This window comes from Pseudorasbora parva, chromosome 6, assembly GCF_024679245.1.
Source record: "Pseudorasbora parva isolate DD20220531a chromosome 6, ASM2467924v1, whole genome shotgun sequence".
Taxonomy (NCBI): Eukaryota; Metazoa; Chordata; class Actinopteri; order Cypriniformes; family Gobionidae; genus Pseudorasbora; species Pseudorasbora parva.
Window position 1 is genome coordinate 45,444,009 of NC_090177.1, and position 144,179 is coordinate 45,588,187.

General features: G+C 41.1%; 2 protein-coding genes across 3 annotated transcripts; one reads left to right on the top strand and one right to left on the bottom strand.

Moving 5' to 3' along the window:
- Nucleotides 1-20,836: 20,836 nt before the first annotated feature.
- Nucleotides 20,837-59,155, bottom strand: syn2a (synapsin IIa). The gene is made up of 11 exons (XM_067447021.1): nt 58,658-59,155; nt 38,431-38,488; nt 38,264-38,355; nt 25,255-25,411; nt 25,086-25,175; nt 24,930-24,992; nt 24,707-24,849; nt 24,537-24,611; nt 24,341-24,443; nt 21,694-21,831; nt 20,837-21,392 (listed from the first exon to the last, which is right to left on the bottom strand). The coding sequence occupies exons 1-11, from the start codon at nt 58,969-58,971 to the stop codon at nt 21,258-21,260; spliced, it is 1,368 nt and encodes a 455-aa protein (XP_067303122.1). The 5' UTR covers nt 58,972-59,155; the 3' UTR covers nt 20,837-21,257.
- A 7,639-nt stretch (nt 59,156-66,794) lies between these two features.
- On the top strand, nt 66,795-79,030 carry vgll4a (vestigial-like family member 4a). 2 transcript variants are annotated; one of them, XM_067447023.1, is made up of 5 exons: nt 66,795-67,423; nt 69,370-69,493; nt 69,614-69,821; nt 72,123-72,234; nt 75,657-79,030. In XM_067447023.1, the coding sequence occupies exons 1-5, from the start codon at nt 67,348-67,350 to the stop codon at nt 75,860-75,862; spliced, it is 726 nt and encodes a 241-aa protein (XP_067303124.1). In that variant the 5' UTR covers nt 66,795-67,347; the 3' UTR covers nt 75,863-79,030. The 2 variants fall into 2 exon arrangements, with proteins under 2 accessions (XP_067303124.1, XP_067303123.1); XM_067447022.1 differs by having other exon boundaries at nt 66,796-67,423; nt 69,614-69,845.
- Nucleotides 79,031-144,179: the final 65,149 nt, after the last annotated feature.

The following is a 144,179-nucleotide window of genomic DNA, read 5'->3' on the forward strand; positions in this document are numbered from 1 at the left end:
AAACATTTCAGCATTTCAGAAAGACTAAAACATTTCAGCATTACAGAAAGACTAAAACATTTCAGCATTACAGAAAGACTAAAACATTTCAGCATTTCAGAGACTAAAACATTTCAGCATTACAGAAAGACTAAAACATTTCAGCATTTCAGAAAGACTAAAACATTTCAGCATTACAGAAAGACTAAAACATTTCAGCATTACAGAAAGACTAAAACATTTCAGCATTTCAGAGACTAAAACATTTCAGCATTACAGAAAGACTAAAACATTTCAGCATTTCAGAAAGACTAAAACATTTCAGCATTACAGAAAGACTAAAACATTTCAGCGTTACAGAAAGACTAAAACATTTCAGCATTACAGAAAGACTAAAACATTTCAGCATTACAGAAAGACTAAAACGTTTCAGCATTACAGAAACACTAAAACATTTCAGCATTTCAGAGACTAAAACATTTCAGCATTTCAGAAAGACTAAAACATTTCAGCATTTCAGAGACTAAAACACTTCAGCATTTCAGAAAGACTAAAACCTTTCAGCATTTCAGAGACTAAAACACTTCAGCATTTCAGAAAGACTAAAACACTTCAGCATTTCAGAAAGACTAAAACATTTCAGCATTTCAGAAAGACTAAAACACTTCAGCGTTTCAGAAAGACTAAAACACTTCAGCGTTTCAGAAAGACTAAAACATTTCAGCATTACAGAAAGACTAAAACACTTCAGCGTTTCAGAAAGACTAAAACACTTCAGCATTTCAGAAAGACTAAAACATTTCAGCATTACAGAGACTAAAACATTTCAGCATTTCAGAAAGACTAAAACATTTCAGCATTTCAGAGACTAAAACATTTCAGCATTTCAGAGAGACTAAAACATTTCAGCATTACAGAGAGACTAAAACATTTCAGCATTACAGAAAGACTAAAACATTTCAGCGTTTCAGAAAGACTAAAACATTTCAGCATTACAGAGACTAAAACATTTCAGCATTTCAGAAAGACTAAAACATTTCAGCATTTCAGAGACTAAAACATTTCAGCATTTCAGAGAGACTAAAACATTTCAGCATTTCAGAGACTAAAACATTTCAGCATTACAGAAAGACTAAAACATTTCAGCATTTCAGAAAGACTAAAACATTTCAGCATTTCAGAGAGACTAAAACATTTCAGCATTACAGAGAGACTAAAACATTTCAGCATTTCAGAGACTAAAACATTTCAGCATTACAGAAAGACTAAAACATTTCAGCATTTCAGAGACTAAAACACTTCAGCATTTCAGAAAGACTAAAACATTTCAGCATTTCAGAAACACTAAAACATTTCAGCATTTCAGAGACTAAAACACTTCAGCATTTCAGAAAGACTAAAACACTTCAGCATTTCAGAAAGACTAAAACATTTCAGCATTTCAGAGACTAAAACACTTCAGCATTTCAGAAAGACTAAAACATTTCAGCATTTCAGAGACTAAAACATTTCAGCATTTCAGAAAGACTAAAACATTTCAGCATTTCAGAAACACTAAAACACTTCAGCATTTCAGAAAGACTAAAACATTTCAGCATTTCAGAGACTAAAACACTTCAGCATTTCAGAAAGACTAAAACATTTCAGCATTTCAGAAAGACTAAAACATTTCAGCATTACAGAGACTAAAACATTTCAGCATTTCAGAGAGACTAAAACATTTCAGCATTACAGAGACTAAAACATTTCAGCATTACAGAAAGACTAAAACATTTCAGCGTTTCAGAAACACTAAAACATTTCAGCATTTCAGAAAGACTAAAACATTTCAGCGTTTCAGAGACTAAAACATTTCAGCATTACAGAGACTAAAACATTTCAGCATTACAGAAAGACTAAAACATTTCAGCGTTTCAGAAACACTAAAACACTTCAGCATTTCAGAAAGACTAAAACATTTCAGCGTTTCAGAGACTAAAACATTTCAGCATTTCAGAGACTAAAACATTTCAGCATTTCAGAAACACTAAAACATTTCAGCATTTCAGAGACTAAAACATTTCAGCATTGAAAGACACCAGTGACACCGAGACAGCGTTGATTCTGGGAACCAATTGGCCAGCACTCCATAAATTATTAGGGCAGTTATGTGCGGATGCCTCTTGGGGGAAGGATATCCAGCGGAGGGAGGCGGTCGCTCAGTTGGGAGAGGTGGATTCGGGACCTCGGGAAGCTGTTTCAGGGGAACCGAGTGGTCTGGAGATGGCTCCTCTCACAGATCGCGATGACTTTCCCCTGGAACAGTCCCAAGATGAATCGCTTAAAAATGCATTTGAGCAGGTCCGTTCCATCGACGGCCACCTCCTCCAACCGGGACAACCGCTCACCTATCCGTATTTTGCAGTGTTGAAAGATAGGTTGTATCGGGTGACCCAAGATACCCAGACAAAAATGGATACAACCCAGTTGTTAATACCTAAAAGCCGTCGGGAAATGCTATTCCAGGCGGCTCATTGTAATCCGATGGCAGGGCATTTAGGACAAAAAGCAACACTTAACCGTCTAATGGCCCGCTTCTTTTGGCCGGGCATTCACGAGAATGTGCGCAGGTGGTGCGCGTCTTGTCGTGAATGTCAGTTGGTGAATCCTCCGGCCACCCCAAAAGCACCATTGTGCCCCCTTCCACTAGTGCAGGTCCCCTTCGAAAGAATTGGTATGGACCTCATCGGGCCATTAGAGCGATCTGCACGAGGGCATCGCTTTGCATTGGTCCTAGTGGACTATGCAACGCGATACCCGGAAGCAGTGCCCCTCCGCACTATTTCGGCGAAGAGTGTGGCGGGCGCACTGTTTTCTTTAATCTCCCGGGTGGGAATCCCGAAAGAGATTCTCACCGACCAAGGCACGGCGTTCATGTCACGGACGGTCCGTGAACTATACGAATTATTGGGCATTAAATCGATTCGCACCAGCGTCTACCACCCACAAACAGATGGTCTGGTGGAACGTTTTAATCGCACGTTGAAGACCATGATTCGTAAGTTCGTTCACGAGGACGCAAAAAATTGGGATAAGTGGCTAGAACCTCTGTTGTTTGCTGTACGCGAGGTCCCGCAAGCCTCCACGGGGTTTTCCCCCTTCGAGCTTCTCTATGGGTGCCAGCCTCGGGGGGTGCTGGATGTCCTTAGAGAGGCTTGGGAGGACGGACCTTCCGCGGCGAAAAATGAAATTCAGTATGTCCTGGACCTGAGAACAAAACTCCACACGTTGGGGCGGCTATCAATGGAGAATTTGTTACAGGCCCAGGACAGACAAAGGCAGCTGTACAACAGGGGAGCTAGGTTACGTCAATTCGCACAGGGAGATAAAGTGTTGGTATTACTCCCCACTTCCAGTTCAAAATTACTCGCGAAGTGGCAAGGGCCTTTTGAGGTTACACGGCGAGTGGGAAACCTCAACTATGAGGTGGTACGATCCGATAGGGACGGGGCACGTCAAATTTACCACCTCAACTTGTTAAAAAAGTGGTCAGAGGCGGAGTCGGTGATGCTAGCGACGGTAGTGAGCGGAGAGGAGGATCTCGGGCCAGAAGCGGTCCAAAAACCTCAATCTTTCGTTCTGGCCCCGGGGGGGGATCACCTCTCACCCTCGCAGCTCACCGACATACGAACATTACAGGCAGCTTTTGCGGACGTGTTCTCGCCCCTACCGGGTCGCACCGACCTCATTCAGCACCGAGTTGAGACGGAGCCGGGCGTGGTCATTCGCAGCCGGCCGTATCGTTTGCCAGAACACAAAAAAAAGTAGTTCAGGCAGAATTAGAGGCTATGTTGGATATGGGCGTAATAGAAGAGTCTAGCAGTGACTGGGCGAGCCCGATAGTTTTGGTTCCAAAGCCTGACGGCTCAGTCCGGTTCTGTGTAGACTACAGAAAGGTGAACGCGGTGTCAAAATTTGATGCGTACCCAATGCCGAGGATTGACGAACTGCTTGATCGGCTAGGAACCGCTCGCTTTTATTCGACACTGGACTTAACAAAGGGCTATTGGCAGATCCCCTTGTCTCCAATGTCTAAAGAAAAAAACGCTTTCACCACGCCGTTCGGATTACACCAATTCGTCACCCTTCCTTTCGGCTTGTTCGGGGCGCCCGCAACCTTCCAGCGTCTGATGGACAGAATTCTCCGGCCGCATGCTGCATATGCCGCTGCGTACTTGGATGATATCATCATCTACAGTACAGACTGGCAGCGACATATGCAGCATTTGCGGGCTGTCCTGAAGTCGCTGAGAAGGGCGGGGCTCACGGCAAACCCTAAGAAATGTGCGATTGGGCGGGTGGAAGTAAGATATCTGGGCTTCCACTTGGGTCATGGACAGGTGCGTCCCCAAATTGATAAGACGGCAGCGATTGCAACCTGTCCAAGGCCCAAGACAAAAAAGGAGGTTAGACAGTTCCTGGGGCTAGCGGGATATTACAGAAGGTTTGTGCCTAACTATTCGGACCTCGCTAGTCCGCTGACTGATTTAACTAAAAAGGAAGTACCAGATACGGTCCAGTGGACGGAGCGGTGCCAGCAGGCTTTCACCCAGATAAAGGCTGCTCTGTGTGGTGGGCCGCTCTTACAAGCTCCTAATTTTTCTCTCCCTTTTTCCCTACAGACCGACGCCTCGGACAGTGGCGTGGGCGCAGTCCTGTCCCAGGAGGTGGAGGGGGAGGAGCGGCCGGTGCTGTACATCAGTCGTAAGCTCTCTAAGAGAGAGACGATGTACAGCACCATAGAGAAGGAGTGTTTGGCCATCAGATGGGCCGTCCTCAACCTTCGCTATTACCTCCTGGGGCGGGAGTTCACCCTCTGCTCGGATCACGGCCCCTTGCAGTGGCTCCACCGCATGAAAGATACCAACGCGCGGATCACCCATTGGTATCTCGCTTTACAGCCGAGATACAGTTCAAGGTGGTCCACAGGCCGGGTGTTCAGATGGTTGTGGCTGACTTCCTCTCCAGGAGGAGGAGGGGGGAGGTTGCAGGCCGGATGGCTCCCCGGCCTGAGTCGGGCGGTGGGGGTATGTGGCAGGAGGGGCGTGGTTTCGCGAGGTCTGTAGCGGGAGAGAGGAGGCGGAGCCGAGCAGTGAGTAAGTAGGTCAAGTGCAGATCACTAACACCTGTGTCTGTTTGCAGTAATTGGCATGGAGAGACAGCATTTAAACCCCAGCAGTACAGAGAGAGAGAGAGAGAGAGACCTGGACTGGGACTTCGCGTGCACAGCAGAGAAACTGAGAGAAACTGAGAGAAACTGAGAAAGAAAGTTAAACAGAGAAGGAGCGATCCACATCGTGGAGAAACTGAGTTTTGCACACACACACACATATGTGTGACGGTTATTTGTTTTTGAACAAGACTGAATAAAGAGAGCGAGTCCCAGTCAAAGCCGACCCCGTCTTCTTCCTTCACACCCCCACGAACATTCGTTACATAAACATTTCAGCATTTCAGATGCTGTGCAGCGAGTTCATCCCGCCGGTTAATCCAGTTATGCCGTCCTATCGCAAAGACCCATGTCTTTTTTGATGTGCATCGAGGAATTTATTTGGTAAATGCAATTTACGTGCATGTTTTCTTATCAGATAAAAAAAATTATACAGCCAATGTACAGCCTTGGAAAATACTTTATACTTCAACATTTGTTGACTGTAAATAAATGTATTTGTGTTGTAAAAATGTAATTTGTATTTAAATCAAAAAGTAATCTGATTACATAATGCACATTATTTGTAATGCATAACTTTACTCGTAACATCAAAAAGTAATTAGATTATGTAATGCACATTACTTGCAATGTGTTACTTTACATAGTCAGATTACTTTTGATGTAAGGAGTAATGCATGTTACCCAACACTGCTCATTTCAGATTCAGATTTTGTATCATTCAACTGAAGTCTGTATATGTATTTTAAAAATGTTATGTTCTTTGTCCATGCAATAAATGTCCCTGAGTGAATACGTTTTATAGTGTTTTTAATTCAAAAGCTCAAGTAAAGTTAATCGTATGATCATAACATCTTTCCAGGGATGGCCAACAATACAATTCAAAATCAGTCAGAGCTAGAAAAGTATCTAAAACTTCATGTTACAGGAAGACATACTAAAACCCAAACAGAATACTATTATTCAGAGTTTTTTTTTACATTTTACATGAATGGATTTGTCAAAGTCAGCCAATTCAACCTAAGTTACTGTAATAAAAAACAAACAAAGACTTCCGGTTTGACGAACTAGGAGATGGCAGCTTAGGGAACGTGCTCCCGACAAGTACGGACATTTACCCACTACAACCCGAATATTTAATAAAAACTTAGGTTACAGTGTGTTTCAAGACAGTGGGTCTCGAGTATGCCCAAAGGGAAAAATAAAAAGTCAAAGCAGACGGAGTTACTCGATGTCGAAAGAGCTAGTCAAACTTCATCGCCTAGCAGCGTAATGGAGGACGATGAAGATACACATAACGTCACGCAACTCGGAGCGAAGCAAAGTGAGACCGGTGACTTCGGCCTCATACTTAAAGAGCTGAGAGAGTTCAGAAAAGACAGCAGTCAGCAGCTGAATGCTATTCGGGAAGAAATTAATAAATCCAATACTAGGATCGAAGAGGCGGAGAGGAGGATCGACGCGACTGAAACACGGTTACAAGTGGCGGAAGATACCGTGCAGGAGCTGCTACACCTTCAGATACATCTAGACGCTAAGCTGACAGATTTAGAGGGCCGCTCCAGACGAGAAAACATTAGAATTCATGGCGTTAAAGAGGGGGTGGAGGAAAATTCCCCATCGATGGTGATTTATGTGGAGCGATTGCTGCGGGAGGGCTTGGAGCTTCCGTCTACATTTGAACTTCGAGTGGAAAGAGCTCATCGCGCCTTAATGCCGAGGCCGCCTGGGGAAGCCTCGCCGAGGTCCATCGTTGTCAAGATGTCAAGCTACAGGATGAAAGAAGAGCTGTTGAGAATAGCCTGGCAAAAGCGAGGATTCCAATATCTCGGGAAAAGAGTCAATCTCGACCACGATTATGCACCGGATGTCTTGAAAAAGCGAAGGGAGTATGCCGAAGCAAAAGCGGTATTGAAGGAGAAGAAAATCCGATTTCAGACGCCGTTCCCTGCCAGGCTCAGAGTTTTCTATCAGGAGGGAGTTGTGATGTACGATTCGGCGGAGGATGCTACGGAGGATATTGCGAAGAGGGGGTTCCCGGTGTCGGTAATCAAACACCCGGACTCGCTTTTGGAGCGGATCCAGCGGTTCACGTGGCATACCGTCAAGAGATCAGGGAACCGGCACAGAGCTGGCCGGGCTTTGGACTATAAGGAAAAATTACAGGCTTTTAGACACCAGGATTCAGGATGACTGTTAGTGAATGGAAAACTGCTCTGTACGACTTTGCTGGAAATATAACGGGTGAGTCCGTTAAGTCGTTATTTTCTTTTTTCGTTCGGGACTCCCAGTAACGTCAGAGAGAGGAATTAAGTACTTTAAAAAGTCCTGCTTATTAAAGAAGCTTTGAACGGGCTGCATAACTAAGAGTATAATGTATACGTCGGTGAAATTTTCTTTTAGGCTGCCAAGACAAAGACGATATTATGCATGAAGGCCCTCTCCCACCTGTGAAGGGGGAGGCATTACCTCAGAGCCCTTTTTCCATCAGGGCTTCATCAGGGTCAATATTTAGACCCCACAGTTGGAAGTCTTTCTTTTTCTGTTATTATTGTTCCTGTTGGGTACCGTGTGTTGCAGCAGTTCTTGCTGCTGTTCTTTGTAGTTCGTGGGATATAACCTGTGATTCTCTTTGTTATTCATGGTCACTTATGTTTTTTTTTTTTTTTTTTTTTTTTTGTATTACATATATATACATATATATATATATATATTTATAGCCTATGGTTTATTTCATTTATCATTTTTCCCCCTTAGTTTACACTGAATGCAGCCAGTTAAAATAGCAACTTATAATGTGAATGGCCTTGTCAACCCCATCAAGAGAAGTAAAATATTAACTAAACTAAAAAGAGAAAGAGTTGAGGTGGCGTTTTTACAGGAAACCCATCTTTCGGAGACGGAACACGCTAAATTAAAACGATTGGGCTTTAAACACCAGTACTCATCATCGTATAAGGCGGGACACAGGAGGGGGGTGGCAGTATTGATATCCAACAAGACTAGTTTCGAACCTATTTTTGAAAAAAAGGACACAGAGGGAAGATTTATTCTCGTGAGGGGAAATTTAGGGGGCTCATTGGTTACTCTATTTAACATCTATGCTCCTCCTAATTCTGACTGGAAGTTCTTCAAACAGATATTTGATTTAATAGCAGCAGAGACCCAGGGGGTCCTAATATGCGGGGGGGATCTCAACATTAGACTAAACCCCAAATTGGACACCTCAAATTTACAAACAGTCCAGCCCAATTTGATAAGTAAAAAGATCAATCTGGCTATGAAAGAAATCGGGCTAATTGACATCTGGAGAGAATTAAACCCTTCAAAGAGAGACTACACTTTTTTTTCAAATCCGCATTTGGCGTATTCGAGAATTGATTATTTTTGGTTATAGTTTGATTATAGTTGGCTGCGATGTGGGGAGCATGGACCTTTCGGACCATAGCCCCATTTATTTAAAATTAAATCTTGAACAATACCGGAAAGACACCTTATGGAGGCTAAACACATTGGTACTGATTCACATGAAGGAACAAATTAAGAAGGATATTGCCGAATACTTAGAACAGAATGACAATGGGGAAGTTCTCCCCCCAATATTATGGGATGCATGTAAAGCTGTGCTTCGAGGCAAGATAATTGGATACAGTGCTCACCTAAAGAGAGTAAGACAAAAAGAGCTAATTCAGTTGGAAGTAGAATTGAAACAATTGGAACAACACCACAAAGACACAAATGATAAAAAAATTAGCGAGCTAATTAGGAAGAAAAAGAACGAAATAAATGAGATTTATACAAAAGATATACAAAAAAAGTTAATTTTTACAAAACAGAAATACTATGAAGGGGGTGGGAAAGCCAGTAAATTATTAGCTTATAGGCTGAAAAAACAACAAGCAGAGAATTCAATTCATAAAATAAAAAATCCTATTACTAATTCTATGCTTTACAAATTAAACGAAATACAAGATTGTTTTGAAAATTATTATAAAAAACTATATTCACAGCCTCAAATAGATGGAGAGAAAATGGAAGATTTCTTTCAGAAAATAAATCTGCCTAAATTGAATAGTGAACAAAGTAGGAATCTAGTAGCAGAAATAACAGAGAAAGAAATTCGCTCAGCCATTTCGGATCTTAAACCAAATAAGGCTCCAGGTCCGGACGGGTTCCCTTCCGAATAGTACAGAGTCATGGAGAGTTCTTTGACCCCTGTACTGCTGTCTACCTTTAATTGGGTCCTTAAAGAGAACAGTATACCCCCCTCCTGGAGGGAGGCGGTAATATCTTTAATTCCGAAGGAGGGGAAGGACAAGTCTGAATGCGGCAATTTTAGACCAGTAAGCGTATTGAACCAGGATTATAAAATATTTACCCATATACTAACCAAACGATTAGAGGGACTGCTACCATCAATTATTAGTCTTGACCAGACGGGTTTTATTTGTGGAAGACAAACTCAAGATAGTATCAGAAGGGCTTTACACGTAATTAACCATATAACAGAAAATGATTTAGTTGCAGCACTAGTGGGGCTGGACGCGGAAAAAGCCTTTGATTGTGTAAATTGGTCTTTTTTGTATAAAGTTTTGGACAAATTTGGATTTCATAGTACCTTTATTAATACATTACGAGCTCTCTACGATAGCCCAAGGGCAAGAATTAAAATAAACGGGGCGGTCTCTAGCCCCTTTACATTAGAAAGAGGAACAAGACAGGGCTGCCCAATTAGCCCCCTCCTGTTTGCAATCTTTATTGAGCCCCTGAGCCAATGGATCATTCAGGACAACAATATTAAAGGAATTGCTATGTATGGGAGAGAGCAAATTATTTCATTGTTCGCTGATGATGTACTGGTGTATTTGACTGTCCCTGAGCAATCTTTGGCACGTCTATTGGAATTATTGGAGGAATATGGATCCTTCTCAGGATATAAGCTGAATGTTCCAAAAACACAAATTCTCTGTTTCAATTACAGCCCTTCTGTAAATATGAAAAATAAGTATAATTTGAAATGGGATTCAGTTTTAATTAGATATTTGGGGGTAAACATTCCAATGGACTTGACAAATTTATTTTCACTTAACTACCTCCCCTTGAACAAAAAGATTAGGGAAGACATTGTCACGGTTCATGGATTCCCTGTCTCACTCTTGGGTGCGTGTTGAATGTAGGTGAGGGCGGAGCCTGGGATTGGCTCATCACGCACCTGTGGCTGATCACCTGCACCAGCTGCAACTCATCACCTTCACCCTATTTAGTCTCTCTGTTTCTCTCTTGTCTTTGTCAGAGCGTTGTTGGATGTTTCCCCTTGTGTCTCCGTGTTGGTTGTCGTTTCCCCCTTCCGTGAAACGCTGGATCCCTTCCCGGATTACCTCAACCGCGCTCCCGAGTCACTGCTGCTCACAGCCTGCCCGTGTCGCCAACAGAGTCTCTTTCACTGCTCCGTCTTATCCGGACTTCTTCTGTGTTCTGAGTTTTGGCTTCTGTGACACTTCTGTCAATAAACTAGTTACTTGCAATTGAATCCTGCCTCTGTGAATCCGTTACAGAACGCTCTGACCAACCATGGATTCAGCGAGTATCAACGCCCTACTGACCAGCAGCAACGAGAGACTGGACCAGCAGGAGGCGAACTTAACTGCCACAGGACAGGCAGTACACACCTTGGTGGCACGGGTGGCCGAGCTGACCCAACAGATGCAACAACTCGTCGGTCCCACTGTGCCCGACCCACCGCCGATTCCCCACACACCATCTGCATCAGGGCAACCGGAACCACGTCTGCCTACCCCCGAGAGTTATGCCGGTGAGAGCAATTATTGCAGAGCCTTCCTTACCAAGTGTTCCTTGTTTTTCGCTCTTCAACCGCAGACTTTCAACACGGGAAGATCCAAGGTGGCATTCGTCCTCACCCTGCTCTCCGGACGAGCCGCACTTTGGGGAACGGCGGTGTGGGAGAACCAACATCCTTGCTGCTCCTCGTTCCAGACGCTGGCGGCAGAGATGAGAAGGGTGTTTGACCGAGCGGTGACCGGAAGAGAAGCGGCACGTCAACTCGCAGAGCTCCGCCAAGGTAACCGCTCGGTCTCGGATTATTCCATCGAGTTCCGCACCCTGGCCGCCGAGTGCAAGTGGAACGAGGAGGCACAGTGGGACATGTTCCTGCATGGGCTGGCTGACCGCATCCAGAAGGAGATATTCGCCATCGACCTTCCGGAGAAGATTGACGGTCTCATTGACCTTGCTTTGAGGGTGGACGCTCGTCTGAGTCGGCTGAGGTCCAGGATGGAGCCTCAGCATGGGAGTGTCGAATGCCCTCAGGCCAGCGCTACGGATGCGGTCAGCTACACCTTCGACCCGGAGCCCATGCAGGTGGGTCGAGCTCGGCTCTCCCGGGAGGAGAAGGCGAGACGGAGATCCCGTGGTCTTTGCCTGTACTGCGGCGGGAACGGACACCTGCTAGACTCCTGCCCGGTAAAAGACCACGCCCGGCGGTAAAAGGAAGGCTACTGTCGGGCGGGATCTCCGTGGAAAAGACCTCATCCTCCACTCTCCTCCCGGTGAGATTGCTGTGGGCAGCTCAGGATTTTTCCAGCCTCGCCCTCCTCGACTCGGGAGCGGAAGGTAACTTCATTGACTCTGCCCTTGCTCACAAACTTAACATACCCACCATTGCACTCAAGAACACCATTTCTGTCAACGCACTCAACGGACAAGTTCTCCCTGACATTTCATTCACCACTGAACCACTTACACTGATCACTTCCGGCAACCACACAGAACGCATTTCATTTTTCATCCTGGACTCCCCTCTGGCTCCCGTTGTCCTCGGTCACCCTTGGCTGGAGTTACACAATCCAAGGGTTGACTGGGGACAAAACTCTGTGTCTGCGTGGAGTGATAGATGTTATGAGTCTTGTTTGGTGTCTGCTTGTTCGTCTGTTTCTCGTTCTGTTTTTCAGAGTGAGACGGTGAATCTGTCTAACGTGCCTCCGGAGTACCTCGACCTGAAGGAAGTGTTCAGTAAGTCCCGAGCTGCTTCTCTCCCTCCGCATCGTCCCTATGACTGTGCTATAGATTTACTCCCAGGTAAGTCTCCGCCTAAGGGCAAACTATACTCTCTTTCTATTCCAGAGAGGGAGGCCATGGAGAAATATATTTCTGATTCTCTAGCCTCCAAATTCATCCGCCCTTCCTCTTCTCCAGCGGGGGCGGGGTTCTTCTTCGTGGGGAAGAAGGATGGTTCTCTGCGACCTTGCATTGATTACCGAGGGCTGAATAACATCACGGTAAAGAATACCTATCCTTTGCCGTTGATGTCTTCAGCTTTCGAGAGGTTACAGGGAGCATCCGTCTTCACGAAGTTGGACTTACGTAACGCTTATCATTTGGTTCGCATCAGGGAGGGGGATGAATGGAAAACCGCATTTAATACCCCCAGGGGGCATTTTGAATACTTGGTCATGCCTTTCGGCCTTTCCAACTCCCCAGCGGTTTTCCAGGCACTCGTCAATGATGTGTTGAGAGACATGGTCGACCAATTCATATATGTCTACCTGGATGACATTTTGATTTTTTCTTCGTCTCTCCAGGAACATGTTCGACACGTCAGACGAGTGCTTCAGAGGTTGCTAGAGAATGGGCTTTTTGTCAAGGCGGAGAAATGCGCTTTTCATGCACAGTCTGTTCCTTTTTTAGGGTACATCGTGTCATCGGAGGGAATGCGCATGGATCCCGACAAGGTTAAGGCTGTGATGGATTGGCCAAGTCCAGATTCCCGTAAGGCCCTACAGAGGTTTCTGGGGTTCGCCAATTTCTATCGGCGTTTTATTCGCAATTTCAGCCAACTAGCCGCACCTCTGACTGCCTTGACCTCTCCCCGAATGACGTTCAGGTGGTCCGATACAGCCGAGGCTGTATTCGCCAAACTGAAAAGCCGCTTTGTTTCGGCTCCCATCTTAGTCGCCCCTGATCCCACACGTCAGTTCGTGGTAGAGGTCGACGCATCAGAGGTGGGGGTAGGAGCGGTTCTTTCACAGCGCTCTCCCTCAGATGACAAGATGCACCCGTGCGCGTTTTTCTCCCATCGTCTTTCTCCTGCCGAACGCAATTATGACATTGGTAACAGAGAGTTGTTGGCCGTCAAGTTAGCGTTGGAGGAGTGGCGTCATTGGCTTGAAGGGTCGGGGGTACCTTTTATTGTATGGACGGATCATAAGAACCTTGAATATATTAGATCTGCTAAAAGACTCAACTCCAGGCAGGCTCGGTGGGCACTTTTTTTCGGACGTTTTGACTTTGTTCTCTCGTACCGCCCCGGGTCTAAAAACATCAAACCCGACTCTTTATCTCGTATTTTTGATGCTTCCGAACGCCCGGTTACTCCCGAGTGTATTTTGCCAGAGAAGATGGTTATCTCTACACTCACATGGGAGATCGAATCGAAGGTCAAAGTGGCCTTAGAAGGGGTAACGCCCCCGCCCGGCGGCCCACCGAGTTGTTTGTTCGTTCCGGAGGGGTTAAGATCCGAGGTCCTCAAATGGGGTCACTGCTCCAACATTGCCTGTCATCCAGGGGTAAACCGCACTTGCAGTTTAATAAAGCAACGATTTTGGTGGCCACTTATGGCTCGCGACGTTCGCAGTTTTGTTTTGGCTTGCTCGGTCTGTGCGGTTGGTAAGACATCTAACCAACCTCCCCAGGGGTTACTTCAGCCGCTGTCTGTTCCTTCGAGACCCTGGTCCCACATCGCTCTAGATTTTGTTACCGCCCTCCCGCCCTCCCAGGGCAAGACGGTCGTTTTGACCGTCGTGGACCGATTCTCGAAGGCAGCACATTTCATTCCCTTGCCCAAATTACCCTCAGCCAAGGAGACAGCGGTATCTGTAGTAGATCACGTCTTTCGGTTACATGGCCTCCCGATGGACGTGGTCTCCGACAGAGGTTCCCAATTTGTGTCCAAATTTTGGCAGGAGTTTTGTAAATTACTAGGAGCCACGGTTAGTCTGTCTTCGGGTTATCACCCCCAAAGCAACGGTCAGACCGAGAGAGCCAATCAGGATCTGGAGAGAGTGTTGCGATGTTTGGTATCCAAGAATCCTTCATCCTGGAGCCAGCAACTCTCTATGGTTGAGTACGCTCATAACTCGTTACCAGTGTCATCTACGGGCCTTTCGCCATTTGAGTGTAGTGTAGGTTACCAGCCACCTATTTTTCCTAGTCTGGATTCCGAGGTCGCGGTCCCCTCTGTTCACGCCTTTATCCAGAGGTGTCATCGCACATGGACCAGAGCCCGTGAGACTCTGCTCCAGGTGGGAGCGCGCACCAAGGCTAAAGCCGATCGCCACCGGTCTAAGCCTCCCGTTTACGTCGTCGGTCAAAAAGTGTGGCTTTCTACCAAGAACATTCCTCTCCGCTCCGTATCTAATAAACTTGCTCCCAAATTTATCGGCCCGTTCACTGTCACCAAGATCATTAGTCCGGTGACAGTCCGCCTCAAACTCCCTCCGGCGTACAGGAGGATTCATCCCGCCTTCCATGTATCCAAAATCAAACCTGTTTTTCACTCCAACCTTAATCCGCCAGTCCCGGTTCCCCCACCGCCGCGACTCGTAGATGGGGAACCAACTTATTCGGTTAATCGCATTCTGGATTCTAGACGGAGGGGACGCGGTTTCCAGTACTTGGTGGACTGGGAAGGTTACGGTCCGGAGGAGAGAAGTTGGGTTCCTGCTAGGGACATTCTGGATCACTCCCTTATTGATGATTACAATCAACAGGTAAGGTCGGCTGGGAGCGTCAGGGGACGCTCCTAGGGGGAGGGGTACTGTCACGGTTCATGGATTCCCTGTCTCACTCTTGGGTGCGTGTTGAATGTAGGTGAGGGCGGAGCCTGGGATTGGCTCATCACGCACCTGTGGCTGATCACCTGCACCAGCTGCAACTCATCACCTTCACCCTATTTAGTCTCTCTGTTTCTCTCTTGTCTTTGTCAGAGCGTTGTTGGATGTTTCCCCTTGTGTCTCCGTGTTGGTTGTCGTTTCCCCCTTCCGTGAAACGCTGGATCCCTTCCCGGATTACCTCAACCGCGCTCCCGAGTCACTGCTGCTCACAGCCTGCCCGTGTCGCCAACAGAGTCTCTCTCACTGCTCCGTCTTATCCGGACTTCTTCTGTGTTCTGAGTTTTGGCTTCTGTGACACTTCTGTCAATAAACTAGTTACTTGCAATTGAATCCTGCCTCTGTGAATCCGTTACAGACATAAGGAGATGGGATCTTTTACCTTTTCTTAATTTTGGATCACGCGTGGAATCTGTCAAAATGGTTATTTTGCCGAAATTGCTGTATCTCTTTCAATCTCTTCCACTAGATATACCTGACCATCAATTTCAGGAGTGGGACAAGCATATTTCAAGGTTCATTTGGCAGGGACGTAGGCCAAGAATTAGATACCAGAGTTTACAATTGACAAAAATCAAAGGTGGGGTCGCTCTCCCATGCTTAAAAGACTACTATACCGCTGCTCAATTGAGGCCATTAGTATGCTGGTGCAACCCAGATTACAGTGCTAGATGGAAGGAGATTGAAGTTGCTATGTCAGATGAATTTCCAATTCAGGCTGCTATTGGGGATAAGGACTTGTCATACAATTTAAAAGAATTGGGAAATCCATGGATATGTTTGGCACTTAAGATATGGAGCAGGGTAATATCTCAAAGTAACCTGAAGGAGGGGGTAAGGGTCCTGAGATGGTGTGCATTTGATACCGATTTTTTGCCTAATAAATGGGACGCAAGATTTAAGAGATGGACTTCGCAAGGTTTAACAGCATACTGTACATTTTTGCATAAGGGGGCTATGAATAATTTTCAAAATCTGAAGAAGCAATTTGGTTTAGATAAGGACGATTTTTATAGATTCCTTCAGGTCCGGCATTATATTGACCAAATACAGAAGAGGTGTACAATAGTAGGCTGGGATGACATTCTGTTAAATGTGTTTATAGAGGCTTATCTTGCTGGCTCTAACCGGAAGCTCATCTCAAGAATATACAAGGGGCTTCAACAAAGAAAAGGTAGTTCTTTGTATATAAAGCAAAAATGGGAACAGGAAGGAAACTTTGTTCTAAAGGAAGAAGATTGGGAGAAATTATGTGAGATACAGTGGAAAACTTCCAATTCGACGTTATGGCGAGAGTTTTGCTGGAAAAACCTTATAAGGTTTTTCATTACTCCAACTCAAAATAAACACTACACCAATTCTTCGGCATGTTGGCGACAATGTGGGTGCCACGAGGCAAATCATTTCCACATTTTCTGGTCCTGTACATTATTGATTCCATTTTGGCAGGAGGTGTATAAAGTCTTGCAAAGTATTTTTCAGGTGGACATTCAATTTAAATTTGAGTCTTTATATTTAGGGGCCTTAACAACAGAAAATGTTTCTTCTCATGTCAAATACTTATTTCAGATCCTAAGTGCTGCCAGTAGAAAAGCTATTACTAGAAGGTGGTTAAAACCAGGAAAACCTACCGTTGAAGAATGGATTGACATTATCTATGACATTTTTAAGATGGAAAGGATTACTTTTGCTTTGAGACTGCAACAGGAAACTTTTTTGAAAAGATGGGAAAGATGGATAACGTATATCACCCCATTACGCCCATCATTTGTTTGAAGTGGATGCTTTTTTTTTTTTTTTGTTAGTTTTTTTTTTTTCTCTCTCTTTTTTTTCTCCTTTTTTTTCTTTTCTTTTTTTTCTTTTTTCTTTTCTTCTCTCTTTCTTCTTCTCCCTATTCCCCCCTCAGTAGAGGGCTTTATGAGGCATTGAGGTTTACCCCATTATGTTTGTTTTAGTTCTAGGTCGGATTTTACTATGTCTAAAAAATGGTTATGTGAATGTAATGTAGATTGAAGGCCTAATGGGTCCCTGCTTACTTTGAAACTGTTTATCGAACCTGTGATGCTTGTCCTATGTTATGGATTGTTAATATACATATGATGATGGCTTAACGAGAAACATGACAGGTATCATCACTGACTGTATTGAATGGACCTGGAAAAAATCAATAAAAAAAAGAATAAAAAAAAAAAAAAAAAAACCACTTTCTTACATTTTTCTTTCTTAGACTTTATTTTAAGATGTGTTTGTTACAGTTTTAATTACATTTTAGTACTAAGTATTAATAAATTAGAACAGAGTGAGCAGGGTGATGAAGACAGCGATGATACATTACAATACAATAAAATTTGATTCATATAGAACATTTAAAAACAACTGGTGTCGACCAACAGTTCTTTACAAAAGCCAAGGAAACTAACAATAGAATAGAGACACATAAAACATTAAAGTTAATAAAAGATAATAAAATGGAAAACCCTCACAAAACCTACATGAAAATCAAGGAATATTGAAAGCAATTGAGAAACAATACATTTTCAAAGTGGATTTGAATTGACAAAGTTTGGGCGGATCTGATATAAGCTAGTAGACTATTCCATAACTGAGGGCCGATGACCGCAAAAGCACGATCACCCCTGTTTTTAAGTCCAGTTTTAGGAACAAAGAGTAGATCAGAGTCCCCAGATCTGAGCGATCTCGCTTGTGTAATAACTGGGTGTCACAGTTCAGATAGGTACTGTGGAGCGTGGTTCTGCAAAGACTTAAAAACAAATAACACAACTTTAAAATCAGCTCTGTATTTAACCGGTAACCAATGAAGCGAGTTCAAAACCAGTGTAAAGTGTTCACTTTTACGCTTCCCTTTGAGGGGCCGTGCTGCCGTATTTTGAACTAATTGCAGATACTCTGAGGGCCTACAGTATATAAAGAGTTGGTCATCTAATCGGGATGTTACCAAAGCATGCGTAACAGTCTCAGAGTTCTTAGACAAAAGGGGCTTAACCTTGGCTAAAGGACTTAACCACAGCACTTGTCTGCATATCATACTTAAGGCTGTTATCAAGCAAACCCCCCAGATTCTGACCACGGGTGGATTAAAATCATGAGTACTGTGATCATTTCAACCAAACAACATCATTTACAGCCAGAGTTTCATCCAAACAGTCCAATATTGGCTTTACATCAGGCTTCTTATCACGCTTCAAAGGCATCTGTGTGTCATCAGATATACAGATGAAGAGAGACCCCATATCTTGATAAAACAGAACCTAAAGGGAACATATGTGACCCTGGAGCACAAATCCAGTCCTGTGTCTCTAACTAATAGCCAACAATACATTGACCGGGTCAAAATCATCCATTTCTCTCTTTCATGACCACATCGTTAGGATATTAAGATCATGTTCCATGAAGATTCTTGCCGTAAATATATCATAAATGTATTATTAGTAGTAATATGTGTTGCTAAGGACTTCATTTGGACAACTTTAAAGGGCGATTTTCTCAATACTTAAAATATCGTCCCATCATAAGAAACCACACATCATTGGGAAGCTTATTTATTCAGCATTCAGGTGATGTATAATCTCAATTTTTAAAAAAGTACCCTTATGACTGGTTTTGTGGTCCAGTGTCCCAAATAAAGATTAAACAGAACCAGGCCAAGACTAGAGCCCTGAGGAACACCACAACTGCATTTCAGACGAAGACTGTAGCCCGACGCAGACAGAATAACTATAATAACTACAGAATAATATTAACCTATCAGTTAAATATGAGCAAAACCATTGTAGCACCATACCCCGAAGCCCACACATGCTTCTAGACGTGACACATGAGGTCGACCAGGTCAATGCAGAGCTAAGGTCTAGCAAGACCAAAGCCATAGACTGCCAGGTATTAGGGCTGTGCAATATATCGGAATTATCATAATATCGCAAAAGTACATCACAATGTGCATATCGCAACGGCACGCAATATCTGAATGATTTCAATAGGCTACTTCAACATTGTGAATAGTGTACGTTTTAGGTCGACGTATAGAGCAGAGAATAGACTGGGCACACGACTGTTTCTTATGGGACTTGCTTGACGTTAAAAAGAGTAATTAAATGCAATAATTTGCGAAAAACAATAACTTGCAGTCTCGAGCTATCTGACACACACACCGAAACGTGAACGATTTGTGCCATAAATGTTTGCTAAAACACTGCTGGTCACTTTCAGAAGTTGTAGCGATGCTTTCTTTTCCCAGAAAGACTGTGAAACACAAATGGTTTCATTCTCAGTTTATTATTATTTTTTTTATATATATATAATTGAAATTGATTATACACATTAATAGCAATATCGTATCGCATATTGAATATCGCATTGTTTGACAAGATATCACAAATCGCATTTTTCTTCAATATCGCACAGCCCTAGCAGGTATGAGTGGTGAGCATTACATCCTTCATGACCTAAGATGGCCGATTCGGTTCTGTGACGGGCTTTAAAACCAGACGGACGTTTCTCATGAATATGGTTATCATGAGTATAGACAGGAGTTGGCTTGAAACTGCTTTTTCTAAACATTTTGAAAGAAAAGGTACATTTGATATTGGGGGGAAGTTTCTCAACAGCGTAGGATTAGTTTTTATTTTGAGACGAAGCAAAAACCAAAGCATGTGCACGATCCCAGTACATTTGTTGACGATAGACAAGACTGACAACTTGAAAAACTTGTTTCAGAAAATGTGTGGCAGTCACATCCGGAGAGCAACTAGTAGGTTTTAAAGTTGCAGCAATCTCTTCAAGGGAGTCCAAAGAAATATGCTCAAAGACAGACCATGTAGAGGACTCAAGCGACATACAGGCAGACGAACACATCTGAGATTTAATCAGCGGGATCTTATCAGTAAAATATATGATGAAGGACGACAGAGTGAGACCATGACAATATTATCGAGATTTATTTGCATGTAATTGTGTAGAATACACGGTTATTACTATAATACATGTAACTTGCAGCATGGGTATTGTAAAATAAAGTGGTGCCTTCTTTTTCTGTGAATTGTTTCATAAATGCATCAAAACGACTGAAAATCTGATCATTTTTTAACTTTAGTTGTGATGTTTATTTAGTGTTTTTGTAGACAAATCAGGGGTTTATATCCCAATATCGGTGACCAGTTTTGTGTATCTCATATTAAATGAACAGACAGTAAAAACTATAGTGTGTTCAGTGGATGTTCAGAGATTTATTTGTATTGCTTATTATTTATTTAATTTGCAATTCTGCAATAATACTGTTAACAAGAAATTGTTTTTGCAACCCAAAAATGACTGATGTCCAGTAATATATAATATAATATATAGCTTTCATTCAAAGTAGCAAATACACTTGACCATATTTTATAACACATTTACAATACGAGAGTGCAATTATGATATCTATTATTTCAACAGTGATCACAAAAGAAATAAAAAATACACACCTCGCCGTTCAACACACAACGACACACAACTCTGATCATGCAATTAAAGTATTCATTTACTTTTTATAGTCCCCATTCTTTCATGTACACACACACACATACACGCACACACACACACACACACAAAATAATTGCCAAAGCATCTTATCTGCACCTATTGCATTAATGATGGCAATTACAACGGGTGTGCTGTGCTCTGTTCGCACGCACGCACGCACGCACGCACGCACGCACGCACGCACGCACGCACGCACGCACGCACGCACGCACGCACGCACGCACGCACACACACACACACACACACACACACACACACACACACACACACACACACACACACACACACACACAGAGTAACCCTTTGCACAGAATATACTGAAACACAGACATAAGACAAGAAAATATATATATAAAGTCCAATTGAAAGAGTGGCACTGAACACTAGGCACAATCTGCTGTATCACCACACACAACGACCCTGAAGAGAAAACCGCTTCACATAGAAACAAAAGCAACCGTCACAAGCGCACAACAGGGAGAGTTACACAGTACAGACTGAATACAGATCAGGCCACATCTAAGACTTCCATACCGATTATTTGTTGGCTTGCACCTCAGGCCACTGTTTGAGTGTTCGAACACAACCTGTCAGACGTTTCCCTGCTTTGACTCTTCATGGTAATGTTAGTTAGCCTGCACTAATTTTGGTCCCACCGCAACACCGTTACAGTCAAGAATGTACTGCAAACAACTCTGTGGAGGAGCTTTCTGCGCTGGGGCGTTCTTTACTTCAACCAAAGCGTCCTTTTCAGCCGTAATCTGAAACAAACACACACATCTGCTCATATATGTGACTTTCAGAACTGACACGCTTAAACTCTTCTGCACTGTATAAAACATTCAACTTGTAAAATGTTCTCCTAACAAATGTAAAGAAGTAGCTTGAACATAAACATTTTTTTTTTTAGATGGAGTTCCTCCAAACAGAACAAGAATACTCAAACGTGTGTTAACTACAGTTCAGAGTTAAAATACAGACAGAACTAGTCAAGTTAACTAGATAAAGTACAAAAAGTCAGCTTTATTTTAAAACTTTGCAGTGTGTTGTTACATCATGTACCTGTTTTGACTGAATAGCAGTTGGTCTTTTGGGATTTTGAGCCATAACATGATTCATTTTGGCAATGACCATGTCTCCTATTAGCTGCTGGTCTTCAGCCTGATGGTCCCCCATTAAAGGCATAGACGAACCCATTACCTAATCCCCCCAAAACAGGGATTATTTATATTACATGAAGAGTAAAACACAATTTTTTAATTCATTCAAAGATACAAACTCACATAAATGCTTTTAAATGCTTATATCACATCACTATATTTGCCAAAAGTTTTGGGACGCCTGCCTTTACATGCACGTGAGCTTTAATGCCATCCCATTGTTAATCCGTAGGGTTTAATATGGAGTCGGCCCACCCTCTCTAACAGCTTCAGCTCTTCTGGGAAGGCTTTCCTCAAGGTTTAGGAGTGTGTTTATGGGGATTTTTGCCCATTCTTCTAGAAGCGCATTAGTGAGGTCAGGCACTGATGTTGGACGAGAAGGCCTGGCTCTCAGTCTCCGCTCTAATTCATCCCAAAGCTGATCTATCGGGTTGAGCTCAGGACTCTGTGCAGGCCAGTCAAGTTCCTCCACACCAAACTCCTCATCCATGTCTTTATGGACCGACGCTTTGTGCACTGGAGCACAGGGCTGAACGATATTCTGTTTTAACATCGACATCGCGATGTGTGTGTGTGCGATAGTCACATCGCCGGAACATGCGTTGTGAAGGGTCGTAGCCCATGGTGTGTTAAGAGAACGGTAGCACACAGTAAACACACAGAGTTTGCTGCTGGAGTGACACGCACGTTCCTCATGCCTGCACAGTGATTGGTTCGCTGTGCCGCTGCTCAAGGCCAAACATTCACTGCTAAAATGCACGACGAAGAGGAACCGACCGCCGTTTCGTACCAGAAATAATCTTTTTGGGACTATTTCGCCTAAATAAAGGAGCATGTTGAACAAAAAGAGGTACTTTGCATGGAGTGTCTTGTGGCCACAAAACAAGAAAAACCCACCAATTTGTCTGACCACTAAAAAAAACGGCACCACAAAGCTCTTTACGACCAATACAAAGCAGGGCTCGACATTAACGCTTGTCCGGGACATGTGGGTGTTTTGAAGGGACAAGTGAAAGAGAATTTTACTTGACTGACGGACAAGAGCCTGAATAAACAAAAAATAACTAGCGAATCACCAAAATGTGTAAGTAGCGATCGATAGTGGACAATATGTAATGAACTAATGATAATAAGGTCGCGCTGTTGACGCTCGTGCAGCCTCTCGAGGAGAAATCACAACACTAGAGCATTTCCTGAATACCATCACGACATGACACTGATTTCATATGACAGCTCCATAAACAACTAAGTAACATTCACTTAAAGTCACTTACATTTTAGATGCAATATTTAGTGTTGTTGTTCTATTTCAGCAGTGAAAATCGTTCACAGCAGACCCGTAACACGTCTCACTCACAGCAACAAGTGTGAACGATTCAGTGTTTGAATGAATCGTTTGAATGAACGACTCAGTGACTGCTGCCACCTACTGGAGGATTCGTTTCATGTTTGCACATACTTTCCAACATTTCTTTTTGTCACCTGTAATGAAGCTTGCTTATTAGTGAATTATTAATATCATGGAATGGTAACTAAGTATTGACTTTAGCCTGGATTGATGGCTCTCAATATCGCAATATATATCGTTGGGGAAAAAAAATATTGCAATGTAATATTTTTCCAATATTGTGCAGCCCTACTGGAGCGCAGTCATGTTGGGACAGGAAGGGGCCGTCCCCAAACTGTTCCCACAAAGTTGGGAGCATGAAATTGTCCAGAATATCTTGGTATGCTAAAGCATTAAGAGTTCCTTTCACTTGAACTAAGAGGCCGAACCCAGCCCCTGAAAAACATCCCCACACCATAATCCCCTCTCCACCAAACTTTACACTTGGCACAATGCAGCCAGGCGAGTCCCGTTCTCCTGTAACCGCCAAACCCAGACTCGTCCATGGGATTGTCAGACTGAAGCGTGATTGGTCGCTCTGAGAACACGTCTCACTGCTCTAGAGTCCAGTGGCGGCTGCTTTACTCCACTGCATCCCACGCTTTGCATTGCTCTTGGTGATGTAAGGCTTGATGAGCTGCTCGGCCATGGAAACCCATCCCATGAAGCTCTCTCCGCTGTTCTTGAGCTCATCTGAAGGCCACAGAAGTCTGGAGGTCTGGAGCTGTTGACTCTGCAGAAAGTTGGAGACTTCTGCGCACTGTGACCCTCAGCATGAGCTGACCCCGCTCTGGGATTTTACGTGGCTTATCACTTCATGGCTGAGTAGCTGTTGTTCCCAATCGCTTCCACTTTGTTATAATCCCACTAACAGCTGAGCGTGGAATATTTAGTAGAGAGGAAATGTCAGGAATGGCCTTATTGCACAGGTGGAAACCTATCACGGCCCCACGCTTGAGTTCACTGAGCTCCTGAGAGCGACCCATTCTTTCACTAATGTGTGTAGAAGCGTCTGCAGGCCTAGAGCTTGATTTATACACCTGTGGCCATGAAGGGATTGAACACCTGAACTCAGGGATTTGGAGGAGTGTCCCAATACTTTTGGCAATATAGTGTAGCTAGCTAGTATGCAACTCCTAACAATTTTAATTATAGCACATACCTCAGTAATGTAATCTTTTCCATCTTTTCCATGAATAGCTTTTACAGCACAAATTTCAAGGCCTCCAAATATTTCACAGCAGGTGTCTACCCAAAGCTTATATCTGCAAAACATTACAAAACAGGCTTAGTCATGTTTGAAGCATTTGCTTACCTGTAGCAGATGTTTTAAAGCTTGCCAGGGCAGTTTGGCTTACCTGTCGGTCATAGCCACCTGTTCCACCATGGCAGTGCCAGCGTTGGACTTCCAATTACCTGAGACTGACGTCCTCCTATGAAACGAGGAGCATTCTTCATCTGTCAAGAACAGCATTTAGCTAAACCTGAGATGTGTTCAGAAACGCTACAGAATAGCATCTTTACTCACATGTAAGCTTTGTAATCATTTCCAATTTTCTGAATCCTGATGTCATATTTGGGTTCGATGAAAGGTTCGCATGTGCTGTATGTCTGCGTGATGGCCACCACACTAGCTATGTCCTGAAACTTTGTGTGGTTTTCCACTTTGACCTTAACAACACACTTAGATTAGATGCTTAACTCCATGCTTAGCTCTTCTTTGACGGTCATTGTTTAAGAGTAAACGTTACCTTTCCCACACCAGAGTGAGCGTGCCCGATCTTCACCACAACGGGAAATGCCGGCATGGTCACCTGATTTGTTTTCACACAAACAGATTATTTATTGATTTAATTATGGAGATATAGTAATTGATCACATCACTGTTTATAAAATAATAAACTTACCATTTCTTTATAGTTGGGATAGAACGTCTGCTCAATTAATGGAAATTTCTCCTGTCCGAGTTTCTTGTGGGTGCTGATCAGACATGCGAACTGCAGACAAGTTTAGAGAGATGAGGATGGAGCAGATATCTATCAGACGCCATGTCAGATTGATCGTCCTCAAACTTACTGCCCAGGGTTTGTCACAGAGGTTGTAAATGGACTCCAGGGAGTTGATGCTGGGAATGCCAGCGTACTGCAGTCCGATGATTAAGTTACGGAAGTCCTCGTTCTCTGTCATGCTGAAAGCATGTTGTCGGACCAGGACAAAGTCAGGCTTAAATGACCTGTAGAGACATTATTCATATATTAAATCAGTTGTATTCATAAATATTCATATTTTTGTGTAATCGGCATGATGACTCCGATCCTTCAAAATGAATATTCTTGTGTAATCGACGTGTCATCCTCAATAAACCCGTCCCGTATTTCGGATATATTCTGATCTAATATGATTTCTGACCTGTAAGGTTGCCAGAATAATAATCCTCCACGGTGTGTTAATAGGCCAGAGGAGAACTGGCCCCCCGACTGAGTCTGGTTTCTCCAAGGTTTATTTTTCTCCATCATGCCCTGATGGAGTTTCGGTTCCTTTGGTCGCCTTTGGCTTGGCTTGCTCAGTTGGGGACACTAACATTATGATCCAAGTTATTCAACTAAATATACAAATAAAATTAATGACCTGTATCAACTATAATACTGATCTGCCCACATTGACACTATATGATAAATTAAAATAAGCTGATAACATCACTGTTTTCTCCAGAACGACTGTACAGCCAAATTTAATTCTGTTGCATTATTATCCTGTTTAACACTGTGAAGCTGCTTTGACACAATCGGCACTGTAAAAGCGCGATATAAATAAAGTTGACTTGACCTACGTTACACTCACACACACACACACAAGTAACTTCATTTATCTTTGCAATGTAGTTATACATGTTGCAACATTTGACATCTATAATATGTCACAATGGCTCTCCTTCTTCTAACATCTGTCAGACTGACAGACCAATCATGTCAGCGATCAGGGAGTCCCTGCTGCACTATTCACTATTCTTCTAAGATTATGGAAGCTGCACTCACACCGCTTTTAGCGTTCACAGACGGAGCTGGTCCTGTAACAGCTGAAGCTGTAAATCCTGTTTTGCTTTTAGCTGGGTGTGTCATCTTGCAAGAGCAGAACACAGCCGTGTCAAGCCGAGTGTTTTCCTCATTATGAATAAGCATCCTTATTTTCAGATACGACTCGATTAGTAGATCAATCAATCAATCAACTTTATTTATATAGCGCTTTTACATTCACGATTGTGTCAAAGCAGCTTCACAGTGTCAAACAGGATAATATTGCGACAGAATTAGATTTGTCTGTACAGTCGTACTGGAGAAAACAGTGATGTTATCAGCTTACTTTAATTTATCATAGAGCGACAATGTTGGCAGATCAGTATTATAGTTTATAGAATTAAATAAGACCTAATTCATACATTTTATTTGTATAACAAGTTGAATAACTTTAATCATATTTTTAGATGGTGGAAGATGAAGATGTGCAACTGTCCTCCTGACCTCTTGAGGATGAAGATGATGAGGATGGCACCATCCACCTAGCAACAAGTGTGGAGATCTTCCCCTGCTGTGGGAAACTTCCCATTGTCTAGCCCTCTCCACAGGTGGGCCAAGGGGTAGAGAGGGGTCTCTGTGATGGTACGTGTCTGCCATCACACCTCATACCGGTTAGATAACTCACTCCGGCAGTCCTAGTGTGTATCGTGGAGATTAAAGGCACTGGGACAAACCATATTCCCACCATGTGCCTGTTAAGGGTTTTTTGTATGGCTGGATATTCAAGCCGTGGGGGAATGGTAGCGAGACCTTATCATGTTGCTCATGTGAACTTTTTATAACAGTACGAGGGCTAACCAGATTACTGCAGTTATTGCCCCCACTACCTCATCATCCGGTTAATGTGATGTCACTGCATTCTTCCATCTTAAAAATATATCTAAATTACGACTCTGTTCATGAGATTATCAAATATTAAAAACAAACACACAATAAAACACGAGCACAACTGATCCAATCTTCTCAATCTTTATTATTAACAGTTCTTCAACCTGAACGTAAACTGATCCTCTGAATGTGAACATTTCTTTCAGAACATGAATGGTTCATATAGGCTTACTTGCCTACTCGTTTTTTTAATAGGCTGTAGCCTATAGAAATTAGACCATTATGTAATATTGAAATATTAAATGTTTTTCTTTTTCTTTAAAATAATAGACTAATTCAAAGTGAGGCAATAACCAGGTCAAACCGAACAGTGAACAAAATTCTAGGTCTAATTCTAGTTGGGAAATAATCTATTTGGGATTTGCAAACAATAATTGCTTTAATTTGCATCAAATATATTATTAGTCCCGAGATTATTCGCATGAGTGTATAAATACGTTCATCCGCTGCTTTAATTTGAGTTCTTCTGTGGTCTAACAGTAGACTTTTAGCAAATCGTCTCAAATCCCCTCTAATATCGTTCTCTTCATTCTGATCAGCCTCTGTTCCTGTCAATCATGCGGTGTCAACCAATTATACTGCATTAGGGAGGGCCGAGCTAACTCTCTCACACACACGACAATGTGAGGTAGAAAGCATGGCAAGCGTGGCACATGTAACGACTCCACAAAAAGATGCTTTTCAGAACAACACGCACTAACACTAAACTTTCATGTCAAGTGGGGGCCACAAACTTGCGAGCCGCGAGTTTGAGACCCCTGCTCTACTGGGTGGTTGCCCTGCTCGCTTAATAAACAAACTCCAGCTGTATATTAGCCCGGTTATATCTATTGTAATCTCAAAACTCTGGCCAGTTGATAGTACCTAGAATATCAAAATCAACTGCAAAACTATTTCAAAACCCATTTCAAGGTTTGCATTGTCTAGCCACCAAACACTGCTGCCATGCGGATGAGCGGCCGGAGCGCATTGAGAGATTTCTATTTCTATTAATGGTGTCGTGTAACTGCCCACAAAGTAAATAACGATAACGAATATTTTTTTCAACAGAAATTAATCAATCAAAAACGTACTTCATAGTTTATATACTGCACTTAATAAGATATACAGCCAAAACAATTTTCTCTTTCATGTAATTCCTGTTATCACTGTAAAGCGATATATTAATGCAGGTGACTTGACTTGACAGTCTAACAGTCCTACGCCACAGCTCCAGCAACTCCACACCCTGCTAACCTCCAGGGTGAGAAAAAGAGGGCTGAGACCTTTTCACCACAGCGGGACAGAGAGTCGCACCAAGGCTTTTCAGCTCCATCCCTCTAGAGTCTGAGCTTATTGGTGTTGATGACCAACAGGAGCGGTCATTTCCCTGGGGCTTTTGAGAATGGGAGAAGTTTTGTCAGGGCTTATGGGACACTGGACAGCGAATCAGAGATTGAGCTGTGAAAGCTCTACATCACTGACGAGTTCCCACTTTTCCTAGAGAAGGGACTTAATTAGGTCATATCACTCTAAAAAATGTAATAACGAATGCATCATTTATGGGCTGGGGAGTGGTGTTCAACAGCGGAGAGAGGTTCGCTCTCAAAGACTAGTGTTATAGTCTATATAAACAGGCAAGCGGGAGGACGATCCCAACAGATTCACAGTCTGGCGCAGAGACTAAATGTGTGGAGCAGCACTGGGAAAAGAGCAAACAGAACCAGCTCATCCGAATCAGTGATGATGTCTATACTGGAGGCAGCGCGACAAATCACATTCCAAGACAAGACAAGCTGACACATTAATCAAATGGGTTTGCAGCTGTCGATTTGTCGCATCCACTGTAGACAGCCTTAAAGGGTTACTTCAGCGATTAGCATATGGCTTTGTATCAGTAGAAACCCTGGAGAATATTCAAATGATTGTGCTTTCCCCTCTCATATCCCCCTGAGACGAGAGATTTATGCATTTTATTTCTGGAAAAATTCCTCCTATGATGCAAAATGACGATTTTTGCATCATAGGAGAAATGTTTGCCCAGAGGCTAAAGACTACAGCCAGCAGAGGGAGCCATTTCCGCATGTTTTGAATCCGCTCATGGGGAATGGGAGATTACACTCAGCTTGCAGGAAGAGCTCAGCTACAGGCACTCATTTAAACGGAGCTATGGTGAGCAATGGAAGTCTTTTAACTTCTCAAATTCATTTCTATGAAAGTTAAGCTTGCAAAGGCATGAACTGAAACGCGCCAGACTGAACTCGTGTTGTGAATGTATGCCGCGAGTGTAGTCGCGATTACCTCAGCTCTCATCACTCCTGCAGTTAGTGCTCAGGGCTGTGAGACTCGCGCGGTGACTCACTCATTATGTTGAACACGTTCAGTTTTTAATTGTAGTGTCTCTAACTCAGTCACAGTAATGAAGTTGTTGGTGTTGGGAATGGCCTCACAGGGCAGCGAAGCATTCTGGGAATTGTAGTCTTTCATCCCCATGGGACAAAAATACATTTTCTGTCTTTTCTCAGTCTAGAAGACACCAAATTCAAAAATAATTTCACATTTCTACTACATTAATGACCCAGTTTAAATACAGATTCATCTTCCCAGCGCTGAAGTACCCCTTTAAGAATGTTATTCTGTCAGCTCTTCAAAAAACGCTTTTCTTACTTAGTATTTTTGTCTTGTTTCTAGTCCAAACATCTAAACATTCTTACATTTACTAGACAAGTAAAAATTATTATCTTGTTTTGGAAAGAAATAACTCAGAATTAACGTTTTTGCTTAAAATAAGCAAATTAATCTGCCAGTGGGGTAAGTAAAATAATCTTATTTTCTGTTTGAATTAAGATTATTTTTCTCACCCCATTGGCAGATAATTTAGCTTTTTTTAAGAAAAACTCTCTTCATTTTGAAGTATTTTTTCCCAAAACAAGACAATATTTTTTACCTGTTAAGTAAATGCTTCTTGTTTTAAGAATTTTTAGATGTTTGGACTAGAAATAAGACAAAAATACTGAGTAAGAAAAGGTTTTTTTTTCAGTGAGGTATAGCAACACTGAAAACAAATATCACTCAGTCGATCAGTGATAGTCTCTCCATCAACAATGTCGTTACCTTTTCCATTACATTGATTTTATGCCTGATTTATCTCCCGTTGCTTGTGTTTCCCACTGATTAGTATTAATAATTATTCCTGATTAGTATTAGTATTGTTCTGGGGTGCAGAGTATGACTGGTTCGTTTAAAAATAAATGCTGGAACGCTAAAATTAAAAATCGGACATTTTCAGGAACAGGATCTGACAGGACAAATGAAGCACCGGATGTAGCAGAGGCCCTGTTTACACCTGGTATTGAGATGTGTTTTGGCTGATCGGATCAAGTAGACGAGGGAGACATACCCGTTTACACCTAATGTTTTAATCTGTCTCTTTTGTCCACTTTCAACCACTAATGTGACTGATCCGAGGACAGCCTCTGTATCATCATAGGTGGAGAGCATTTGAATGATGTACAGGGACAAACCTCTGGATTTGGGAATAAAAAGCCAGCACCCTTTTTAGCTTCATGAAGGGTACGTCTCCGCTACATCCTGTTGCTAGATAAATGGCCCCGTCTTGAGATGTATTGGTGTTTCTACAAGTGCTCTCACAGCCCCATATTGAACCATTAGAGAGCAATGACTAAAAGTTTCTTTCTCGGAAGACAGCGTTACTGCCTACTCGCATTACTGTAAAGCGACTGAGTTAGTTATGTGCTTATATGTAGTTTGCACTGGGTATATTCAAGTTATGCTTAAACCCAATCTGGCGCTTGTTCTTAAAGCCAGTGATACAGCCTGAGCTGTGGAACTAGTGCCATTTTTTCCACCCCCTCTTTCCTCAACGGATCGGCTGTCCAGTCCTTTGCATTTATGTGCAGAAGATTAAATTACTACGGAAAAGTAATCAGCTCTTCATCTGTTGGGTTGGCGTTTATAAAGGGAACCCTATATCTCGTAAGCGCCTCTCTCACAATTGGATGCAATTATAATGTGTTACAAGAACGCAATTCTACAACCTCCATCAGAACTTCGAGCTCACTCTACCAGAGGAATTAAATATGTCTGATAATCTATACTCATATAACGTCTCATATAGTAACTTTAGACAGGGTTTTAGATATGCCTTGAAGAATTCATGGGCTATTTGTGTAATTACACAGAAACATTGTCTTGGTGACAAGCCACTCGAATCATTATGAACAGGCTTTTATTACAATGGTCCTTTATTACATCCCCGGATAATGATACAGCTTTCATTTGTGACGTATCAAATCGTTTCTCTCTCAGGGGGTTAATTTAGCTTTCATACTGATTAAAGGTTAAGAAAGTGTGATGGCTGTTATTATTGTACATACAATACACTCAAAAAAAAAATATTTTATGATACTGTTGACTTTATTTAACCAATGTATTTAGATTCAACACTATTATATCAGGTTTCTTGTTAAACTGTGATTACTTCATGTTAAGTTGACTTAAAACAGTTACTCTTTACTTGATGTTTTCATTTTAAAATAACATGCTTCAGTCAAGTAACCCTCAAGAAATTATACTTTAAGCTAACTCAGTTCAATTATGGACAGTGGTTTCACACAACCACCTTTTATATATTTACTACCATTAATAGTTTATTTTTAATCTATGCAAAATCATAGTGTTGTGACAACACAGCTGACCGAGGAAGAATCTATGTAAAATAGTTACGTACAACCAACTCAATCCAATCACTTTGCTGTAACTTAAACTGGTTATGTTTTCTGAGCATTTTTTAATTTTAGTAAAAAAATCTCCAAATATTTTCCACTGAAGCAACATATGCAGGACTTAATCAAACAGGACTTTCGCTTCCATCATGCTTCGCAAATGGACTGAATTGGGGGTTACACTTAAACATAAATGAAACAGGTAACATTTATGTTATTGTACTGATAAACTGAATGTGATTCATATATGCCAGTCATAAATGAGCTAAGAATTATGTAATAGTACACAGCAAAACGTCCATTATAAATTATAAACACTGCCTCGTTCTCATGTCATGCCTTAGGGTGCGTTCACACTTGTCATGTTTGGTTGGATTGAAACGAACCCTGGTGCGATTGCTCGTTTAGTGCGGTTCATTTGGACATATGTGAACGCTGCCATCTGAACCCTGGAGCGCACCAAACAATCAGACCGAGAGCGCTAAAAAGATGAGTCTCGGTCCGCTTCCAAACCAACTCTGGTGCGGTTCGATTGATATATGAACGCAACACGGACCAAAGACATGTAAACGGACCAAAAACAGGACGTGATGTCACAAGATGCGACGCATAGTCAGCTGATTTAACAACGCGGAAAGATCGGTGTATCCAAAATGAATAATGTACGTTAGAGGGCAAACGTGGAGCAACGAGGAAGAGCCTCATCAATATTTGGTCAGACGAGCATGTTTCGAAAATGCTAGAAAAAAAACACAAAAAGCAAACCTGATTCTTCTCATCAGAGGACCTGAGCTGCCAATTAGTCGGTACAGACGACAGAACGGCCGTCTCTTTTCTGCACAACGGAGGAAATCCTGCTGCTGTTTTGAATGTTTTGAACATTTTATGAGCTCTTCATGAGTTCTCAGCGAGTAAAAATAATGCCATATGTACACGCATTAAAGGATCGTGTGTAATCGTGTGTAATCCATGTTCAGTAAGCAGCTCTTACGTCATGTAAGCCAACCAATCAGGTTGTGAGCGTCTCCCTGTGCCTTTGGTTTGGTAACTTTAGGTTCGCTGTTAAAAATGCAGTGTGAACGCTAAGCGGACAAGGACTATATATTTGTTTTTGTTTTTTGGTCCGGACCAAACGAACCAAACTAACCGAACTACAAGTGTGAACGCACCCTTAGACTAAAGCTGTCATGAACTGGCTTTTAAAAAAAAAATTCTACTGTTGTCTGAGGTCAACTAATGACGTTTGTGTGGTTTTTACATTTAAAACATCATAACTAATAAGTAGTAGGCTATTTTCTACACTGGTTTTGAGGCTCTCTCCTGAACGCTGGGTTCTGATGGGCGTGTCACTGGAGACTTGGAAGTAAACGCCCACGGCTAGGATTGGATAAGATTTGCATATTTAATGAGCTCCAGCTCCTGTCATATCTATGGCCCTGTCAGATCAGTTCACATGCGGGAGGGATTGATTTGAAAGCAGCAATCGGGATAATTCAAGTACGTCTTTATCAAACAAACACAATGGTTTATTTCTCATCTACCCGCGATTGATTGGAATATAATTTTTATATTATTTGGCCAGCCCGAACGGTGGATATAAGCGCAAACCGCACACGCACACACACACACACATATGCGCGCACATCCTTCAAATATCAAATCAAGAGAGTGAACAACGCACATCAAGACGGTAGCCCATCTGGAAAACATACAGCCCCGGGATATTGGGCTTTGTGAGCCCTGGCCTATAACATTACATGTCCGAGTCTGACCCCAAATCGCAATAAACCAACAAATAAAGGATTCTCCAGCCTGTGACAGCGTGCTAAGGTATGATGTTTCTGTTAGACACATATTAAAATATTAAAAAGCTCAAGAGAAAGTTGATTTCTGAGTTCATCACCCCTTTAAATCAACTGAAGATAAAGAAGACATTAAATCTCTGAAGATCTTAGCAGAGGATTAAACAACTCCACAAACAGCATTACCAGCTTCACACATTACTAACCAGACTGACTTTATTTCTGACTTTACTGACTTCTGTTTTATTGAAAATAATAGTGTTGTTTGTCACAATTATGGTGTTCAGGTTTTTCCTCTGCCTGCTGTAACTGTGTGTTTATAAGCCACTATTGTTATAGCAAAAAAAGCCTAAGAGAAAATGTGATCAGGTGATGTTGGTTATTTATTGAGGATTATATTAATCATCATGTAGTGGCTGAATCACTGATCTCACTCAGAGTCTAATGCTCTGGTTATAGAGATATTGCGTTATTTATTGTGTATTCTACAGCATGAGATCCGGTTATGGCTATTGTTATGGTAATTGAATAATATTCAAGCTTTTAAAATCATGTTGTGCTCAAAATGTTTTCATCTATGGCATTACTTAGGAACACACAGACATCAAGAATTGGTGTATGAATCTCAACAATGGTGACAATCAATGAAAAGCTTCATACTGCAATGCATGCTGGTACCACCAATCAAAACTTCCCCATGGGTCCCAGCATGCATTGCGGCATGAATAAATGATGCATCTGAATTGTGAATAATTCTCATTTATTCTCACCATTTGCTTTTAGTTTAGCTGGTTTTGTTGTATTTTTTTTGTAGCTTGTTTATGTTCAGATTTAATCTGTTTATCTGAATATTTCATTGATTGTCACCATTATTAAGATTCATACGCTGGTTCTTGATGTCTCTGTGTGTCTGTGTAATGCTGTGGATAAACACAATTAGAGCACTAGATAATTTTAAAATCTGCATATTATTTAATAACTTCAACAGTGTTGTATCTCATGGTGCAGATTCACATGGCTACTATTATGAAAACAAAATTAATAACCTGTATAACCAGAGCATTAGACTTTGAGTGAGATCAGTGATTTAAGCCACTTACTGTAATGATCATTTTATGTCATGAATAGCTCACATCACCTGAACACATTTTCTCTTTGGCTTTCCTTGTCATAACAAATGTGCTTTATAAACACACAGTTAAAGCAGCCAGAGAAAATGTAAGTTAAATCAACAAACAATGACCTCCATCATGGTGACTTCAAATTAAACTATTATTTTAATTTAAACAGAAATAAAGTCAGTCTGGTTAGTAATGTGTGAAGCTGGTAATGCTGTTTGTGGAGTTGTTTAATCCTCTGCTGAGATCTTCAGAGATTTAATGTCTTCTTTTATCTTCAGTTGATTTCATCTAAAGCTGTGGCTGAAGTCAGTTGTAGTTCTTGTTTCTCTTTCCTTCAGTGATTCTGCTTGTTATCATCAGGTGTTCATCACTAATGCTCAATCATCACTTAATTGTCTCTTTAACATCAACACTGCGTCAATGATACTTTAACTCTATAATGAGCACTAGGCATGAGCACTATAGGCAGTGTTAATTTATCATGGGCATTTGTTTTTATACCATGGTCTGTTTAAATACTGGATTCTGATTGGCTGGAAGGTGTGCAGTAAAACCGTTTAATGCACAGGTAGTTCCAGTCAGTTTGATTACAGTTCGAAATTAATCCGCCAATATAAACACTGGTAACCATAGTAACACAGTAATGCTTGCAAACACAGATATGTATAGATATCTATGGCAACATTAAGTGACATGAGACATGACGTGACACACAGAAGCCAATGGCACATATGTCACTATGCGCAGATATGTATACGTATAAATATCTATAACTATGCACGTATTGGCACATCCGTGGCACTGACATTATCGCGACAAACACTGACACGGACATGACACCTTCATGACACCGAGCTGCGGAACATGTCGCCGTGTGTTTTTTACATTCTATGATGGTCGTGACACCTACTGACAGACTCGAGCACCTATATTATTATTTAATTTAATGCATTTAATGTAATGTGTCTTTATAGGTTGACGCGGGGTTTATTTCACACTAGGCTACATAATAATGATTCATTCAAATAAAGATTGCCTTGTCACTGCAGTGTTGCCTGTCATTCATAAATAATTTTAATAAATCCATTAAATAATCATTTAGTTATGTTCGATATGCTTAAGCAACAAGGGGATCTTCAGACTGACATGAAGAAGAGATCGCGAACGCACTCTCTCTCTCTCTCTCTCTCTCTCTCTCTCTCTCTCTCTCTCTGATCTTTCTCTTTCAGTTCTCTGTCTCTCTCTTTTAATAATGAATTTAAATAAATGTGATAATTTTTTCAAATAAAAACATTTCGATGGCTCTACTTTATTTAAAGCGACGGTGTGCTGGAACTAACGAGACGTAAGAAAACAACCGTCATTTTAACCCGTCTCTTAAAAAACATCAGTTACAGCTTTAACTTGTTTTTAACTTGGCAAATAACCATGGTATAAGCGGGATAATCCACGGCTAGCCATGCATTAAATTATTTTAATGCACGACCTAGAGGCTCCGCTTCGTGTCGGGCGGTTGTTCGCCTCTACGCAGTGCATTAAAATCCTTTAATGCATGGCTAGCCGTGGATTATCCCTTACATGTTAAAACTATGTAATCTAAATAGATAGACAATGTATATATACAATTCAAATACATAAAACATATTAAAATTTTAGACATTTTTTGTTTTAAGCATTTTGTTTCAACAAGCAAAGTTTTAATGTTTACTGTTTATTATGTTGGTATTTAAGAGTTTCTGTTATGTTAGTGGTTTTGTTGGTACCATTGTGGTGAAGTGTTGAGCTTGTGCTTGGCCAGCAAACAGTATCGCTTCCAGACTGGCCAATTTGCACATCACATGTGTAAAGAAAAGTTATACTTAGTTTGCTGTTATATAAATCACAGGCTACGTTACTTCAGTGGAAATTATTTGGCAAATTTTTTTTTTTTTTACTTGACAAAATATCCTCAGTAAACGTAACTAGTCTAAAGCCCCGTTTCCACCAAAATTACCCGGAACAATTTGTACCAGGAACTTTTTTACAGGAACTTTTCTCCCCCCCAGACCTGCAGCTGTCTGCGTTTCGACCGCGATAAAGTTCCGAGAAGATTAGGCAAATTAGTCCGGTGATGTAGGACTGCGCGCGACTGCTCCTCCAAATCAGTGAAGGACATGTAATCATTTTTAAGTGTACCGATTGAAAGGACTGTTTACATGAGACGTTATCTAAACCGATCTGGTGTTTACATGTGATGGCTTTCAATCGCAATCATTTTGTCACATGCAGTTTGTCTGCCGCATCAAAAATGTCAACGCTGTTTTCTCCAGCAGCTGAAGTGTGTTAACTGTAGCCATAGCAACTCTTAACGGCCACCAGGACTAATACAGTATTATTTATAGCTATTTGTTGTAAAGTGTAATAATCATCCCAGAGAAAAAAATCTTCTGTCAGGCGCAGTTAAAGTAAAAACTGCCCGGGGCAATATACGTAGTGTCATTACTCCAACATTATCTTCATAACTCACGAAATAAAAAGTTTACCCCTCAGAAAAATTTACTTTCCTCTCTTGTCAACATGAGCGCGGCGCGCGCCGTCACGTCATGTAAGGACGGACACTTAAAAGTAATCGGTCAGGTCGTTTACATGGTGAAAAAAAATGAATAACGAGTATGGAAGAGATTCAAGCTGTGCTGCTTTTGCTGGTTATGTATCGGTTTACTAAGGTAATTAACAACGACAGAAAAGAGCACTAATATGCAGATTCAGCAGCATGCAGCATATTCAGAAAGCTTGTAAAGCTAGATTTAAAATGACAATGTATATTATTATCAGCTATTACGGACATTGAACGTGAGATGGCTGAGACGAACGCGCGCCACCAGACAGAGAGCAAGACTGATATTTATTGAACGTAGACCGAACCTCGCAAAAGACTTTTAAAAATGCCTGTTGAACTTAAAAATGCTGCGTGAGCTCAACCAATCAGCATGTTCAGCGCCCAAGTCCCGCCCTCGAAAGTTCCTGAACTTTGAAAAAGTACTTCCTCGCGAGCAGGGCCGTTTGGAGGGGGAAATATTTACCCGGAACTTCATTTATACCCTGGTTCCTGCGGTCTAAACACACGAAGTACCACCCAAAGTTCCTAGTTCCTGGGTAAAGTTCCTGTGGTGGAAACGGGGCTTAAGTGATTGAATTGGTTGGGCGTAACTATTTTACATAGATTCTTCCTCGGTCAGTTGTGTTGTCACAACCCAATGATTTTGCATAGATTAAAAATAAACCTTTAATGTTTCTAAAAACTAAGTTGGTTGTGTGGAACTACTGTCCATAATTGAACTGAGTTAGTTTAAAGTATCTTTTTTAGTGTGCACATTAGCACATTAGATTACAGAAAATGATGTTTTTAGATACGATCCAATAGTTATTGTATATTAACTATTAATTATTGTAGTACAATATGAATAGCTTGAGGTGATTTTTAAACGCAAGTTTACCTGACAACCTTGCTTTCATTCTGCAAAGCCTGCACAGCCACGTTACATGATCCATTAGCATGAGCCACAACACTGATGTCACCAAACTCGGCCTGAAAAACAAAAGAAATGAAGGTATAATTGAGAATACTTTGATTTGATTTGTCTTTTGACTTTTATAAACTCACCTGTTCAACTTTAATATCATAATCTCCATTCAGTTTTTTCCCTCTGAAGAGTTTGGCCCTGTAGAAAAGTAAAAAGGAAGATTAAAAAGTGCATTGTGTCTAATATGATTACTCTATTCAGAGGTTTAAAGTTTTAAAGTTTTTTTTAATTCAAAATAAATTTTGTCATACAGAAATTCATAGGGGTTAATGCATACAGCATTTTACAAGATTTTCCATCACTAATATTTACATATCGAATGATATCTCAGTGAACTGTGTCAGATATATACGCAGTTAAAGTGTTATGGCGGAGTGTGTGAAAGTGGTATTTTTTGCCCTGCATGTTGGCATAAGGAAGATGGCATATGGTGCTGCAGGCTAGTTACCATGGAGACCAACATTTTTGCTATATTTTTCACCTGAAATATTCCACCTGTGATATTCCAGGAATTCCTCAATTCAGTTCTGTGCCTGTTTTCACACACACACACACACACACACACACACACACACACACACACACACACACACACACACACACACACACACACACACACATACACGTCTATATTACCAAGAGGGGACTATCACTCTACACTATCCAAGAGGGGACCTGTGTTTCTAGTCATTTTGAAGAAACAAAAATCACATACAAAATTTTCTTTTAAGGTCCTTATTCATAATATAACTTCAAATAAGCATTTTTTTATTTTTTTAAAAATATGCCAAGAGGGGACCTGAACGATGTCTACCTATCCAACAGGGGACCTCCATAGACTCTAATGGAGCTGTGTGTGTTTGTGTGTGACCGATGTCTACCTATCCAACAGGGGACCTCCATTAGTCTGCAGTGGAGCTGTGTGTGAATGTGAAGTGAGCTGGCAGTCAAGTCTGTCTTCATTTTATATATATATATATATATATGCATTTGGCATATATATATGCCATCTCCACCATTACATGTCTTTACAAATAAATAACATAAATGCAGTTAAGCTTTGTACAGACTATATAATGTGTCAAGTAATAATATGTCTTTTTATAATAACTGTGTTCTTTTGAATGTACTGAGAAGTATTTATTTGTAACCTAAAATATACTTTAATACTTTAATTTATTTTTAAATATATTTATTACACAGTCGCAATAAAGTTACAAGATGTAACATCAAGTAACACACTACACTTAGTTAGTCCACAAGTTTTCTTGTGCTTTAGTATGTTAGTCAACACATTAAAATAAGTTAACTTGTTTACACAGGCATCTGGTATCACAATAGGCACACACACACACACACACAAACACAATATACCTTAGACATAATACCTAATACATTACAGAAAAGTCATTTCTTTAAGAAATTCATTCTCTGTTGTGTCTTCATAATTACAGTATATGATCAGTCCACATCTCTCATTTAAGATTATTGTCAGGTACACCAATGTATTTACATTATTGAATATTACAGGTCATTATTGAATAGTGATTACGTTACACACACACTGACTCAGGTCCCCTGTTAGATAGTAAATCACGACGCCTGTGTGTTTGCTGTGACATTTCTTATCATCACAAACACTGTAAAGATTTAGAGTTTTTACAGCAATAACTGAGCTTAAAGGGTTAAATCAAGCAGAAATAGCTCTCTAATGTATTAATTGCAGGTCATTATTGAATAGTGATTACGTTACACACACACTGACTCAGGTCCCCTGTTAGATAGTAAATCACGACGCCTGTGTGTTTGCTGTGACATTTCTTATCATCACAAACACTGTAAAGATTTAGAGTTTTTACAGCAATAACTGAGCTTAAAGGGTTAAATCAAGCAGAAATAGCTCTCTAATGTATTAATTGCAGGTCATTATTGAATAGTGATTACGTTACACACACACTGACTCAGGTCCCCTGTTAGATAGTAAATCACGACGCCTGTGTGTTTGCTGTGACATTTCTTATCATCACAAACACACTGCAAAGATTTAGAGTTTTTACAGCAATACCTGAGCTTAAAGGGTTAAATCAAGCAGAGATAGCTCTCTAATGTATTAATTGCAGGTAATTATTGAATAGTGACTACGTTACACACACACTCACTCAGGTCCCCTGTTAGATAGTAAATCACGACGCCTGTGTGTTTGCTGTGACATTTCATATCATCACAAACACACTGTAAAGATTTAGAGTTTTTACAGCAATACCTGAGTTTAAAGGGTTAAATCAAGCAGAAATAGCTCTCTAATGTATTAATTGCAGGTCATTATTGAATAGTGAATATGTTACACACACACTGACTCAGGTCCCCTGTTAGATAGTAAATCACGACGCCTGTGTGTTTGCTGTGACATTTCTTATCATCACAAACACACTGTAAAGATTTAGAGTTTTTACAGCAATAACTGAGTTTAAAGGGTTAAATCAAGCAGAAATAGCTCTCTAATGTATTAATTGCCGGTCATTATTGAATAGTGAATATGTTACACACACACTGACTCAGGTCCCCTGTTAGATAGTAAATCACGACGCCTGTGTGTTTGCTGTGACATTTCTTATCATCATAAACACACTGCAAAGATTTAGAGTTTTTACAGCAATACCTGAGTTTAAAGGGTTAAATCAAGCAGAGATAGCTCTCTAATGTATTAATTGCAGGTAATTATTGAATAGTGACTACGTTACACACACACTGACTCAGGTCCCCTGTTAGATAGTAAATCACGACGCCTGTGTGTTTGCTGTGACATTTCTTGCTGTCATAAACACACTGCAAAGATTTAGAGTTTTTACAGCAATAGCTGAGTTTAAAGAGTTAAATCAAGCAGAGATAGCTCTCTAATGTATTCATGGCAGGTCATTATTGAATAGTGATTGTTACACACACACACTGACTCAGGTCCCCTGTTAGATAGTAAATCACGACGCCTGTGTGTTTGCTGTGACATTTCTTATCATCACAAACACACTGTAAAGATTTAGAGTTTTTACAGCAATACCTGAGTTTAAAGGGTTAAATCAAGCAGAAATAGCTCTCTAATGTATTCATGGCAGGTCATTATTGAATAGTGATTATGTTACACACACACACTGACTCAGGTCCCCTGTTAGATAGTAAATCACGACGCCTGTGTGTTTGCTGTGACATTTCTTATCATCACAAACACACTGTAAAGATTTAGAGTTTTTACAGCAATACCTGAGTTTAAAGGGTTAAATCAAGCAGAAATAGCTCTCTAATGTATTAATTGCCGGTCATTATTGAATAGTGATTATGTTACACACACACTCACTCAGGTCCCCTGTTAGATAGTAAATCACGACGCCTGTGTGTTTGCTGTGACATTTCTTATCATCACAAACACACTGTAAAGATTTAGAGTTTTTACAGCAATAACTGAGTTTAAAGGGTTAAATCAAGCAGAAATAGCTCTCTAATGTATTAATTGCAGGTCATTATTGAATAGTGAATATGTTACACACACACTGACTCAGGTCCCCTGTTAGATAGTAAATCACGACGCCTGTGTGTTTGCTGTGACATTTCTTGCTGTCATAAACACACTGTAAAGATTTAGAGTTTTTACAGCAATATCTGAGTTTAAAGGGTTAAATCAAGCAGAAATAGCTCTCTAATGTATTAATTGCTGGTCATTATTGAATAGTGATTACGTTACACACACACACTGACTCAGGTCCCCTGTTAGATAGTAAATCACGACGCCTGTGTGTTTGCTGTGACATTTCTTATCATCACAAACACACTGTAAAGATTTAGAGTTTTTGCAGCAATACCTGAGTTTAAAGGGTTAAATCAAGCAGAGATAGCTCTCTAATGTATTAATTGCAGGTCATTATTGAATAGTGATTATGTTACACACACACTGACTCAGGTCCCCTGTTAGATAGTAAATCACGACGCCTGTGTGTTTGCTGTGACATTTCTTATCATCACAAACACACTGTAAAGATTTAGAGTTTTTACAGCAATAACTGAGTTTAAAGGGTTAAATCAAGCAGAAATAGCTCTCTAATGTATTAAATGCAGGTCATTATTGAATAGTGATTACGTTACACACACACTGACTCAGGTCCCCTGTTAGATAGTAAATCACGACGCCTGTGTGTTTCTCTCCTCAACCCCCACAACCCCCCACTCACAATTTACATTTCAATAAGGGAGACTTGAAAAACCAGTTTGTGAACCACAGGCCAATAGAGCTCAAACTACCAATGTGGCAGAACCCTTCTCAAATAAACTAGAGAAGATGCTGGGATTTGCCCTGCCAAATTAAACTAAATTACAGTTTTTACAATCGCTAGGCCACGTTTCTCAATACTTTGGTCATTTTCAAAATCCTTCACACAGTTCTCCAAACCAACTTTCTGCTTCACATCAGTTATTTCACATTCAAAATCCACAAAAACCAACAAAACACTTAATTCATGTCTCGAATCAAGTGCCAATGATCCACAGTTTAGCTTGCACAGACTGAAGTTGTGATCACTGTGTGAAGAGTTGAAAAAGTTGAAAAAGTGTGTTTATTATTGAGAAATGTTTTGTAAAAGAACATTTTATATCACAACTTAACTGTGGATCAACATTGCTTTAGCAAAAAATGCATTCAATGGCAACATCTTTCAATTTACCTGAAATCTTTTCTCACTTTGACACAAACACAATCAAATCTTTGTTCTACACAGGCCAATTCACACATCCTTACATGCTGTTTTCAAAAGTGTTAAACTTATGGACAAAACAATAACATAATACAAAACTGAATGAGACAGCAATTTACAACATGTATACAGTAATATTGTAATGCAATTTATCCTGCTAAAAAAATCAAACACTATCAAAGCAACTTTGATGAAACTGAACACCATCACAAGTGTTAGTCCATTACCATCCATTCAAAAGAGGAAACTTAGGAATAATGTTGTACTGTAATGTAAGTATGCAGTGAATTATAGCAGTACAGTGTCATTCTAGTTTTGTAAAGACATTTTAATTGTATAATGTTCCTGATGTTAGTGTTGATGTAAACCTGCGCTGCTAGTGCTCTGGAAGAATGAGTTGATTTGTAAATGTAAAATTAACTGCTGTGAAGCTGAAAGTTGGTTAGCAAATTTATAAACTCCTCACTCAGTTCTCCTAAAGATTGGGAAATGTGTCCTAGCGATTGTAATTTCATTTCATCATGTAATTTCAATTTATTTTTGGCAGTGTATTTGGTCTAGGACACAGGTAACAGTAGTGAGCTTCTTTGTATCACCTGTGAGAGTCTTCATGCATTGAAATGTAAATTACTGGTGGGGGGTTGAGCAGCAAACTCAACACACACACTATTCTCTATTCCAATTTCAAGAGCACATCTAAACCACTAGCCCAAACACATTACAAGTGAAAGCACAAATAAATACAAAAGATATGATACACATGAAATAAACAGTGCTTTTCAGGACGGTCTGTCAGTAGTTGTAATATAACACTGTATTGTCCTCACTGTAAAAAAAAAAAAAAAAAAAAAAAAAAAAATATATATATATATATATTTTTTTTTATTTTTTTTTTTTATAAGTTAATAATTTTAAAGTTACTTTTTCTCAAAGTGTATGTTCACTTAACTGAACCTACTATGACATAAGCAACTATGTTTACTGGGATACTTCCTATTTTTTTAAAAATAATTTTGTATTAATTTTAGCATTTTAGTTTAGCATTCGTGGACTGTCAGAGATACAGCTTTTGGGGCGTGTGCTTTAGGTGTTCACCCATATAGCACGTGAGTAATGAAGAGCCTTCTGAAGCAAAGTGGCACGTTTGTGTAAGAACAATGTCCATATTTTAAACTTTATAGACTAAACAAACTATTTTTATTGAAAGAAATTGTGTTTTAGTGTTATTATGAAAAGAGTAACCCCTGACGCTAAGTTTTGTTTAGCTCTATCTTCTCTCTTCTGCGTTTGTCAGTGCACATACGTCAAGGATTCATGGGTGAAGAAGGGTTACTCTTTAAAGTACAACTCCGGTGAGAAATGACCCTCGGGGTAATTAACAGATGGTGGTTACCGAGTAGATCGTTCTCTGGGATGCGTTTTCATGGAAATCAAGTGTAAAGAGTTTTATCTCTAAAAACAGATTTGAGTGACGAACGCTGTGCTAAGTGATGAACTGTGACTTGGAATCTCATATGGGCCGTTGTTTCCGGAAGAAAGCACTGAACGCAGTAGAGAAAAAAAAGAAAAAAAAGTCCATGTAATTAGATTTCACAAACTTAATTCCTATCGATCAGCTCACTTAGCACAACGTTCGTGGCTCGACTAGTCGAGACTGTTTTCCAAGATGGCTGCAGTCTGTAAACGTGTAATGTACTGTCTTTAGAAAGTATCTTCTTATTAAACCGTTTGTACTCTAACAAGTTCTCAATGCTGCGGTTTGCATGTAGGGATCCTCATTATGCTGCCTTGTTAGTGTGAGGTTATTTTGAGCCTTGTTAGTGGTATTAACTAGCGATTTAATTTCACTTATTCCATGCCCCATAGACAAACATTATAAGCTAATCTGTGTTTAGAGATAAAACTCTTTAAATTCGATTTTCATGAAACCGCATCCCAGAGAACGATCTACTCGATAACCATCTGTTAATTACCCCTAGGGTCATTTCTCACCGGAGTTGTCCTTTAAGCGCAATGTGATTCGTGTGGCACTGAAAACAGAAAGCTAGTATTTTAGTCTATGGATCAGTTACTGTGTGGATCAGTTATATGATGGTTAGATGCACTTTTATGGACCGACAAGGCACTGGCATTTTAAAGCTGGGAAGAGCCAGGACTTTTTTAATATAAATTTAAATAACTCAGATTTTATTCATTTGAAAAAAGAATGTCATATACACTTGGGATGACTTGAGGGTGAGTAAATCATGGGCTAATTTTCATTTGTAGGTGAACTAACTGCTGTAAACTGGGCCCACAAACACAGTAGATCCACACAACCCCCCACACAATTTACATTTTAATAATAATAAATAAGGGAAGACTTGAAAACCTAGGGCCCTATAATTTCCGCGATCACGGAATCGTGGACGGAATCGCGGAATTGGCATATTAACGCGGAATCTGGTGTTAACGCAGATTTCCCCGGAATTTTACATATTTGTAATGAAATTCTGTGTCGTGTGGGTGGAGAACGTATGTCTGAGGAAAGTGCAGACCGGGGGAAGCAAATCTTCGCGACACAACCCCTCCCGTCATTTCAGCTCGCCCTTCAAAACAATGAAAGTATGGCGAAGTTGGTCTCCACGGCTCTGCTTTCGGCAGCGAAAAAGTTAAGAAACTCGACGCTAACGGCGGTTTCACACTGCACGCGCAGGCGGCGCAGAAGCTTTCCGTATGGAGAGCGTGAGCCGCGCTCGTGTATTGCACAGACAGACAAATATTGTCCATTCTGTCAGATTTTCCGGTGTTCTGCTCGACCCCTGTCATCTCGTGCTTTGATTTATAATGTGCACATTAGGCAGCAATGCATATCTGCTGCAAATGCAACCGTTTTCCCCTCTGTTAGTCTGTTCCAAACATGCATTTAACATGCTCTATATGGGTAGTTTACATGATAAGTAACCTTAAAGTTAAAATTAAGCATCTAGTTTTAATCATTTAAAGGGGCCTTTGAAGTTGGGGAAAAAAACTTCTGGCAGTGTTGTGTTTTCGTGTATTTTTATTTTTCACAGCTCTGGATATCATTATGGTGATTGTTAAACACACAGAACAATTCACTACATGATTTCATGGTGCAATGTTTTTTTTTATGTTAATTTTCAAATTTAAATGTTTTACTTAATAGTACTTAAGAGTACTGTAATGTGATTTTTATGATTTTTTTTTTTTTTAGTTCTTTTTAAAAAAAAATACTTGAAAGAAAAAGCTAATGGAGCACTTTCATTTTAACTTATATAAACTATTATAATTTATTTTACCGGAAAGTTTAAAGCTAATAACCATTAATATTTTAAGTATTTGAAGTGCAGTGTTATGTCAAATATCATATTTGTCCTAAAAAGTAAATGTAATGTTTGTAACCTCGATAAATTTAAGGTCATTCCTATTTTTTGTTTTATGTTGTATTATATTAACATTAAAAGCAAACTCTTTTTTCACCAAAATTACAGTAAAGGGTAAAAAAACTGAATTACCAAACATTTTAACGGAAAAAAAGGAATCTGCAAAAATTAAAACGGAAAAAACGGAATTTGGGAAAAAATAAAACGGATTTTATAGGGCCCTAAAAACCCAGTTTGTGAACCAAAGGCCAACCTAGAGGAAAGGAAAATCAAACCTGAGATCTCCTTCTCAACTCACATCTTTCTCCTAGACAGAAATGAGATCAAGTGAACATCAAATTGAGACATAAGGCTAAGTCTCCTGCTTCTCACATGTTTATCCTGAGACAAAAAATGACATTCTCTCATGTTTATCTCCTCTAAAGTTTCATAAGAGATCTCAACAACATCACATTCTATGCTCTGATTTGTCTCCTTGGCTAGAGAGACTGTATTGCTCATATGTGTCTCCTCTAAAGTTTCAGAAGGGATCTCAACAGTATCGCATGCTGTGCTCAGACTTTTTTCTTCAGCTAGATACTCTGGAACTCACTTTTGTCACCTCTAAAAAGTTTCAATAAAGATCTCAATAACATCACACAGTGTGCTCAGAATATTCTCCTTAGTCAAAGTCTCTGGCACTCTCAAATTTGTCAAACAAATGTTGGTCACTTTTTCAAAACTCTTCACACAGTGATCACAACTTCAGTCTGTGCAAGCTAAACTGTGGATCATTGGCACTTGATTTGAGACATGAATTAAGTGTTTTGTTAGTTTTTGTGGATTTTGAATGTGAAATAACTGATGTGAAGCAGAAAGTTGGTTTGGAGAACAAGTTTTGAAAATGACCAAAGTATTGAGAAACGTGGCCTAGCGATTGTAAAAACTGTAATTTAGTTTAATTTGGCAGGGCAAATCCCAGCATCTTCTCTAGTTTATTTGAGAAGGGTTCTGCCACATTGGTAGTTTGAGCTCTATTGGCCTGTGGTTCACAAACTGGTTTTTCAAGTCTCCCTTATTGAAATGTAAATTGTGAGTGGGGGGTTGTGGGGGTTGAGGAGAGAAACACACAGGCGTCGTGATTTACTATCTAACAGGGGACCTGAGTCAGTGTGTGTGTAACGTAATCACTATTCAATAATGACCTGCATTTAATACATTAGAGAGCTATTTCTGCTTGATTTAACCCTTTAAACTCAGTTATTGCTGTAAAAACTCTAAATCTTTACAGTGTTTGTGATGATAAGAAATGTCACAGCAAACACACAGGCGTCGTGATTTACTATCTAACAGGGGACCTGAGTCAGTGTGTGTGTAACATATTCACTATTCAATAATGACCTGCAATTAATACATTAGAGAGCTATTTCTGCTTGATTTAACCCTTTAAACTCAGTTATTGCTGTAAAAACTCTAAATCTTTACAGTGTTTGTGATGATAAGAAATGTCACAGCAAACACACAGGCGTCGTGATTTACTATCTAACAGGGGACCTGAGTCAGTGTGTGTGTAACGTAATCACTATTCAATAATGACCTGCATTTAATACATTAGAGAGCTATTTCTGCTTGATTTAACCCTTTAAACTCAGTTATTGCTGTAAAAACTCTAAATCTTTACAGTGTTTGTGATGATAAGAAATGTCACAGCAAACACACAGGCGTCGTGATTTACTATCTAACAGGGGACCTGAGTCAGTGTGTGTGTAACGTAATCACTATTCAATAATGACCTGCATTTAATACATTAGAGAGCTATCTCTGCTTGATTTAACCCTTTAAGCTCAGTTATTGCTGTAAAAACTCTAAATCTTTACAGTGTTTGTGATGATAAGAAATGTCACAGCAAACACACAGGCGTCGTGATTTACTATCTAACAGGGGACCTGAGTCAGTGTGTGTGTAACATAATCACTATTCAATAATGACCTGCAATTAATACATTAGAGAGCTATTTCTGCTTGATTTAACCCTTTAAACTCAGGTATTGCTGTAAAACCTCTAAATCTTTACAGAGTGTTTGTGATGATAAGAAATGTCACAGCAAACACACAGGCGTCGTGATTTACTATCTAACAGGGGACCTGAGTCAGTGTGTGTGTGTAACGTAGTCACTATTCAATAATGACCTGCAATTAATACATTAGAGAGCTATCTCTGCTTGATTTAACCCTTTAAACTCAGTTATTGCTGTAAAAACTCTAAATCTTTGCAGTGTGTTTATGATGATAAGAAATGTCACAGCAAACACACAGGCGTCGTGATTTACTATCTAACAGGGGACCTGAGTCAGTGTGTGTGTGTAACGTAATCACTATTCAATAATGACCTGCAATTAATACATTAGAGAGCTATTTCTGCTTGATTTAACCCTTTAAACTCAGTTATTGCTGTAAAAACTCTAAATCTTTACAGTGTGTTTGTGATGATAAGAAATGTCACAGCAAACACACAGGTGTCGTGATTTACTATCTAACAGGGGACCTGAGTCAGTGTGTGTGTGTAAAATAATCACTATTCAATAATGACCTGCAATTAATACATTAGAGAGCTATTTCTGCTTGATTTAACCCTTTAAACTCAGTTATTGCTGTAAAAACTCTAAATCTTTGCAGTGTGTTTATGATGATAAGAAATGTCACAGCAAACACACAGGCGTCGTGATTTACTATCTAACAGGGGACCTGAGTCAGTGTGTGTGTAACGTAATCACTATTCAATAATGACCTGCAATTAATACATTAGAGAGCTATTTCTGCTTGATTTAACCCTTTAAACTCAGTTATTGCTGTAAAAACTCTAAATCTTTACAGTGTGTTTGTGATGATAAGAAATGTCACAGCAAACACACAGGCGTTGTGATTTACTATCTAACAGGGGACCTGAATCATTTTGTTAAACATAAATAAATCAAAAGTGGTTAGTTTAAAAAGCTCATAAATGTACAAGGTGGTAAGATGGGCCTTTTATATGGGCCAAAAGTCACACATTATTTTTACAAATACTTAGCTAAAATAAAATGTTTTTAATAATGTCTATGTTAACACTTGTTTAAAAGAACTTTAGATGCAAAGTTTGTCCCATTTACCGTACCTTTTTTTTAATATAAATAAAATAATGCATTATTTTTTAATAATTATAGGCCACTGTCATTAAAATGTTATATATATATACACAGAAACAAAAAATGTTTACAAAAGCATTGAATGAGATCCCTTAATAATTTAATAAAGTTTTACGGTCTCTCCACGGCCATGATGGATGGTATTTACTATATTTATTTGTAGAAACTGAGGACACACACATTTTGATGGCAGATGTATTTCTAATTACATCCTGGTTGTTTAGATTTTTTAATCGTTTTTTCTTGGATCCTGTAGTATTTAATTTTAATGTAATGCAAAGTTTGAAACTAGTCAGGGTATTTAGTAAAGAGATATAATCTATATAATGTTTGTTCCTTTAGTAAGCAGCCTGTTAAACAGCAGCTCTAGAGTCAGAGGACAGCAGGCCATTCAAACAATAGAGGAGTGTGTGTGTGTGAACCAGGGGCGAGGCTACATAAGGGCCAGGGTGGCACTGGCCCACTCAGATTGACGGCTGGCCCACCCAATCAGAACAGACAAAAAAAAAACAAAAAAAAAATTGGGATAGCAGAAAACAATATGCCTATGTGACAACACAAATCACTTAAACACGTACAAAAAGTTTCATTAAAAAATAGGGCTGTCAAATATGTTAATAACACGTTAACGCAAATTCATTTTAACAGCACTAAATTTATTAACGCAGCGCGCATTTTCTGTTTGATCTGTGGCATAGCCCGTAGTTGGAAAAAGTGAGAGCAGTCAGACGCAAAGGATGCAGCACCAAACATTAATAGGGAAAGAAAAGGGTTGACATTAATATTCTAAACCAAAAGAGCAGTTATTGCCAACATAAGCTACCACATAAGCTAGCACATTTTTTGTTTCACTTTTATTAGACTTCAGAAAGAAAAGTGTTTTTTTTCACAGAGCGCATTCTCTGCAGTCTGAGCGCGATGCACTGCAGCTCACTCTCGCTCATGTCTGAGGTAAATCATTATCACCGATTACAGTGCACGTGTTTTATTGAACTAAATACATTACAATCGGCTAAAACGAATGCACAGGTTACTTTCCTGAACAAGCGCGCTCCCGAGTCCATGTTCTTCACACTGTCCACGTAAATCGCAGCCCAGTTCGGTGCGCACACACAAAATACCGGCAGTTGAATAGGGAGAGCGCGTCTCTTAAAGGGGCCGCACTATATTCCTACTCGTGTAATATGGACCTCCTCCAGGTATGGTGTGGTTCTGGTGCGCTCACTGGTACACATTAACAATTTTTCATACGAACTTTGCCCTGCTCTCTGAATTAAACTTCCAGTGTAAAAACTCCCTTTATATTCTTAAAATGAGAGAAATCACTACTTACACTTAATTTTTAAGTTTAGGCTTAAGAGACATGAACAATTTCTTAGATAAACATCTATGACCTTTGATACGTCTAATCTTCATGCTGTATTGATTATTATTGAATAAGTATGGTTTCACTAATAATAAATGTACATTTGCATAAAGCATGCATATTTGTCCATACTCATGTTGATTAGAGTATTAAAAACTTACTTTTAGATTTACAATTGCTAAAAATGTGCGATTAAATTGTGATTAAATATTTTAATTGATTGACAGCCCTATATTAAAAAATAATTACGGTAGAGCGAAAACATTTTCATGTAACTGCCTTATTGCAACAGCCAATCAATAAGCTTAGTAGTAATGTTTAGCCAAGATGAGTTACGTCTGCTAGTGAAATAAACTTTTAACACGGGCCACGGTGCATAACACAAGACGAAATTCTCACAGGTTAAGCTGCAAATACTTGTTTGATAACAGTTATACTGAGTTGCATAAGTGACAAGAACTGGTTATTCCATTTTAAAATTAACCCAATTACTGAACACTGATGTCTTGTTACAGTGGTCATATAGCAGCACAATATCTATATTTGTCTTCCTTGCAATAGGCTTTGTAGCTGCTTGTTATAAATTAATTTTGTATATATGAATTATATGAATTTGTTGGCAAAAAATAAATCATATATAGCTTATATTTACTGTCAAGTGATTTTGTCCCATATTGTTAAATTTGTGTAATTTGAGAGTAGTCATTGAGGTCCACCCTATTCCACCAAGGTCCACTCAGTTAAACATTTCTGGCCTCGCCACTGGTGTGAACGACGTGTGTTTAAGGGCTATTACAGTTCCTGCTCCAGCCTACAGGGGAGCTGCTGAGCATGGCCTTAAACACTCACACACTCTTAGGTCCCCTCTTGGTCAAAATTTTTAAAAATTCACCAGAGTGTTGTTTCTTGATTTTAACATTATTTAAACACACACACCTGTAGGTCCTTACTTGGTCAAACATTTAAAAAATCACCAGAGCATTTCTTTAGTTTTTTACTTCATTTTCACATGATTTAAAGCATGACCAACAGGGGACTTGAAAAATGTCCCCTCTTGGCTCAGAGGTCCCCTGTTGGTGAGTGTGTAACGACGCCAAGGTCCCCTGTTAGATAGGTAGACAAGTACACACACACACACACACACACACACACACACACACACACACACACACACACACACACACACACACACACACACACACACACACACCATTGTCATTTATGTTCATTGAATATAGTCCAGTCATTTATTTTAAAAAATGTGTTGAAATACACTCAATTTCTCGTTCATTTTCTCATTAATGTAATTATCTAATCAACCAATCACATGCCAGTTGCTTCAATGCATTTAGGGGTGTGGTCCTGGTCGAGACAATCTCCTGAACTCTAAACTGAATGTCAGAATGGGAAAGAAAGGAGATTTAAGCCATTTTGAGCGTGGCATGGTTGTTGGTGCCAGACGGGCCGGTCTGAGCATTTCCCAATCGGCTCAGTTACTGGGATTTTCACACACAACCAATTCAAATAATTTCAAACTGTTTTCTTGAACATGACAATGAGTTGACTGTACTAAAATGGCCGCCAAAGTCACCAGATCTCAACCCAATAGAGCATCTTTGGGATGTGGTGGAACGGGAGCTTCGTGCCCTGGATGTGCGTCCCACAAATCTCCATCAACTGCAAGATGCTCTCCTATCAATATGGGCCAACATTTCTAAAGAACGCTTTCAGCACCTTGTTGAATCAATACCACGTAGTATTAAGGCAGTTCTGAAGGAGAAAGGGGTCAGACACAGTATTAGTATGGTGCTCCTAATAATCCTTTAGGTGAGTGTATGTCAGTAATAAAATAGGTCGATAGCTGTTTTATAGCGCTACAGCCAAACTGGATGTGGGTTGCTGAGCTGCTGTCATCTCAGTAACACGAAGAGCTATAATTCAGAGCAGTGCAGTTTCAACGCCTTGTTAGTAATTACACATCTCGGCAATAGTGTCATGGCATGCCCTGACTGCGGGACTGCTGTCCTCGTGCTGACGGATACTACTGAGCGTCTCTCCATATCACGATACACCTTTAAACTAAAAACTCAAGTAGCTCAAATGAAGTCAAAAATGCTATTTATGTGTAGTAAAAAGAATGGTAAGCATTTTGTTATATAAAACAGCTAATATACAGTACAGAAGCTAGAATTAATAACTCCTAAATGTATTAGCTGAAAGGTTTATATCCCAGTATAAAAGAAAGCATGTTAATGTTTAATCTAATTATTTTAATGTATTACAATAAACGGCTATGGGATGTCAAATTCAATGTTCACTTGCAGTTCCTGCGTATAAGGCCCAAGAAACCCTAGACAAATAAATTACAATCAATGGAAGATTTTAATTTCTTAAACACTGAATTTCTTACAAGAACACGGCATGCTCCAGAAAAACAAAACCCAAATCACCGGAGACCTAAAAAGAGCACACGGTAGAAAATAAATCTGAGAAATAACAGAAAAGTTACAGGCAGCTTATGAACTGGACATTATCCAGTAATTTACGGACATTTCCACTAACCCAAACACACAACACAATGATGCGCAAAATACAGGGAAAACACCTATAAAATATATATACAGACAACTCCCTTTAACTATTACAGAACATTGTGCCCTATTTTCATATTCTCTAGAGTGCACTAAAAGCATTAAAGCAGTAAAACTGTTATAAGATATTGGTCAGTATGCGAGGGGATTGTATTTCCTTTGGCTGTGGACAGTTCCAGAATATTAGTTCCTATAATAGATAGAAATACTACACCGTGTGTGTCGTCATCTGTTGAGCTCTTTACATTGGGGATCGAATGACTGATGACATGCAGCAGAAAAAAAAAAAAAAAGATAAAGGTATAGATAAAGGTACTGTACTAAAAAGACAGGTACAGTGGATGGCATATACTTCATGCTTCAGAAAATATTACACAGACATTTGAAAAAGGACACAATCAACCTATCAATGACATTATGGTGTTGACTTAAATGGGTTAAAATTATAGTCCAATCGTGACCCAACAGACCTCCTTCAGTCCTGAGCTTCGAGGCAGGGGTTACTGCTGTTGAGCCACGCTTTAAACCAATGGTCACGGTCACAAGCTCAAATTATTCCCGTGTGTTTTACTCAATTAAACAATTAGCAGTTAATTCTCTAAAAACAGCGCAGAAATTTAATAAGCCCAAACTGAAACCTATAAACAATAAAGTAACATACTATTAAGAAGTAAAATAAAAGGGAAAAGCAAAACTTTGTTTTCACTTAATGTAACAACAATAAACTCTAATGGGGAATTAATTACTTACCTTAATATCTAAAAGCGTAAAAAAAAACAAAAAACAAAGCTGGGGTATGACCACTTACATGACATGAGCAAGATCCGTATTATAATAAATATATATTAATGCAACCCTTTTAAACATGACATGTATTATAGGTTATTATATGTTTCTTATATGTTTGAGACAGTTAGAAATGAAACCGCTCTGGTCAGGTGATTATTTACACCAACCATGGAAATATGTTATAACACGTTCTCTAAAGCTTTGACAAATACTGAGTCACAAAAATAAATTCATAATCCAATCAAACAAATCAACCGCCTTGCTTTTTCTGAACAATATCTGACCATTTCTTCTGCATGCATACAGATACAGATTTAAATATTTAGCATGAAATCACTCCGGTTCACATTAATCACTTGAAGAAATGACCGGGAACATTAGGGGTGTAACAATATAGCCTGTCTCAATATATCACAATACAAAAATACAACAATATGTATCATGGATAGTTACAATCCATACCGTGTACAGTCCAACCAAAATAAAAATACTATGCAAGTAAAAAAATTCACCGTTACAGTGTTTTAGTGTTAGCATGCACTACGCTAAACTGCTACATATACATTATGAATATGTATAATGTATAATAATGTGTTCCTGATGCCTAATGTTTCCAGTTAAAAGTGTCCTACATTATGTTAAATGTATCTAGTCAGTGTCAGAGAGCATATTCATCTTCAATAATTCTGCATTTTCAGCTTCAGAATCCTGAATATTTTTATTCTGGTGTCATTGTCCTGGGCTTTAGGTTTCCTGCACCAAGTCCAAAACTATTCATTTACACACCAATGTTATACCAAATTTAGTGTTTATTTTGTTAATCTTTAACCATATGCTTTTGAGTAGCGTAATAATATCGTATTGTGATTTCAGTATCGTGATATGTGTCGAATCGTGACATGAGGGTACACTCAAAAAAATGATGCAGGCCCTTCATAGATAAGACACACTTAAATTATATTTACTTTACCTAATTAAATTAAGTTGTGTCGAAATGTCTTCAATCAGCCTAATATATTTAAAACTGAAGTGTACTTAATTAATTTGCATTAAAACTACATGATATTTGTGCTGCCATAACTAACGGCAGTGGATCTGTAGTTCCCAGCATGCTTTGCAAGGGACTGTGCTAGGAGTGAAAATGTCTGGAATAAAGTGTTATTTCACGAGTTCACACTTACAAATAATTCAGATAGAATAAATGGTATGCGTATTTGGCGTGCTGTCCGAGGAGAGGGCTCCGAGCTCGGTATTTGGCCCGAACCCAGAGTACTCCCCCCGTATTTCTGGTTAGGAAAGTTAACCAGGTGCGTGTGAGGTAGAAGGGGTGGTGGAGGGATGCTGCAAACTTTGTCAAGGAACGTTGGTGAGTTGACTGGATATTTATGTGATCCTCCACTTGAGCTGATTGGTAGACATGTTGATTACTGATTGTTGACAGCTGGTTGGAATGACATCATGATTAGGTAGATCATTTGAACGTGCTTCTCCCGAACTTAGTTTTTTAAGAAACATCATTTTGTGTGTTTTTAGTAAAGGGAAATATGTTATTAGTTTATGTTGTTAGTGTTTAATGTTCTGTTGGACATTGAGGAGTTTCTGTAATTTTGTGGTTAGCATTATGCAGAAGTGTGTGTGTGTGTGTGTGTGTGTGTGTGTGTGTGTGTGTGTGTGTGTGTGTGTGTGTGTGTGTGTGTGTGTGTGTGTGTGTGTGTGTGTGTGTGTGTGTGTGTGTGTGTGTGTGTGTGTGTGTGTGTGTGTGTGTAGTCTGTGGGCACTTATACAAATTCATTGGATGAATTCCTGCTCTCAATTAAATATTTTATTTTGTCTAAGGAGTTAATTTTGCATTTTATTTTTTAAAAATATGCTTGTTGTTATTAATTTTTTTAAAGGCAAATTAAATTGATAAGTGTTCACCTTACATAATAAACGTTTATAAATTTAACAATTCAAATGGTTTGTATTTACTCAAAGAAAGTAAGCTTTACTTGAATTTTTTTGTTCATTTAACTAAATATAACTCAATTGTTACTCGTAAAAATTGCTCGATACAGTGGTGTGCAGCCATGATGACACTGCATCAAACAGAGCTGCGTCTCCCAAAAAATATACTAGGAAAACATTGACGCTTTTAAACACGCAGCACAGAACAATGCTCATCAGAAGACAGAAAAACATATGTTTGAGTTATCACAATAAACAAATAGAAGTTGTAGCCTACATTTAAATGTAATGTTAAAAGTTGACATTGATCATGTTCTATTATATAATAAATGTTAATATAAATCATACACTATCAGAATAAAAAGGATGCATTTTATGGGTGCAATGTTCACTGACAGTCCCTTATGAAAATGAACCATGGTTTATTTTTTTTACTACAGTGACCGTAGCTCAACTTGTATTTGTAGATTTCCATGGTTACCACTACAATTAAACATTTTTAGCATGTGTCAAAAAATATATAATCTAACAAATTGCAATTAAGCCATATTAAATGTTAAAATACATTTGAAATATAATGTTAAGTGGATATCTTTACCCATTTTACTCTTAGCAAATTTTAATAAAAGTCCAGTTTAAATGTATCGTATTGGTGATACTGCCCTTGAAAGTATCCTATCGGTATCGGTGATACTGGCCCTGAAAGCATCGTATCGTATCGGTATTGGTGATACTGGCCCTGAAAGTATCGGTATTGTATCAGTATCGGTGATACTGGCCCTGAAAGTATCGTATCATATCGGTATCGGTGATACTGGCCCTGAAAGTATCGTATCGGTATTGGTGATACTGGCCCTGAAAGTATCGGTATTGTATCAGTATCGGTGATACTGGGCCTGAAAGTATCGTATCATATCGGTATCGGTGATACTGGCCCTGAAAGTATCGTATCATATCGGTATCGGTGATACTGGCCCTGAAAGTATCGGTATTGTATTAGGATCGGTGATACTGGCCCTGAAAGTATCGTATCATATCGGTATCGGTGATACTGGCCCTGAAAGTATCGTATCATATCGGTATCGGTGATACTGGCCCTGAAAGTATCGGTATCGTATAAGTATCGGTGATACTGGCCCTGAAAGTATCGGTATTGTATTAGGATCGGTGATACTGGCCCTGAAAGTATCGTATCATATCGGTATCGTATCATATCAATACGATAGTTATTGTGTGTTATTGTGATAGATACTGGCCCTGAAAGTATCGTATCATATCGGTATTGGTGATACTGGCCCTGAAAGTATTGTATCGTATCGGTGTTGGTGATACTGGCCCTGAAAGTATCGGTATTGTATCAGTATCGGTGATACTGGCCCTGAAAGTATCGTATCGTATCGGTGTTGGTGATACTGGCCCTGAAAGTATCGTATCGTATCGTAATCGGTATCTGTGATACTGGCCCTGAAAGTATCGGTATCGTATCAAAAAAAAACTAAAGTGGTATCGCCCATGATCCCTACTGGGGTTTATACAGTGATGGCATTGCCTTTTCCCAGTCAATACCAGCAATGAATCACACTAGAAAAAAAGTTTCTTAAAGGGGTCTTTGGCAGGGTGTCCGATCCCATGAAGAACCTTTAATAACCAAAGAACCTTTCCATTGCACAAAAGGTTCTTTACACTATAAAATGGCTAGACAAAAATGTTCTTTAACCCTTTACGGACATATCAACAGTACGGTCACACACACTTTTGAAAATTGATGGCAAAAAGGTGTTTATGTATTTGTCTTGTATTTTGCTATATTTGTATTGTTTGGACTCCACCCAACTAACTACATAAGTATGGTTTGATTCCCTACTTAACTGATATCTTGTTTAACCCTACTATTTGATGACCGATCAGCAACTTCATTAATTTGTGTGACCGACTGAAGTGTGCAAACTGATACTGTCACCTGAAAACGGAAAAGTCCCATCCCTCCTTGCCAACATCAGACAGGGGGGTGGAGCAAAAGAGCAGGAGAAGAATTAAGTCTCATCTCTTTCTTTTGACTGCATTTTTAACACTTAAAGTAAGGTCTACAGTGCGGTTGAGAAATCAGCTAAAGCAAAGGTTACCTTTCACAAAACGGTTCTTTGGGGAACCAAAAATTGTTCTTCTATGGCATCACTATGAAACCCCATTTTTTTGGTTCTTCCTGGCGCCTTTATTTTTAAGGATGCATGTGCATTTACTATATTCGCCACCAATTGAAATAATGATAGCACTAAATAAATAAGGATTTAAACCCCCAGTGTGGTTATGAAGTGAAGCCCGTCGCTCTTACCAGTCGTGCTGTGCTTCATCGATGACCAGCAGGATCTTGTGTCGCTTGGATGCGGGCACAGCCGTCTGCTCCACCAGCCCTGCCGAGGCGGCTGTCTGCTTCACCACATTGGTGATGGAGTTGAAGAAACCCGTCCCTAATGGCTGGGGCTGGACGGGCTTCCTCTCCTGGCCCGGGGATGCCGGAGCTGGTCCTGATGCGGGTCCAGGGGGTGGAGGCTGAGGAGGATCTGGTTTCTGCAGGTCTGACATGTAGCCATTAGGCAGGTTGGAGATGAAGGTGCTGTCGGACAGACGCCGGCGCAGGTAGTTCATGACGGCAGGCTAGAGGAGCAGCGCTGATTTGAAAATAGATGAGGAGATATCGCAGGATTTATCCCAGCCAGCAGGAGACGGCTCAGAGTGAGATGCTGGGATCCCTCCTTGCGTCGTCGCAGTGTTTTCTCCCCTCTCAGCTTTGAGCACGTCACACACACACACACACACACACACACACACACACACACACACACACACACACACACACACACACACACACACACACACACACACACACACACACACGTAAGCAGCCAATCAGAGGCGTGCTGCATCCCTGCGTGTGCTGCTGGTCTCTCCCCTCCCCCATCTCTGCTCGTATCTCTCCTGCAGTCCGCGCGTGTGTGTGTGTGTGTGTGTGTGTGTGTGTGTGTGTGTGTGTTTGGAGACTAGAGTCGAATGGGCACGTGAGCTTCTCCTCATAGCACTGCTGCTTAGGTTCTCTCGCAGGAAGTACTCCTAGAGAAATTGCTGGAAGTATCAGAGCATGTTTCATGAGCTGTCACGACACTGCTCACAGCTTACCCGATTCTTGTTGGCATGCAAAATAAGACATTGCAGGATCATTAAACAGTTTATTTGTCTTCTTGTGAATGTGCAGTTTGACCTTGATTTATTATTAACCGATATGCAATCATGATAGCCAATTAATAATGCTCCTGTTTAAATGCTTCAGTAAAATCCAAGTAAAATGAATGACCTGTATCAACTATAATACTGATCTGCCCGCATTGTCGCTCTATGATAAATTGAAATGAGCTGATAACATCACTGTTTTCTCCAGAACGACTGTACAGCCTAATCTAATCCTGTTGCAATATTGTCCTGTTTAACACTGAAGCTGCTTTGACACAATCGGCACTGTAAAAGCACGATTATAAATAAAGGTGACATGACTTCACTGTGTATTTTCAGTTTAGCATCTCTCAAAGTTTCCCAGCGTCTTAGCCTTTGGTTTAACTCTTGTGCATTGTGATTTGGTGATTTGGTCAGGGTGTCCATCAGCAGGAGAGCCAGAGGCGGCTGCACACAGATATCATGTCTAGAGTATATCTCACAATTATATTTCAAAGCGAGTCACAGTGAATCGGAGACGAGGCACTATTGGCTGGCGCTCCACCCATATCTTATTGACATGCGACATATCTTTCTACTCACTCAGTTACGTGTTGAGCGAGTAGCCCTGCTGAAAAATAAACCATGTTTGATGTTAGTCCAGGCTGGTTTATTCTGGTTAGAGCTGGTCTAGTGATGATTTCAATAAGAGGTGCAAACCGGGACAGTTTTTTGTGTGTGTGTGTGTGTGTGTGTGTGTGTGTGTGTGTGCTGCTTTTAAGATGATGTGCAAGTCAGTAAGAATCAGTAAGAGTACACTGAAAACTATAAACCAGTCAGAAACATTTAGCATCACATGCTATTGTTTTTATATATATATTTTTTTAGCAAAACTGTTTATTAATTTGTGTTGAGTTACTTTATGAATAATGAACTATCTTATGGCATGTTGCAGATTGATTGACTTTTTGTAGAAAAAAAGTGATTTCTTTATTTTAATGACTTTTTTAAAATTCATTTGTAGTATTTTCTTGTATCTTGTAGTATTTTCTTTTTACATTGTGTAATTTCATCGTCATTTACATTATTCCATCACCTTTACATTATCCCATTACATCTATATGAGGCTGCTGTCACTTTAAGACGTTATGCATGCATCCATTAAATGATAATTTCGCTCAACTGTTTACTCTCACTTTAGATATAACTGATTGTTTACACGACTACTCACCAAGACAGGCGTTCTGACACATAAATGTGTGTATATGACCATTTAAGCACACGATTCAGATGTGCTCCACAGAAAGAACCGAATTCAGTTCTCTGTTGCGGTTTATTGTGCGTTTAATAGCTCATAATCAAGCACGTCCCGCTCTTTCTTCTCATTCAGCCAAGTTCTTTTGCTGTCACTGTCCCACGGTTTTTTTTTGATGGCCTTTTTTTCGTATCCTATATTTTCATAATCATCATAAATTAGGTATCATTCGAAAGCTTTACGAACTCAAAATTCATCCTCTGAAAACCGTCTTGCATTCGGACGTTGCGTTACCGTGGAAACGGTGCTCACATTTCTTCTAGCAGGCTCCTCCCCTAGTCGACAGTGTTTTATATTACAAAAAATATTTTAAAGGTGCCCTAAAATTAGTTGAAACAATATGTTAAATTGTTCTCTGATATCTACACAGAGGGTATGTGGCTTATTTAAGGGGAGAAATTGTCCAGATACAGTTGTACAGGTCCATTTACAGCCCTATAAATTGTCCCTAGGATGTAATGCTCTGTGCTGCCAATAGCAATTGGGCAACATTTTCACAAGTGTTTTTCCGCATTCGTCATCCTAAAAATTTGGCACACACAAAAACCTTGCACACAGTGGCTCTGAATTAGGGCTGCACAATAAATCGCAATAAAATCGCACGCGATGTGGCAGAGGCTGTGATAACTGCATGCGCAGCTTCTCGGAGCAGCACGGCTGTGATCAGTAGTAAATCAGTGGCTGCTCCACAAGCCAGAGGGCGCTCCTGTGCAGGAAACGCCAAGTATATCTCGCAGAAGTACAATAGCTCACCTCATTCAAGGAAATCCAAGGGGGTAATCTAGCGCTCGGAAAGCGTTCCACCCCTAGGGGCTGCCATTGCTGACCAAGCCATCACCTGCTGTTAGCATCCCATTGACTCCCATTCATTTTTGAGTCACTTTGACAGTGAATAACTTTACATCTGAGACGTTTAAAGACTCCATTTGTCCATTGTTTATTTCTAAAGAAACACGACAATGCATAAAAGGCTCCATTACCTTGTATCTTACACTATCGCCCCGCAGAAGCTGTTTTTGTAAAAATAGGCTAACGATTGCGTCATAACCAACGCGACTCTGTCGCACAGTTGAGAAATTACCGTATAGACCTGAGGAGACGCTCGGGAGCAATCTTTTACTGTCTATGAGGCAGTCGGGGGGACGTGGAGACATAAAGTCTGATAAAGTCAAGGGAGAAGAATGGAGAGAAGCCCATAGTGAGCCAAAAGCAACGGGAGAAAATATTTAAACAACGCGATTCAGATTTCGCTTTCCACATCTACTAGAAGACCTACAGCTGTCAGACAGGAGGCTCACGTCACATCTACGTCCTCAAGCTCAGTCTGAGCCTGCGCAGTTCGCTCCGCCATCAGGAAGTGAGAGCCCCTAGGTTGACTTCATTCTTTCGCCGTAGACGTCAATGGGATCGCTCGGTCCATTTCTTTTACTGTCTATGAGGAAATCGCTATAGCTATGAACATCATACTATCGGTGAGCTGAATTTAATTGAACACGACTGCTTCTCATGTTTGGAACGATGTTTGACGCGTGTTGCTTTTTCAAAGGCATGTTATAAGCATGTTTTCATGTAAAATGCGATATATCGTGCAGCCCTACTCTCAAAATGTGTGCTACGGATGCAAAAAAGCCAGAAAATGTTACTGAATGTAATCTGAATTTTTTTTCTGACAGACGAGAAATTTTGGACCTTAAAGGAATAGTTCACTTAAAAATTAAAATGTCCTGATATTTTACTTACCCCCATCTCATCCAAGGTGTTCATGTCTTTCTTTCTTCAGTCGAAAAGTTTTTTGAGGAAAACATTCCAGGATTTTTCTCCGCATAATTGACTTTAATGGGAACCAACGGTTGAAGGTCTAAATCAACGCAGTTTCAGAGGAAGATCCCAGACGAGGAATAGGGGCTGATCTAGGCAAACCATCTGTAATTTAAAAAAAACATTTATATACTTTGTAACCTAAATTGCTCATCTTGAACTGCTCTGCAACATGCCACAGATTGTGTAATCACGTCGGCAACACTTCCCATAACACCTGATGTACTCGTTACATCATAAGAAGAGTGGCATCTACACTAATGTTAGTCTCTCTGTTTATCCCGAGGTTTACTGCAGTCGGCCGGATCCGGATCAGATGGTCTATTGGATCAGATCAGATGCTGGACCTGCGGCTGGACATGACCAACACATCCTGGAGTGTCTGCAGAGCGGGTCAATTAAACTCCCCTGTAGATGCTCCATCAACACGACATCCTCAATAAACCCGTCTCCGGTGTGACGACTCCAATCTTCAGAATAATCTTACAATTGATCTAATATGACTTAAGACCTGTAATGTCGCCAGAATCATAATCATACAGAGGAGAACTGGCCCCCCGACTGAGTCTGGTGGTTTCTCCAAGGTTTATTTTTCTCCATCATGCCCTGATGGAGGTTTGGTTCCTTTGGTCACCTTTGGCTTGGCTTGCTCAGTTGGGGACACTAACATTTCAACTATCACTGATCGGCCAACATTGTCACTCTATGATAAATTAAAATACGCTGATAACATCACTGTTTACTCCAGAGCAACTGTACAGCCGAATCTAATCCTGCTGCAGTATTGTCCTGTTTAACACTGAAGCTGCTTTGACAATTCGTCATTGTAAAAGCGCGATATAAATAAAGGTGACTTGGCTTGAGTAGTTCACTTTAAAATTAAAACGACTCATAAAAAGCACATCCATTCATCCTAAAAGCAAATCCATCCATCATTAAAGTGCTCCACACAGCTCTGTGGGTTAATAAAGGCCTTCAGAAGCGAATCCATGGGGATTTGTTGGAAAATATCCATATTTGGTAGATTTGAAGAAAGTTACTGTCATTTGGCTAGTAAATGAATGACATACATTATTACCATATTTTTATCAAGCTTTATGCAGGGTTGCCATCAAGAATTTAGCGTGATTTCAGGCCACATTGCGAAACCTGCGCTTTATTTCATATTTAAAATAAGTCTAAGCTTTTAAAAATTGTAAAGTTTTAATACGAAACTCAAACAAATAGCATTTTGGCTCACTCGATGTGGCATAAAAGTTTATGGTGCACCTCAAACAAGGGAATTGATCGTAATTTAATACAAATCCATGAATGGCTTATGCAGATCATTCACAGCTTATGGACCACACCGCAGGCTGCTCTGATATGTTGTCTTTATAGTGTTTAACTTGTCTGGCATAAAGTGTTCAGTTTTAAGTATTTCCCCCGGCGTGAACATAAATATCAGTAAACCCGATTTCTGGCCACATGTCCATGGACCACTGGTTCTTTAGTGAGTTACACTAAGGAACATTGCGTTTAAATGCCTTTGATTAAGAAGATAATCGTTCGCTTTACCCCGTTTTCGCAGTTTCTTGAATGTTTAGCTCATAGATATGGAATGAATTTTGTGCCATAATTAAACAAACAAATCCAGCATTTTGCAAACCAACACGATCTGCTTTGCAAAGGAAAACACGACTTGCAAACAAACAGAGAGCGATGTGCAAATGCAGTTCAGGCAGATTTTCCCACAAATGGGTTCGGGCTCTAATCCGCTCTTATGTAGTTTTTTTCTTTTTCTTCTTCATTAAAATCAAAGATGTTCAATGATTGTATATTAAGAGCAGGAACACAGGGTATAGAGTCTCTCTCCGCAACGGCATTAAAGGTGTACTTCAGCGCTGGGAAGATGAATCTGTATTTAAACTGGGTCATCAGTGTAGCAGAAATGTGAAATTATTTTTGAATTTGGTGCCTTCTAGACTGAGAAAAGACAGAAAATGTATTTTTGTCCCATGAGGATGAAAGACTACAATTCCCAGAATGCTTCGCTGCCCTGTGAGGCCACTCCCAAAGCCACCGCTACTGGATTACTGTGACTGAGTTGGAGGAGACACTACAATTAAAAACTGAACGTGTGTGTTCAATATAATGAGTGAGTCGCCGCGCGAGTCTCACAGCACTGAGCACTAACTGCACGAGTGATGAGAGCTGAGGTAATCGCGACTACACTCGCGGCATACATTCACAACGCGAGTTCAGTCTGGTGCGTTTCAGTTCATGCCAGTTCATGCCAGTTCAGTCACAAGCTTAACTTTCATAGAAATTAATTTGAGAAGTTAAAAGACTTGCATTGCTCAGCATAGCTCCGTTTAAATGAGTGCCTGTAGCTGAGCTGAGCTCTGAGTGTGATCTCCATCCCACATGAGCGGGTTCAAAACATGCGGAAATGGCTCCCTCTGCTGGCTGTAGTCTTTAGCCTTTGGCCAAACATTCCTCCTATGATGCAAAAATCGTCAATTTGCATCATAGGAGGAATTTTTCCAGAAATAAAATGCATAAATCTCTTGTCTCAGGGGGATATGAGGGAGGAAAGCACATTTATTTGAATATACTCCAGGGTTTCTACTGATACAGAGCCATATGCTAATCGCTGAAGTAACCCTTTAAGCAATAGATTGGCGTGTGTAAAGGGTGTATGCACAAGCCAAAAGAGAACGCAAACCCTGCCTACTTTGATTTGATTGGCCATCTCAATCATTTTGACATTGACAAGCAGTTAGACCTGAGGCAAAACAGACTAAAATGTTACTTTTAAACCTTTAAAATTTGGCCCTTTCTAATTATTGGGGGGGGACCTTTTCCCTTCAATGTCTATGGTGGTTACGACCCTGCAGTGCAATAGCCTACACCCACAATACTTTGAACAAATCCAAAAATAGATAAAATGGTATAGTTTTAACAGTGTTCATCAAAGTGCTAAATTTGATATTGCATCAGAGGTGAACTATAGTTGGCTGGGCTTGGTCCTTCTCCCCCACACACAGGGAAATGGTGACAGCAGAAAAACTTATAATATATAGCCTACTCTGCTTAAAATATATTTTATTTTATCAGGATTTACCGTATTTAATGTGACAATAACATATACAAAACTAAATGTGTCTAAACTTTACTCCACAACACAGCCTATTGTTGGATTTTTGTATTGCAATATATTGTGACACGATACACCCCTTACACTATTTTGAATGTTCTCATTTGAATTGTATCATCAAATGTACAGACTACATAAAATTAAATACTTTTTTTATATCCCGTTACACTACAGTGGATAAATGATATCGAGGATGGATGCATGCCTTTTAATGAGAAAAAGCCCTAGCTAAAATGTTTTCAGCCATATGTCACTACTGATTTTGCACTTGTTGGTCACAATAATCTCTTTATATTTTTATGTTTTTTTATTTTGTTTTTATGAAATAGGGTTGGCAAAGTGAAAATCTCAAAAATATTAATATTAGTTAGTTAGAGTAAGACTGAGTAGAGTAAGAGAAATACTGCATCCTGGTCACCGCTCATTTTCGTCTGAAAACGTGTTTGAAAATCGTAAATTGACCCAAAGCGCCATCTGCTGTTCTGGTAGAGGAAGTTGCTCAACTACATTTGTGAGAAAATCTGCCTGAACTACATTTGTGAGAAAATTAAGCTGAGAGATAGTAACAAACATGTATGCATTTATGTGGACTAGATTTGGTTTTTGGACAAAGGTTACATGCAATTTGTAGGATGGTTCGTATTTATTTGTGAAATATGCATGCGCACTCATTTATTAGCAAAACACAATACATATATTTGTTACTCCTCTGCGTTTTCGCTCAAACTGTTCTTTGTATTTGCACATCGCTTTCTGTTTGTTTGCGAGTTGAGTTTTCCTTTGCAAAGCAGATCGTGTTTGTTTGCAAAATGCTGGATTTGTTTGTTTAATTATGGCACAAAAGAGGAGGCGTGTTACGGCGGGAAAGTGACGTGAAGCATATTGTCGCGAGAGTTTCGCAGACGGTTACCCTTTCAGAAGGAACAGAGACTGCGTTGCGTTGTCACGTGGTACGTGTAGCTTTTCTCAGCGCTTGTCAGGATTGGCCAATAGCAGTCGTCCTTGATGACTGCAAAACTATATTTTAAACAGTTTTATTGAGATTGATGTCACGACTGTGACAGGAAATGTAAAATAGAACACGAATATATAAATAAACCACCCCTTGTGATAAATATCGAGTTTTGGGAAAAGAAAAGTTACCCGTTTTTTTTTCCTCCGGCGGAAACGCACGCACATCCCTCCTGTCGAGCAGCTTTAGCAATATAAGTTAACGTTCACATGCATTCACAACAATTAATAATCAAATCACCTGTTTGACGGATTTATTCATTATTTTATGCACACAACGGCCCGTGCTCGACAAGTATGAGATAGTGTTTTGGATTTAAGTCACTAAAGTAAACTTTTTTCGGACATGTTAGCTGCAGCTAACGTTAGCTCGTTATGCTAAAAACAACGTGAACTTTTCATTATTTTTATTCTTTACTCCCAGTAATTGTAGGGTCGCTCATGTTTTCCCTTCTGAAAGACCGACACATTCAGCTCTATCTGAGCTGGAGCCACCCATTTTAATTCTGCTTTAAATGTCAATGTTTGTGGTAAAATGGATATTTTGATGAATCGATTCATCAATAAAATGAACAATAACATCAGCAGGCTGCATTGCAATCCATATGAGGGTAAGTAACAGCATTCACAACTCTAAAACACAATACATGTGTAATACTAATCACTCAGTAGTACCATTGTGAACAGTGGAATGCATGTTAGTAAAATGTGCTAGTTTCTTAGAAATGTAACATTACGTTAATTATGTTGGTCTCGGGTTTGAAAATAAATTTACCGTTTTCAGAAACATTCAAATTTCATGACTATTATAGTAAATGTAATAACACATTTCATACACAACGATGTACATATCTTAATATCTTTAAAAAAAATACACTGCCTTCCAAAAGTTTTTGATCTGTAAGATATATATATATATATATATATATATATATATATATATATATATATATATATATATATAACAGTAATATTGTGAACTATTTTTATCATGTAAAGCAGTTTTCTATGTTAATATTTGTAAAGTGTAATTTATTCCTGTAATCAAAGCTGAATTTATCATTATTACTCCAGTCTTCAGTCACGTGATCATTCAGAAATCATTCAGATATGATGATTATAATGATCAAGAAACATTTATTTAACAAGGATGCATTAAATTGATCAAAAGTGCGACATTTATAATGTTTGCAAAAGCGTTCTATTTGAAATAAATGCTGTTATTTTGTGTAACATGACTTTTTGTAGCATAAAATTGCTTTTTAGAATTAATTTGTACATTAATAGGTTAAGCAAAACAAATGTGTATGTCTGAGAATCTATTATACACACACTTAACCGCAGACACACCGAAATGACATATACAGTGACGTTACACATATTTTGAGTGTCCCTTATTTTCCATTAAGAATCACAATCGTCCCTTATTTTCCTCTTCTGAAGTCGGACACCCTTTATCATAATCTAAACAATTATACATGGATTAAATCAAGTCTGCATTTTTTTTAGTAAAATGGGTGTGGAGGTCATTTCATGTTAACTTACCTTATTCACATTTTAAAAAGTTAACAAGGAAATTATAATGTTATATTAAACCTCAGTCTGCTTCCACTTCCTGAGCTGTTTTCCGTAAATAGTAACGTGTAATTTATTCCTGTTGATTATATCATATATATATATATATAATCTCAAAGCTGAATTTATCATTATTACATCATTAGTCTTCAGTGTCACATGATCATTCAGAAATCATTTTAGATATGATAATTTGATGATCAAGAAACATTTATTTTCTTAAAGAAATTAATACTTTTAATTAACAAGCATGCATTAAATTGATCAAAATGGACAGTATAGACATTTATAATGTTGCAAAAGATTTATATTTCAGATAAATGCTGTTTTTTTTAGCTTTCTATTCATCAAATAGTCCTGGGAATTTGTTTACACAACTGTTTATAATCATAAATGTTTCTTGAGCACAAATCATCATATGAGAATGATTTCTGAAGGATCGTGTGACACTGAAGACAGACTGATGATGTAATGATGATAAATAAAAAAATAGAAAAGTTATTTTAGATTTGTAATAATATTTCACAATATTACTATTTTTGTTGTTGCTGTATTTTTAAATGCAGCCTTGGTGAGCATAAGAGACTTCTTCTAAAAACATAAATGAATCTCTACATTGTTCAGCCTGAACCTAAACCTTACATGATCTGATATTTCAAGGTTTTCTTTCGAAGGATCTCAACCTTTTAAGGAAGTTTTCTTCATTATTAAATCAATTCAGGACAGTTGACATGTGGGACTTTATACACCCACCTACTGTATACTACAAGATTTATAATAAAATATTTGCATATTAACAAATAAATCTCATTGTTTTTTTTTTGTTGTTGTCTGATTTCATTTTACATGAATGATGATCTAATTTCTTCTTATTAGTATTATTGGCAATTGGCTAATCACAAAACATTTGACAAATATGTGATTAATATGACTGTCAGTAATGATTGTGCCTTAACTTTGGCTTTATCTGATTTATTGACAGATGATTCAGGGGCCTCGAGGGTTTTACTGAACTCAGGCTGTCCGCCCGTGAGCCCAACCAAGAGAAAACACCACGAGAACGAAGACTCTGAGGAACAACACATGAACAAAATCAGATCACATCTGTACGTCTGCTGCAGTTACTAATTTACAATGCAGACATTTTTTTATTTATTTTTGCTATAGAATTGTTAAATCAAGGCCTTTTAAACAGCATGTTTTTTAATTATTTAATTTTTTTTTAGGAGAAATCAAAATGGAGATGCTGTAAATCCGGAGTCATGGAACTACAGTTCATTTGGACATGCTCCTCTGAGCGCTCTCCATAGCCGTCATGTATTCACACCTTTCCCCATTTTTGGGGATGATCAACCCATCGAGATGACCAAACACAGCTCAGATCCTACTAGGAGCGTGCTTCTTATTCCTGGATCCGGCACAAAACCTCAGCAGGTCAGACTTACGCAGTCTGAAATAGTAAGAGAGATTTGTTTTTTAAAATTTTAGCCGCTTTTCCACCATCAAGCCAAAACCGTTTTCTTGCTTTAAGGGGCAATGTAAAGCTGCAAAAAAGGTTTAAAGGGTAACTAAACCCTAAACCAACTTTTTTTAGTTAATGATCTGCAAGACTGGGGCTTTATTAATGCTGTTTATTGATTCGAGAAAATGTTTTGACATTTGGGTATAAAGTGTTTTAATTCTATAATATATGGTGTAAAAACGTCTTAGTTCTGCCCTCTTAAGGTTGAACGGTGGCTACTGCAGTCAGATTTTCCTATTGGACGTTGTGGTGCTTCGTGACGTAGGATGGTACTTCCAACGGCTCACTACCACGCCCCTGGCACGAGCTCACCACGCCCATAGAAATGTTTTTTCCCGTGATCACATGATGAGAACGGCTTCAGTCCAGTATGAGCGCTCGTGTTACATGAAGTAGAAACATTATGAATGAATGAATTCTCGTCACTTGCTTTCAACATTCTAATGAAGAAAATACAGATAAATAATGCAGTTGTAAGTACATGTTAAGCTTTTCTTGTGATATTTTGCCGGCGGTCATGTCTACAGATAATTTTCATACTTCAGAGGCTTTCAGACAAACCCTGACAGGCAAATGGTTGCCGTGGTAATGAACCACACCGTAACGTGCTGGCGTATAACGGTATAGTCTAACTTTTATTTGAGGAAATCTGTTGTAATAGGCTATTAGGTTTGAACTTATTGGTCCTGTGCTTTTTTTAGTGGCATTCAGTATAAGGATATGGCTGTTCAGTGTTCATAGATTAGTTAGTGATCTCATTCTCTCTTGCGCTGCTGCTTTGCTAGCATGAATGAATGAATGAAAGCATCGTCGGCATCGGGAGTTAAAGGGTTACTTCAGCGATTAGCATATGGCTTTGCATCAGTAGAAACCCTGGAGTATAATCAAATGATTGTGCTTTCCCCCCTCATATCCCCCCGAGACGAGATTTATGCATTTTTTTTCTGGAAAAAATCCTCCCGTGACCCAAATTGACGATATTTGCATCATAGGAGGAATGTTTGGCCAAAGGCTAAAGACTACAGCCAGCAGAGGGAGCCATTTCTGCATGTTTTGAACCCGCGCATGGGAGATCACACTCACAGCTCAGCTCGCAGCTGCGGGCATTAATTTAAACGGATGCTTAGCAATGTAAGTGTTTTAAGTTCTCAAATTAATTTCTATGAAAGTTAAGCTTCCAAAGGCATGAACTAAAAACGCGGCAGACTGAACTCGCGTTGTGAATGTATGCCGTGATTAACGTCATTAGCTCATTTATGACGTTAAATGTAGTGTCTCTTCTCTAACTCACTGTAATCCAGTAGCGGTGGCTTTGGGAATGGCCTCACAGGGCAGCGAAGCATTCTGGGAATTGTAGTCTTTCACCCCCATGAGACAAATACATTTTCTTTTCTTTTTTTAGTCTAGAAGGCACCAAATTCAAAAATAATTTCACATTTCTACTGCATTAATGACCCAGTTTAAATACAGATTCATCTTCCCAGCGTTCCCAAGTACCCCTTTAACGCAGTTTGAGCCAGCGGCTCGATTGATAAGGCTCATTTCACCCTCCTCCACTTCAGGTGAAGGTGGTGGAGAAAAGTCCTCTACTTTAGATGACCGCTCTGTTGCAAAACTACTGTCCTCTCTCCAGTCACTATCCATCTTAGTGAGTCTGACGGCTGTCAATCAATCCGTCATTGCTGGTCTCAGGTACACCACCACCACCACCCCCCCCCCCCCCCCCCCCCCCAAAAAAAATATATATAATTTAAAAATTGATGTAATACATATTTTGAGTTTCAGCTGTTTCAAAAGTGTTTAAAATGTATAAACACACCAATGAGGCATAACATTGACCTAATATTAACCAGAGCCCTGAAGATTCAGCGGTTCGGATCGCCAAAGTCATGTGATTTCAGCAGTTTGGCAGTTTGGAAAGTGGACCATGTTAACGTACTTGAAAGCAGCTATTTTATTTATTTTCTATCAGTATCAGAGAGAGATTTACAAACCTTTTCTCTCTGCCACAAGGACCAATTTGGCTTCTCTCTCTCTCTCTCTCTCTCTCTCTCTCTCTCTCTCTCTCTCTGTCTCTCTCTCTCTCTCATTATTACCTATTACCACTTGAACCGTTCATGGTGGAAAAGTGGCTATTGATTCGACATCAGTGACTGCACTGGTACAGGATGTGCGTATGCATTAACATGTACATTTGCCATATTTCCTAACAGAATCGTCCATCTGTAATCACCTGCGCCCCTGCCAGCAACCGGCCTTGCAGTCTTTCCAGCTGCCACATGTCCCCTAATATCTGCACATCTGGATCCACCAACAAGACCAACGGTAGTTCATTTATGAACGATTGCATAATCAGATGCAGTGTGTGTTCTGAGTCTGAGTGAGCAGCACATCATTACCAGCTGCTGCGCTTGTTAATGTTACTATAACACAGCCTTTCTCAAAGTGGGTGCCGCGGCACACTGGGGTGCCCCGTGATTGTGTCAGGGGTGCCGCCAAAAAATTACGCTGGCTAAAAATAAATAATAATAATAATCTGAAATTTCATATATACAGGGTTCCCGCGGGGTCTTAAAAAAAGTCTTAAATTCAGAAAGTTACATTTAAGGCCTTAAAAAGTCTTAAAAACGCCCAGATTTTCATCCTAGGTCTTAAATTGTATTTACCAAAGTCTTAAAACTTTTACTTCTGTTCAGAAACAAAACCTTTTAGTTTTCTTTACCCGACTGCTTCATGCATTTTACTCCTTACACTTTTCCTTCAGCTTTTCAGAAAGCTGCGATTGGCAAACGGAAAGCAAGAAATTACCGTAATAAACCATATTTTGGCAAAAAGCGCTATTTGTCTTTAAGGATTTTTTTTAAGCGTGCCAAATGTTGAGGATTTACGGTCAAATAGCGCTTTAATATGCTGGCGCCAACACTCGCATTCTAATAGGGTTAAGCGTAATGTATTCTGATGTATTTGACTGGGTGGGCGGCTGTCAATCTCAGGCCCAACCGTAGATCCGCCCCTATCATAGGTTGGTTGTTTTGTCTGGTTCGCACTTGTGTCTACGCGCGTTTTCAAAGAACATGGGTCTTTGCACACTGAGTCCGATATTTTCGCATGCGTTTTTTCATATTCGTGATCCGAAAAACTCGTCACGCACAGAGACCTTGCACACTGAGTCCGATGCTTATTAATGAATGTGTTACGGGGAAAAACGCAAAACAAGACAAAGTGACGTCTAGTGAGGATGATTTGTTTGTCCTGAGGAGATAATGGGTTCATCTAACGTTACTCCTGTGATCGCGTAGAGAGGAGAGTTTCTCTATCAAGCGGGATTATCCAGATCGACCGATTCAAAGTTGCAGTTTCAGTGGCTCAGTTTGATGCTTTGCTAGCGATACTGGAGACATATTTAAAAGAAGACCACTAATTTCTGTGAATCAATTGATCCCGAACACCTGGCAGTATGTCTATGGATCCGATCACACACACATACACACACAGACAGACAGACAGAGCTTTACAGACCCTTACGAAACAAAAATATATTGCAATATATTTGAAAATATCATGCAATATATTCACATATAACGTTATGGGATTTAATATTTATATTTTCCAATATATTAAAAGCGGCCATCATTTGTATATTTTCCAATATATTGCATGAATATATAATATATTTTATAATGCCATCAATATATTATTCCATATATTAAAATATATTTCAAGAAAATATATTGGTAAATATATTTTCCTTTTGTAAGGGGAGACTTGATGTGATATAATTATAGCGGATATAATAATAGTTGTGGTATTTTTGCTAGAATAATATGTATGGTGGCTCTGAGTTGTCAAAACGTCTCTGCGTTTTTACGGATGCGAAAACGCAGAAAATCGAACCTGTTCCAATTTTTTTTGGACGGACGAAAGTTTCGGAGGCAGTGTGCAAGCGTGATTGACATAACGTGAGGTCGAATTTATTTTTGGAAGTGCGTAAATTATTATTCTAGCAAAAATACCACAAATAATATTATTATATCACAGCTATAATTATAGCACATCAAGTCTCTGTAAAGCTCTCTGTGTGTGTGTGTGTGTGTGTGTGTGTGTGTGTGTGTGTGTGTGTGTGTGTGTGTGTGTGTGATCGGATCCATAGACATACTGCCAGGTGTTCGGGATCAATTGATTCACGGAAATTAGTGGTCTTCTTTTTAATATGTGTCTCCAGTATCGCTAGCAAAGCATCAAACTGACACTTTTAATCGGTCGGTCTTGATCCCGCTTGATAAGGAGGGGAAACTCTACGCGATCACAGGAGTCTCTCCACATCTCCTCAGGACAAACAAATTATCCTCACTAGACGTCACTTTGTCTTGTTTTGCGTTTTTATCCCCGTAACGCATTCATTAATAGGCATCGGACTCAGTGTGCAAGATCTCTGTGCGTAACGGAATACGAAAAACCGCATGCGAAAATATCGGACTCAGTATTTTGATATCAGTTTCTGAGTTTATTTAATGTTTCTATAACTGAATCAATAAAAATAGAATGTTTGAGAGTTTCTGAGATCATTTATAATGCTTTTAGTAATGCGTCGTGTTGGTCTTAAAAGGTCTTAAAAAGGTCTTAAATTTAACTTACTGAAACCTGCAAGAACCCTGTATATAGAATATATTTGAATTTACATAAATGCCTCTTCTTCTTTTTAACCCATTCGCACGTACGATCACACATTCACGCATGTGATTAGAACGGTCAGTGCATCACGTTCATTCAAATGTGCTTTCGCTTGCACTGAGCCAGAGACAGGCACGCTCAGAGCTGTCATATATCACAACTTTTCAGTGTTTACAGCCACATAATGTTTATTTTGGGTTTCATACATATACATACTAAAAAAACAATACATTTAGAGTTTGTAAAATACACAATGATGAAAAATGAAGAGGCAATAATAATCCTTTCCATTATAATTAGTTTTATTCATATCAGATACACATTGTGTCAGTAACTTTAAAGTTGACTCTATTCTTCTCCCAGTTCACCTGCCACTTACTTTTATGTATTTTGGGAGAAGTGGATGAATTCACGTCTTGTAACTTAAATCTAACAGATCCGATTTTCTGAACGGCGATGGCGGCGCCCATCGTGCATACAGCTCAACTAACGCGATCGTTAAGGTGTTTAAACGACAAAACACTTCCACTTGTACATATTTGACAATCGGAATATCAGATATTTCAGGCCATATCTAAAAAAAAATTGTGAATATTTTGAATAAAAAAGGAAAAATGCCATAAAAGCAGATCATCATTCATTCATTCTCTGTTGTTGCTGCGGTGTGTCACATGACAAGCAATGACGCGTCACCATGGAAACCATGAAGTGACACATTAATAACGGTCGCTTTGAAAAACAGAATGTTTTAAATTTACGTGTGAAAGGGTTAAACATATTACCGGATTATGCTCTGTTCATTACTGTCTAAATAAACAGGACATTTGCATTTAGATTTGGGTTATGCAGTGTTTTTAAATTATATTTTAAACTGGGGTGCCTTGAAATTGTATGCACTTTTGAAAGGTGCCCTGACTGAAAAAAGTTTGAGAAAGGCTGCTATAACATTACAACAGCTTCTCTTTATCCATTTGTTGGTGGATTAATACTTTTTTTATTGATTCTTGAAATGTAAACTCCCCCGTGAAAAGCAATAAATGATGTGTTTCCCTGATCATGTGTTCTCTCTTAATCAGCGAACACTGAGTGTGACCCTGTGATAGAGGAGCATTTCCGCCGCAGTTTGGGGAAGATCTACGAGGAGGCGGTGCCTGTGTGTGACTCCCTGTCCATCGCAGGCTCAGTGGATGACCACTTCACTAAAGCTCTGGGGGACGCCTGGCTGCAGATCAAAGCCAAGGGCAGTGACAGCACCGCTCCAAACCACGAGGGCCGATGCTAAACTACCTTAAGCACAAACATGAGGAATTTTTCTCTGTTTATTTAAGTGGTTAAATGCTCACAAATGAAAGGATTAGTTCAATTTAAAATGAAAATGATCCCATGATTTACTCCCCTCAAGCCATCCTAGGTGTGTTTGACTTTCTTATTTCTGATGAGCACAATCAGAGTTATATTAATAAATGCCCTGACGCTTCCCTGCTTTATAATGGCAGTGACGGGTCCATTGAGTTTGAAGCCCATTAAAGCACATCCATCCATCATGAAAGTGCTCCGCACAGCTGCGGGTTAATAAAGGCCTTCATCAGAAAGAAGAAAGTCATAACACCTAGGGGGAGTAAATCATGGGCTAATTTTCATTTTAATGTAAAATGCTCCTTTAAGTTGCTGGTCCACGTTCTGCGACATCTTGGTCTGGATCTCGGGGTCTCGTCTGGATCTGGTCTTGAAGGGTCTAGTCTTGTTCTGGGTCTAAATTTTAAGGGATCTAGTCTGGATATGATCTTGAAGGGTCTAGCCTTGGTCTGGATCTCGGGGTCTAGTCTGGGTCTGGATCTCAATCTTGAGGGGTCTAGTCTGGATCTGGTCTTGAAGGGTCTAATCTTAGTCTGGATCTCAGTCTCAAGGGGTCTAGTTTGGATCTGGTCTTGAAGGGTCTAATCTTAGTCTGGATCTCAGTCTTGAAGGGTCTAATCTTAGTCTGGATCTCGTTCTTGAGGGGTCTAGTCTGGATCTGGTCTTGAAGGGTCTAATCTTAGTCTGGATCTCGGTCCTGAGAGGTCTAGTCTGGATCTGGTCTTGAAGGGTCTAATCTTAGTCTGGATCTCAGTCTCGAGGGGTCTAGTCTGGATCTGGTCTTGAAGGGTCTAGCATTGGTCTGGATCTCATTCTCGAGGGGTCTAGTTTGGTCTGGTCTTGAAGGGTCTAGCCTTGGTCTGGATCTCGGGGTCTAGTCTGGGTCTTGATATCAAGTTTGGATCTCGGTTTAAAAGAGTCTAGTCTGGATCTGGTCTTGAAGGGTCTAATCTTAGTCTGGATCTCAGTCTCAAGGGGTCTAGTTTGGATCTGGTCTTGAAGGGTCTAGTCTCGGTCTGGATCTCAGTGTTGAAGGGTCTAATCTTAGTCTGGATCTCGTTCTTGAGGGGCCTAGTCTGGATCTGGTCTTGAAGGGTCTAATCTTAGTCTGGATCTCGGTCCTGAGGGGTCTAGTCTGGATCTGGTCTTGAAGGGTCTAATCTTAGTCTGGATCTCAGTCTCGAGGGGTCTAGTCTGGATCTGGTCTTGAAGGGTCTAGCCTTGGTCTGGATCTCATTCTCGAGGGGTCTAGTTTGGATCTGATCTTGAAGGGTCTAGCCTTGGTCTGGATCTCGGGGTCTAGTCTGGGTCTTGATATCAGTCTTGAGGGGTCTAGTCTGGATCTGGTCTTGAAGGGTCTAATCTTAGTCTGGATCTCAGTCTCGAGGGGTCTAGTCTGGATCTGGTCTTGAAGGGTCTAGCCTTGGTCTGGATCTCATTCTCGAGGGGTCTAGTTTGGATCTGATCTTGAAGGGTCTAGCCTTGGTCTGGATCTCGGGGTCTAGTCTGGGTCTTGATATCAGTCTTGAGGGGTCTAGTCTGGATCTGGTCTTGAAGGGTCTAATCTTAGTCTGGATCTCAGTCTCGAGGTGTCTAGTCTGGATCTGGTCTTGAAGGGTCTAGCATTGGTCTGGATCTCGGGGTCTAGTCTGGGTCTTGATATCAGTCTAGAGGGGTCTAGTTTGTATCTCGGTCTAAAAGAGTCTAGTCTGGATCTGGTCTTGAAGGGTCTAGTCTGGATCTGGTCTTGAAGGGTCTGGTCTACACTACACCTCTGCTATAAACGTGACCTTTGAAGGTGATGGCCAACCAAAGAAACGCTTAAATCTAGTTTTATGAACATCAGTGTGTCTGGGTTTTATGCTCAGATTGGAGTTTTTCAGTGTCATTTGTTGAGCTGAAGTCATGATCTATCGGACAAACACTCAAGTGATTTAAACTAATTGTGTCCAAAGTTTGAACCCAAGAACAGTTTTAAAAAAATTGGTGCTGTGACATTATTTTAATGAAAACTCCTAAAAAAGACATTTAAAAAGTCAGAACCACAAATGTTACCACGATAAATGCGTTCAGATGGTTTAAGATCTGACTAATTGTCCTAAAATAATGCTGTTGTTGTTCAAAAACTCTAAATGTTTCCAAGCAGACTCTAACTCTGCCCTTTCTTTAATGACTCTAGAAGCTGGTGTCTGTTTTAAATGTTCGTTACGCTCTTCACATTGACTGATCAAGATGAGCAACTGCTGGGTCAGTGTGTTCTGGGGTTCGCTTCAGAAAATGAAAAAGGCTTGGCATTGATTGTGTCTGGACTGCCATGACACATTTCTGCAATGATCAAGATAAATTAAACCTAGCAGTGTTTTTTTAAAAAAATATATTTTCATTTAAAATGTATAACTATACTTGTGTTTTATTATGCTGGCATTAAATGACAAACACATCTAGTCAACACTGCTGTGGTTACTGGGTTACTAATCCAGCTGCTGAGAGAGAGAGTTACTGTAATCTGCCTCTGTTATCCACCTCTCATGGACACTCAAGAGTGGACCGTTCTCTTGTTCTGTTGGAGCATTTGATTGTTGGATTTTTAATTAATATTTCGTAACCAGAGCTATTTTCTATTTTCCAGTGTGTGTGTGTGTGTCTTGCATTATGCCACCACACAATGATCTCATTTCCTCATCTCTTGTCTTTCCTTTTCCCCTTTGTGAAGCAATACAACTTTTTTTCGAAATGTAAAATATGACGGTCATTACGCTGTGTGTGATGAATAAATATATAGTTTATCATAGCACATGATCTGTCATGAAGTGTTGTGCATGCTCATCTTTTCTCCTTGTTATGCACCTGTCCGGTGTTCATTTAGATGTTATAACAGATGTAATAAGTGCAAACATGTTGAGCATCTCACTTTGCTAAACTGGTTTTTTAGTGGTGGATTGAACAAAAGTCTCATAAGTTGCCTGTTTGACATGGGTAGAGCTACATTAATATGGAATTTATAAATATATTTGTGGGTAGTTGACAAATAAGTAGTAAAAAAAGCTTTTTTGTAAAACACTGCTTTTGAAGAATAAATGCATATTGTTAAGTAGTGTGTGTGAAGTCTGATTTTTGAGAACTTTCTCAATTCTTTCACTGTTTTTTGAGCATTTTAATCCAATTGTTTCAAAGCAATTTGGGTGTCCCCAACTGAGCAAGCCAAGGCAGTTCTCTTCTGGCTGAAGAACACAGTGTAGGATTATTATTCTGGCAACCTTAAAGGTCATATTCTCATATTAAAGGTCTTAAATCGATATTCGTAAGATTAAAAAGATTGGAGTTATCGCTCCAGCATCTACAGGGGAGTTTAATTGACCCGCTCTCTGCAGACACTTCAGGATGAGTTGGTCATGTCCAGACGCAGGTCCAGCATCTGATCTGGATCCGGCCAACTGCAGTAAACCTCGGGATAAACAGAGAGACTAACATTAGTGTAGATGCCACTCTTCTTATGATGTAACGAGTACATCAGGTGTTATGGGAAGTGTTCCCGGTTCCGGCTGACCTAGTTAATGCAGCCTAGCAATCATTTAACTGATTTGATTTATATAAATTGATAATTTTTCATTTGTATGCCATAATAAAGATGTGTTTTTAGTCTAGATTTAAACGGACAGAGTGTGTCTGCTTCCCGAACAATGCTAGGAAGACTATTCCAGAGTTAAGGTGCTAAACAAAAGGTGCGAGGACTCAAGTGCAGTGTATCGATTAGGGTTGTGCATGTTTTCTTCCAAGAGAGTCGAGAAATAAGCAGATCTAGTTGTTTTCTCTGCCTTTCTATATGCGATCATGCTCTCTTACCACTAATTGCGAAAAACCTCCAGTTTTGTTTTCTAATTCTTCCAGCTGCGCTCTGTTTTTCTGACTGCTTTTTAAAGGGCCAGAGTGTGCTCGTTGTACCACAGTGTTGGGACTATTTTATTTATTATTCAAACATATGCTCACTTTACCCACCCACAGAAAAAATAATATTTAAAACTGATTACAGTTTTGATTTGTCTTTAGCCAGAACTTAAGCCTAAAAGTGAACTTTTTGAAGTCAGATATAGTCTTAATGTCCGATGGTAATGATGAATTCTATAGCTTACAGGTCTTGACAGAAAAGGCTGTGTGAGTGAAGGTTGTCCTGCAGAATATTACGCCATTATGATTTGAAGTACTTCTAGTAACTCTTTTGCTGTTCTGTATTTGAACAAATATACTAAGGTGCTAAATTATAAATACATTTGAAAATTAATTTTAGAAACCATAAATCACCAAAGCTTTCCAAGCTTAGTAAATTAAATTTCCTAAGGATATGATAATGATGATGGCGAACAGGTTTTTTTATCCATAATTTTTATTCCTTGATTATAGAGTGAACCAATATGTTTTGTAGCAGATGGAGCTGCTTGTGCCCAAACTGTCATGCGGTATGAAATATGTGAAAAAATCATAGCATGCATGTACAGCATGGCTGCCTGGTTTGGTATAGTGTCTGATTGGTTTAAAACAGTTAAGATTACTTTGTATTATTTTAGAGATTTTTTATTTTCTTATTTTTCTAGATTTTCTATATGTTTAGCAAATTTAAGTTGAGGATCTAAAACCGATCCAAGATATTTAAATTCTGTAACAGAGTGAATTTTTCCATTTTGTAAGTTAATTTTAAATCCCTTTTGTTTAAATCAAGTTTCTTAATAGAAAAACACACGGAAAACTGTCTTTGCAAGATTTAGCAACAACTGATTTTGAATAAACCACTATCTGACATCAGTCATACATAAAGACCGTACATCAGCAGCCAGCTCTGGGGATTTTGGCGATGCATAAACAACTGCATCATCTGCATGGAGCTGGAAACTGGCCCCTGAACAGTTTAACGGTAAGTCATTTAATTCAAGACTGAACAGCAAAGGACCAAGTATAAAACCCATTGGTATGCCCATTTTGATATTCAAAAGCGATGATTTTTCCTGGGCAACTTTAACGCACTGTACTCTAGCTTAAAGATAGGACGTAAACCAACATACTGCCTCATTAGAAAAGCAAGCTATGGTTGGTGGTATCGAAAGCCTTTTTAAGGTCAAGGAATACAGCTCCTGCCACATCACCCCTATCCAGGGATTTTTTCCCCCTGTTTTGCAATTTCCGTTGAATAACCTGATCTAAACCCAAACTGCTGTGAGTGGAAGAGCTGTTTGGATTCTAAATGATCAACCAATTGTGCTGCTACAATTTTCTCAATTACTTTTGTAATGGCAAAATAATTAACTCCTTCGCTTTACTGAAGAGACAGACATTAGCCAATTATAATTATAAAGGTTTATTTCTTGCAAGAAAGAGCCACAGTCAACTCAGTCATCAGTGCCTGCATCGATTGTGAACTGAAGACAAAACAGAAGTCACAATCTCTTATACCCCTATTGTCTAAACAATCCCTCTCAGTAGTTTTCCACACATGGTAAGAGTGTTAAAGACAGCACAGAAGTGTCCTGCATGGCAAACACACATATTAGCTCCTGTATGAATACAAAGATACTCTAAATAATCAATATTCTTCATCAATGATTATAATTTTCCATAGCACTTTGGATAAAATTGGTCAAATAGATATGGGAAGATAATTACATATAGAGTCCTGACTTCCTGATTTAAATACTGGCAACATTATGGATTTTTTACATCCTAAAGAAAATGTACAAGTCCTTATAGAAAGATTAACAAAGTGGTTTCTTATTTTTTTAAAGAAATTAACTATTCATTTTATAGATATCGTTTGATTTAGAATTGCACAATTTATTAATAATATCTTCAACTTGTATTTAAAATAAAAAGAATCTGCTGAAGCTATTCCAGTTGGATAGTTTAAATCTATGGATTCTCCTTTTTCTTTAAAGATGAAAGATTTTCTTTAATCTTTGAGCGCAGGGGAGCAACTGTCGAAAGTGCTGGGGAAAAAAGTCATTGGTTTCTGTTGCAACATCGAGTTCCTCTTGGCTATCTGTAATGCTGAGGAGATGTAACTGATGAGGAAGATTATGTACAAAGCACTCTTTAGTCGCAGCGGTTATTGTCCTGCCATATTTGAAGCGAGGGGATGGCTTTGCTGCCTTAGCTAAATTAAGTATACATGATACTAGGTAATGATCTGAGATGTCATCACTCTGCTGTAGAATTTTAACAGTATCAAAATTGAATCCATGTGACAATATTAGGTCTAAAGTATGATTGAGTTGGTCCTGACATGTGTTGTCTAACTCCAATAGAGTTTAGAATGTCTCTAAATGCCAATCCCAATGCGTCTCTTTCATCATCTACATGGATATTAAAATCACCAACAATTAGTACTTTATCTACAGCCAGTACTAACTCTGATAGAAAGCCAGCAAATTCTCTGATAAAGTCTGTATTGTGCCCTGGTGGCCTGTATACAGTAGCCAACACAAATGTCAAACGGGATTTATCATTTACACTACACAACATTACATAAAGCATTAAAACTTCAAAATAATTATATTTAAAACACTTCTGAGTAATACTGAAGATATTATTATAAATTACAGCAACACCTCTCTGTTTACCTTTCAGATGCAGCTTGTGTTTATAACAATAATCTTGGGGGGTGGACTCATAAGTAATGTAGTCGTCAGGTTTTAGCCAGGTTCAAACACAGCACATATAGATTATTATTATTAATATCTAGGTGAAATAGTCTCTATGTGTTGGGATTTATCTGACTCCGGTGACGTGAGACAGCTAGCAGATAGTCGATTTACCCAATGTTTGACCCTTTCTCCTAGATATTATCACAGAGACTGTGTCTGTTCCCCGAATTAGTAAATGGAAAAAAATTAAAAACCATTCAACGGAAAATATTTAATTGATTTCCAACAAATAAGTTTTCCATTAAATATCCAAATAAAATGAATTATTAAATTAACTGTATAAGCTATACTACTGATCTATATTTCTGATCATTCACAATATATGATTAATTAGTGGTTTCTCCAGAACGACTGGTCAGCGGAATCAAATTTTGTTGCAGTATTGTCCTGTTTAACACTGTGAAGCTACTTTAAACAATCGTCATTGTAGAAGCGCTTTATAAATAAAGTTGACTTGACTTGACTTGGTAGGCGTTCTTGCACAATATGGCTGCCGTCGCATCATCCAGGTGGATGCTACACATTGGTGGTGGTTGAGGAGATTACCCTCTTCTATGTAAAGTGCTTTGAGTGCCTAGAAAAGAGCTATATAAATGTAACAAATTACAAATTAATTTGTCTGCTTCCTGACCTGGTCCCCAGTGAGTCAAGGTTTAGCTCTAAGACTAAGTGCCAAATTACTAGAGAGAAGAGCAGCAACAGTCCAGGAGGGATGAATGCCGTCTATCTTCAACAGGTCAGGTCTGCCCCAAAAACTTTTCCAATTGTCTATGAACCCTATGTTATTTTGCAGACACCACTTAGACAACCAGCCATTGAGTGATGATAATCTGCTAACTATCTCATCACTCCTTTTAAAAGGGAGGGGACCAGAGCAAAAAACTGCATTTGACTGCATCGTACTTGCGAGTTTACATACCTCTTTAATGTTAATTTTGGTGATCTCCGACTGGCGAAGTCGAACATCATTAATGCCGACATGAATAATAATCTTAGAGATTTTACGATTAGCTTTAGCCAGCACTTTTAAATTTGCTTTGATGTCAGGCGCTCTGGCTCCTAGTAAACATGTGACTATGGTGGCTGGTGTCTCTATTTTCACGTTCCATATAATAGAATCGCCAATAACTAGGGTACTTTCAACAGGATCCTCAGTGGGTGCGTCACTGGGTGGGGAGAACCTGTTTAATGTTTCTCATTGGAACGGAAGAGTGTTTTTTAGATCTGCGACTATGCCGTCTTATAGTCACTCAGTTGCCCTGCATGGGCTCTGCCGGAACGAACAATGTACAGAGTTCACTAAGCTATTTGCATCCAAATCAGTGTATAAAGCTGTTACATTCTTACTATTCTCTTTATAATTATAATCATACACTGTGTTAATAGGCCAGAGGAGAACTGGCACCCCGACTGAGTCTGCTTTCTCCAAGGTTTATTTTTCTCCATCATGCCCTGATGGAGTTTCGGTTCCTTTGGTCGGCTTTGGCTTGGCTTGCTCAGTTGGGGACACTAACATTTCAACTATCGCTGATCTGCCCACATTAGCACAATATGATAATTGAAATAAGCTGATAACATCACCGTTTTCACCAGAACGACTGTACAGCCGAATTAAATTCTGTTGCATTATTTTCCTGTTAACACTGTGAAGCTGCTTTGAAACAACTGGACGTGTAAAAAGCGCTATATAAATAAAGCTGATTTTGATACTCTTGAACAAAGTCTGGATGCGTGACTAATTCTGAAATCTTCTCCGTCAGCCTGAATACATCCTTACATTTATCACATATGAAGCTCTGTTCGTGAACGGAGAATGATATACTGATCATGTAGCATGCAGTGCAAGTGACAATTGCAGGAGAAGAAGACTTAGTGTGTTTTGTTAATTAATACAATTTACCAAAATTTGATGGACTATTGACTTATCCAACTCACCACAGTTGTTTGAAAACTGTGGTGAGTTAGAAAAACTGACAACAGAAATCAACTCTGTCATGTTACAGTGCAGGGATGCCGAACTCCTGTCCTGTAGAGTTTAGCTCCAAACCCTGGTCAAACTCACCTGCCTGTAGCTTCCAGTGATCCTTCAGACCTCGAGTCACTTGATAAGCTGTGTTTGATTAGGGATGAAGCAAAACTCTCCAGGACCGGAGGTCGCCACCCGCTATAGTGGGTCCAAAAATGATAAATATTTGAACAATTTTACCATGTGCACACCTCACGGGCTTCAGTCACATGACCCTCAATGGGGTCCTTCAACTAATTTAACTTGTCTGTGGAATTGCCTTATTTAAAATCAGGATATGATGTCACACCGGAGGACATGGTTTTCTATGCGTTTAGAAATATATGGATGAATAAATGATTGTCATTTACTAATAGACATAAATAGACAGTTATGGCAGGTATTTATGCTTTTTAATTTATAAAAGTTGTAATTTACTGAATCTCGCATGAGACAGTCAATAGGACAGTTTTGAAATTTGGCACAAATGTTATAATATCTAAAGACAAACCATTTTTTTATCAACAGGTCCATGTAAGACAAATAAATGTATTCACTGAATTTTAAATGATGACAATGCTAATTATAGAAATGTTTATCTTGTGTGACTATGAAAATGGCATCTCGTTAACAATATACACACATTTATAGTAATATAACTGATTTTGAAATGACAGAGTGGCTTTGCCATTACATGCAAGTGCTGCATTTATTTGTAAAAACAAAAAACAAACAAGCTTTCTTTTTTTCCTAGAAATTAAAATCACTTCAAAGAAACAGTCATATTTCTGGAAGATTTTCCTGCACCCACATCATGTATCACTATAGATTCAGGGCCATTCAGAAGCTCTTCTTTGTGGAAATCCACACACTCGTCATGAACCGAAAACTGAGAGCCTGACTGGATTTACCCAATCATTTCACATTAAAGAAGTTTTCTCAACATGGCATATCTAATCAGCTGCTGACTTACACAGGAATTATTTGAACGATCACTGAGTGAGTCATTTGACTATGTATTACTATTTTTGGAAGGCTTTTGTTGACAAATGTATGTAATTTCATATTTACATGCAATGCAGGGGATCACAGCTGAACCTCTTTGACCTAATATATTTACTTAAAGTAACCCTTAAGATTTTTAATGAATAAGTTAGGTCAATAATACAATTAATAATTAATCAATAATAAAAATACTTATAAAGGTTCACGGTTCTCTGATGTTGCGTCACATGGCATGCAGGTAAAACTTTTTTTTTTGTGTGTGTGTGTGTGTTTTATTTTGATTGTTTTATTTTAAAATGATTTATTGTAATTTTAAATGGTTACGATTTAATTCGTTAACAGCTTTTCATGAAATGGCCGAACCCCCTACAGTTCCTTCACAAACTCCAGTCTGGAAAACCCTGGTGTAATATTTAATGCACTACATGCTGTTGACAATAAAGAAAGGGGTATATCTTTCTCTTTGTATTTTAGATCAATATGGTACAATATTATCCTATTGAAGTGATAAATAAGTCCGGTCAAAAGTAATCAAAAAGTAGTTTGATTGTATTATAGTATTGTGTATTGAAATGGATTACAATCTGTAAGTAATCTACCCAGCAACACTGAAACTTGAGACAAAAGACCATAAGGAGCCTTTTTCCAGGAGATACCTTATCCATGAACCTGCGGGATGGCCAGAGCAGAATGTGCGTTCGGACATGGCCTAGGAGACCATCATGATCTGTGGGAGCATAAGAAATGCAGCATTGTTGACCGGCGAGTAGAAAATGAAAACGTTTGCAAACCAACCTAATTAATCCGTTTTTAAAGAAGCCTACTGCATTATTCTTGTTTTCAAGAATTATTGCTTTTTTATACTTTCAGATACATTTAATGTTTAGCTTTAAAGTCCACTGTATGAAGAGTTATTGGGTATAAAATGTCACAGTTGACTTTATTTTGCTCTCCTCATATAAATGACCTATAGTGTCCTGCACACACTAGCGAAACATCTGTGTCTGAATCATTTTAATATGACTGTATATCAAAACATGTATTATAATATGCATACAAACTTGATTTGGACTATTTTAAAGGGGATTTTCTCTATATATAAATTTGTTTGCTCCCTCAGATTCCAGATTTTCAAATAGTTGTATCTCAGGCAAATATTGTCCTATCCTAACAAACCAAACAGCAATGGAAATCTTATTTATTTCAACTTCAATTTCAATTAAAAAAATGTACCCTTATGACTGGATTTGTGGTCCAGGGTCACGTATTGTAACAATTGGCTAAATGCTTTTATCTTTTTCTTACAGCACTTACATGCTGTTGCCCTTGTTTGTTTCGTTGCTTCTATTGCTCTCCTCTTTTATAAATCGCTTTGGATAAAAGTGTCTGCTAAATGATTAAATGTTAAATATAAATATCAATGACAGAAAGGTGCCATCTAGCTTTTGTACCGCAGTTACAAGGACAAACGAGACAAATGAGAAGGTCCCTGTTTTATATTTCACTAGATTACACAATTCAGCCTATAGTTTCTGAATGAGCCAGCAGAGGTCAGTGTAGACCTATCATTGAACATATTAAACAAAGGACATGTGTTCTCATCCAAAACTTGATCAATTTATACAAATTCTAAGCCATATAGCTATTATTGATATGTTATATATCAATAACAGCTATAAGAAAAGCTTAGTCATTGTTACTATTAAATATTGTAATCATGAAAACATTGATATATATATCCTCTAACCTTCTCATCGACCCCTTTGTTTTCCCCAAACTCAAAGGACCAGATGACCTCAGCCTCTTTAGTATCAGAACTGATGGGAACAAGCCTTCCTGTGAAGTGTGCTCTCTGAGGATTACCAGAAGACTTGCTCACTTTCTCACTTCCTCACGAGATTCGTTACAGGCTTACAGGGGACAGGCTTCGGCACATATCTGCAGAGGACATGGAGGGACACGCTTCAAATGGAAACAACACTTTGGGGTTAGCAAAATTACAGCTGTGCCCTTCATACGGTGTACAATCAAGACAATTCATTTAATATTCAGGTTGTGTAAAAAGAGAAAAATGTGCACATACATAGTGGCAAAATAATGAAAAAACATGTTTTTGCTGTGTGTGATGAAAGCACACGGTTTTCTGTAAAAAAAATTAAATAAAAAATGCTGTATGAAATATGAGCAACATCTGTGGTTTTGAATGTGCAGCTTTACCATCTCATAATTTCTAGGGTGAGACCGCCACTGGATTTGCATAATTGCTTGTAGATTATTTGAGCATTATCCAGCGTTTTGCACAGCGCCGTTCTGAAGAGGATGTGGCCGCATCCTAAGGGGAAAGCACATCTAAAATAGATCCTATAAGTAAGTGCAGTACATGCACAAATGTGGGATTGTGGCCTGCAGGAAAACTTGAGTCATGCTGGCAAGATCAGACTCCTACGGCTGACAGCATACCGTGCCCTATTGCTAAACACATCATTTCCACATCCAGCATAGGTCACCATTGCTGAAGATGAAAGGTTGAAGATGAAAAACCTTACGCATTGGTGTATACAAGGATGTGTTGAGAGGTTCTTGCAGAAGACTGACCTGATGAGGAACCGGAGCTTCATTCATTGTGTCAGCGGCACTGCTGGCAATGGCATAACCTCTATGAGACAACACGGTCAGTCCTGATCACAGTCTAGCATGCACACAAACAGAAGCTGTCAGCCCGTCTCAGCGTCAGGCTGGGTTTCAGCAGGCGTCTCTGCCTATCGGTCATTCTCCAGCCACTCATGTGCCGTCTCTTTAAGCATTGGCCATTTGCTCATGCAGGCTACAATATTTTGTAGTCATCGATTCATAGAAGCAGCGTTTGGATTGTTTTGGACTATACGGTACAGATTGGCTTGGCTTGCTCAGTTGGGGACACTAAATTATGATCTAAGTTATTCAAACTAAATATACAAATAAAATGAATTTATTAGGTCTTATTTAATTCTATAAACTATAATACTGATCTGCCAACATTGTCGCTCTATGATAAATTAAAATGAGCTGATAACATCACTGTTTTCTCCAGAACGACTGTACAGCCTAATCTAATCCTGTTGCAGTATTGTCCTGTTCAACACTGAAGCTGCTTTGAAGCAATCGGCACTGGAAAAGTGCGATATAAATAAAGGTGATGATTGATTGATTAAATGGTACAGATTAAAATGCATAAATCTCCCTTTCAATTTGATATATTTATACACAGTGCACTTAATTTTCCACATGTTATGTTGCAACCTTACACTTTTAAAATAAAATAATACTTTTTAATAATAATACTTATGCCAGGAAGTACCAAAAATAGGGTTTCACCATGATGCTATAGAAGAACCATTTTTGGTTCCCCAAAGAACCGTTTTGTGAAAGGTTCTTTAAAGAACCATTTTTTTCTAACCATTTTATACTCTAAAGAACCGTTCTACACATCATACACCAATTGAATTGATTTGACATGATTTTGAAAGGCACATGCCTATCAGGTCTAGATGAAAATGCATATCAGATTAAAGACCAAACCAAGTTCAAAAAACTGCAAACAGAGCTCAGAGACAAGTACAAAAGAATAAAGATTTAGGCACAGATAAAGAGATATTCTTAATGAAAACCTGGTTCAGAGTGCTCTGGACCTAAGACTGGCCTGAAGCTTCATCTTCCAACAGGACAATGAGCCTCGGCACAGAGCCAAGGAAATGGAGGAGGAGCAGATTAGGGACGACTATATCTCAATGTCCTCAAGTGACCCAACCAGCCTTTCTTCTGAGGAACACAAAAGTTGATGTTTTGAAAACTGGTTTGTGTGTGCGTGTGCGTGTGTGTGTGTGTGTGTGTGCGTGCGTGCGTGCGTGCGTGCGTGCGTGTGTGTGTGTCTATCCATTCAATATGAGGGTGAGTATCTCATTTTTCTCATTTTACAATACTTATAGGCATAACACTCAAGGACACATTACAAGCATAATAAAAGCTGGGAACATAAAACTCACCCTTTCAGACTGGCTTTTGAGCAATTATATTAAAGACAAGATTTAAAAACCAGAAAAATTATTACTATTTATAATGTCCTGCAGAAGTGAATTTCCTAAATGGGTGAGATGATATAACTAAACGTTTGAGAACCCATGGAAGTCAATCAGATGAAGCAGAACAAGAGTGAGTGCTGAAGAAGAACTCCTGCGCACTGTGACCCACAGCATGAGCTGACCCCGCTCTGGGATTTATCACTTCATGGCTGAGTTGCTGTTGTTCCCAATGGCTTCCTCTTTGTTATAATCCCACTAACAGCTGAGCGTGGAATATTTAGTAGAGAGGAAATGTCAGGAATGGCCTTATTGCACAGGTGGAAACCTATCACGGCCCCACGCTTGAGTTCACTGAGCTCCTGAGAGCGACCCATTCTTTCACTAATGTGTGTAGAAGCGTCTGCAGGCCTAGAGCTTGATTTATACACCTGTGGCCATGAAGGGATTGAACACCTGAACTCAGGGATTTGGAGGAGTGTCCCAATACTTTTGGCAATATAGTGTATATTTAAGATTATTTTAGTGTGAAATCACTGGTGTAAAGTTATTATACAATTTGACAACTTATAAACCCTATACACCAGGGGCGCGCAATCCTGCTCCTGGAGATGGGCCTTCCTGCAGAGTTCAGCTCCAGCCCTGATCAAACTCACCAGAAGCAGCTATTTTCCCATGTTTTCTTTTTTCCAATGTATTATACTCTTAAAATCATTAAATTGCCTTTTCACTGATTCTTCTGCCTCTGACAGGATACATTGACAGGATATGTGCAAGAGGAACTGTGCACAACCTTGTGGCACCATCAGTCCGTTTTGATAAATGCAAGCTGCATTGATTGAGATTTGTTTATGCCTATAGTTACAGTAGGGTTAGCGTCATCAGCCTGCTGGCACAAAGCAAGGCACCTTCCACCATTAGGTTCAGCTCTGTCAGGATGCCATTTTCCTGTAGCTCTGGAGTAAAAGTTACATGGCTTAGGTGATCAGCACAGTGCCCATGAGCAAAGATGGCAGCATGTCTCCCTGATCTTCTTGCACATAAATCCATGAATGAATGAAGTAACACGTGCATGACGTTTAATGTCAGAATATCAGCTGAATATTAGATCAATGCTGACCCTGCTTTAAGAGACGTCCGCTTTTCAGCAGGCTAGTTAGTGCTGCTCCACTGATCAGCTCTAATAAGGAAAGTGACCCGATGCCAATCTAAGCAGCAATGTTTCTCCTCTCACATCTCTTTGCGTTGTCTTCTGGCAGTCACACACTCAGGCATGTGTGCTAAAGATGTTACATAACTCTCCCATTCACTCATCAAAGACTCGCTGTACGGCAGGAACATGCTGCTCTCGTCAGCTTCTCCTGCATTCATTTACCTCAATACAGCACTAAAGCAAGAAAAACACCCAGCTGTGCTCTGAAAGCATGCAGATCTACATGACACACTCAGTATAAAGATGTATTTTGGACTATTTTTATTTATTACAATTGACTGTTTCTTTAATTTGTGCTTAAAGTAGTTTGGCAAAGTGTGAGTCATCTAATATAGTGTTGTTTATTTATTCATGTAATTTATTTTTCACTATAATAACTATTGTGGTTTTACCTTAATTGTTAGAGGAGGCACAGCCTCTCTCCTGATTTAGGGTTTTATCCCTGTACTAAATGAGATAACTATGAGTGCTAAATAAGAGAGCAAGCTTGCAAGAGATGCCGTTTGAGCTTCCATCCATTTAAAGGCATGTGGGGGTTTTAATAATGGCATGTCTAGGCAGCGGATGCCCCCTCTAGCTAAATTAACCCAGCAGAGTTTTGAAACTAAGCATGTAGGACAAGAAAACAAAAAAACTAAAGACATTTATTCTTCACTCATTCAAGTGTCAGGTTTGTTGCTGTAAACAGTGATAGTATTGACTCTCTGAATAGGCACTGAACAATTAAATTACCATATGGGCAGAAACGAGACTGGGATGTCAAAAGTGATTCCTGCAACTGCATAAAAACTTAAATTCTGTGAATTACTTAAAATGTACACATTAAAGGTGCACTATGTAGTATTTTTGCAGTAAAATATTAAAAAACCAATAGGCCAGTATTATATATTTTGTTCAGTTGAGTACCTACAATATCCCAAATGTTTCCAACTATTTGTAAATTGTGAGAAAATGTAACGGATCACTGAGAAAAGGAGCTGAGAGAGAATCCATTTGCACGCACACATTTAATTCCAAGACTCCTCAGAAAAGTACAGGGACATCAGAATCAGAAAACAAACACGATCCATACCAAAGAACAGTAAACGCAGGTCAGAACATCCACACTCACAATTAACGACATGAAAACCAAGACCTTAAATGCACAAAACAATGAGTAGATAGACTGCAGGGGGGTATTCCAAAAAGCAGGTTATGTGACATACCTGGGTATGTTTAAGGGTAAGTTCGTGGATAACCTCAACGTTCGGTTCCAAAAACAGAGGTAACTTTCTGGGTATGTATGTAACCATAGCAACTGACTCTCTGAAGATAACCTGCTCGAGAGCAGGTTATGTTTCAGTGTAACTTCGTTTCAGAAGGTTGGTGAGCATGGCGTACCCTTTTGACGAGGATCCTGTGGTCGTAGAAGCACAAATTATACGAGTTTTTTTTTGTCGGGAGAGGGTTATAAGACCGCGTATTGATGTGTTTGCATACCCTAATGAATATTTAAAAGAGCATTATCGTTTTTCAAAAGATTCATTAATTTATTTAACACGTCGACCGCACACACTTCATACTTCCATAACTTTCTGTTTCAGGGTTTCCAAATGTAATTGGGTGCATTGATGGCACTCACATTCCTATTAAAGCTCCCTCAATAAATGAGGGAGACTATGTTAATAGGAAATCTATTCATAGTATCAATGTGCAGGTAACAACATAATTTTTTCCCCTTCTTAAAATCATCAAAGTCATTACTTTTTCCACTAACTATAGGTAATATGTGAGGCAACCCAAATCATCACCAATGTCGAGGCAAAATGGCCAGGATCTGTGCATGATGCCAGAATTTTCCACCAGTCATCATTATGCCAGACATTTCAGCAGGGTATTATTTGCTTTATACAATTTTTGTTTTTTTCGTTTTTACTATATTTGTGTTGTACACATCAATCATTACAGGACAGTACAATGGTTACTTGCTGGGGTACAGAGGATACCCTTGTCTGCCCTATTTAATGACACCCTACCCTGAACCTGAGCCTGGACCACAGACACGGTTTAACCTGGCTCACAGCCAAACACGAGCCAAGGTGGAGATGACTATAGGGATCCTCAAATCTCGGTTTCACTGTCTGCGTGGGCTCCGGGTTAGTCCAGAGAGGGCATGCGACATTATTGTGGCTTGTGTTGTGCTTCACAATATAGCCACTATAAGAGGAGAGAGCCACCCTCCTTGTATTGAGGAAGATGGCCCAGAGGAACACGGAAGACTTTTGAGAGACAGGATTTGTCAAAATTACTTTTATTAGTTTTTTTTGCACTGGTCTGCCAGGCAGTTTATTTCTTCATTTCCTGAAAAACAATAAAAGTAAAATTCATTAAAATGTTTATTTTTTATTTTTTATAATGCTTTACACATACATACAGATAGATAGATAGATAGATAGATAGATAGATAGATAGATAGATAGATAGATAGATAGATAGATAAAGACACAGACAGACAGACAGACCACTTTTAACATGCAACAGATTAATATTCAGACAAGTTCTCACCTTAAGGCGATTCTCAAGTAATTCTATTTCAAGTGCTGCTTTTTTAATGAGGAGCCTTTTCTCTTCCATTTTAAGCTGTATAAGGTCCATCTCCATGTCACTTTTTCTTATTTGTTTTTGAAGATGGACCTTATACAGCTCCTTTGCTGGCAACTAAGGTGGAAACGTAATAAATGAGATTTATTGTCTGACCAAACAAATTCAAATATGGACACATCACCCTGCAGCCCAAGACTGGTTTCCCACTGAAGCTAAGCAGGGCCGAGCCTGGTCAGTACCTGGATGGGAGACCAACTGGGAAAACCAGGTAGCTGCTGGTAGTGGTGTTAGTGAGGCCAGCAGGGGGTGCTCACCCTGTGGTCTGTGTGGGTCCTAACACCCCAGTATAGTGATGGGGACACTATACTGACAAAGAGCACCGTCCTTCGGATGAGACGTTAAACCGAGGTCCTGACTCTCTGTGGTCGTTAAAAATCCCAGGATGTCCTTCGATAAAGAAATATAGCTACATTATTATTTCAAGCTAAAGAAATAAATGGCAGGATAAGTAAATGCTTTCATAGTGATTTAACATATTCAAAAGGATGTATAAGTCATACTTCATTATTTTGCATTTCAATAAAATGGGAGCCAAAACCAAATTTGTAATTTAATACACTCACACATTTACTCTGTCCGTTATTTTTTGCCAAGCCAACTCTTTTGCTTTAGCCGATGCAGCTGTATTGCTTCTTTTTAATATTATTGGCTTAAACTCCTCATAAGCATGCATTAAAACTTCCAACTCCGCCTCTGTGAAATACGCCGCTCTCTTTTTTTCGCTTTGAGTTTCCATGGTGACTCGTGAAATCGGCGATCCATTGAAAATGTCTTTATACATGCACCATGCACGCGCATTAACTCTGGGTAACCAGTCAGAGGTTGATTAAACTAACTCTTCTCAGGTGTTTTGGAACCGACATACTCATGGTATGCCTGTTTGGGGTAAATCAACCCAGAGGTTATAGTTTATCAAATGGTAAGTTAACCAAGCTTTCTGGAATACCCCCCAGGTGTGTACAATGAAGGTAACCATAACAACTGATATGACAACAAGGAGAGACAGAAACCAAACAGGAAGAGAACATAGAAACAATGAAAACAGAAGGCACTTAAACATAAAAGTCCATACTAAACAAAAGACCCAGAGCTGGGATCGTGACATAACCTCCCCTCAATGGAGCGGCTACCAGACGCTCCTAAAATGTCCAGGAGGGAGGTGGAGCGGAGGCAGGCCCAGGGGCAGGATGGACCAGGGCGGGACGGGAGGGACGGACCAGGGTGGGACGGGAGGGACGCAGAATTTGGGAGGCCAGGGCAGTGTGGAAACAGCACAGCTCCTGGGCGGTGCGGGCAGAGAAAGGTGCCTGGGCAACGCGTCCGGGATGGCAGCAACCGCCATGGCGATCTCTGAGATTGAAATCACCAGAGCAGAGACCACCGGAGCAGAAACCACTGGACTCAGGACCACCGGAGCAGAGACCACTGGACTCAGGACCACCGGAGCAGAGACCACTGGACTCGGGACCACCGGAGCAGAGACCACTGGACTCGGGACCACCGGAGCAGAGACCACTGGACTCGGGACCACCGGAGCAGAGACCACTGGACTCAGGGACCACCGGAGCAGGGACCACCGGAGCAGAGACCACCGGAGCAGAGACCACCGGAGCAGGGACCACCGGAGCAGGGACCACTGGACGGAGGCTAGGACGGGACTAAACTCTGGACTGTCGGGTACTGCGGGAGTGCCGCGTTCCTCCACAGCCCCCACAGTATATGTAGAGCCACTCAGCCACAATGTGATTCCCACATATTCCTCCAACGTCCAATTAGGTTGATGCCAGGGCATGAGCAACTTGAGTGGCTCAGATAGTCCTCCTCGAAAAAAAAAATCATTAGGCACTGTGAGTCCAATCCAGACAACTGTGTTACTTCATTCCACTCCCTAACGTGGTCCTCTATCCTCCGATCTCCTTGACGGAGGCTGAAAACTAGTGCGACTGGATTCATGTCTGGCGAGGCGTTCTGTAACGGATCACTGAGAAAAGGAGCTGAGAGAGAATCCATTTGCACGCACACATTTAATTCCAAGACTCCTCAGAAAAGTACAGGGACATCAGAATCAGAAAACAAACATTTAACGACTAACGACTTTACAATTAACGACTCGCAAACCTTACATGAAAACCAAGACCTTAAATGCACAAAACAATGAGTAGATAGACTGCAGGTGTGTACAATGAAGGTAACCATAACAACTGATATGACAACAAGGAGAGACAAAAACCAGGAAGAGAACATAGAAACAATGAAAACAGAAGGCACTTCAACATAAAAGTCCATACTAAACAAAAGACCCAGAGCTGGGATCGTGACAGAAAATTGCTATTTTAACTAAGGACGTTAGTTAAAATCAGCATAGCGTTTGAGGAAGTCGCCTGTCAATTGCGTCATATCTGCATTACCCTCGGTTTCGGGTTTTAATGGTCATCTAGACCAGACAAGATGACCTAAACTAGGCAAGTATATAAAATCGTCACTTATTTAAGTAGATTTTTAATGTACTTGCGAAACAGTTCTTGCCATTCTGTTTTAATAACGTAAAAATGGATCTAAAATCCACAGATCTATTAGTTTTGTAATGTACTAGTTTTTTGTAAAATCCCAGTAATTTCAGTGATATTGGACATTAAAGGCCCTTTCACACCGGACGCGTAACGAAAAAGCGAAACGAGTAAGCGAATATTTAGCATGCAAATACTTCGTGTCAAAACCATTCACATCAGCCGCGACACGAATTTGCGACGTTCAGAGCTCCAACATTCCAAAACGTTTGCTGCGTCAGCTGAGAAAACACGGACAGTGAAGATGAGCTTTTCATTTTATTTAAAAGACGGTTTCGGGTGCTACCCAGTCTTGAAGGACAGAGAGTCTGAAGGGGAGGATGCTAATCATGTACAGGAGCTAAATCTTTATCATGGCCGGTTCTGCACTTAGTACTTTCTTAAGTCTGTGGGACAATTTGAGGATCTCATCCCGAGACAGCAGCGCATCTGACGAGACACACCGCGCTCTTCAGGAACCAATCCATCCGGTCTGTTTCCAGTTCAGTCACAATGTAAACATTTAAGTGCCACAGACATACTGATGGCAACACATTAACTTTCCATAATCGTGGACATAAGGTTAAAAAAACGATATATAAAAGGTTAACTTAGGTTATTGCTGTCTGTAAACACAGTAGTAAACACAGCTGCAGATGCACAGCTTTGACTAGACCTACAGCTGTAATCTCATGAGATATGCCATACCTGGCAATGGTTCATGTTGAGTAAATAGCTCATGACATCAACTTGACATTTCGTCACCTTTGTTTCCTTGTATGTGATTGGTTGAAACCATTTTTGACGCCGCTGGAGTAAAAAAAATCGAACTGAAACGAAAAAATAAATGCCGTTTTTTCGCCGCAGCACATTCGCGTTCGGTGTGGAAGCGCTCATTACAGCTGACCAAAAAATAAAACCATCGGGCGAATTATTCGCGCGTCAAAATCGCGTCCAGTGTGAAAGGGCCTTAAGGGGAACATTCTTTTCAGCATTTTATTGTTACCATAGTTACAACCATAGACTTCCTATACCCAGCACCTCAGTTTTAAACTAATGGCTCCTTGGAATGGCATTAAGTGGGACCTAGGCTGTTACAGTATGTTTAATTGCAGTTTTTTTTCTTCCACATGTGCAGTTTGTTGTTCATATTAAGCTGCAACTCATTTCACATTTACTTTTTCAAATTAAAGGTGAACTATGTAGTATTTTTGCAGTAAAATATCCAAAAACCACTAGGCCAGTGTTATATATTTTGTTCAGTTGAGTACCTACAATATCCCAGATGTTTCCAACTATTTGTAAATTGTGAGAAAATTGCTATTTTAACTAAGGACAGGGACGTTGCAGCATTGCATTTGAGAGAGTCGCCTGTCAATTGCGTCATATCTGCGCTACCCTCGGTTTCGGCTTTTATTTGGCAGGAGCGCTTTACTCTTAGCAGTGTGAACAAGTGAACGCACGGAGTAACGTCATAACATCGTTTTGAACACACTTAAATGTATCTAATATGATAAACAGAGCTCCATTACCTCAAAATCATAACCGGAAGAGCGGATCTGTGCAGGCGCCCGGCAAATGAGTCCCGTCCCGTCATAATAAAAGTCCTGGTATTCGCAAGGCGGGTATTTGTTTAACAATCGCTCCAGCAGCTTTGCTCAGGTCCATAACACTCGGTCCTGCTCTGCTTTAGACTACAGTAACGTTAATAACCGCATGCATGAACGTGATTTCTGCCCGAGTCCTATTTTTCACCGGCTGTGATGAGAAGACCACATCTCCCAAGATGCTGCACTCACACTTTGCGTCATCAAACTACGCATTTGTTTTGCATAGGCGCCCTCCAGTGGACAAAAGCTGCATAGTGCACCTTTAAATAAAAATGTATATAATCATTTCTGATCATATCATTGCATTTGTGTTTGAATAATTAGTTTTTGACTTGAAACAGTTGCATATTAAACTTCAATTTAGCTTATCCTTCCTTTTTTGTGGCGGCAGTGGCTCAGTGGTTCATGTAGGTTGTCTACAAACCAGAAGGTTGGTGGTTCAATCCCCGGTTCCACCTGACCAAGTGTCAAAGTGTCCATGAGCAAGACACCTAACCCCAGCTGCTCCCGACGAGCTGGATGGCGCCTTACATGGCTGACGTCGCCGTCGGTGTATGAATGGGTGAATGTAAGGCAAAAATGTAAAGCGCTTTGGATAAAAGCGCTATGTAAATGCAGTCCATTTACCATATATAAATGCAGTCTATTTTGTTGGTTTTTGGGGGCGTTTTAGAGTGGGATTCTGTAGGTGGTCCTCAAAAAAAAATTGGAAGATATAGTGGTCCCTGGGCTGAAAATTTTTGAGAAACACTGATCTAGACCATTAATCAATTTCATAAAGGAAAAAAAAAACAAAAAAAAAACAAAACACCATAATGGATTCCAAGTGATCAAGTGCTTGGGGCGTTCCAGTTCAGTCCATTGCAAAGTTTCCACCAGTAGTGGGCACTCATGCAAAGTAAGCAATGACGCACATCCGAGTAAATGAGACGGAGGGAAGTTCGCGAGTGAAGGGCATGATAAAAACTAACTGGAACGCAGCATTTGAGTCGCAGCCATCTCAGACAACTATGAACCCATCATCACCAAATCAGCACGCTCCACTCACTCATTCAGCCTCACTGGAATTATACTTCACCACACCTGCACCGCCTCATCAATGAATCCTTTATATAGAGCAGTGGAACCAGACAGTCTATTTATTTTCATGAGAGCCACACTGATCGGACAAAATCAATAGGTGAGCCACTTTTACCGCAAAGTGTCAGATGTTACATTCAGTCATAAAAAGCATGTCTGCTTATCAATCTGTCGTCCCTGAACATACAATATGCCATGCAATAAATACAAAATGTATATTTAAGCAAACAAGTGTGCTACTGTTCCAATTAAACCACTGAAATATCTTAGGCCTACCTAAACACGGATTCACGCCCCCTTTCAAAAGCCCTTTTTATCTTTGTTTTCGCATCGGCCAGGTTGCAGTCTCTTTTTTTCTGTAGCCACTCCAAAAGTCCAAAGTCTTTTGCATTTTATACCGGGTGAATCTCCAGCTGTCACTGGTTGAGTCAAGTCAAGTCACCTTTATTTAAATAGAGCTTTTTTTATGATGCCAATTGTTTCAAAGCAGCTTCACAGTGTTCACAGGAAAATAATGCAACAGAGTTTGATTCGGCTGTATAGCCGCCCTGGAGAAAACAGTGATGTTATCAGATCATTTAAATGATCATATAGAGTCAATGCGGGCAGATCGCTAACATATAGTTTACATTTTGGTGTCCCCATCTGAGCAAGCCAAAGGCCAAAGGCCAAAGGCGACGGTGGCAAGGAACCAAAACTCTCTCTCTAATAATTTCTATTATTTAAATCAGTTAAATGATTGCTAGGCTGCATTAACTAGGTCAGTTGGAACCGGGAACACTTCCCATAACACCTGATGTACTCGTTCACCATAAGAAGAGTGGCATCCACACTAATGTTAGTCTCGGTTTATCCCGAGGTTTACTGCAGTTGGCCAGATCCAGATCAGATGGACTATTAGATCAGATCAGATGGTGGACCTGTGTCTGGACATGACCAACACATCCTGGTGTCTGCAGAGAGAGTGTCAATTAGTCTCCCTGAAGGCCTCATTTCTATCCCCGCCGTACAGATAAAATTACACAAGCACACAAACGTATTCAAACGTGTTTGCCTATATGCTGCAGATGTAATGAGGCGGCAGTGGTTCAGTGGTTCATGTGGCTTGTCTACAAGCCGGAAGGTTGCTGGTTCGATCCCCGGTTCCATCTGACCAAGTTTTGAGGTGTCAATGAGCAAGACATCTAACCCCAGCTCCCGATGAGCTGGATGCTGCCTTGCATGGGTGACACTGCTGTCGGTGGGTGAATGTGAGGCAAGATGTAAAGTGCTTTGGATGGCCATAGGATCTGTTAAAAGTGCTATATAAATGCAGTCCATTTACCATGTAATGCTTGCGTACATGCCGTTGCCATTTTCACGGATCCGCCATTTTTTATGTTTGTGAGGGGAAGATGATGGTATAGTTTCAAACCTATTTCAAATTGTTCCATTTTCAGACCTCGTACAGGCAGTTTGTCAGTCACTCCTACCGCCTTCACCCGCTGCCTCGCTTGCTCCCTCTGCCAGTCCCATGGCCCGACATTCACCAGTTAGGTGGAGGATTGCAAGGGATTCCTTCTCCAATGTTCCCTATGTTTTGAGATGCAGTCACACCAATTCAAAAGTACCGTTTGTGATCTCCCTGCTATCCGGAGTGCTTCAGTGGGCACAGTCATGGAATTACAATGCTCAGATGACCACGTCCCTTTCATCATTCCTTGATCATTTTGTTAAAGTTTTCAGTCAGACTACATTAGTGCTCTCCGTTCACGACTAACTGTTCAACCCACATCAAGAAAACTATTCTGCCGGTACTTATGCTCTCCAGTTCCGCATGTTGGCTGCATCGAGTGACTGGAATGAGGCTGCACTTCTCACTCCATTCCGACAAGGGTTTAACAATGAGGTACGCCAACTCCTGGTCATTCACCACGATGCTATGGGGTTAGAGAACTTCATTCAAAAGACCATTCGGGTATCACAGCGCTTGTCGTCTTGCTCTCTGTCATCACCCATGTCGCATCCTCCGCCCTCTGTTCCATCTGTCGATCTTCTAGCACGAGAACCCAGGCAAGTTCTCAAATTCTCATACAGAGCGTCAAATGAGGATTCAGAACTAGCTATGTTTGTACTTTGGGTGAGAAGGTCATGTCATTTTCACCTTTCCCGTTTAACCACCACGCCCAGCGGGGAGTATCATTCAGCTCCCTCATTGAAGAGAAAACGCTACTCACAGGAATGAATCATCCACACCCCCCAAGGAAAACCACTGGGTCCTGTTCGCATCAGTCACTTCTCCCCCACCATGACGCTCTGCAACGGCTGCCTGAATACTGAGAAGATCTGACACATCATCCTCGGACCTTTGACATGACCAACACATCCTGGATTGTCTGCTGAGACCTTGTCAAGTTGTGTCTCCTCTGATTTAGCCTCATCGGCACATCATCCTCAATAAACCCATCTCTGGTGCGACGACTCCGATCTTTCAAATATTCATATTCTTGTGTAATCGGCGCACCATCCTCAATAAACCCGTCTTTTGCGTGATACTCAGAAATTTTGAATGTTCCGATCTAATATAATTTCTGACCTGTAAGGTTGCCAGAATAATAATTCTCCACTGTGTGTTAATAGGCCAGAGGAGAACTGGCCCCCCGACTGAGTCTGGTTTCTCCAAGGTTTATTTTTCTCCATCATGCCCTGGTTGAGTTTTGGTTCCTTGGTTCAAAATTATGATCTAAGTTATTTAACTAAATATACAAATTAATTAATATTATTTGTATATTTAGTTAAATAACTTAGATCATAATTTGGAACCAAGGAACCAAAACTCCACCAGGGCATGATGGAGAAAAATAAACCTTGGAAGAAACCAGACTCAGTCGGGTTATAATTAATTTTATTTTTATATTTAACTAAATATACAAATAAAATTAATTAATTAGGTGTTATTTAATTCTATGAACTATAATACTGATCTGCCAACATTGTCACTATATGATAAATTAAAATAAGCTGATAACATGACTTTACAGCCGAATCAAATTTTGTTGCAATATTGTCCTGTTTAACACTGTGAAGCTGCTTTGAAACAATCGTCATTGTAAAAGCGCGATATAAATAGTTGATTGATTGATTGATTGATTGATTGATTGATTGATTGATTGATTGGGACGCCCTTGGATGCCACAACACCAACCTCAAGTTGACTGGAATATCCTGCAGTGAAATCCTGCAGTGGAGTGAATCCTGTCACCAAAATTGTCTGACTCCAAAATATCCCTCATTCCTCTCAATCTTTTCCTAGTCCTGATCAACCCAATATTCCCCTCTGCTTGACCACCGTCAAAAGTCCAGAAACAGAGAGCAAGGTGGAGATTCCTTCAGAATACAAGGCATTCCAGGATGTGTTCAGTAAGAGAACACTGGCATCACGTGAGGCAGGTCCTCAAGAAGCTGAGAGAACATCACCTTTATCTCAAGTTGGAGAAGTGCGAGTTCCACTCCACCTTCACACTTTCTAGGACCAACACGGCATCCAGATGGACCAGCGGAAGGTGGAAACTATCCAGAACTGGCCACAACCCAGCAGTATAAAGTCACTCCAATGTTTCCTGGAATTCGCTATCTTCTATAGACGATTCATCCACAACTACAGCCTGCTCAGCTCACCACTCACCTAAAGGGCTGGCCCAAGGCTCTGTCCTGGACCCCTCCAACTACTGAAGCATCTTAAGGAAGCCTTCCAGTTCGCTCCGATCCTGGTTCTTCCTAATCCAGATCTCCTGTTTGTCATCGAAGTGGATGCATCCACCACCAGGGTTGGAGTGGTACTGTCACAGCAGCAGCAGGGGGATTCTCCATTCATGCGCCTTCTCCAACAAGCTGTCCTCGATGGAGCAGAATTACAACATGGGAAAACTCTTTGCCATCAAGCTTGCCTTGGAAGAATGGAGACATTAGGCGTTTCTCAATGTCAAGGAAGGATCCTCGGAAGCCAGAATTCTAAGGATGCCACGTCATCGACATCCGACTGAGTCCTTCGTTCTAAAAATATGTCATATACAGGAAAGGATGCATATGAGTAGCCTTCGCGCACTTCGCGTTTTCAAATCACCCACAATCCTATGCGCGCAGCTTTGCTATCAGACGTTCCCGGAGTCGGACTTGGAGCGTGAACGGGGCAAATATGCTTGTATCGGGGTTTGTAGATGGGAAGGAAGGAGGCGGGAACCGGCAAACGTTCAACAACTTTATAATAGCCCCCTCACGGGCGACTGCCAGCACACACATAATAAAACATAAACAAACCATAACATAAAGTCCAGGCCTAGTCCTCTCTCGTCTTCCATGCTCCTCCAATTATACTCCCGTCACTGCTGTGAGCCGAGACCGGTGTGGCGGCGATCAGCTGCCGCTCATTATCACTCCACGGACCCTCACCTCGCTGCTTGCCACAATGCTTTTATTTACGTTACCAAACATTTGTTATAATCGTAGTAAATATAAGTAAAATTTAACGTTTAAATACCGGTACAAATTACTACTGTATTGATATTAAAAAAATAAAAATAACGTTACACATAACGTTATTGATGGCCAACGGACCTTTTCACTGACGTAATGACGCAATGACGTGCACTTGCTAGCCTGTTCCATTTACGTGTTCTCCGAATGCTAAAGAGGAGCCTCGCCTAGCCTCTGAAGGAAGTGACTTTGAAGGATCCGTCCTTCCAAGGAAGCATCCTTGACATTGAGAAACACCTATTGGCTCAAGGGAGCTAACCGCCGTTTTGAAGTGACCACGGATCATCTGAACCTTGAATACCAGCATAAAGCCAAATGCCTAAATCCACCCCAAGCTTAGATGGGCCCTCTTCTTCACCCAGTTTGACTTCACAGTCAACTAGCGTCCTTACCAAAAGAATGATAGAGTGGATGCCCTGTTAAGAATTCACCAGCCTGATCGAGAATCTAGGTCTCCGGAACCCATTCTCCCTCCAGCCATGATCATTTGCCCTATCCAGTGGTCCACTGGAGATCAGATCATTCAGGCTGCACGCTCCAAATCGGCTCCGCCGGGAGGTCCTGAGGGGCTATTTTACGTACCATCAGCCCATAATGGACTTCGTACATACCTCTCTGGGCTCTGGACACCCATGTAGTGAATGCACCCTCTCGCTCCAACGTCCCTGCTACTGGTGGCCATCCATGACCCAGGATATCTCTCAATTCATCAAGAGATGCTCAGTCTGCGCTGTCACTAACACAACCTGTAAGCTCCCAGAAAGGCAAGTTAGTTCTATTAACCATTTCACACCATTCGTGGCCCCTGGGTATAGACTTCACATTTAAGCCCCTGCCCTGACAATTTCATTGGTCCGAACAGTTTCTGTTTGGGCATAATTACTCCTCTATGGATCAAGTCCAGACCGAACTGCCCGAGCTCAAATGTTGTGGGTGGGGCTGAGTTCAGCAGGCATCCAGTTTACCTACCCACTGCTTTTAAAATAGCAGAGACTCTCTTTCAGCATGTGTTCCATCATTTTGGTCTACCTGAAGATATTATACAAAAACCATGGCCCTCAATCTCACAAGCCAAGCCGTCTTCAAGCTCTTTAGAGACTCAGTCAGTCTCTTATCCGGCAATCATACACAATCTAACAGCCACGCTGAGCTCAAGATCCAAGAGATCAGGAGGTACCTGCTGTCCTATTGCCACCAGAACCAAGAAAGCTGGAGCTGATTCCTCCCCTGGGCAGGATACACCCAGAACTCCCTCAGGCAATCCACAACCGAACTCAGGCCATTCTAGTGCATCCTGGGATACCAACCTCCTCTGTGCCGCTGGTCCGGCAAACCATCTGAGGTTCCACCTGTCAGTTACTGATTTCAGCAGAGCGAGAGGGTGTGGGGCCCAGCACATGTGCAACAGACAGTGCGGAAACACAAGAGACAAGCAAGAGACATGCCAGACGATGCATCTAAAAGGGTTGTGCCTAGTGTCTTAATGAGTCATGGGTGTGTTTTGGAGTCTTCCTTTCTCTTGAAAAGCCAGTTGCATTTGCACCATGGCAGAATTTGCGAGTGGAAACATTGAACTCTTTCCTGAAAGGAATCTTTTTATTTTTTAATATAAAAAACGTCTGTGTGTTACTGCGCATCTCTGTGTGTGTAATAATCAGGAGTGTAAACGCGTTATGGAGTCGCAAATAGGCTCATAGGCTAAGGCTGGCTAATAATATAGTTTCTGATCCTAATCATGTTCTGCATGTGTATCAGGCTATCTTAGAGTGGAATGAATCATTTAAAAAGAAATCAAGAGCATTGTCAATGTGGACTGGTGTATGTTGATGTTTAATGTATTCTGTTGTTGTAAACATAGATGCTGTTATGCAAGAAAAAAGTATAATATAATAGTCATCATATCATATGTGGCAAGGGGGGCGTGGTTCAGCGAGGTCTGCAGCGGGAGAGAGAGCCGCGGGACGAGCGGTAAGTGAGTGGGTTGGAAGCAGATTAATAACACCTGTCTCTCGTTCCAGTAATGAGCGCGGAGAGGGTACAAAACATCGGTGGAACCGGAGATCGGGAAGAGAGAGAGATCGGACGGTTGTTGCTGAAACCCAGAGACTGAGTTGCCGGAAGCCGGAAGTGCCGACCCGGAAGTGAACATTGAGCTTATGAAAAGTCACACCGCAGTGTGTGTTTTGAGTTTTGAGATAAATAAAAGAGAAGCATCAACCGTCCAGCCGAACCCCGTGTCCTCTTCCTTCCTTCCATTATCGAACTTTGTTACACTGGTGCCGAAACCCGGGAAGGAAGTAGGACCGCGCCGCCGCCATGACAACACCAACGCCCTCCGCCTCGCCGTTTGCGGACATCATCACCTCTCTCGCGGCCCTCCATCAGGAACAACACCAGTCCATGCTGGACCTGCGGGCGGACCAGGAGCGCCGCTTCGAGGCCATCGTCCGCGGCCAGCAAGAGGACCGCGAGAGGTTCCGGAGCTGGATCGACCGGGAGGTTCGCACCGAAGCCGCCGGGCTCGCCAGCGCACCGGTCCACGTGCCCCTACACAAGATGGGGCCACAGGACGATCCCGAGGCCTTCATAGACCTATTTCAGAAGGCCGCGGAGGCCTGCGGGTGGCCCCGGGCACAGTGGCCGGTGCGCCTCATTCCTCTGCTGACCGGAGAAGCCCAGGCGGCCGCCCAACAACTGCCGGTGGCGAACCTCCTGGAATATGAAGACCTGAAGAGGGCCATCATCCAGCGGGTCGGCCGGACCCCAGAGCAGCACCGCCAGAGGTTCCGCTCGCTGGAGTGGGGCGAGGCCGGCCGACCCTTCGCGATGGCCCAACAGCTCCGGGACGCGTGCCGCAAATGGCTATTGGCCGGTGGAAGCGACGTGGACCACATCGTCGATCTGGTGGTACTGGAGCAGTTTATCGCTCGGCTACCCAAGAAGACCGCCGAGTGGGTCCAGTGCCACCAGCCCACGTCGCTGACGAGGGCCATCAACCTGGCGGAGGACCATCTGGTGGCGTGCCCGGGGGTCGGCGAGCCCCTACTAACCTCTCCCTCTCTCTCTCCCCCCTCTGTCTCTCCTTCTCGCCCTGTCCCTCTCCCTAGGTCCCGCCCTCCAGGAACCCCTCGCATTCCCCCCAGAGGCCGGGGTGGAATGGGCCCAGGGCAGTACGGGAGTTCGAGGGGTCGGCGGGGATAACGGTTCCGGTTCCACCCCCCCTCCGCGCTTATTTTCCAACCCACTCCCCGCCGCAGGGGCGGCGGGCAGGCCTGGGCTGGCCTGCTGGCGGTGCGGCGACCCGGACCATTTTGTGGACCGATGTCCGATGATGGACATCGGGACAATGATCCGGGTCCCGGACTTCCAGCGGACCACCCCTGATCAAGCAGGAGAGTACCAAATTCCTGTGAGTATCAAGGGGGGTACATATCAGGCCTTGGTGGATTCAGGATGTAACCAAACCTCGATCCATCAAAGCCTGATGCAGCCTGGGGCATTGGATACAAGCCGCATGGTTAAGGTGCGGTGTGTGCACGGGGATGTGGTGGAATATCCGGTTGTCCCAGTCACGATACAGTTTAGGGGAGAAAATCATAGTGTGGAGGTGGCGGTTAGTCCCCACCTCCGGCATCCGCTAATTCTGGGGACAAATTGGCCCGCCTTTCCGGCGTTATTGGGGTCGTTATGCGCGGATGCTGCTTGGGAGAACAAGGCTAGGAACGGGGCGGTGCGAGTGCAGGTTGGCGAGACTGATACGGGGCCCTTGGGAACCGCTTCAGAGGAACCGAGCGGGGTCGAGAGACTGATTCTCTCGGACCGCGATGACTTCCCTCTGGAGCAGTCTCAAGATGAGACTCTAAAACATGCTTTCCAACAGGTCCGCACTATCGACGGTCAGTCCCTCCAACCCGCATTGCCCGTCACGTATCCTTATTTTGCCATAATTAAGGATAGGTTGTTTCGAGTGACCCAAGACGCTCAGACAAAAGTGGATACAACCCAGTTGTTAGTACCAAAGAGCCGCCGGGAAATGCTTTTCCAGGCGGCTCACTCTAACCCGATGGCGGGCCACCTGGGACAGGCGGCCACGCTGAATCGTTTAATGACCCGATTTTTTTGGCCAGGCATTCATGACAATGTGCGCAGGTGGTGCGCGTCTTGTCCTGAATGTCAGTTGGTGAACCCACTGGCCGCCCCAAAAGCGCCATTGCGCCCCCTACCATTAATGCAGGTCCCCTTCGAGAGAATTGCGATGGACCTCATCGGGCCATTAGAGCGATCCGCACGCGGACATCGTTTTGCGCTAGTTATCGTGGACTACGCAACACGATATCCGGAAGCAGTGGCTCTCCGCAACATCTCTGCGAAGAGTGTTGCGGACGCACTGTTTCGTTTAATCTCCCGAGTGGGGATTCCGAAGGAAATCCTCACTGATCAAGGCACGGCGTTTCTGTCACGCACGTTAAGCGAATTGTACGGATTATTGGGCATTAAATCCATTCGAACAAGCGTCTATCACCCACAAACAGACGGCTTGGTCGAACGATTTAATCGCACTCTTAAATCCATGATCCGTAAATTCGTACAGGAAGACGCCAAAAATTGGGATCGGTGGTTAGAACTCCTCTTATTCGCTGTGCGAGAGGTCCCGCAAGCCTCCACGGGGTTTTCCCCCTTCGAGCTTCTCTACGGACGGCAGCCCCGGGGGGTGCTGGACGTCCTACGAGAAACTTGGGAGGAGGGGCCTTCTTTGGCCAAGAACGAAATTCAATATGTGCTGGACTTGCGAACAAAACTCCACACCTTGGGGCGGCTATCTAGGGAGAATTTGTTGCAAGCCCAGGACCGCCAAAGCCGGTCGTATAACAGGGGTACGAGACTACGCAAATTCACACCGGGAGAGAAAGGGCTCGTATTACTCCCTACATCGAGCTCTAAATTAATGTCGAAGTGGCAGGGGCCATTTGAGGTCGCACGACAGGTTGGAGACCTCGATTATGAAGTGATACGGTCCGATAGGAACGGGGCACGTCAAATATACCACCTCAATCTCCTTAAGAAATGGAATGAGGTGGAATCAGTGTTGTTGGCGACGGTGATCGGGGGAGAGGATGATCTCGGGCCAGAGGCGAGCATCAAAGCACAATCGGTCGCGCTGGCCCCTGGGGGAGATCACCTCTCACCGTCCCAACTCACTGATCTATCAAAACTACAGGCGGAGTTCGCCGACGTGTTTTCGCCCCTACCGGGACGTACCAACTTAATTCAGCACCATATCAAGACCGAGCCGGGCGTGGTAGTTCACAGCCGGCCGTATCGCTTACCTGAACACAAGAAAAAAGTAGTTCAGGAAGAATTAGGGGCAATGCTCGATATGGGAGTAATAGAGGAGTCCAACAGTGACTGGGCGAGCCCGATCGTTTTGGTCCCTAAGACCGACGGCTCGGTCAGGTTCTGTGTGGACTACCGCAAGGTGAACGCAGTGTCGAAATTCGACGCGTATCCAATGCCGCGGGTTGACGAGTTGCTTGATCGGCTGGGCACGGCTCGATTTTATTCGACATTGGACTTAACGAAGGGCTATTGGCAGATCCCCTTGTCTCCATTGTCCAAAGAAAAGACAGCTTTCACCACGCCGTTTGGATTACACCAATTCGTCACGCTTCCCTTCGGCTTGTTCGGGGCACCCGCTACCTTTCAGCGCCTCATGGACAGGATTTTGCGTCCCCATGCCGCATATGCTGCTGCCTACCTGGACGATATCGTGAGTTACAGTCACGATTGGCAGCGGCATATGCAGCATGTCAGGGCGGTCTTGAGGTCGCTGAGGGGAGCGGGGCTCACGGCCAATCCGAAGAAGTGTGCAATTGGGCGGGTGGAGGTAAGATATCTGGGCTTCCACTTGGGTCATGGGCAGGTGCGTCCCCAAATTGATAAGACCGCCGCAATTGCAACCTGTCCGAGACCCAAGACCAAAAAGGAGGTAAGGCAGTTCTTGGGGCTGGCGGGATATTATAGACGGTTTATACCAAATTATTCGGACCTCACCAGCCCTCTGACTGACCTTACTAGAAAGGGGCTACCAGATACGGTCCAATGGACGGAGCCGTGCCAGCAGGCCTTCACCCGAGTTAAGGCTGCTCTATGTGGCGGGCCGCTTTTACACTCCCCTGACTTTTCTCTCCCTTTTCTGTTGCAGACTGACGCGTCGGACAGGGGGCTGGGCGCAGTCCTGGCCCAGGAGGTGGAGGGGGGAGAGCGGCCGGTGCTGTACATTAGCCGTAAGCTCTCAAAGAGAGAGGCTAAGTACAGCACCATCGAAAAGGAGTGCCTGGCCATCAGGTGGGCCGTTCTCACCCTCCGCTACTACCTTCTGGGGCGGGAGTTCACCCTCTGTTCGGACCACGCTCCTCTCCAATGGCTCCACCGCATGAAGGATACCAACGCGCGGATCACCCGTTGGTATCTAGCTCTTCAGCCGTTTAAGTTCCAGGTGGTCCACAGGCCGGGTGCTCAGATGGCTGTGGCCGACTTCCTCTCCAGAAATGGGGGGGGGGGGGGGGGGGGCTGCAGGCCGGACGGCTCCCCGGCCTGAGTCGGGCGGTGGGAGTATGTGGCAAGGGGGGCGTGGTTCAGCGAGGTCTGCAGCGGAAGAGAGAGCCGCGGGATGAGCGGTAAGTGAGTGGGTTGGAAGCAGATTAATAACACCTGTCTCTCGTTCCAGTAATGAGCGCGGAGAGGGTACAAAACATCGGTGGAACCGGAGATCGGGAAGAGAGAGAGATCGGACGGTTGTTGCTGAAACCCAGAGACTGAGTTGCCGGAAGCCGGAAGTGCCGACCCTGAAGTGAACATTGAGCTTATGAAAAGTCACACCGCAGTGTGTGTTTTGAGTTTTGAGATAAATAAAAGAGAAGCATCAACCGTCCAGCCGACCCCCGTGTCCTCTTCCTTCCTTCCATTATCGAACTTTGTTACATCATATTACTAACTTTACATGTTAAATAACACAAAAAATAAAAAATAGAAGAATACTTTAAAAAAATAAAAGACCTTTGGTTGGTCAATGTGCAGTTGTTTTCAGTTCCTCAAAATTGCAACGCACCAAGACTGTGGACCCCAAAATACACCCGGTGTGTGTTCAAGTGCTCTTATCGCACTTGCCAGATATCCATGAATGAACAGATTCATTTTCATCAACAGATATTTACACAACTGCGCCAGGCTGAAACTAACAAAAAACACATGCACTGCGCCGGGAGTATGATAGGGGCCTATATCTGGGGGTTAATAACTTATTTTGGGGCATTTATATAAGCCGTTCAGCTATATCAAGGAGTCCCCAAGAAAATACACTCATGTTGCTTGTCTTCTGTGTCTACAGAAGATAAATTTGTGCATGGCATAAATTTTACAAAGGAAAAATTATCCATGAAAGTGTCTCCCAGCTTCTTATGTGATGATATCACAATTTAAAGCTTCTGTCATAGGAAAGGAACACATGCTGTCCTGAATAATTAAGAGAAGTGTCTTCTCTAAGGAATTAATTATGAGTCTGTATTATGTGAGAAAACATCACATCCTGTGATCTTGGCACGATAAAGATTTTAAACCCGGAAGACATAAATAGTGCAAAAACATTCAAAAGGGACTAGTTTTCTTCCACAATTAATATGAATGTATAATAAAGCTTCTGTAATGAGCAATACAAACAGTTGTCATAACCCTTTAAAGGTTGAAACCCTTTAAATGTCCCCAAAAAGTTGCAAAATGGCAAAAAACAAAACAAAAAAAAGGATTGAAAATTGTTCTTTAGCACTAAATTTTTACTTTTTCGGATGAAAAAAAATGACACTAATATTATAAGTGAACCGCAAGGAAATTAATAATTTTAAATTAACGCATTTTATTCAATCAATTAAAAATTAGCTCAATTTTTTTTTTAATCTTTAAAATTATTTTATTTCAGATTCTTCAGAATGATAGTTCATGGAGATTTTCCCATGCTCTAGGTATGTGAAGAACCTGTGAAGTAGTTGTGTTCACAGTTTCCGAGCGAGATGTTCATCCGAAGCGCTGTAGAGTTGAGCAAGGGCCAAAGGCCGGATAGCCTTCTGAGGGCGATTGGACCAGGCAGAGTTTCATAGCATATGAACATACACTAACTCTTATCGCACTTGACATTCACTGTTTTGGGGTCCAGCCATGCACGCAGCATACGCAGCAGACCACTGCACTGTAATGGGGAGTGATAGACTCTGACAAGTCACACTTAAGCCAAGTTTGTGTGTGCACGTGTGCGTGTAAGAGAGAGACAACGTTGGTTAATATGACCAGTGCTCTAGTTTCTGTGCTAACATTTGTCTCTAGCAAAAGCAAACAAACTGACATCAACTGAATGTCATCAACAGACACAGTTGGGTCTAAAAGTGAAAATACCTTTATTTTCCATTTTTTATTATTAAATGTTTTAAACACATTACAAATTATTTTATCAGATTGAATAAGATTGACCCAGAGTTTTGCATGTCCCCCTTTAGCTTTAATGACCATATACACTTATCTGGGCTATTCAACACTTGATGACACAGTATATGTTATTCAGCATTATTTGAGAAGGTCCTTAAGAGCATCCAGTATGCTTCAAAAGAAGCAAGGAAATCTGACTCTACAAAGGGGTTGGCATACTCAGAAAAAAGTGGGTTGGATGTAATTGTGTACATCAGTCCCCCATGAATCAATTAATTTAAACATAATTTGTTAATGTAACTCCAACATCATGGAATGAATACATTTTAAGTGATCCAATTAGTAGTTTCAAAGATAATTTTAGGTGGCTCCGTGACATGATTCAGGCATTCAAAATGATATATTCGTTCATCCACTTTCATATTTTCACAGTTTTATATATATTCTAATGTTATACAACTGAGTTTTTATAATGCACTAGCTACTTAACAAACTTTTAAGAAACAAACTTGCAAGAAATAACACGCATCTAAGCTAAGCATTAAAAGCTCTTTCTCAAAACAGATTTGACATTAGCTGTACCAATCCACAGCCTAAGCAAATGCTCCACTCTCCTCCACAATGGTAACCCAATTTAAATTGTTCTGATATTTCCAACCTAATCGAATATTAAACATTATAAAACACAATCAAGCCCATCTCATCTTCCTCAAAATTACATAAATTAAGTTTTACATTTAAAATAACATTTTCTCTTGATTTAGTCTAGCAAAGCATGCTGGGAACTAACAACCCCTGCCCAGTTTCAGTTAATGCAACAAATCATTCATGTAATACAACACAAAAGGATTCAGTTTTAATTAAATTTGATTTATATTTAATTGGATTGAACGCAATCAATCAATCAATCAATCAATCAATCAACTTTATTTATATCACTTTTACAATGCCGATTGTGTCAAAGCAGCTTCACAGTGTTAAACAGGACAATATTGCAACAGAATTAGATTTGGCTGTACAGTCATTCTGGAGAAAACAGTGATGTTATCGGCTCATCCCAATTTATCATACAGCTACAATAAGACCTAACTAATAAATGTTATTTGTATATTTAGTTGAATCACTTGGATCATAATGTTAGTGTCCCCAACTGAGCAAGCCAAGCCAAAGGCGACCAAAGGAACCGAAACTCCATCAGGGCATGATGGAGAAAAATAAACCTTGGAGAAACCAGACTCAGTCGGGGGGCCAGTTCTCCTCTGGCCTATTAACACACCGTGGAGGATTATTATTCTGGCAAGTCATATTAGAACAGAATATTTAAAATTTCTGGGTATCATGCAAGAGACGTGTTTATTTAGGATGGCGTGTCGATTACACAAGAGTATGAATATTTGAAAGATCGGAGTTATTGCGCCGGAGACGGGTTTATTGAGGATGACGTGCCGATGAGGCAAATTCAGAGGAGACACCAATTGACACGGACTCAGCAGACACTCCAGGATGTGTTGGTCATGTCCAGACGCAGGTCCACCATTCGATCTGATCTAATAGACCATCTGATCTGGATCCGGCCGACTACAGTAAACCTTGGGATAAACAGAGAGACTAACATTAGTGTGGATAGTGTGGCTAGCCGACTGGGTCAGAGCATCTCCAAAACTGCAGCTCTTGTGCATATATGTTAAATGTTTACATTACATTCAAAGTATTATTAATGTGACATGATTAATGATTTTGTTTTTCTTGATTTAATCAGATAATACCTTAACCTGTGAGGGGTTCATAAAGTCTTTGTGTAAACTGTTTTGTACATTAGTATCATGTCTTCGACCTGATCTGTCCCATGTTGTCGTGTCTCGTTGTTTTGTTTTGACAGTTTGCCATGTGCTCTGCTGTCAGTGTGGCATTTTCCCCACACCCTTGTTATTCCAAAAGCGGTATCGCACACCATTCTCACGTTTTATTAATCTGACTTCCCTAATTATTCCCCTATTTAATCCTCTCGTGTTTGCTGTCTTGTGCCAGACTGTCTGTGTTTGTTTTGCGCTTCGGCCAGCCATTCTCCTGTCTGGGTGATCTCGTGTTGTGTCCCGTTTTGATGCTCTAATGCCTGTTTGAGTTTCTTTTAGTTTCTTCTCTCTCCTCTTCTGCCACCCAGACTGCTCTCGCGCTGTTCCTGCCTGATAGTCTTCTGCTCCCGGCTCTGGTTTGCCTCGCTCCAGTGGCTCCTCGCCGCTGTCTCTCTCGCTGCCGGGCGCTTAGCCTCACCCACCCAGTTGTGTGCAAAGAACTATTAATTAATAAATTAAGTTTTGTTGTTTCTGCAACTGAATCTCGTCCTGATTCGTGACATTCGTGACAAGCCACGATGGATTCAGCAGACACAGACCAGATTCGGACAGCGCTCGCCCAACAAGGTGCCCTTTTAGGCCAGCAAGTTACCCAGCTTACCACCACTTCACGGGATGTAGAATTTCTGACTGATCAGGTGGCCGATCTCAATGCACGTGTTCAAAAGCTCCAGCAGGGAGTTGCGGGGTCTCAACCTACCAACCCCCCTGTTCAATCCTCTCCTCACCATTAGCCCGAACCCCTAACTCTTGTCGTGTTCGCACTGCAGCCCAGCCGCTACGCCACCGAAGACTCTAGGGTGACGTGCGTCTTAACTTTGCTTACTAGTAAGGCTCGTGAGTGGGGTACTGCCATCTGGGATGCTCAAACACCCTTTTGCCGTCGTTTTAAAGACTTCTGTGAAGAAATTATCAAATTGTTCGCCCGATCAGCAAGGGGTGATGAGGCGGCTTCCAGGCTGGTACGGCTTTCGCAGGAGGGTCGTTCGGTCACAGATTATGCTATCCAGTTCCAAACCTTGGCGGCCTCCTGCGACTGGAATGAGGGTGCCCTGCGCTTCAGGTTTCTTGACTGGATGACAGCATCCAGGACGAGATTGCCACCCACGAGCTGCCCCATGACATGGATTCAATGGTTGACCTAGCCCTTCGTATTGAATCGCGGATCCTTTGTCGCCGCCAACGTTGGTCTGGTAACCCATTTTGGAGGTTGGTGGAGGCCTCCATTCCTCAAGTCACCCCCGTCCAGTCTTCACCTCCCCCCGCAGACCCGGAACCCATGCCATCGGGTCGTATCCGTCTAACACCTCAGGAGAAGCAGGATCGTCTGGCTAGAGGTTTATGCCTTTACTGTGGAAAACCTGTGCATTTTGCTCTAAAGTGCCCTTTAAAAGCCAAGGCCCACCAGTAAACCGGGGACTCCTGATGGGCGCATCTCCTTGTGTTGATCCCCCTTGTTCTCGCATGCTGCGACCCGTCTCCATTCAGCATGAGGGCTCCTCCAACTCCTGCCAGGCCCTCGTGGATTCTGGGGCTGAGGGCAATTTTCTGGACAGCGCTGTCACTAAGCAGTGGGGCATTCCAGGTATCTCTCTCTCTTTGCCCATTCTGGTGTGGTCGTTAGCGGGTCAGCTTATCTCCACCATTACCCACATCACTCTTCGTGTAAGTTTAGTTGTCTCAGGAAATCACCATGAGGGTATTGAGCTGTACCTACTGAATAAACCGGGTGCCCCTATCATTCTGGGGCATCCATGGCTGGGGCAGCACAACCCTCACGTGGATTGGTCTGGGAATTCTGTGTTAGCCTGGAGTCAGTTTTGTCTAGCGTCTTGTCTAGGTGCTGCTTCTTGCTCTGGTTCTGTCTGTCCAGTTTCTCAGGTGGAGGCAGGAGATCTGACCGGAGTCCCGGCGGAGTACCGCGATCTTCATCGGGTCTTCAGCAGGTCCCGAGCCATGTCCCTACTGCCCCACTGGCCATATGATTGTGCTATTGATCTCCTCCCAGGTACTTCTCCGCCCAAGGGTCAGTTATATTCCCTTTCTGGTCCTGAACGAGAGGCCGTGGACAGGTATATTCAAGAATCTCTCAATCCGAGGGTTAAACGACATTACTGTCAAAAACAGGTACCCCCTACCTCTCATGTCATGTGCTTTTGAGTTATTGCAGGGAGCCCAGGTCTTCACCAAGTTAGACCTCCGCATACCATCTGGTACGGATTCGTGAGGGGGATGAGTGGAAGACAGTTCCGCTCTAGCTGTCTTCCAGGCCTTGACGTACTGAGGGACATGGTAAACAAGTTATTCTTTGTGTATCTGGATGATACTCTCATCTTTTCCCCTTCTCTACAGGTGCACACTCAGCATGTTCGCAAGGTCCTTCAAAGGCTGTTAGAGAATCAGCTCTTTGTAAAGGCGGAGAAGTGCGAGTTCCACTCCAAGTCAGTTACATTCCTGGGGTATGTCATCTCAGCTGATGGGATCAGGGCTGATCCCGCCAAGGTAAGGGCTGTAGCCGAGTGGCCAGTCCCCAACACCCGTAAGGCTCTGCAGTGGTTCCTGAGCTTCACCAATTTTTATAGGCGCTTCATCAGGAACTTCAGTCAAGTAGCTGCACCCTTAACAGCTCTCACCTCCACCAAAGTGATCGGCAATTCATTGTCGAGGTGGATGCCTCCGATGTTGGGGTAGGCGCGGTCCTGTCTCAACAGCGGCATTCTGATGTTAGTGGATCATTTTTCCAAAGCGCCCACTTCATCCCATTGCCCAAACTCCCCTCTGCCAAGGAAACGGCTCAGACAGGATAGACCACATGTTCCGGATTCATGGCCTTCCGGTTGATGTGGTTTCTGATAGGGGGCCACAGTTTGTTTCTCTGTTTTGCAAGGAATTCTGCTGGCAGATCGGGGCCTCTACGATTCTGTCCTCAGGCTTTCACCCCCAAACCAACGGGCAGTGCAAGCGAGGTAATCAGGATCTCGAGAGAGCTCTTCGCTGCCTGACCTCCCAGAATCCTAGTTCCTGGCGCAAACAGTTGTTATGGGTTGAATATGCCCAAAACTCCCTGCCTGTAGCATCGACAGGTATGTCCCCCTTTCTGTGTTCTATTGGTTACTAACCTCATTTGTTTCCCTCACAGGAACCCAATGCTGCGGGGTCCGACTTAGCCTTCATCCAAGCATTGCCGCCGCACATGGAGGAGGGCTGAGGGGGTCTTGGCCCGGACTTCCAGACGGACCAAGGCAGCAGCCGATCGTCATCGGATTCCCTTACTTTGTTATGTGTGGTCAAAGAGTATGGCTATCTACCAAGGACCTGCCTCTCAGGGTTGCCTCTCGTAAATTGGCTGGTACTGTCATGTCTTTGATCATGTCTTTGACTGTTTTGCCCAGTTGTGTGCAAAGAACTGTTAATTAATAAATTACGTTTTGTTGTGTCTGCAACTGAATCTCGTCCTGATTCCTGACAATTAGGCCGCTAAAATGTCTTACCTTCAGGTACTTTTCCTTAAGCACATGGTCCAACATCTTACACAACTCTTGAATAATGCTTTAAACAGTGCTTTATCCCATTCTTTACTAAAAATAAAGGCAAATGATTCCCCTGGTAATTACAAAAATGCATCATCAACTTTTATTTTTGTAATAGTAGGCACTTGAAAATTACTGTATCCTTCCTGTGGGCAAGAATCTAAACGTAATAGAGAGCCTCTCCCTGGCAGTAATTGCTCTTCTCAGGTAGGTGTGAGTTCATGTTTTTTGTGAAATATGAGGACACAAATGTGTATAATGACATGGGTATGACACAGGTATTACAGGAGAGGGTGAAATATGAGGACATTACCCATGTCCCCACTTTTCAAAAGGCTTATAAATCATACAGGGTGAGTTTTTTTGAGAAAGTAAAAATGCAGAATGTTTCCTGTGATGGGTAGGTTTAGGGGCAGGGGCAGTGTGTGTGTGTGTGTGTGTGTGTGTGTGTGTGTGTGTGTGTGTGTGTGTGTGTGTGTGTCCTTTTTATGAGGGGATACACCAATTCCTGATCCCAGATGGTCACATTCCTGGACATTCCCATGGAGAAAATAACATATAGTGCCAATGCGGGCAGATCACTGATATAGCTGATGTAGTTCATTTAGTAATTTATTTTATTTGGATTTTTAGTTTAACATTTTTGTTGAAATTTTAGTGTCTCAGTTCTCCTCTGGCCTATTAACACACAGTGTATGATTATTATTCTGGCAACCTTACAGGTCAGAAATCATATTAGAGCGGAATATTCAAACGTCCTCTTTTGTATAACCTCGTCTTGCTCCACACACGTTTTATTTGTTTTTTTCCCTTTTCATTTTCAAGACAAGCCATTACTAAAATTAACACGACAGCTTGTTTTTGTTAGCTGAAAGCTACAATTGTAAATTTAAATGTGCAAATGTGGCTCATCGTTACCGAACGTGTCATGTATTGATGACGTAAAACTCCATGCGAGTCCATACGAGTCTTTTTGCTTGTGACTGTTTTTCGTGTCTGACTGTCGTAGAATCTGACATAATGACAACTGAGATTCTACAGTGTTCTGCTGACATTGAATACATCTTTATTAAATGTAGACCCTTTTTACTTGCCCCGTGAATTTTCATCTGCCATAATCGCTGCAGTTTATGTACCCCCAGATGCTAACGCTAAACTAGCTATGAAAGAATTATCTTCTACTGTCATTAACCTAAACAACACATCCAGATGGAGCTTTTATCATTGCTGGTAATTTAATCATGCCAATTTGAGAACAGTTCTCGTAAAATTTTATCAAAACGTTTTTTTCCCCTACAAGAGGAGACAGCACTCTTGATCAGGCTTATACAAAAGTGTCAGGGTTCTGTCACTTTGGTCTAGCTTTCTCTTGGTTTTGTTACAGAGCCCTGACACTCCTATATTGCATGTATTGTGAGCGCGTAGCTTTGAGCATGCTCGAGCTGCGTGCTCTTGTGTCCTTTTGAGTGTTCTGTGTGAGGCGTGGTGTTTGGATCCCAGCACTTCGGTCTAGTTGGGTTTTGGTTTTGTGTTGGGATTTGGACATTCATGCACCTCCTGTGTTGTGTAGCATGCAGCTGGTGTTTTTTGATGGCTGCATGCTTTCCTGTTGTCATGTTTTGTGTGAACATGCAGTTTATGAGTTTTCATAAGCTGCATGTTCATGTCACGTTTGTTGTGAGCACATGTTCACATGTCGATTGTCTAACCCCGCCCACCTTGTTTCCTGATTATTGATTTATTTGCCCCACCTGTCTTCTCTCGTTACCCTCGTTCGTTTGCTCCCCATTTATTCTCCTTGTGTTTGCAGTTCTGTGCTGGATCGTCGTCAAACTTACCTCATGGTTCCCTGCCTGTCTGCATTGTCAAAAGCCAAGCCAAGCCAAGCGGGGTAGTTTTTGTTTTTTTTATTAAATAAAGCCCATTCTTCCTGCAATTGAGTCCTCGCTCCTTTTCCATTCAACAAACCCTGACACAAACGATTTCTGATGCTTAAAAAACAATTCCTCTTTCCTATGTTGGACAATCTGATCACATTTCCCTGTTTCTGCTCCCTAAATAAACTCCCCATGATCAAACGTGTGAAACCTACAATGAAGTCTGTTAAGATTTGGCTGGAAGAACACAGCTCTAGAACACAGACTGCAATGCGTTTGCTTCTCAGGCCACTCCCACACGGACATTAATACATACACCAGTTCGGTTCTGCAACATATCAATAGATGTGTTGACAGGGTAATAACACACAAACTAATTAAAACATGAACAAGTAAGTCAGACTCCAGTTGAAGGCTTGCGACGCTGCTTTCAGATCTACCGACCATGAAGTATACAGTCTATCCAGGGCAAATCTGAAGAGGGGCATTTAAGCAGCCAAACACCACTACAAACTGAGTATCAAGGATATGATTTTGAGCTGATTGTGGACTACCTGTGAACCAGAAAGAACCATGCACACAGCCCCATCTACATTGATGGAGCTGAAGTGGAACGCTATGACTAGTTTCAAGTTCCTCGGTGTCCATTTTTCTATGGATCTTTCCTGGACTCTCAACACATCCATACTGGTCAATAAGGCGCGACAGCACCTTTACTTCCTAAAAGGAAAATTAACCGCAGCAAAGTTCAGTCAGGCCACAAAGGCATAGTGCCGCCGGCAGCTGTCAAATCATCCAATCACTACCCTTCTCCTATTAGACCGGGTATTTACGTGGCATTTCTGCTCGGGAAAGACGCTTAAACTGCTCGCAACCCACCCTACCTCCCCACTGTAAGTATCAAAAAATTACTGTTCATCTTCTGGCTGCTGTTACTTCTCTTTTTTCTTTCAGATTTCCAAGGATTTAAGTCTTAGTGGTTATGGACCTCACTGCCGAGAGACATTAATCCTCATAGCCAAGCAACAGTAGTTGTCCATGATTCAACGCACGTTTACATGTTACCACTGTCCAGAAGACACTACTAAGACACTACTAAGAGTGTTTTAAATCGTCTGTATATCACTCAAGCTGATGGTTCCATGGGGTTATTGCAAAGCTCTTGTATATGTTCTATTAATCAGGGAGCAAGAACCCCATAAAGGAACCATACCGCCAAAGATAATTGTGTTCAATAAACTAAAGTATTGCCAAAGTGGTCCTGTCTGAACTAAGGGAAGCTGACCTGTCTCCCCACATCCTGCTAAACTTTATAACTGCACTATTGAAAGCATTCTCTCAAACTGCATCACAGTGTGGTATGTCAACTGCACTGTCTTAGACCAGAAGGCCCTCCAGTGGGTGGTGAAAACTGCCCAATACATCACTGGTGTTGGACTAGCCTCTGTCAAAGACATTTACTACAAACGCTGCCAAAGGAGAGTGACAAGTATTCTCAAAGACTCCTCTCACCCAAACCATGAACTGTTTACTTCCCTCACATCTGGGAGACGTTAGGAGTCTTCACTGTCACACCAGCAGACTCAGGAACAGTTTCTTTCCCTCAGCTGTCAGCCTAATGAACTCTATTTTCAGACGCTGAACAATACATCCTAGATGGATTGGATTTTTGTTTGTTTGCACTGTTATGGCCTCAAGCCTAATATATATATTAGGGGTGTCCCTGACTAAGGATTTACACATTTGAATCAGAATATTCAAATCTCTCTATGGCCGACCGATAGTCAAATCATCTATGTGTGTGTAAACCATAGACCGGAAAAAAATAAATGGTATAAACAGGTTGGGAAGGGCAGGACACTGGTCAGCAGGAGGCTAAGACTATTTTTATTTTACTTTACACACGGCACACAGCCACCACTTTAAATAAAGAGATCAAAACTAGGCTACACTACACATTCATAAATTAACAGTTCTCTTTTTTTCTTTCTTTTTGCATTTTAACTTTTTTTTTTTTTAATTCAAGGTTTTATTGCTTTTTTGGAAGGTGAAGGGGTAACAAATACATCATCACATTAACAATAGTACAGGGTTACAGATATCCACAGGCACCGTTGGAACATTAAAGAAAGTATAATTCAAGGCATCAATAGGTGTCAGTCTGTTCATTTTAAGTCATTACCAGGGCTGGACTGGTAATCTGGCATACCAGGCATTTGCCCGGTGGGCCGACGCATTTTGGGGCGTCAAAAAAAAAATTAAAAAAAAAAAAAAATTGTACCACTGACATGCAGCGATAGCGGCCCATTGGTTTGTCTTCTGAATTGACAAGCCGAAGCGAGAGAGACCTCCCCTCCATATTACGCGCTTTTTTCTATTTATTTATTTATTAGTATTTGAGCGCATGGAACTGCAAAAGGCGAATATCCGCACAGCGCAGCCGCTGACGAACGTACGCTGTGTTTAAATGCTGCTCTGTACGGCACTTTTTCTCCAAATATTGTTTTATACAATCGTGTGATATGGAAACATTACAGGTTCTGTGTTGAATCAGCTGAAAACAGCCACGATTCATGACGAGGTAAAGTGGAAAACGGCAACACACAAACGTTTCACTTTAGCAGAACCACAATTTACATTGCATCTAACAGCGAAGAAAAATGGTGTTTTGGAAGAAACATTTATTAAAAATGTTGCTATATTACTTAAATTAATATTGCAGAATACGAGCCACTTTTATAGAGGCTGTTTCCATATTTTCTAAAAGTGTTTACATTTTTTTTACTTACAAATATAATACTTTATTATATATGTTTTATATAGTTTAAGAAACCATATAGCCATATAATGAGGATCAAGGTTTGTACGGTCTATGTTTTTTACCCTGTGACTACTTTTTTCCTCTTTAAATGTTTTATTAACTTTTTTTAATAGATTTAATGAAATTTAATAGCCTCATGAAAGATAATATCAGTGTCTTACTTAAATGATGTGTTAACTCTTAAAAAATATGATTGTTCAACCCCTAAATGTGATCATTTGCTCACCCTAATGTCATTCCAACCCTAAATGAATTTATTTCTGTGTAGCATAAAATAAAATAATTTGAGTCTGTTTTTTTGTTTATACTATATTCAAATGGTAGCCTAACCAAAATGGCTTGGTTGCCAACATTCTTCAAAACATCTTATTTTGTGTTTCACAGAAGTCATACAGGTTTGGAAGGACACGAGAGTGAGCAAATGACAGCATTTAAAAGAAGTAAATTTACTTTAGGCTACTGCATCCAAGCTCAAAATCATCAGTGCTTTACTGCCAAGGGCATTTCTGTGTGACAAAAAAAGCAATATTAAGTAATTTGCATTTGCAGCAAATTCGATAATATCTATCATTGTTTGTCCTTGTCCTAGTTTAATTTATATACTCAAATTTAAGGCCCCAACCCCAGCAAAAACATTTACGGGGAACTCATGGGCCGGATGTGGTGGGTATGCCAGGGCCGAATTTTAGCCCCAGTCCAGCCCTGGTCATTACTGTAAAGGCCCTTTCACACTGGACGCGATTTTGACGTGCGAATAATTCGTGCAATGTTTTTTTTTTCCGAACACTGTTTGTGTAATGAGCGCTTCCACACCAAACGCGAATGTGCTGAGGCGAAAAAACAACATTTATTTTTTACGTTTCGATGTCGATTTTTTTTACTCTTTTTTTACCAATCACATAAAAGGAAACAAAGGTGACGAAATGTCCAGTTGATGTCACGAGCTATTCAATCAACTTTAACCTTTGCCAGGCATGGCATTTCTCATGAGATTACAACTGTAAGCTGTACAGCTGCAGCTGTGTTTGCCCACTGTATGCTTCAGACAGCAATATAAATAGGTTCAATCAGCGATCAGAGGGAGTGGCTGAGAAAAATGACGTTGATGTCGAGCGCTAGTTTGAGATGTAGTTCAGTAATGGCGGCGGAGAAAGATGCAAACTAAACCATTCATTGCATTGTGGCACCGCTGCCGAATATCCAGAAGATAAAGCCGGAGCAATAACAGTCTTTGCTGGGGTTTGTTGGTGGCCATGATGTTGTGGCCCTCCAACAGGGTAAATTCGGGAAAAGGTTGATTTTCCAGGGCCGGGTTTCCCAATAACGATGTATCTTAGCTATAAAGAGCGTGTTCTACGAGCGAAGTTACGATCACTCGCAGCAATTCCACGTGCGTTTCCCAAAAATGTACTTAACATGAACGCACGAGAATGCGCTCTAAGTGCTACTTAAGAGTCTCTGTCCATTTGCGAAGTGCTGAAATATAACCTTATATCGAATCGTTTCCTCTGAACGGTTCACCTAATAATTATAAGCAACTTTTATATATATTATAAGGAAATAAACTACTACCTACAGACTGAGGCAATGACAAAATGGCTGGAAAAAGAAAAAGAAAAAAAAGAAAAGATACCTTTCAAAAACACGAAATCAATATACTTCTAGAGGAGATGAAGCGGGAAAAGATAATAATTTCAACAGATTTAAAGGGCATCGTACAAACAAAGAGAAACAAAACATCTGGGAGGAAATTGCTACCAAATTAAAAGTTATAAGTTAAATTATTAGTTAAAAGGTCGGGTTAAGAGTCTGCAAGAAATGGCAGGATTTTGCAAGCCTGACAAAAAGGAAGAGGGCACTGCAGAGGAATGTCCAATACATGGCTGGTTTTTGTGCACTTCAGCAAGTCATATAAGTTTATCTCTATTTTTCCCAGTTTTTGAAGTATATTTTCTACATTACTTATTTTATACTTTTTTCCTTTTTTCTGTCATTTAATTCAGATGTGTATTTGTATTTTTTTGTTTGTTACCTGCCCTCATAAAACAACAACAACAACAAAAAAATTATAGTATTATCACAATGCACTTGAATAAAGTTAAAGGTGTAATCTGCCGGTTGTCCTCTAGGTTACCTCATAACGTCTCGGTTACGTATGTAACCCTAGTTCCCTGAGGGAACGAGACGCTGCGTCGAAACGCTGTGAGAACGCTTTTGCGTTAATGCGTCGTGAAGCGCGTGTAGAACCAATCCATCGGGAGATCGATCGGTGATGACGTCATCGACCGGAGACTATAAAAGGTCCGCGAACACAAACAGGAACTAGCTTCTGATAAAGACTGAAGTAAGTGATCACGGGCATGCCGGGAGTATGGCAGGGCGACGCAGCGTCTCGTTCCCTCAGGGAACTAGGGTTACATACGTAACCGAGACGTTCCCTTTCGGGGAACTCGAGCTGCGTCGAAACGCTGTGAGAACGCTTATACCCACATCGCCATGGGACCAAGTGCCTCGTATGTGTGAAGCCGAAGCGCACACGATTACGAGAGTACCTGCGCCCCAACAGTAGATGCCAAATCTAACTCGTAGAATCTGACGAAAGTTAGCGGCGAAGACCAGCCTGCCGCATTACAGATATCTTGGAGGAAAGCCCCCGACAAAAGTGCTTTAGAAGCAGCCATACCCCTGGTAGAGTGCGCCCGGACAGCAAGTGGAGATGGCTACCCGGCCACCTCATAAGCAAGTGAAATGGCCTCGACCACCCACTTGCTCATTCTCCGCTTAGACACTGGGGCCCCCCCCCCTAGGGGCTCCGAAACAGACGAACAATTGATCGGTCTTTCTCCACAAGACAGCTCTGCTCCTAACAGGGCACAGCAGATTTAGTCTTTCCTGGTCTGACGTCGTGAAAGGAGGAGGACAGAAGGCTTGGAGAGTTATCGGGCCCCGTGGGCTCGTAGGAACCTTGGGGACATAACCCGGTCTGGGATGCAGAAAAGCCTTTACCATCCCAGGTGCAAACTCTAGGCATGAGGGCCCAACCGACAGGGACTGAATATCTCCTATTCTTTGCGAGATGATATGGCCAAAAGAAAGATAGTTTTGAGGGTGAGGAACTTATCCGAAACCTCCTCTAAGGGTTCAGACGGAGGCTCAGACAAGCCCCGCAAGACAATGGCCAAGTCCCATGCTGGGACCCTCAAGTGCATAGCCGGCCTCAACCTTAAGGTACCACGGAGGAAACGTGTAATAAGAGGGTGTCTTCCCAAAGACACTCCACCCAAAGGGACGTGGAAGGCACCCCAGGCCGCCACGTACACCTTTATTGTGGAGGGGGTCAACCCTGCCGAGAACCTTGCCTGCAGGAACTCCAGCACTGTACCAACCGGGCAGTTAACTGGGTCCCACTGGCGTTCTCTGCACCATGCTGAGAAAAGTTTCCATTTCAAAGCGTACAGCTTCCTCGTGGACGGAGCTCTGGAGTGAAGGATGGTCTCAACGACCTCGGCCGAGAGACCCTCCTCTATGAGCCTGGCCCCCTCAGAGGCCAAGCCCATAGTTTCCACATCTCTGGGCGTGGGTGCAGGAATCTCCCACCCGCCTGAGAGAGTAGATCCCTCCTGGTCGGAATCTCCATCGGAGAGCCTTCCAAGAGAGATATCAGGTCCGAAAACCAGATTCTGGTCGGCCAGTACGGAGCCACTAGAAGTACCTGGGCCCCGTCCCGGCGTACCCTCTCCAGAACTCCTGGAAGCAAGACACTCGGGGGGAAGGCGTACAGGGGTAGCTTCGGCCACTCCTGTACCATGGCATCCAACCCCAGCGGGGCTGGATGGGACAGAGAAAACCACTGCGGGCAGTGAGAATTCTCCTCCGAAGCAAATAGATCTATCTCTGCCTTCCCATATACCTTCCATAGGAGCTCCACCACCTCTGGGTGGAGTCTCCATTCCCCGGGCCTCGGCCCCTGCCTCGACAGGCTGTCTGCTTCCTGATTCAGGACCCCCGGGATATATACTGCTCTGACTGACAGCAATTTCCCTTGGGCCCACAGGAGGATCCGACGTGCCATTTTGTCCAACGGACGGGACCTCAGACCCCCCTGATGATTTATATAGGCGACCACCGATGTGTTGTCTGTCCTGACTAACACATGGTGGCCCCTGAGGTCGGGCAGAAACTGTTTCAATGCAAGAAACACTGCGAGCATCTCTAGCCGATTTATGTGCCAGTGCCGCTGATGTTCCTGCCATAGACCCTGGGATGAGTGACCACTCATGGTCGCCCCCCAGCCCGTGAGAGAGGCATCTGTCGTTAGCGTTACGCGTCGAACATGAGCCCCCAACACGGGACCCTGAGATAAAAACCCAGGGATTTTTCCACATGACCAGAGCACGTAGGCATCCCCTGCGCGACTTTGATCGTGCGGAGCGTGTTTCCCCTCGGGGAGAACCCTTTTGTTTTGAGCCACCACTACAGTGGCCTCATGTACAGTAGGCCAAGAGGTATTACGTTGGACGCTGCTGCCATGAGACCTAACAGTTTCTGGAACTGCTTCACAGTGATGGCCCGGTCTAGCTTCTGCTCTTTGACTGCTGCCTGGATCGATGCTATGCGTGTTGGCGATAATTGCGCCCGCATAATTACCGAATCCCAGTCCACGCCTAAAAAAGTGGTTCTCTGAGCCGGAGAAAGCACACTCTTCTTGGCGTTCAGCCTCAACCCCAATTTCGACATGTGTGCGAGAACAGCATCTCGATGCTGAACCGCCATCTGTTCTGTATTTGCTAGAATCAGCCAGTCGTCGATATAATTCAGTATGCGGATGCCCTGCAGACACAACGGCGCCAGCTGCATCCACACACTTGGTGAATGTGCGGGGTGACAGAGCTAGACCGAAAGGAAGTACACGATATTGGTATGCCTCTCCCCCGAAGGCAAACCTCCGGAACTTCCTGTGATGTGGAAGGATGGAGACAAAATACGCATCTTTGAGGTCTATGGTGACAAACCAATCCTCCGACTTGATCTGCGACACAATCTGTCTGAGTGTGAGCATCTTGAACTTGAGCTTGGCCACTGAGCGATTTAAGAGATGCAGATCTAATATCGGGCGTAAGCCCCCATCCTTCTTTGGCACGATGAAGTAACGGCTATAAAACCCAGACTCCCTGCCGGGAGGAGGAACCCTTTCTATAGCCCCCTTTCGCAGGAGTGTCTCTACTTCCTGTGCCCTCACCAGAGCCTGCTCCGGGCCCACCTCTGTAGGTAGGACACCACTGAAAGGAGGTGGCAGCCTTTTAAATTGAATGGCATACCCCCTTTCGATTATCTGCAGGACCCAACGAGATATATTTGATAGACGTTTCCATTTGTCTAGAAAATCTACTAAGGGAACCAGCCTCTCGAGGCTGGCCTCTGATGTACTTTGAACAGCAAGCACAGTGCCCTGAAGCGGCGGACCGGCAGGGAACGACTGACTTGACTGCTCGGGAGCCCCCCGAAGGGGGAGCGGACCACCCTCGAGTGGCCCGCGGGGACCATCTGCGCCCCGGCATTGCGGCGGGGTTGGCAGCGCGGCCCCCAGAGGGCGCTGCAGGACAACGGGTACCGTAGGCAGAGGTAAACACCGTTTCCCTTCGGAGGGGACTACCCTCAGCGTCCTTTTGTTTCCCCTGCCCTCCGAGGAGGGGGCGGACCACCCTCAGGTGGCCCGCGGAGACCCTCTGCGCCCCGACATTGCGGCGGGGTTGGCAGCGCGGCCCCTTGAGGGTACCGAAGGAAGACGGGTACCGTATGCTGAGGTAAGCACCGTCTTCCCACGGAGGGGAAACTAAGGGAACCAGCCTCTCGAGGCTGGCCTCTGGTGTAATTTGAGCAGCGAGTGCAGTGCCCTGAAACGGCGAACCGGCAGGGAACACCTGACCTGACTGCTCGCATGCCCTCCGAGGAGGGGGCGGACCACCCTCAGGTGGCCCGCGGAGACCCTCTGCGCCCTGACATTGCGGCGGGGTTAGCAGCGCGGCCCCCTGTGGGCACCGAAGGAAGACGGGTACCGTGTGCTGAGGTAAGCACCGATTTCCTTCGGAGGGGAAATGCCAGGGACGATGCAGCTGAAGGCGAGAGATAGCTCGCAAGCGTCTCTTCGATCTTCGGCATCGCCCCATAACCATAGTGTCTCAGCCCAAATATATTACTATATGCAGATGTATGTGGGCTGAAAACTCTATATGATACCGGTTTCCTCCATGACCTAGACACCTCGGTGTGCAGGTCAGGGAAGAACGGCAGGACGTTGATGCTTTGCACGAGAGGGCAGGAATCGCTCATCTGATTTCGTTTTCTCTGATTTCGATGGGATTCAGATATTTCCGCCAGCCAGTCGTTTTTTATTTTTATATTTAACCTGGCCACAGCTCTCGTGAGAACCTCAACTCACTAGAGGGTGACTGAAGTGGCGAGTCTTCAGTCGCGATGCTCTCAACGTCCACCTCCTCAGAGCTGGATAGTTGGAGCACCGGTGCCCCGCCCGGGGAGGAAGAGACCGCAGAGCGGGCTTCCAAACCCCGAGACGAGACACTGGACGATACAGGTGAGGGCTGAGATAAGGCTGGGCCCGTCTCAAACCCCTCTGTAAAGTCCATGTGTGAACCCCACGACTGAAGCCACCGCTCTGCCTCGGCAGCAGCGGGACCGAGCCGCAGGGAACACGAGCCGAAGCACCCTCCTCGAAGAGTGCCCGGCGGGAGCGCAGCATTCTTAACGGAAGCCGCTCAAAAAATGCTCGCAAGCGGCCCCCTCAAGGGCTGCCTGAGCGTGCTGCGCTCCCAAACAGCCATACACAATGAGTGTGTTTCCCACACGCAATATATATATTTTGAGGGCAGGGATGAACACACTGTGAAATGCTGTTCACTCGCCATAATCTCCTTTTTCTCTTTATGTTATAAAATATATATCAGATATATTTAACAAAGGTGGAAAATTCTCTCTAATGGACAGACAAAAACACCAAATAGACAGACAGGTTCACACAGATCGCTTACTGAAGGCACAGAAGCTAGTTCCTGTTTGTGTTCGCGGACCTTTTATAGTCTCCGGTCGATGACGTCATCACGTCGGCGACGTCATCACGTCGGCGACGTCATCACGTCAGCGACGATCGATCTCCCGATGGATAGGTTCTACACGCGCTTCACGACGCATTAACGCAGAGGCGTTCTCACAGCGTTTCGACGCAGCTCGAGTTCCCCGAAAGGGAACTCTGTCTTCTTATGATACTCTTAGAGCTTTACGATTACTCCAGAGCACTTGTAGATCTACGATCATTTTCAAGTGCTACTTAAGTTATGATGCTTTTGGGAAACAGGCCTTAATATTAAGATCACTCATACGACCGTTTTTACGATCAACTTAGGCTTACGATGCTTTTGGGAAACGCAGCCCAGATCGCTTCGTTAGTGATGAAGGAGCTGCTGAAGCCCTATTCGGACGCTAACTGTTTCTCGTGGGGTCGGAAGGTATTGCCATCATTTAAGTTACAGGGACTGGTCAGTGATTTTATTGCCGTCCGTCTCTCACCACCCGCGGAAAAATCCCCGGCCGAGTTACCGACTGCTTTTGACAAACGCAAGGTCGTGTTGATGTAATAGCTGTCCGAATCCACATCTCTTGAGTTTTCAACAATATCACTTCAAAATTCACTGTTTGTAATCATTTTTGACTACTGCAGAACACCATACGGTTGCTTTGCTGTTATTAGGATGCATTTATAGACTTGCATTTCCTTAAAATGCTGGCAAGTATTTAGAAGAGCAATATATTTCATCACCGCTCAAACAAATCTAAATAAAAGCACTTAAACATTTGAATTGGTCCTTTATTTATAGCAGCATTTATTATCATACCAAGCATATGACATTTTATTTACAGCATACAATGATGTTACGGACCACGTGAGGGGAGCGTTCCCGATCACAAAGCTCTCCTGTCCACCGTGGCGTGAATAAATCACACTCCGAATGCTCGAGTTTTAGGTTCAATCCTATAGTTTTATTACTGAGGTGGCATGCACATGTGCACTTTTATTTTGTCTGATTTCCATGAGTGAAACAGGCGAAGGGCGCATGACATACGTCACAACCAAACGTTAGCGATTGGTTATGGCAGATCCAGAATGGCTCAGGGCAGATCCAGTAGTTTTAAACCTCAACAGAGTGCCTGCCTTCGCGGAAATAAACCCTTGTCAATGGAGAGTGGCCAGACTCTATGTACAAATGAAATGTACGAGAGTCTGGTAAAACCAGGCTAGCATACTTCACCTTTTTGTTATAAATCTCATGCAACTTACAGTTATGCTTACTGGCCTCCCAAACTGTTGAAATATCCTCTGTACTCCCTAGATTTATTTTAAAAAAGGCTTTTAAATCTTCCTCTAAAGCTTTTCTGAAGAGGGGGTCTAACAGTAAAGCTGTATTCATCCTCCATCTTCCTCTTTTTTCTGTATCACTGGTTACATTCAAAAGAAGTTGTACTGTGTGTGCGTGGTCGCTAATAGTAATTGTCTTTATAACACAGTTTGCTTATTGAGCAGTCAAAAGGGTTGATACTAAGAAGAAATCAGTCCTTGAAAACATGTTATGTCTATGAGAGAAAAAGGTGTAATCCCTTTTCTTTGGGTTGATCTGCCTCAACTCAACATATGTATTGCTTCTCTTCCCTTTGACAATAAATTAGTTTCTCGTGAATTCTTCATTAAAATCCCCAGGTAGACATATTTGACCCTCAGAATTTGGTTACGCTCATGGAAGAAAGGTGGATCACTCTTGTTGGGAGCATATATATATTGCATAATACCATTTTTGTACCCTCAACAATAGCTTCTAAGCAGAGAATCCGCCCCTCTGAATAATTTCTTTGATTTAACAGAACAAAACTTATATTCTTATGGATCAAAATTATCACCCCATTACGTGTACTGGAGTATGAATTATGAAAAACATGACCTACCCACCCAACTTTAAATTTTTCTGCTTCTTTGCCCTTCTTATGAGATTCCTGAATAAGCACAATATCTGCTTGATTTTTTTCAAATACGTTGACACTTTTCCTCTTCCTTTTTGCTGGGCTACCACACCCATTAATGTTCCATGAGATACATTTAATTAATCTCCCAGACATCACCATCTTATTCCTTAATCTGTGCCCATATTTAACAATTTGTCCTGCAGTCGTATTGGTAACTTAGAACTCTGAAACCCCTGTCTTTGAAAAAACGTTAAAGCAGCACTAGGTAACTTTTCAACCTTCATAATATATATTTTTAAGACTCTTGTGATGATAAATCAACTTACAATAGGTTGAATGACACGTCTGCCATAGCCTGATGGGGTCTGTATCGTTTTTAATCGTACTTTTAAACTTCGGGTTTCGGGTAGTAACCCGAGAACAAAAAGAACTACAAAATTTGACAGCTTTACGGCATATACGTCACTTCCACCAACACCCACACTTCCTTACATTCAGACGTGCGAGCCCAACTTTGTTCATCGGATAATATAGTCATGTCCGAAGCAGCACAGACACATAAGAAATAAAAGGTTTTGTTGGAGGAAAGCAATAAGAGGAAACGAAAAAGGAATGGGATTAAAGGCAGGACGAGGATCAACATGTGACCAGCGTTTGCTCGTCGGCGTGAGCTGGAGGAGGCGTGCCCGACCGATGCTGTCCTGCTTGTTACGGTGAGCTACCACTCAAACATTGAACTGAAGTATCATATAGATTCTGTAAAACGCTAACCAATAGACTACTATAATGACGCTGGCTTGTAAACGTGAGCTTCGTGATTATTTGCCGTTTGAAAAAAATAAAACCCATGAAATTATATTCATATGACATGCTGAAGCATATGCCACTGACTGTAACGTTACCTGGGATGAAGACATTTCACACGCGACGCCAGAAGAACTCGAAATCCTCTTGCAGTGTTCAGGGGAACTGTTAGTGCTGCACCGACCCACGGGACGCTTTTATGAAGTTATTTGGCCCGCACCGCACCACTGTATATATTTTTACAACCCGCCGCGCACCCGCGACCATTAAATAGACATACGGGGTCCGCGGGTTATGAGACGACCCGCGCATCACTAGTTCAGGGCTATCAGGGTTGTCATGTCAACAAATGCACGCGCGATGGCATCCCCTGTGTTAGGATTACAGAGCTTACGACAGTAGTTGAGGACATTATTTTTTTCCAAACTGTAGGGGGACCCCGAGAGCAAAAGTAGCCAAGTGGGGCTTAAAAAGACCCTGTAAAGTAAAAATTAAGTATGTGATCTGAGTTTGTCACACCACAGAAAAATATGTTATTAACCACCCAGCCAAATTTGAATGATAATAAAAGTCGCCAAGTAAATAAAATAAGAGATCAAAATCTTGAAAAAATGAGTATTCTGCTGTGCTCTCAAACGCTGGGGGCGTGTCCGCTGGCTGCGCCGAAACCACCCCCCACTCGCGGGAAAGCTACCTCCGCCTCACATGTTTGAGCCTCCAGTATTACGGTCTATGCTCCAGAGCCAGAAACAAACTAAGGCCGGTTTCACACTGCACGCGTTAGCAGGGCATAAGCAGCGTGTGTTTTTTTCGGTGTATTTTGCCACTTTATAGTCACATATCAAACTAAAAGATATAATACAGATATTATGTATACAGGTTTATAGATATAATAGTTCACTCTAAAAAATGACCGTGATTTTAACGGTGTAAGGTTGTAATATTCTACGGTTAAAAACTGTTATTTGGTAAACAGAAAGTTTCCGTAGAAAACAGTACAGGTTCCGTACTATATACGGTGAAAAACTGTAATAGATCTAACCTTATGCCTGTAAAATTTACAAAAAAACAATGTAAAATAAACAGAATATTATTAGAACCCCAAAAACATATATTTTTTTTGTTTAAATCACAATGAACTTTTGTAAACTGTTAAACATAATATTGTGTTATATTTACAACAATATTTGATTATAAACAAATTTGTTTGTTAAACCTACAAATATTGGTATCAACAACAGAGAACTACTGTAATACTTTAAAAACAATTTTGTTAATTTGATATCTAAATATTGTAAAAATTTACGTTTTATTCAGTTGTTCTTAGAAATGTAAGTCATTTTACAAGTTTATGCACTTAAAAAAATGTCTAAACATGTATTTGAATTGCATATAAATGTTCCATGCATTTTGATTATGTAATTTTGACAAACAAATGAATAAACTTGAAAAAATGAAAATCTTATTTGTAAATCAAACATAAATGAAACAGGTAAGATTCTCAGATGAGAAGCTCACTACTGAGTTAAAGTACTATTGAACCAGTGTTGACCTTAATGAGATAATTAAGAGCCGGTTGAACATTAATGAAGAACAACTGATGATAGCAAAAAACTGTACATTTAACGGTATTGTACTGTAAAATAAAATAAAATGTATAAACCTTTAAATTATACAGTTTTGAACTGTAAAATAAATGGTTTTTAACCATATTTATTACATTATAAGCCTTTAAATTATATGCTGCTGTCCCGTAAAACCTTAAACGTTACTGCCGTATTTTTTACGGTAAAGTTCTGGCAACCACAGCTGCCGTTTTTTTACCGTTAATTTTATGGGGATCTGTAAAAAGTGTACACTGTAAAAAAAACTACAAAAAACTGTTATTTTTACAGGAAAATGCTGGCACCTGTGGTTACCAGAGAATTATGAAACTATGCGCACTATGAAATTCAAAATTAGACGGACAAGTACAAGTCTGTGGTTAGAGGAGGCACAGGTTGTTTTGTTTTTTAAATTAAAAATAAATAGAAAACCAGTAAGTATTACATTAAAATGTAAAGCATAAGATTTATGTATGTAAACTGCATATACATTTTCAATGCATCTGGATTATTTTTACATAGACAAATTACTAAACTGAAGGTGATTGATAAATGCCAGTTATACGTAAATGAAACAGTTAGGAATTATGTAAAAGTACACAGCAAAACGCCCATGTTAAATGAACACTTCCTAGTGTTGATGTGTGTGCTCACTAATGAGTTAAAGTACCATTGAAGCAGTGTTGAAGTTAATGAGATAATTAAGAGATGATTGAGCATTAATGATGAACACCTGATGATAATGAACAGAATCACTGAAGGAAAGAGAAACACGAGAAATACAACTGACTTCAGCCACAGCTTTAGATGAAATCAACTGAAGATAAAAGAAGACATTACATCTCTGAAGATCTCATCAGAGGATTAAACAACTCCACAAACAGCATTACCAGCTTCAACATTACTAACCAGACTGATTTTATTTGTGTAATTTATGTTTTAATGAAACTAATAGTTTTATTTGAAGTCACCATGATGGTGAGCAGTGTTTGCTTTAGTTGGGCTCTTGACCCTTGACTCTCCAACATTAGTTTTCTGGCTGCTTTAACTGTGGTTATAGCACTATTGTTATGGCATGGAAAGCAAAGCAAAGCAAAGCAAAGCAAAGCAAAGCAAAGCAAAGCAAAGCAAAGCAAAGCAAAGACATGGCCAGATGATTTGACTCTTTGTTCATGATGCTATAATCATCATCTATTGATCACTGGTCTTGCTCAGAGTCTAATGTCTTTGTTATGTGTGTTAATTTTGTTTTATTCATAATAGTGGCCAACTAGCTATTTCGTTCTACAGCATGAATTTCAGCAATGTTGTGGCAATCTAATAATATGCAGAGCTAAAAAAATAAAATAAAATAGTGCACAAAAGGTTTTAATCTATGGCAATTATATGGCAATCAAACAGATATCAAGAATCAGTGTATGAATCTCAACAATGGTGACAATCAATGAAAAGCTTCATGCTGCAGTGCATGCTGGGTACCACCAATCAAAACTCTCCCATGGGTCCCAGCATGCATTGCAGCATGAATAAATTATCCATCTGAATTGACAAATTTTCTTTGATTCTTACTATTTTTTTTTTTTTTTACTTTTGCCGGTTTGCTTGTGACGTTTTATAGTAGCTTGTTTCATGTTAAGAGTAGATGTTTAACTGATTTTTTTTATTTTTGCTTGTCACCATTGTAGAGATACATACACTGATTCTTGATGTCTGTGTGTGTCTAAATTATGCTGTGGTTTAAAACTTTTTTTATAAACCTGCATATTGTTTTATTACAACAATCATACTGCAAACCACATGGCTACTATTTCACATATGGCACATCACCTTTATAACCAGAGCATTAGAATCTGAATGAGTTCAGTGATTCAACCACTACATGACGATTATATCATCATCATTAAAGAGCCAAATCACCTGGCCATGTTTCTTTCTTGGCTTTCCATGCTATAACAAAAGTGCTTTACAAACACAGTTAAAGCAGCCAGAAAACTAATGTGAAAGAGATAAGGGTCAAGAGCCCAACTAAAGAAAACATTGCTCACCATCATGGTTATCATCAGGTGTTCATCATTAATGCTCAATCATCACTTAATTATCTAATTAACTTCAACACTGCTTCAATGGTACTTTAACTCAGTAGTGAGCACACACATGAACACCGGGAAGTGTTGATTTTACATGAGCATTTTTCGGTGTACTTTTCCATAATTCTTAACTGTTTAATTTACGTATAACTGGCATATATCAATCACATTCAGTTTATTAATACAATTACACAAATCGTAATCTGTGTATAATCGTTTAATCTGTGTATACTTAGAAATGTGAATCACATTAAGTTTATTATTTTGTTTATGTAAAAAAAATCCAAATCCATTGAAAATGTATATGCAATATAAATACATAAATCTTATGCTATTGTTTCCTTTTTTCTTTTAGTCTTTACATTTTGATGTAATACTTACTGATTTTATATTTATATTTATGTAAAAAAAAAAAAAAAAAAACAGTGCCTCCTCTAACCACGCCTAATTTTGAATTTCATAGTGTGCATAGTTTCATAATTCTCTGGTAACGGCAGCTGCCAGCGTTTTCCCGTAAAAACAACAGTTTTTCCCCATAAAAACGGTAAAAAACCGGCAGCTGTGGTTGCCAGAACTTTACCGTAAAAAATACGGCAGTTACGTTTTAGGATTTACGGGACAGCACCATATAATTTAAAGGTTTATAATGTAATTATTACGGTTAAAAACCATTTATTTTACAGGTTAAAACTGTATAATTTACAAATGTTATACATTTTATTTTATTTAACAGTAAAACACCGTTAAATGTACAGTTTTTCAAAGTGAAAAAGAATAGGTCATTGTGTAATTAACAGTGAAAAACCGTAAATTGACATTCCCAGAATTCCTCACGTGACACTTCGCATTTGATGCATTTTCATTGAATTAACTGTTTCTTCTTAGTTTTTTCTAATCACTTATGTACATTAAGGTTTTATGTTACATCTAATGTTGTTAAATTAATGTTTATTGCATTTTTAAAACATCATGTGTGCTATCATGATGGTGTTTGGTGTTTAGTGTTTGTGTGTGCACCTATGTTAATATTGTCTCTCCAAAAGCTGCGTGTGATGAGCTTTGATTCATCATGTGATTCTCATCACCACTGTAATTGGTGGCTGTCAATCTATATCAAAGGTACATAACAGATATTAGCATTTCAATAAGTTGGTAATTTAATATTATTTCAGTTAAAAATTTTTTTACCGTAATTGTTTATAGTGCACTGTGTAACAATATAAACGTTCAAATTATATGGTTTTGAACTGTAAAATAAACAGTTTTTAGCCGTAATTACCACATTATAAACCTTTAAATTATATGCTGCTGTCCCATAAAATCTAAAATGTTACTGCTGTATTTTTTTACAATGTACAGTTTTGAATGGTAAAATAAACGGTTTTCAACCATGATTATTACATTATAAACCTTTAAATTATATGTTGTTGCCCCGTAAAAACTAAAACGTAACTGCCGTATTTTTTACGGTATAATTCTGGCAACCACAGCTGCCGTTTTTTTACCGTAAATTTTACGGGGATTATTTTTACAGTGTTGAAATCACTTGTTTAAGGAATCATCATTGATGTAACTTATATAAACAAAACAAAATCACGTTAGAGGATTGCAGGATTTAGTTACTGTGGACTAATATAACGTTACCTGCTGTAATAAACACAAGCACACAAGGAAACTTACACTCATTCGTGGGCACGTAACGTTATTGCGGATGATGTCAGCACCGGCTGTCGGCGGGACGGGAGGATGAAAGCAGGATGAAGCTCAGTTCAGCCCCATTCACCAGTAACAGCGGATTATCAGTGAATCCCAGTTGTCTCCGACAAAAGTTTCTAAAACTATCCTGTGTAAAATGATCACTGCAGAGGCGGTTGTTGGTAGTGATCCTCAGCTCTCCATCAAAGTGGCTCTTCACAAAATGAATCCACCTCTTCTTGATATGATCGTTTTTCAGATATTTAAATAAGGACACCGATCTGTTTTGTAAGTGACTACATCCAGGTAACGCATTTCAGCGAAGAAGGCATAGCTAGCTAGCAAAATGTAGGCTATAGTAACTAATAGTACTCGCGATTGAGCGGCAAACTGATGCGAATGTGCTCTACTTATGAGCCTCAGTGGCTACAGTGCGTCATCGACAGTAGGGGCGGGGCTAGGCTCAGAGGCTCCAGTGTGTCATCGAGCCTTAGGAAGCGGATCAAAACTGGCCTCGGAGGCTGATCAGTATTCTACATGGGAGTCAGCTGCCGATGCACTCTCTCTATCTCAAATCCTCAGTCTGTGTCTAACTCGAGGCCCTCCTTTAGAATCGTCTGTATGCACGTCAACAAAGTCCCGTTTGCACCGTAAGTCTCTTTAAGACCTACTAGTCTTACATTATTTCGTCTGCTCTGGTTTTCGAGAGTTTGAACACGGTTCCATAACACATCCACTTGTTTATTTCTGGTGCTGTTGTCATTCACCAGCCTCTCCGAAGAATTTTCCAGATGCGCAATTCGCTCCTCTGCTTCTTCCAGTCTCTCTCGTGGTTTGTTTGAAAGCCTTGAGAAAAACGAACGTAGCCATTTTGTTTTGTGTTCTTTCTCCGAAATCAAAATGCATTTGCATACTTGAGCAAATGGTCAAGTAGATTTGTAGGATTATAAACAAATAAAGTAAATAAGCTCCTGAGTGGCATCAGGATCGTTAACTTGCAGCCATATTGATTGCTGCCCCCACGTGACTCCTCAAATTGGTTTCTTGAACATGACAATGAGTTGACTGTACTAAATGGCCGCCACAGTCACCAGATCTCAACCCAATAGAGCATCTTTGGGATGTGGTGGAACGGGAGCTTCGTGCCCTGGATGTGCATCCCACAAATCTCCATCAACTGCAAGATGCTCTCCTATCAATATGGGCCAACATTTCTAAAGAATGCTTTCAGCAGCTTGTTGAATCAATGCCACAGAGAATTAAGGCAGTTCTGAAGGCGAAAGGGGTCAAACACAGTATTAGTATGGTGCTCCTAATAATCTTTTAAGATTAATGCACCTTCTGTATTATATTGTACTTGTTAATTTGCACCTTATGTATACTTACAGTTATTTGCATTGAACTGGTCTTTGCTTTATATCTCAACTTGCACTATGTATAATAATATATATATATATATATATATATATATATATATATATATATATATATATATATATATATATATATATATATATTACATATATTACATATATTTCTATTTATTTCTATATAAACTGTATTTGCACATCTGGTTGGATGCTAACTGCATTTCATTGGCTCTGTACTTGTACTCTGCTCCATGGCAATAAAGTTGAATCTGAATCTGGGATCATGTTTGTACAGCCTGACAAGCAATATTCACAAAGGACTTCAAAGGAAACATTTGCCGGCTTTAGGGCATGGAAATGCTGAAGACTCATTTTTATTTTCATTAAATAGGCTAGACTGTGAAATTGAGTTTTGTTTGGTCTTTTCTTTTCTTTGGTGCCCTTTTCTCCAGTGGGTGTATTATTTGGTTATTTTGCTATTTTTATAATTTTTTCATTAGCCTATTGTCATTACTATTATTATTTTTACCTCACGCTTTTCCTTAAAGGTGCCCTAGAATGAAAAATTGAAATAACCTCCCTTACGAAACAAAAATATATTGCAATATATTTGAAAATATCATGCAATATATTCACATATATGGGATTTAATATTTATATTTTGCAAAATATTGCATGAATATATAATATATTTTATAATACCATCAATATATTATTCCATATATTAAAATATATTTCAAGAAAATATATTGGTAAATATATTTTCCTTTCGTAAGGGCTTGCCATAGTGAAATAATAAGAGTTCAGTACAAGGACATCACATACTGTGAGTCTCAAACATCATTGCCTCCTAAATCTTGTGAATCCAAAACTCTACGGAAAAAAAAGTGCTTCTCAACATAAACACAACTGTGATGCAAGCATTGGGGATGTTCAAGTTCATTGTCAGGCGTAAATGGAGCGAATCATCAGGTACAAGCTGCTCGCATGGACACACTTCATATTCCAGGCTGTTCAGGAGACCTGAGGACTTTACATATCCTTCCCACAGATAAAAAATGTCAACAGTCATGGTTGATGTATAATCCGATACCACAACAATTTAATTCAAGATTATTCGTTTGTTCGGCCCATTTCAAGCAAGCTTCGCTCAGCGTCTTAAACTGAAGAAATGGCAACTATATTCCTGCAAGCAGTAAGTAGCGATTTTATCCACTTATTGACTGTTTAAACAATTTCTGATTAAATTAAAAGTTTCTTAGAGAGACCGCATTGTCTAGATAACGCAAGATGCAGTAACAACAGGAAACACCAAGTACCATACCAAACTAAATAGTGTGTCTAATGACTAAGGGTAATATTATTTTGTATTACAAAAAACAGATACTTTGCTTAGATCGTTCACGCGATCTGAAGTTAAAACGATAGTCATTTGACAAGGCTATTCATTTTGTAAAAATATAAGTCATATATTTATATTTTTGAGAACTGAAGTATGGTGTTTCCTATGATGTTTTAGCCTATTTGTATTTCAGATTAGGCTACATCAGTCACTGCGTAACGTTAGCCTACATTGTAACTAACGTTATATAAACATGCAATATCGTTGACGAAAAAAGGCAAGTCTGAAATGTCGACTGAATGACACTTTAAGCAGAACCTCAAATGGAGATTGCTGAAATACAGCCTACTTGTTTATTGGTGTTTTCAGATGATCCATGCGCGAGAGAGAGCTCGCGTGCATATGGTTGCCAGATTGGACATGTTTAGGTAAAAACCGGAGTGTATACGGGTTTCTTTTCACAGAAAATCTCTGTTTGGGGGATTTAATTACTGAAATCTGGCAACCGCACGAACGCGAGCTCTTTCTCGCGCACGTATGATCTGAAATCACCAAATAAACAAGTAAGCTGCATTTTATCAATCTCCATTTGAGATGTGTTGCTTAAAGTTTCATTTAGTTGGTCTGTGGTCTGTCAGGACGGTCAGGACTCACGAGCCGCTTTACTGAACTGCTGTGAGCTGCTGAAATAAGCCAATCAGAGCACAGCTCAACATTAATATTCATGACTCTTCCAAATAAGGCAAAAACAGAGCATTACATCCTAGGGACAATTTTTTTGGTTGTAAATGGACCTGTAAAACTGTATCTGGACAATATTTACCCTTTAAATAAGCCACATACCCTCTGTGTAGATATCAGAGAACAATTTAACATATTGTTTCAAATCATTCTAGGGCACCTTTATAATTTTACCATAAACTACCTTTACTGGCAGTTTTGTGTAATGTTTTTCTCTTGCCAGCATCATTACAACAAATATTGGTCACAATCTCAATGCTACCTTTCTAACTCTAGACCAAACATTTTGTAACACAGGGGATAAAATAAAATGAAATGTTTGAAAACAATACAAACCTCACTTTCAGCCAATGATCCTGCATCAGTTTGAAAAGGCCTACAAAATAATTACAAGACTTCATTCCCCAAATCTGCTTGGAATCAACAACTAGCTGACGATCTGAATGAATCCTATTTCCGTTTTGATAATGGCTGTCTCACACATCCACTCTGAACCCCTCTCTGCACAATAATCATTACCTGCTCTCCTCACTCCTGCTACTCAACCAACCGGCACTTAGGATCTGTGTGGATGTCGGCTCTTCTGGAAACAGAAGATCAGGAAAGCACCAGGCCCAGGCAATGTTTCAGCCAACTGTCTGAAAGTCTGTGCATACCAGCTTACCCATCTTCACTCAGATCTTCAGCAAATCACTGGAGGAATTTATTTTCTGCTTCAAATGCATCATTCCCATCCCAAAAAAAAAAAACCCAATATCAAAGGACTGACGCTTTACCGTCTGTGGTCATGAAGACATATTAGAGACTGGTGTTAGCCCATCTGAAGGACATCACTGGACCCTTGATGCACTGAAACCCTTCAGTTTGGTAATTGGTCAGCATGGCACTACACTACAAAATGCAGCATCTGGACAAACTAGGGACTAATGCAAGTATCTCTTTGTGGACAGTTCCGACCTCCATCTGTCAGTGGATCACCATTTTCTAGTGAGGCTGGGAAAATTCACATCCAATACTTGCACAAACAGCTCTGGGAATTCCTTTCCCTCAACACCAACGACTGCACTGCAGACACACAACAAAAATTAAGCTCTTAAAGTTTGCAGACAATCTTCGGCCTCATATAGGACAGTGATCAGTCTTTATATATAAAGGAGGTTGGCCAGCTGGTTGTCTGGGGCAGTCACAACAACCTGAACACGCTCAAACCAGTGGAGATGATTGTGGACCTTAGGAAAACAGGCAGCAGTGGAGTCATTCGGGTTTGTGGGCACTACCATCTCTCAAGACCTGAAGTGGGAGACTCACATGGATCCATTGTAAAAAATGCCCAAAAGTGGTTGTTCTATCTTCACCAGCTGAGGAAATTCAACCTGCCACATCAGGAGCCGCTGATTCCTGACTATCTTCTTTGGTTCAGCCACCAAATTGGACATCAGAAGACTATGACAGACAGTCTGGACTGCGGAGAGGATTATTGGTGCCCCTCTGTCCATCCTCCAGGACCTGTATTTTTCCAGAGTGAGGATAAGGGCAGGTCAAATCCTCACAGCCTCCACTCACCTTGGCCACAGGGGCGGCAGTGGCTCAGTGGTTCATGTAGGTTGTCTACAAACCGAAAGGTTGGTGGTTCAATCCCCGGTTCCACCTGGACAAGTGTTGAAGTGTTCATGAGCAAGACACCCAACCCCAGCTGCTCCCGATGAGCTGGATGGCGCCTTACATGGCTGACATCGCCGTCGGTGAATGCATGCCGGTGAGGCAAAAATGTAAAGCGCTTTGGATGGCCATAGGGTGTGTTAAAAGCGCTATATAAATGCAGTCCATTTACAACCTATTTGAAGCATAGGAGCAGCTTCTCCTCACAGACCATCTCCCCTCCAAGACCCCTCAGTGCAATACTCCCGCAGTTAGTGCAATATCCTTTACATCCTGTAAAGTTACTCCTATTTATTTATTAATATTATGATCCATTATACTTGTAAATATGTACAAAATACCTCAAAATAACCCAAATGATTTTTAAAACATATTTAGATTTGTATACTGAAAGCTCCACGACCAAGGAAGATTATTTGTGTGTGCAAGCACACTTGGTAATACAGTTCTTTGATTCTGATTCTGATTCTGATTCGGTGTACACATGTACTGCTGCTGATACAAAAACTAGCTATGTGTGCTTCATAACATGCATAATGCAGTGGCGTGACCAGTAACTTGTGCTACTTGCTGCTTCAGATACTGCTTTAGGCCAATTGGTAATCTTTTCTGACGAACACTATGAGAGATCAAACTGATATTACCTTGCAGTCTATTTAAAGATACTTTCCCTTTCCAAAAAATGTTAAGGCCAACCCTCACAATGCATTTAAGAGTTTCTTTCATTTCACCTATATAAACAAATGACTGACCCTTTAATGTTTTATTGAATGAGCATGCAGTACCGTAGAGCTGTCATTCATAATAAGCAGTTCTTATTGGCTATCACAGACCAATGGCTCTCACACTTTGCAATTTTATTTATTAAATGCATAAGGATTTTATATTTAAAGAGTGAAATAAAGGTTCATAAATTTACACTTCATCTGCCCCTCTTTAGCAGTCCTGTCATCTAGTCAAACTACATTACCCAGTAAGCATCCCTCCTGTCTCCAATATGGATTACAGACTGATGATGAAGATGATGACAGAAGATGCCAGCGGTCTCCCAGTAAGATTCCTGATATCTCCAGCGATCTCCTGTCCCGTGAATCCAATTTACCTGAATACTCACCTGTGAAGATGCCAGCGATCTCCCAGTAAGATTCCTGATATCTCCAGCGATCTCCTGTCCCATGAATCCAATTTACCTGTATACTCACCTGTGAAGATGCCAGCGATCTCCCAGTAAGATTCCTGATACCTCCAGCCATCTCCTGTCCCGTGAATCCAATATAGCTGAATACTGACCTGTGAAGATGCCAGCGGTCTCCCAGTAAGATTCCTGATACCTCCAGCCATCTCCTGTCCCGTGAATCCAATATAGCTGAATACTGACCTGTGAAGATGCCAGCGGTCTCCCAGTAAGATTCCTGATACCTCCAGCCATCTCCTGTCCCGTGAATCCAATATAGCTGAATACTGACCTGTGAAGATGCCAGCGGTCTCCCAGTAAGATTCCTGATATCTCCAGCCATCTCCTGTCCCGTGAATCCAACTTACCTGTATGCTCACCTGAGGTGGGTTGCACCAGCTAGCCTGGTCTCATCGTTAATGCGTAATGTTAAGTAGAATGCTCTGCAAATAGCATATACCACAATGGAAATGTTTTATGGGGACCCCAAGAAGTCGTAAATTTCCAAATCTAGATTATTCTAATCCAGATTAATTTTTTTTAAAAACTTGGCCACGGTTTACATTTTAAATAACAATAATAATAATAATAATAATGTTTAATTTAATTTTAAATCCAAGATTTTCAATCTGTATACAATATATTTCAGAGGTGTGAATACATATTTTATCCTTGAATGGATATTTTGCTCACTGTCCATGATGGAGGACTCAAGCTTGAGACCTGAGTCGACCTGAGTTCAAGACCTGGACATGAATAAATGTAAGAATAATTAGACGTGAGGGTGGAGTTGAGGTAGAGAAGGGATACCGAAAGAATTGCTGGATGT

Excerpts from the sequence above, each read along its gene's own strand:
- syn2a (XM_067447021.1), bottom strand. The coding sequence starts at position 58,971 with ATGAACTACCTGCGCCGGCGTCTGTCCGACAGCACCTTCATCTCCAAC. Across the intron at positions 38,356-38,430 it reads ATGATATTAAAGTTGAACAG|GCCGAGTTTGGTGACATCAG; the intron begins GTGAGTTTATAA and ends TTTGTTTTTCAG. Across the intron at positions 24,444-24,536 it reads CAGGTGGCTATGACCGACAG|ATATAAGCTTTGGGTAGACA; the intron begins GTAAGCCAAACT and ends AATGTTTTGCAG.
- vgll4a (XM_067447022.1), top strand. The coding sequence starts at position 67,348 with ATGGATATTTTGATGAATCGATTCATCAATAAAATGAACAATAACATC. Across the intron at positions 69,846-72,122 it reads GACTTACGCAGTCTGAAATA|AATCGTCCATCTGTAATCAC; the intron begins GTAAGAGAGATT and ends ATTTCCTAACAG. Across the intron at positions 72,235-75,656 it reads ATCCACCAACAAGACCAACG|CGAACACTGAGTGTGACCCT; the intron begins GTAGTTCATTTA and ends TCTCTTAATCAG.